General features: G+C 50.6%; 9 protein-coding genes across 25 annotated transcripts; 6 read left to right on the top strand and 3 right to left on the bottom strand.

The window, feature by feature from the left end:
• Positions 1-4,453: 4,453 nt before the first annotated feature.
• Positions 4,454-24,260, top strand: LOC113934023 (microseminoprotein, prostate associated). 2 transcript variants are annotated; one of them, XM_027614480.2, is made up of 3 exons: positions 4,454-23,260; positions 23,497-23,605; positions 23,979-24,260. In XM_027614480.2, the coding sequence occupies exons 1-3, from the start codon at positions 23,131-23,133 to the stop codon at positions 24,157-24,159; spliced, it is 420 nt and encodes a 139-aa protein (XP_027470281.1). In that variant the 5' UTR covers positions 4,454-23,130; the 3' UTR covers positions 24,160-24,260. The 2 variants fall into 2 exon arrangements, 1 of the variants encoding a protein (XP_027470281.1); XR_003523572.2 differs by having other exon boundaries at positions 4,454-23,842; positions 23,979-24,120.
• On the bottom strand, positions 23,840-28,605 carry RGP1 (RGP1 homolog, RAB6A GEF complex partner 1). 3 transcript variants are annotated; one of them, XM_027614473.2, is made up of 9 exons: positions 28,077-28,605; positions 27,554-27,688; positions 27,033-27,169; positions 26,433-26,516; positions 26,179-26,328; positions 25,794-25,940; positions 25,470-25,597; positions 25,075-25,264; positions 23,840-24,609 (listed from the first exon to the last, which is right to left on the bottom strand). In XM_027614473.2, exons 2-9 carry the CDS (start codon positions 27,667-27,669, stop codon positions 24,386-24,388), a joined length of 1,176 nt encoding a protein of 391 aa, XP_027470274.1. In that variant the 5' UTR covers positions 27,670-27,688; positions 28,077-28,605; the 3' UTR covers positions 23,840-24,385. The 3 variants fall into 3 exon arrangements, with proteins under 3 accessions (XP_027470274.1, XP_027470276.1, XP_027470275.1); XM_027614475.2 differs by having other exon boundaries at positions 28,033-28,605; XM_027614474.2 differs by having other exon boundaries at positions 28,011-28,605.
• Positions 27,556-39,670, top strand: GBA2 (glucosylceramidase beta 2). Its single transcript, XM_027614471.2, has 18 exons — positions 27,556-27,714; positions 28,496-29,080; positions 32,150-32,241; positions 32,754-32,869; positions 34,956-35,174; positions 35,464-35,703; positions 35,929-36,031; positions 36,194-36,347; positions 36,439-36,564; positions 36,766-36,938; positions 37,136-37,240; positions 37,434-37,541; positions 37,639-37,790; positions 37,917-38,023; positions 38,174-38,316; positions 38,395-38,510; positions 38,610-38,801; positions 39,083-39,670. The coding sequence occupies exons 1-18, from the start codon at positions 27,668-27,670 to the stop codon at positions 39,350-39,352; spliced, it is 3,048 nt and encodes a 1,015-aa protein (XP_027470272.1). The 5' UTR covers positions 27,556-27,667; the 3' UTR covers positions 39,353-39,670.
• On the bottom strand, positions 39,511-43,947 carry CREB3 (cAMP responsive element binding protein 3). Its single transcript, XM_027614477.2, has 9 exons — positions 43,727-43,947; positions 43,478-43,622; positions 43,334-43,401; positions 43,134-43,223; positions 41,527-41,633; positions 41,347-41,415; positions 40,380-40,464; positions 40,201-40,285; positions 39,511-40,123 (listed from the first exon to the last, which is right to left on the bottom strand). Exons 1-9 carry the CDS (start codon positions 43,817-43,819, stop codon positions 39,807-39,809), a joined length of 1,059 nt encoding a protein of 352 aa, XP_027470278.2. The 5' UTR covers positions 43,820-43,947; the 3' UTR covers positions 39,511-39,806.
• Positions 43,948-44,100: 153 nt separating this feature from the next.
• Positions 44,101-75,918, top strand: TLN1 (talin 1). 3 transcript variants are annotated; one of them, XM_027614467.1, is made up of 58 exons: positions 44,101-44,457; positions 50,426-50,588; positions 50,832-50,929; positions 51,173-51,302; positions 51,415-51,567; positions 51,829-51,971; positions 52,081-52,208; positions 52,937-52,997; positions 53,637-53,741; positions 54,101-54,256; positions 55,014-55,115; positions 55,277-55,353; positions 55,585-55,765; positions 55,966-56,079; positions 56,205-56,313; positions 56,540-56,748; positions 56,905-57,003; positions 57,402-57,452; positions 58,010-58,177; positions 58,348-58,642; positions 59,214-59,380; positions 60,175-60,303; positions 60,469-60,585; positions 60,671-60,784; positions 60,976-61,110; positions 61,491-61,619; positions 62,176-62,278; positions 62,389-62,597; positions 62,960-63,079; positions 63,289-63,486; positions 63,703-63,842; positions 64,027-64,120; positions 64,224-64,313; positions 64,429-64,551; positions 65,720-65,863; positions 66,297-66,458; positions 66,688-66,828; positions 66,922-67,103; positions 67,279-67,411; positions 67,619-67,720; positions 67,808-67,978; positions 68,073-68,222; positions 68,332-68,433; positions 68,509-68,628; positions 69,377-69,523; positions 69,697-69,863; positions 69,976-70,159; positions 70,254-70,379; positions 70,479-70,595; positions 72,881-73,066; positions 73,201-73,308; positions 73,816-73,921; positions 74,124-74,248; positions 74,342-74,467; positions 74,596-74,658; positions 74,776-74,958; positions 75,099-75,227; positions 75,354-75,918. In XM_027614467.1, the coding sequence occupies exons 2-58, from the start codon at positions 50,459-50,461 to the stop codon at positions 75,477-75,479; spliced, it is 7,677 nt and encodes a 2,558-aa protein (XP_027470268.1). In that variant the 5' UTR covers positions 44,101-44,457; positions 50,426-50,458; the 3' UTR covers positions 75,480-75,918. The 3 variants fall into 3 exon arrangements, with proteins under 3 accessions (XP_027470268.1, XP_027470269.1, XP_027470271.1); XM_027614468.1 differs by having other exon boundaries at positions 44,101-44,416; XM_027614470.1 differs by lacking the exon at positions 57,402-57,452.
• Positions 75,919-83,700: 7,782 nt separating this feature from the next.
• On the top strand, positions 83,701-91,508 carry TPM2 (tropomyosin 2). Of its 4 annotated transcripts, none has more exons than XM_027614490.2 (9): positions 83,701-84,102; positions 84,533-84,658; positions 87,548-87,681; positions 87,780-87,897; positions 87,994-88,064; positions 88,193-88,268; positions 88,758-88,820; positions 88,987-89,056; positions 91,338-91,508. In XM_027614490.2, exons 1-9 carry the CDS (start codon positions 83,989-83,991, stop codon positions 91,418-91,420), a joined length of 855 nt encoding a protein of 284 aa, XP_027470291.1. In that variant the 5' UTR covers positions 83,701-83,988; the 3' UTR covers positions 91,421-91,508. The 4 variants fall into 4 exon arrangements, with proteins under 4 accessions (XP_027470291.1, XP_027470294.1, XP_027470293.1 ...); XM_027614493.2 differs by lacking the exon at positions 88,193-88,268 and adding an exon at positions 88,506-88,581; XM_027614492.2 differs by lacking the exon at positions 91,338-91,508 and adding an exon at positions 90,259-91,323.
• A 125-nt stretch (positions 91,509-91,633) lies between these two features.
• Positions 91,634-110,243, bottom strand: CA9 (carbonic anhydrase 9). Of its 5 annotated transcripts, none has more exons than XM_027614483.2 (16): positions 110,084-110,243; positions 109,843-109,994; positions 108,454-108,514; positions 108,271-108,361; positions 108,061-108,173; positions 97,944-98,318; positions 97,124-97,153; positions 96,480-96,650; positions 96,163-96,305; positions 95,993-96,085; positions 94,879-94,945; positions 93,857-94,065; positions 93,506-93,650; positions 93,331-93,357; positions 92,842-92,923; positions 91,634-92,684 (listed from the first exon to the last, which is right to left on the bottom strand). In XM_027614483.2, the coding sequence occupies exons 1-16, from the start codon at positions 110,187-110,189 to the stop codon at positions 92,618-92,620; spliced, it is 1,932 nt and encodes a 643-aa protein (XP_027470284.1). In that variant the 5' UTR covers positions 110,190-110,243; the 3' UTR covers positions 91,634-92,617. The 5 variants fall into 5 exon arrangements, with proteins under 5 accessions (XP_027470284.1, XP_027470285.1, XP_027470283.1 ...); XM_027614484.2 differs by having other exon boundaries at positions 93,857-94,014; positions 108,454-108,517; XM_027614482.2 differs by having other exon boundaries at positions 108,454-108,517.
• On the top strand, positions 102,856-109,831 carry ARHGEF39 (Rho guanine nucleotide exchange factor 39). 4 transcript variants are annotated; one of them, XM_027614488.1, is made up of 9 exons: positions 103,814-104,064; positions 104,263-104,357; positions 104,623-104,743; positions 104,996-105,114; positions 105,725-105,795; positions 106,039-106,167; positions 106,346-106,575; positions 106,826-106,914; positions 109,408-109,831. In XM_027614488.1, the coding sequence occupies exons 1-9, from the start codon at positions 103,927-103,929 to the stop codon at positions 109,427-109,429; spliced, it is 1,014 nt and encodes a 337-aa protein (XP_027470289.1). In that variant the 5' UTR covers positions 103,814-103,926; the 3' UTR covers positions 109,430-109,831. The 4 variants fall into 4 exon arrangements, 3 of the variants coding, with proteins under 3 accessions (XP_027470288.1, XP_027470289.1, XP_027470290.1); XM_027614489.2 differs by lacking the exon at positions 109,408-109,831 and adding an exon at positions 107,090-107,588; XM_027614487.2 differs by lacking the exon at positions 104,263-104,357 and having other exon boundaries at positions 102,856-104,064.
• Positions 110,244-113,408: 3,165 nt separating the features above from the next.
• SIT1 (signaling threshold regulating transmembrane adaptor 1) lies at positions 113,409-115,051 on the top strand. Of its 2 annotated transcripts, XM_027616441.2 has the most exons (5): positions 113,409-113,580; positions 113,695-113,830; positions 113,914-113,972; positions 114,093-114,154; positions 114,242-115,051. In XM_027616441.2, the coding sequence occupies exons 1-5, from the start codon at positions 113,541-113,543 to the stop codon at positions 114,473-114,475; spliced, it is 531 nt and encodes a 176-aa protein (XP_027472242.1). In that variant the 5' UTR covers positions 113,409-113,540; the 3' UTR covers positions 114,476-115,051. The 2 variants fall into 2 exon arrangements, with proteins under 2 accessions (XP_027472242.1, XP_027472241.1); XM_027616440.2 differs by having other exon boundaries at positions 113,409-113,830.
• The last annotated feature ends 9,584 nt before the right edge of the window (positions 115,052-124,635 follow it).

The following is a 124,635-nucleotide window of genomic DNA, read 5'->3' on the forward strand; positions in this document are numbered from 1 at the left end:
TGTATGAAGAGCAAAGACCCTGATTCCAAAATCTGCTAAGTTCAAAGTTGTCTGCTATCGGTGTGAGTCCAGATGAGTTATGCAGAGAAGTGCAGAGAAAGAACTGATTTTCCTCTTTTCCCAAAAGAACACAGGACAGAAAAAGAGTTTGGGGAAATGAGAGAGATGGGAGCATTACGGGCTTCCTACTTCTGGTCCTCAGGATAATATGGGGAAGGGGCTAAAGGACATAACTGAATCTCTCCTTAAAATCTGGGATGAGTCAAAGAGTGGACCTGCACAGGGTCTTTAGAAAGCCTTTAGAAACCCAAAGCACTGAAAGATTATAGTACTCCATTTCCACCCCCCCCAAATAAATAAAATCAACCCTTTACACGAAGTATAATAAATTGGTTTCTTTCTAAAGTAATCACTTTCACATTTTAAAAAATACATCAAATCTCATCCTCTAAATCTATTTGATAGCCCTGCTTTGCTGGTACCCTAAGCACACACTTAGTCTGCCAATTGGGTCATCCAGTGATGACTCTGTGTAGCCCGCCTTGTCCACAGCTCCAGTGGCCAGCTTCTCGGGGATGGTGCATCACATGTTTCTATGAGGGTGCAGGGAGTTGGAAGCTGAGTCATCTGAGGACCCAGGAGCGGAGAAAAGGGAAAAGTTCACACGGGCCCGGAGGTAGTTGTGGGCTTTAGAAGGGAAGGTGAGCTGGTGTGCCAACCCTAAGGGTCTCTGAAAGAGCAATAGGATGTGCAGGGGTCACCTGCTGGTGGTAAGGTTTACAGTGGATATATTTCCAAAGGGTTATCCATATATGGAAAAAGCTAAAGCACCATCCATCAAAATCATCATCCATCAAAACCACCACTGGCAATCATCTTAGAACCAACTGTGGCAGAGGGGCGGGCATGACAAGCTGCTGCAGAGAGAGAGGAAACAACTAAGAAGAGACCAATAACAAGAGTATAAGCCTCCCCTATAAGGACCTGGCTGTGTACAAGTTCTGACAGATAGAACCAAATAGGCAGGGAACAGGCAGAAAGCCCAGAGATGGAGCTTTGAATTGGACTGGGAGTTATAAATCATGAATCTTAGTTTCCACACGCACGCACGCACGCACGCACACACACACACACCACTGAATTGAACCAAATATACCAGACACATACAACACTAAGTTTTCTTCTATCAGTTGGGGGGGGGCGGGGGGAGGACATCAGTTCCAAAAACAAAAGTTAAAATCTCTGCATCTCCAAGTCTGTGACTATGCAATTACGTATTTACCCACTTCCACGATTTTAGCTAGTGCCAGAGGTTAATAATGCCTACATTTCCATCTCCAGCTTTACTTTGCCTTCTTGCTCAGGTGATTCCTTCGGCCAAGAATACCCTCCCCACTCCCATCCCATGTTTTGCATATTCGAATCCTAATGCTTCAAGGTCTGGTTCAAGTGCTGCCTTCTGTAGAGAATTGTCTTTTACTTGAAACTTCACAGTGTTTTATCTGCCTCTCTTCCATGGAGGCTTTCACTTTTGGCCTCATATAAGAGTAATATGGGTATATCTCATTCTTCCTGCTAGGCAGTAAGCTACTTGAAAACAGAAGACACTTTTTATTCATCTTTGGACCCCCTTAGCACCTACAGTATTTGTTGATGGGAAGAACACTATCCTTCAGAGTCTAGATGATTACTCCTAAGATGTTATCTTTAAAAACTGTTCCTGAGGGGCGGTCTGGGTGGCTCAGTCATTTGAGCGACTGACTCTTGGTTTCAGCTCAGGTCATGATCTCAGGGTCCTGGGATCAAGCCCTGCATCGGGCTTTGCATTCGGCATGGAGTCTGCTACAGATTATCCCCCTCTGCCTCTGCTCCTCCCCTGTTTGTGCGATCTTTCTCTCTCTAAAATAAAAATAAGCAAAAATTTTTAAAAAAAAATAAAATGTGTTCCTGCAACTCCACTTTTGATGCTCCTTTCAGCTTAAGAGTCACACAAGAAAATCAGTCTCACCGATAATTATTGCTAATATTTATTTTTGCCATATGTCAACTACTGGGCCATGAACTTTGCATCTAGTACCTTATTTAATCTGCCTAACAATCCTCTAAGATAGGTACTATTATAGTCCCCATTTGGTCAAGACACTGAAGCTTAGAGATGTTAACCAATTGCCCAAGACTACCCAGTAAGTGACAGAACTAGGATACGATCACTTCAGAGTCACATCCACGTTCAGTCAAAAACAATAGTATGCAGACTGTTCATTCACTTCATTAAATCAATTCAGAATAATTTTTAGCTTTTTAAATAAAATTTATCTTCAAAGAATAAGTATTTACCACTAGTATATTTACCATATACATATATTTTTTATAGTGGCTTTAAAATTGAAATAACAATGAAGGACTACTTTTTTGACCTGTAGAAAAAATTTTTAGTAATAATACCTAATATTAGCAAGCGTGCAGGAAAATGGTACTCTCATACACAGCCTGTGGGAGTACAATCTGGTACAACTTCAATAATGAGGATAATTTTTCATTCTTATTTTATTTTTAAAGATTTATTTATTTATTTATTAGAGAGAGAATGAGGGAGAGGGAGAGGGAGAAAGAACCTAAAGTAGACTCCACACTAAGCGCAGAGCCCAAACTGGGGCTCAATCCCACAACCACAAGATCATGAACCGAGCCAAAACCAAGAGTCTGACGCCCAAATGACTGAGCCACCCAGGTGCCCCTTCTTTTTTTTTTTTTTTTTTCAAAGTAGGCTCCACATCCAATGTGGGGCTTGAACTCATTACCCTAAGATCAAGAGTCACATGCTCTACTGAGCCAGCGAGGCGCCCCTAAATCTGATACAACCTTAGAGAGCAACGTGACAATTTCCATCAAACATCTTTAAAATATTTTTACCAAAATAAATAAATATAAAATAAAAAAAAGTTTACCATTAATCCATCGATTCCACTTCAAGAATTTAGCTAAAGAAACCAATCATAGATTTAGCCTCAAAGATCCCCAACACAGCATTGTTCATACTAATAAAAAAAAATCAAGAAAGATCTAAATTTCTAATAATAGGGCACTGTATAATTAAACTATGTTATATTCACACATAATTAATCTGAGCAGCCCATTAAACATTGTTTCAGATATATATGATATCAAAGATTGTTCACCACACATCACTAAGTGAAAACAAAGTTGAAACATGTATGGAACAAGCCAAGTTTCATTAAAAATACACACACACACACATACAGAGTAGAAATCTGGAACAGTATAAATCCAAGTGTTGAGAATGGCTGTCTCTTGGGGATAGTATGGTTTAGACTTTTATATATAACTGTATTTTTTCCTTTTTTAAGATGTGTTTTAAAGATTTTATTTATTTGAGAGAGAGAGAATGAGAGAAAGTGAGCACAAGCAGGGGGAACGGCAGAGGGAGAGGGAGAGAACCAGACTCCCCCATAAGCGGGAAGCCCAACATGGGGCTTGATCCCAGGACCCTGAGATCATGACCTGAGCCGAAGGCAGATGCTCAACCGACTGAGCCACCCAGGCGCCCCTATATAACTCTATTTTCAATGATATGTATTACTCTTGTAATAAGAAAAAATTACGAGATTTTTTAAAAAGGTATCAGAGATGAAAGGATACCAAAAGATTTTTTTTAAGGAAAGCAATTGCACTACTGCGTATTTACCCCAAAGACATAGATGTAGTGAAAAGAAGGGCCATATGCACCCCAATGTTCATAGCAGCAATGTCCGCAATAGCCAAACTGTGGAAAGAGCCGAGATGCCCTTCAACAGATGAATGGATAAAGAAGATGTCCATATATACAATGGGAATATTACTCAGCCATCAGAAAGGATGAATACCCAACTTTTACATCAACATGGATGGGACTGGAGGAGATTATGCTAAGTGAAATAAGTCAAGCAGAGAAAGTCAACTATTATATGGTTTCATTTATTTGTGGAACATAAGGAATGGCATGGAGGACATTAGGAGAAGGAAGGGAAAAATGAAGGGGGCGGAAATCAGAGGGAGAGATGAACCATGAGAGACTGTGGACTCTGAGAAACAAACTGAGGGTTCTAGAGGGGAGGGGGGTGGGGGGATGGGTTAGCCCGGTGATGGGTATTAAGGAGGGCACGTACGGCATGGAGCACTGGGTGTTATACGCAAACAATGAATCATGGATCGCCACATCAAAAACTGATCATGTATTGTATGGTGACTAACATAATAAAAAATAATAAATAAATAATAATAAAAAGAAAGAAAAGTATTTTTTTTTAGAGAGGGAGGGGGTGGGGGCAAAAGGAGAGAGAGAATCTTAAGCAGGCTCCACGCCCAGGATGGAGCCCAACGTGGGGCTCGATCTCACCACCCTGGGATCACGATCTGAGCTGAAATCAAGAGTCAGACACTTGATTGAGCCACCCAGGCGCCCCCAAAAGATTTTTTTTAATTTCACTGAAATAGGTCTTTAGTTTCCATTTAACAAATATACCAGATAAAACTGATGGGAGTTTTTATGTATAAATTACCAGTATATTTACTTAAAACACTTCATACTTCTTTTATACAACTGCACTACACTTAGTGTGCAGCTCTAATTGAATCATCTAGTGTAAAATTTTTGTAAGGGATTTAGATGAGGAAGCACACAGAGACGTCCCTGGCTTACACATGACAGTAAGTTCCTCTGTTTATATTTCAATGACATTTGACACTGTTCACCACCACCTTGTTCTTGAAACTCTCAAGACTTCTACCACAGCGCCTTCGCCTAGTTACCCTCCCATCTCAGTGTCCACTAATCTCTTACTGTGGTGAAGATCCTCTTCCTCCTCTGAACTGTAAGCTTCCCCCAGCCCCCGCCACCACCCTGGTCCTCAGCTCTCTGCATTCTTCTTTCCATGCTCATTTCCTTGGTGAGTTCACCTGCAGTCATGGCATCATCACCCGTCACTCAATGTAGATAATTTCAGGTGGAACATGACCTTGTTCCACTGGGTGTGGGCATGTGTGCTGTCACTGCTACATATAAAAGGTATTTTGGTATTGTGCAACAGTAACGATTAGAATTTTACATAACTCACCAAGGAAAAGACTGCTTGGAGGATCTGAGGAAGAGTTGTCGGCATAGGTGGCAATGAATTCCTTCCCCCTCTTCATAAAGTAAACCAAATAAAAATACATAAATATTAGAAAAGTGAGCAAAGCATGTCTTTGAAATTCTCAGGTAATGGTATACCTTGTTTGGAGGAAGGAAAAAACTAAGTAAATGAATTAATTGGCCAACAGAAACTTTTTTTTTAAGGCTCTAGACTCTACATTTATAAAACTCACTTAAATGAAGAAAGCACATTTTTTTTTTAATCACATCTTTTATTATTTTGCTGGTAGTCATTCCTAGTCAGCTGATCACATTACTCTTGTGGACTCAGCTTCAAGACAAACCTTCTAACTCCCTCCCTCCCCTTCCAATCAGATTTCTGCCCTTAAACTTTTCCTATATGAATCTGCAAGCAACAGGGAGCATGCAAATTTATTATTTAGACCTACAGTATATTAATCATAGGTCCTGAAATAATTTGAGGAATGCTATAGGCATTCCTCAGACCCAATACACAGAACAAAGAGGTTATAGACTTTTGGAATAGGAAGATAGAACTTTTTATTAATTTTTGACTGATCCCAGCAGGAAAGAAAGCACGTGTTAGCAAGCTCCACAGAATATTACTCCATAGAAAAGGTTTTCAAAACCCTTATGGCCATGAGCAAGACTAGGGCCAGATAGTAGCTTAGAATAGCAATAAAAGCCAAGATTTGTCAAAGGGTAGAATAAGCCTTTAACATCTAGCTAATAAATAAGCTTCAATGGGGCGCCTGGGTGGCTCAGTCGTTAAGCGTCTGCCTTCAGCTCAGGTCATGATCCCAGGGTCCTGGGATCAAGCCCCATGTCGGGCTCCCTGCTTGGTGGGGAGCCTACTTCACCCTCCCCCTGCTTGTGCTTGCTCTCTCTCTCCCTCTTTCTGTCAATAAATAAACAAAAAATCTTAAAATAAATAAATAAATAAATAAATAAATAAATAAATAAATAAGCAAGCAAGCTTCAGACAAGCAAAACAGGAGAAAAGGAGATGGTTGAAGAAAACAAAACTTCTACGGGTCAGAGCCACTAACACCTCTAGGTATCTGTAGTCCTGGGCCATTCTCTGTGGTGACTGCTTATTTGGGCAGTATATAAAGAGGCAGCATCTGGGGCTTGCCAGCCATGCATAGGGGTTATTAGAAGTATGTATATATGGTGGGGCGCCTATCAGTTAAGCGTCTGCCTTTGGCTCAGGTCATGATCCCAGGGTCCTGGGGTCAGACTTCCTGCTCAGTGGGGAGTCTGCTTCTCCCTCTTCCTCTGCTCCTCCCCCTGCTCGTGCTCATGCTCTCTCTCTCATAAATAAATAAAATTATTTTTAAAAAAGAAGTATGTATATATGGAAGTTACCACTGAGAAAGGGAGAGCTAGCCAAACTAAACCAAAGATCAAGAACCAAGGGGAACGAATTAGGCATCAGAATCAGAGTGGCAAAGACAGAAAAAAGGGTGAGGATCAGCTTTGGGGAAATGGTAAGGTTGTAACAAAATTTGTGGGATGGTTCAGGTCCATAGTCTGGGGTTCCCCTGAATCCTGCTGAACTTGACCAGGTTAAAGGTGGAGCTCTGAAGGTAATACAGCTGTGTGGGAGCCTTCTCCTTCCTCTGAGCCCCTGCTACCTCCCGGAGTCCAGGTTTCTTCAGATTTGACAGGCAGAAGGCTGCCATGTTATTAAGGAGACATTTAAGGTGCCTGGGAACTCTGGGTCTACTCCTCTGATCCTCTGTAGCCCACCCACCCTATCAAATATTATAGGTAACTTCAGCAGCGCCAGGAGTCCAGCCAAACACTCCGACATTTCTCTACAATAGACTGTAGTGGGACACCTTCTGTGACACCACCATACCATAGGTTTCTTCCAACCACCTGGTAGCTCTCTCTCAGTCTCTTACTGGCTTTTCCTCCTCTGCCTGTCCCTTGGGTTCATTGGTATTCCTGGAGGCTTTATTCCTAATTTTCTTTTTTTTCTCCACTCAACTCTCAATAATTCTATCTACACCCATGCATAACTCCAATAACTATCTCCATGTGCCAAGCATGGATTCTGTCAGCCCTACATTAATATATCCAATTGCCTACTGGATCTCTTCACTTGATGGACTTGCAAGCACTTCAAACTCAATGTCCAAAATCAGACACATGATTTTCCCACCCCAAAGTTCTCTTACTGGGAACTGGCACCATCATCCACCTACATGCTCATGCCAAAACCTCAAAGCCATCCTTGAATTCTCATCTCCCTCACTGTCCACATCTAAGTCTTGCTGGATAGACCTCCAAAATATTCCCTCAAATCCATCCACTTCTCCACTGCTCTACCCTACACAGGGCAAACCACCATCATCTTTCATCTGAACCAATGTAACTGCCCTTTAACTTGTCTCCCAGAGCCTAGTGTTGATCCTCTCCAATATGTCTATAAAACAGCCAAAATGCAGCACTGGCCAACTCACTCCTCTTCGTAAAACCCTAGACTGGCCTCCCCTTTATAGGATGAACTATAAACACCTTATCATGGATTTCAAGGTGCTCCGTGATCTGTTCCCTCTGCCTGAAACATTCTTCTTACCTTCCACATGATCACCTCAAAATCATTAAGATCACCATGTAAACATAGCTACTTCTTTAAAGATTTATTTTAGAGAGAGAGAGCGTGTGTGTGAGTTGGGGGAGGAGAGGGAGAGTCTCAGGCAGACTCCTCTGGCACCTATCCTAACCTGCCTAGATGGGCCCAATCAGCTCTTCCTGGCAACAGGTGCACAGGCCTGCAGCATTCCACATTCAGTCCTGCCTTGTCATCAAAGTTGGGAGATGAGCTGACTGGTACCCTTTACTCACATGAAGGTCTCATACAACTTCACAGTTGCTGATACCACATCCTTCAGAAGTTCCCATCCAGTTTAACATAGTCAGATCTGATCATTTAAAGTCTTTAAATGACTTTAAACTCTCTTGAATAAAAATTGCTTGATCTCTTAAGAGAGCCACCTCTCCCCTGCTTTTCTATCTGAAATGGATCTGGATGTATGAGGGGAAGGGGGCTTTGTAGTAGAGCAAGAAAAAGTTGGACTCCTTGAGCAAGTGGTCCTCTGACTTCCCAGATCTCTAGAGCAACGTTCTTTTGCCTTTGCTGCTCACTCCACAATCGTGGCCCAACTCTGTGGCTGGTATAATTCTACGATCTCTCTCAGCCCAAAATAGCCTGAGTGGTGCCCCCCTGACAGAAGAAATTGCACTGTCTTCCCCTGGCACTATTTTTCTGAGTCTGGTTATGACGCCTATCCCAGCCCTCAGATGCTTGTACATTCGGTACAGCTGCAGCAGAAACCCTTCACAGAAAAAAAAAAAAAAAGAAAGACAGAAAGAAAAGAAACCCTTCATAGCCTCTGCACCAAGGGCTTCCCTACTCCCCCCAGGAAATGCCCCATAGCTTGACCTCCTACATCGGACATTTTCACAAAGTCTCACTGATGCCTTTCAAAATCTCTCTCCACTTGATGCCTACATTTCTTTCCCTATTATCTAGTTCCAGTCTTACCAGCAAGAATGAGTACCATGATGCATTAATGATGTCTACTACAGATAGATAGGGGAATCACACCATGAATGCTATATGTACCGATCCTTAATCTCTTCTTCCTCACATCTGTTAATCCAAATTAATCTGCCCTCTTTGCATCCATCAAAATCTTACTTATCTTTCGGAACTAGTTCAATCTTTATTTCTCCCACGAAGGTCAACCTCAGTCACAGTCACCTCATCCTGCTATAAACTAACACCACTTATTATCTGGTTATTAATATTTGTATTAGTTTATAAATGTTAATAGTAAACACCACTTATTACTGATACTTAAGGTGGCTTGAAGAATGGTGGTATCATTAACACAAAGTATGACTGGCTTTAGGGAATATAATTGGTTAGTTATAGGAGACACCTGGTTCTCTGGCTATCAGGAAAGAGATCTAGGAGTTCTGTAAAGATGCTAACAGTGAACTCTTTTAGCAAAAAGATATTATCAAATATAGGATTGGAGACAAAAAAAACAAACTGTTGTTTTTTTTGGTTTTTTTTTAAAAACCAAAGTCTGGTCACTGTATCTCAACAGTAACAGGAGCGTGAGATCACTTACTATGGTTTTCTATCCTGTACAGTTATACCACTGTATTGCACAGTAGCTGGCCAAATGAAGCCGATTCCCTTTTCTCTATAGATCAGTGGCCCTTTGTGGAAAGTGGTTACTGCTCTACCATACAGTGAGATTAAATAGATTGACAAGGATTTGAAATACTCTTTCAAATGAGGAATCAGAGAGAAAGGCAGTAACATTTCCTTGACTTTTCCATGCATACAATGGATGCTCACTAAAACACCACCTCTCCACTGAAATGGAAACTCTGTGGCGCAAGGACACTCTCTAGTGTGCTTATTACTGTATCCCCAGTGCCTGACATGCAGCACATGACTGATACCTATTTTACTAATGAATAGTTAATAAATATTAGATGAAGACAACAATACAGAGAGCAAAAAGCTTAATATTTCTATTCTACAGTATATCCTTTTTTAAGAGGATCACCTTTATTTCAGATTCTTTCCTTCTTACTGTGTCTGTCATACAGTGAGGAAAGGCAAAGGAAATGATCAAAATGGATAATAAACGTAAAAAGACCTAACAAAAGGTAAAACTATAATATTTCTAGATATAGAAGAAAACACAGGAGAAAATCTGTGACTCTAGTGTAAGCAAAGATTTCTTATGAAGGGCACAAAAAGCATTAACTGTACAAGAAAAAAAAAAAAGTAAGAAATTAAACTTCACCAAAATTTAAAACGTTTGCTTTTCAAAAGACACCATAAAGAAAAAAAGGCAAGCCACTAACTAGAGGGAATATTTTCAATTCATACACTCACATATACTCACAATTCATAGACTCACTTGTATCCAGAATATATAAAGAACGCTTATAGCAACAGACCACATGCCAATTTTTTAAATGGGCAAAAAGATTTAAATAGACTTCACCAAATATGAGATACTGGTGACAAATAAGGACATGAAAAGATGTTCAGTATCATTAATCGCTGGGGAAATGCAAAGTGAAGCCACAATGAGATATCACTTCACACCTACTAGAATGATTTTAAAAACTGACAATACCGAGTGCTGATGGGGATGAAGAGCGACTGGAACTCTCACAAGATGCTGGTAAGTGTAAAGTGTACAGGCATTTTAGAAAACAGTTTGACACTTTTTTCTACAGTAGGTTAAATATTCACTTAACACAAATCCTAAAATTTCACTCCTAAGTATCTATCCAAGAAAAATGCAAACATATGTCTACAAAAAGACTTGCATATGAATGTTCACAGCAGCTTCCAAAAAGTGGAAAACAACCTAAATGTCCATCAGCAGATGAATGGGTAAACTCAGCATCATTAATCACTGGGGAAGTAATCGTGGTATATCCAACAATGAAATACGGCTTAGCAATAAAAAGGGATGGATTACTGATATACACAAAAACATGAATGGATATGAAAAACATAACGCTGAATTAAAGAAGCCAAGAACAGGACACACACTGTATGATTCCATTTATATGAAGCTCTACGATAGGCGAAACTAATCTATAGTGATAGAAATCTGATCAGTGGATGTCTGCAGCGGGGTGACGGGAGACTGCAAAGGATAACAAGGGAATTCATGGGGGAGGGTAACAAATTTCTACAATCTGGGAAGATGATTATATAGGTGCCAGTATCTGTCAAAACTCACTACATTGTACACTTAAAAAACATACATCATCTTGTTTGTAAATTATATTTCCATAAGGTTCAAAAAACAATTATTTTGCAACAGTTAAGAAGTTAAGTCTTTTTTGTTACCAATAGTGGCTGGCCAGCAAATCATTACAGAGGTTAATAAGCAGCCCATGGGTAGTATAGAATTATCCTTGATCCATCAGTCTTCTGCAACATACTAGAGGAATGGATTCTCTGTCCAGTGGAAAGGAATGCCTTAGGGAATTTGTTTTCCAATTCATTAAAGTTAAGAGTGTGAATTTGCACACCCTCTCGTGATTAACCCAATCAAGTCGATTTTTAAAGGATTTATTTATTTATTTGAGAGAGATTGAGAGTGAGCAGGAGGGAGAGAGCATCTGAAGCAGTCTGTGTTGAATGCAGAGTCCGACACAGAGCCTGATCCTACTACCTTGAGATCATGACCTGAGCTGAAACCAAGAGTCAGACATTTAACTAACTGAGCTACCCAGGCGCCCTTTACCCAAGTCAAATTTTTAAAAAATCAGGCCTAAACAATGATAACAGTTGAAGAAAGCTATTTTTTATCAGAAGGTTAATGCTTCAAAAATAAGGAATCCCCACTGTAGGAAAACAAAACACTTTTAATACATACTTTGGCGTCTGGACCTTCCAAAGAGGGTGAAGAATCACCTGGTATGTGTGTTGGCAGGAACACACACACACACACACACACACACACACAACACACACAGGACCTTCCAAAGAGGGTGAAGAATCACCTGGTATGTGTGTTGGCAGGAACACACACACACACACACACACACACACACACAGGAAATGGGCAGAAATGCTTCCTTGGCCACACTGTATATGGCATAGTATGGCACAGGGCTCCACCATCAGAGAGGCAGGTTGTTAGAACAGCCAGATGGAATAGTTTTTATTTGTAACTTGACTTATAAGGGTTTATTATGATCATTTTTTTAAATGGTCGGGCACTGAAAAAGCTTTTGTGTAAACACAGGAAGGGCAGAAAGCAAAGTAAAACCTGCCACCTGCCCTCTCTACTGCCCTGTCTTGCACTTCTCTCCCTCATCCCCTTAAATCACTGCACCTCAATCTCCAGTAAATGCTAAAACCACACCAGAGGACTTGGGTTAAGCCAAAAGTAAAGAAAGATCTATGATGAAGGTAAGGGTAAGAAGTGAGGGGAGGGATAATGAATTCAGTGGACGTTTGTCCTTTCTAGTTCCCAGCGTCCATGCCCCCTTCCTAAGAGTACTCTGATGTCATTTCAAGTAATTAACTCCCCTGTGTACACCTTTGTTGGGAGAGGAAAATCAAAAGTTTTCCCTCCCTCCACCGAAACCAAGGACTTTCTCTGGGGGTGGGGGGGTGCTCCTTCTCCCAGACCCTTTCTCTCTTTATCTGATAGAGCCATTGGGCCCTTGATTTAAGCTTAGCCAATCAAACGATCTCTTGGCACTTCACTTTTTCAGCAGAGTGATGCAAGAAGCAAAGAAATGGTTGGCAGTGAATCTAGGCAAGACAGTTGAGCAGTTCCTTCTCTGTCATCTCTAAGCTTGCTTCCTCAGGTTTCCCTTCCACCCTGTGAGGCTCTCCTCAGTGGAGAAATAAATATTTTCAGCTGCCCCCCTTCCTCCACTATCCCCCACTGTTCTTCAGTCCCCCTCCTTAGAGTTAACGTCTGTTATCAGTTTGGTATATTTTCTTCCAGAAAAGTTCTATACATCCCATTCTTGTTTTTAAACAAATCCATGTATGTGTCATAAAAATTGGACATGATCCATATTGTTGTGCAACTTGCTGTTTAAGAGCTATAATCTTCTATCTCTTTTGTATCTTCTCATCATGCCTGATTAAAACTGTACACATAAAAATTCTGCCAAAATTGGTGTTTAGTAGAAGTACGGTGGGACTCAGTTAATCTCACTATTCTATATAGCCCCTTACTTACCCATAATATGATGGATTTGGGCAAAAGTTCAGCTAGTTGAACAATGAGAATCCTAAAGAATACTAACAATGTGTCAAGCTGAAAAGTTCTTCTAGGCAATATAGAGAAGGTTCTTTTTTTTTTTTTTAAGACTTTATTTATTTGTCAGAGAGAGAGAGAAGAGCACAAGCAGGAGGAATGGCAGGCAGAGGGAGAAGCAGGCTCCCGATGCGGAACTCGATCCCAGGACCCTGGGATCATGACCTGAGACGACTGAGCCACCCAGGCATCCCTAGAGAAGGTTTTTAAGCAGGGAAATCCCATGATAAAGACAATGTTTCAAGAAGAATAACATGGCAACCATGGATATAACATAGACCAGAAGAAGAGATTGGAGAGCAGGGAGACTGATAGTTCAGGGGCTAACCTGGAGGATAGATCTGAAGAAATTAAAATTCGGATTACAGTGGGGCCAGAGAAATGGAGAGAAACTTCTATACTGAATTACAAAAAGTTAGACTAGTAGAGTGAAGACTAGGATTAGAAGGGCTAAATTTGAATTCCAACTCTGAAATTTATTAGCTGTGTGAATTCTGGCAAGACACTTCCCTGCTCCATATCTCAGTTTCTCTGTCAGTAAAATGAAGAACTTAGAATATCAGGGCTTTTACAGTTTTTTCCCCCCAGTGGAACCCTTTTGTTCTGGGGGAAAAACAAGGCAAGATTGTTTTGGCTGAAGCATAGGTAAAGGGCTCAGAGCCTCCGCTAGACTCCATTTCACTTCTCTCAGCCACCCCTGAGGCATTCTTGAGGAATCTCCAGAGGACTAGGGAAAAACATTTGAGAAATTTCTAAAGATTCTACTACCAACTCTAATATTCAATGACTCAAGGGCGTAAACTTGGCAGATGTGGCTAGGAAAACAGTAATGACTTTAAGAGTCGCCACAAAATCATATAATAAAAAGGATAAACTGACCTTCAATAAATTTGCCTGCTTTTCTTTCCAGGCCAAACTCAATTTAATGTCCCATATCTCATCCAAACCTTGTGCAAGCAGTAATCTAAACTCCATATAAACAATACAGTCACAAATATTTCACTGCCTAACAATTCAGTTCATTCCAATTTGAGATCCACCAACTAATCAAAGATTCTTTCTTATTGAACTGAAGTCTGTCCCTCTATCACTGTCATCTGAAATAAAGGTGCTTATTCTACCTTCTGGACCTAAAGCAAGTAAATCTAGCCCCTCCTCCATAGGAGAATCCTTCAGTTGTTTGAAAAGAGCTATCAAGTCTCCCTTATCATCCTTTATTCTCTCTTGCTCTGACCTGCCAAGATGCTCCACGGAGGTAGCCTGCTCTAGTTCTGGATCAATTCAACATTTTCTAAGCATCTAAGTGCTTAGATGCGCAAGTAGATTTTTATTTACTCATGGCCTTAAAGACTTAATCAAGCCAGATGATCTTCCTTAAAACAAATGACTAGCTTTATGGTGAAATGTAAATAGAACTCAAACTCATTATCTGGTAACTACTCTTTTCTTGCTAAACATTAGTTGCTCCCAGTTTATCAGAAGTAGATTGCTAAGTCTTTTGACCCAAAGCTAATTGTGAAAATATCTATCCAGAGATCCAAAAAGATCTAAGACTCAGGGTCCACTGAGGCAACTATAAATAATAGAAATAAATTAAGCATCCTGACTTCAAAACCTGTAATCTCATCATCTCTGAGGGGAATATAATTCTCACCAGTATAAAATTCAATTATCACCAAGGTGACACGGAATATCATCAATGTTAATAAGAAAACTTCATTCACCATTCTCCATGCCACCCATTGCATATTCCAGCACGAGGTCTGTGGCTTGGGCCTGGGTATCTACCAGTCTGGGTAATTTGGGGATGGGAAGTAAAAAGTATGACTGAGCCCCTAAGGAGAAATCAAGCAAGTATAGCCACAGTCCATGATGCCTGTGGGAGCGCAGAGCTTTTACAGTTTCCTGTGCTCCAGTTGTCCTGGTAACCTGAGGCCCCCTTATTTGTGTTGGCATCATGGGGCCAAGAGCGGAAGCAAAGCTGGAGCACCAGCAAGATTTGCAGGAAAAAAATGTGGGTAATGCAGCAGTTATGCCACAGGAGGGTCAAGCCTAGGGCATAAGAATTACCTGGTCAGGGGAGAAGAGGGAGTAGCGTCTTGTAAAAATCAGATTTCCAGATTCCACTTGCAATGTTTCTGATTCAACAGGTCTAAGATGAGCTCAAAAACCTGCAATTTTAAGAAGCTACCTCCTACCAAGTAAGACAAAGATCACACTTTTGAAAACTGAGGCTAAGCAAACAAATCAGGAGTCAGAGAGAAAAAGTATAACCACCTGTTAACTTCAGAAAGCCCATATTCTAGCACAGTAGTTCTCAACATGAGCGGGGGCGGGGGGGGGGGTGACAGATTTTGCCTTCCAGCCAGATATTTGGCAATGTCTGGAGACATTTTTGGTTGTCACAGTGGAGGTCGGGGATGCTCCTAAACATCCCATAGTTCACAGGACTGGCCCCCAGCAACAAAGGATTATCCAGCCCAAAACATCAGTGCCATGGTTGAGAATATTCTGCCTCTCAACACCATCATGCCCATTCCACAGAAATCAATGCTACATACACAGTTTTGGTCATAGTACAGAGAAGTATGTGAGGTCCCCTGGAAAAAAATGAGACCCCAAAAATCACTTTAAAAAAAAATAGTGAATGTTATTAAAGATATGGATAAGGAGACTAGAACAACAAACAGGGGCACCTGACTGGCTCAGTTGGTAGAGCATGTGACTCTTGATCTCAGAGTCCTGAGTTCAATCCCCACGTTGGGCATGGAGCCTACTTAAAAACAAAACAAACAAAAATCAGAACAACAGACAATGAAGGGAAGTGAAGGTATGGACAATGATGGTAAGCCAAGAAGGAAATCAAGGGAGGACAAGGCATTGGGTGACAAGAGTGGGCAATGAATGCCATTCCCTCAATGGATGCAGCCTCTCTCCACATGTAGAAGATTGGTAAAGAGAACTCTATTAAAAATAACATAAGCAAAAAAAAAAAACACAAAAAGGAAAGGAAAATGAATAAAGGAATTGTGAAGAAGGAGCTTTAGGATACATCAAGCAAAGATCTGGAGTGAAAGAAGACAATGGAGATTCTTCTGTAAAAGAATACTAGACTCTTCAGCAATGACAAGAAAACAGAGGACTCCTAGGAGGAGGTCAGGAATTATGTGAGAAAGGAAAAAAAAATTATGATCTTCTAGCCCTAATTTCCCCCCACCCACCTTCACCCCAAGAAAGACAGGTCCGAAAAAAGTTCTTTGCTTTTACTGAGCAGACATAATGAAAGGGAAGGGAAGTTGAAGAAAGAGGAGCACACCTGAGAACTCTTCTCAAAGGAAAAGAGGGCGGTGCTCAAAGAGAATAGAGAAGTAAAGCTCAAAGAGAAGGAGAAAGGTGTTTTGGGGAAAGAAGAGAAAAGATGAGGGAGAGATCTGGTAGCCACTTGAGGGAGAAGGACTTTAGGGACTCTTTCTCTTTAGGAAAGAGAAATTAAATGAGAACTTTTTTTTTTTTTTAAGCACTGCTTTTGGGATGTGAGAGATGAGATACAGCCTTCATCTTCTACACCTTCTAAGGAATCTTCAGTAAAATCTGACATTATTCATCAGGGCTTTGGGGATTGGGTCTGCATTTTTTCTCAGTTGTGACAATAGGTACTGGCCTTTAGACAGATCAAGAGCCCAGTTACACATTTTTACCATGTTTGACATGACCGTAAGATTTCTGGAGCAGCCAAAAGACAGCCATATGACAATAAACTAATTCCCAGAGTTTAGAGCTGGACTAACACAAGTCACTCACCTCGTGGGGCTATGTAAATTTAAATTAACTAAAATTTAAAATTTCATTTCTCAGTCACACTAGCTATATTTCAAGTGCTTAAAAGCCACATGTGGCTCGTGGCTAGGGATTAGACAGGACAGGTAGAGAACATTTCCATCATCACAGAAAGTTCTATTGGACAGTGCTGGAGTAAAGAAGAAAGCTTAGACAAACAGCTAACAAAAAAAACGACCCTTTTCAAATCTTTAAAGAGCTGCCACATTGAAAAACAAGTAGATTTTTTTCCATGTTGTTTCAAAAAGCAGAATTAAGGGGGGAAAATGAGATGCCATAACATGACAGATTTCAGCTTACCGACCCTCTAGTACCTAAAGCCAGATAACAGTAGAATGGGCAGCCTCCAACCACAAGAGGAAGTAACCCATTTCATTCAGTAGAGACAGACAAGCAAAGACCTACTTGATCATCTTTCAGAAGTAACGAAGAACTAGACGGCTTCTAAGTATCTAGTTTTGAGTCTGTAATTTTAAGAAGAGAGCAATTTCCAAATAAGATACAAGTAGAGTCATAAATAGAATTTTAAAAGTCACTACTGCCACAAGTAGATCGTAGAGCAGACAAGAACAATGAAAACATATAAGTGGACAAGGAATTTAGTCAAAATTAATGGTGGTTAGTTAGGGGTTAATTATTGGTGGTATGGGCTATCATGAATTACATGAACTTGTTAAGAATGGTACCAATGGGGGGCGCCTGGGTGGCTCAGTCGTTAAGCGTCTGCCTTCGGCTTGGGTCATGATTCCAGGGTCTTGGGATTGAGCCCCGCATCAGGTTCCATGCTCCGGGGGAAGCCTGCTTCTCCCTCTCCCACTCCCCCTGCTTGTGTTCCCTCTCTCTTGCCTCTCTGTCAAATAAATAAAATATTAAAAAAAAAAAATGGTACCAATGGTTCAGAGACAAAGTAGGAAAACTTCAACATAGGTTATTAATGGAAACTCAACCAGAGTTGAAATCAGTACTAGAACCAGAGGATCTTTTATATTCGCTGCCAGAGAGAACACCAGGCTAAGTATAGCAACTGAATGTTCTTGGGACTCTGACCCCTCCACCCCATTCTCCTGCCATTCACCACAGTCTTATTTGTCATCTCTCTCAACTCCTGAAACTCAGTCTCCTTCACGTGATCTCCTCATCTGCACAGGAACAGCTCCTCTCATCCTTCTCATCTCAACAGAGAATGCCAAAGGATGAGGTCTCTTAACTTTCTATCCTAGCTATGAACTCAACCCATCCTCATCTTCCACCCCAAAATGTACTTGGCTTGATTATAATGAAACATACTGAATATATATTCAGATACATGTACTGACGTGTTATATTATTTGTGCATTTTAGCGTATATGTGTACATGAGAGAATTCATGCACACGCATGCAATAACATCCGTTGTTGGTAAGCACTGAGGAATCTGGCACCAGAATTGTGAAATTCACTCTTTAGTGGCTAGCACAACACCAAGCTTAAGTGGGGTCATTCAATGGATTCTACAATTGACCATGTCACACTTCTGGATGCAAAATACTGGAAGAAGAGACTGAAGTAGATGTAAATTTGAAAACTCTTATTCTTGTGGGAAAAAGAGTGGAAACATAAGCATCTTAGAGGAAGAAGAGTTTAATGCCAAGGGTAAGGTTGAAGCCTTGGTGAAAGCAAGCATAACAGGTATTACAAACAGTCTAGAATCAGAAAAAGGTGAGAGAAGAGGAAGACAGAAGATCATGCAGAAAAAATAAAATCCAATCTTTAAAAAAAAATCTAAGGTCTTACCAAAGAGAAAGGCAGAAAAAGGAAGATTTCAACAAGAGTGTTAAAGATGGAAAAGAGCCAGAGAGGGCTGTAGGCTTTAAAAAAAAAAAAAAAATCAATGAAGAAGTAGTGGTGTATGTTGGCAAAGAGAAGTGCAGAGTTAAGGGAAGGGAGAGAATTTACGGTAGAGGAAGTTGGTGTGAAGTTTTCCTCTAAAGATGCCCAGCAGAGCAAAGAAGGAATGAAGGCAAAAGCCACTGGGATTAAGGTAGAGCTGGGCCTGAAACAGCACAGGAGAAAGCAACAGGGCCCAAAGTAGGAAATTATTTTCTTTTTTTTCCTTTTTTTTTTTTTTAATTAACTGACCCAGATTTTCTGGTCTGGGGCCAAAGGCAACTGCAGGATTTAAAGAAATAAATTATATAAAGATCCTACTCCCTGGAACTGCCTTTGGCCCCAGATAAAATAAACTATAAAGATCATGACAGAATTAGCATCAGTTTCTGAGAAAGTACAAAATACCATCGTAGAGTTAATTTTAGCAATCAAACTAATAAGTGCTGTTATAGAAATGCTACTTTGAATAAAACACCTTTAGCTTCCTCTTTTTATCAGCCTCAGGGTAAAAACAGAAACTCTGTAGTTACATACATGCCCATAGGAGATAGTAAGTAACCTAATATATACTTAAAACCGAGTTATTTGTCTTTGTATACTGTAGCCTATTGCCCCACCCCAAGAAATGTTTTACTTGGTTCAGGATTCATAAGACAGGTTAAAGGGCTGCACAGAAAAAAGCTAAGGTTAAAAATAAAGACCATAAGATGAGGGAGGGGGAAATGAGATGTGTTGTGCTGATAACAGAAATGGGGCATTAGAAACACAGAAGGCCCTCAAGTCAGCAAGGGGAAAATGGCACAAAAGCATTACAATGCCATTTAACTAATCTTGATAGCCTTACTGAGGGTTCCAAATCAAATATTGAATCAGATTTTTCAACTTTTCTATTTTTAAAACAACAACATTTAATAATTTGATAAATGCAGTTATGTGATTTTAAATGACTATTAAAATTAGCACATCAATGCCTAATTCTTTGGCAAAGGCCAAATGGCAGGCAGTAATGTTAGACACAGAAAACCTCGCCTTTAAGTCACTCACTACTCTTCTTTCTCAGAGGTCGTGGATTCTACCTGTGAGGCCAAATCCCAAATCCTCATGCCAGCATTCAAAGCCTTCAATGACCTAGCCACAATGGTACCTATCGAACCTTAAATCCCGCTACCCCCAAAACCTAGCCTCCACTGTCCGAGCGCACAGACCTCTGGACAGACTTTATCTCTGGGGTCTGGCCATTTCCACCTTCCTACCTGGTGTGGAAGTCCCCTTCCATCTACAGGTTCTGGCTCGCCAAGGCCTACACTGGCGCTGCGGTCCTCCAGCACTCCAGTCCGCCGCGCTCTCACTCCGCAGCCCCGCACTCCGCCCCTCCCTGGGCCGCACCAACTAACCCACTTGCCGTTTTGCCCCGGGACCCTTTTCCCTCCCCTCGGCCAGCTCTTTGGGGCCTTCTCCCTACTCCCCCTCCTCCCCAATATTCTCCCAAGGGACATTCCCCGCCTGCCTCCAGTCACAGACTCTGTATTCAGTGTCTATTAGGGGTTTCGCGCCTGGGGTAAAAGCAGGACCTGGACCCCGCAGGGCCCCTCCCCCCTTAACTCCCTCCCCAGGCTCCCCCGGTCCAGCCACCCTCGGGGGCTCCGGCCACCCAAATCTTCCCGCCGCGGCCGGTCCCTCCATCCGGCGGCGGCGGGCAGCGCGGGTCGGCGGTGACTCACCGGAGGGCCAGCGGCCGGGGCGGGGGGGGGGGGGGCCGGAATGCGCTCACTTCCTCACCGCGCGCACCTGCCCGGCGCCGCTGGAGCGCCGCCCGGCCGGGCCTCCGGCGGATGTTTTTTCTGTCCCCGCGCGCGCGCGCGCGGGCAGTGAGCGCCAACCGCCCCCTCCCGGCCGCGCCCCCCCAACTGGCATCCCCAACGACCGCTGCCCCAGGAATCACAGAATTGGGCCCTAACTACTGACATCCCCAACACACAAGCACACACACATAGCAACCACCAGCGTGGACTCTGACCTCAAATGGCTACAGAGACGCACGCTGCCGCACACACACCAGCTGGAATGCAAGTGGGTTCAACATCTTCCCGACACCCACCGCCCCACAACTTCTGAGAGAGGGATCCTAGCTCAGCCCCCGCCTTTCTTTCCAGAAGCCCCCTACTCCTGCCCATATGCCTACCTTATCTTCATTATAGGCGGCTCTCACTTCGGTCCCCATTATCTCACACAAACCAATTCCCACCGGGCCCCCTTTGCCTTCCAGCATCACCTTCAAGCTTCCCAGCCGTGTCTGCCCCCTACTGGGTTGGCTCCAGGTTGCAGGAGCAAAAGACTGGTCCAGACTTTCAGGGTGTCAGCAGGACCCCCTTCCCCAGAAAGGTAGCAGCAGAGCTACTGACCACTGACAAGACTTCTGGGCCTTGTGCTAGAAAGGCCTTCTCATCCACCTCCTCCAGCCATGCCTCCCACACACAAGCCTATTAACAGGGCACCCTGCTTCAACCATGAGTTTCCTTTTTTCTCTCGGTACTCCTCTGAAACAGAAAGGGTATCAGACCTAACTAGGGTGAGCATGTACAGCTGGCATCTCCATCCACTTAAGCTCTCTACTGGGAAGAGGAACAGACAGGGAGTCTGAGGTGAATGGATGAGGTTGTTTCTGAATGGTCAAGAGGTGAGGCAGGGTAGCCCTCTAAAAAGCTCAGCCAGAAGTAGTTGTAGCTGATCCACTGGGTGACAGGGAAGGAGAGTCTTGAAGTAAAAGGGACGGGAGACTTAGAAGGAACAAGAGAACGTCAGAGTGATCGGCCCTCTGCGTAGGAGGGGGAACAGCTGGGATGGGGTCTTTGGGTTGTGGCAAACCGAAGGAAAGGGGCCGTTAGTAGCAAAGAGATGGCCAGCATTTTAGAGTGGTCAGAAAAAAAGAACTTGAGAGTTCCCATGAGTGGACAGGACGCAATGGATCAGAATCCTAATGTGAAAAGCAGGAGTCCCAAAGTTAGCTGGAAGGATGAGAAAATGACACCTCTTCCCAGGGCAAAAGCAAGGGTACTGACCTAGGAAAAGTGGGTTTATCAGCAACACTGTTTCTCAAACTGGAGGTGGTAAGGACAACACGAAACACAAATGTGAAATGGGCGGAAGTCTGTGGTAGGAGAGAGCAGCCCCCAACAAAAGCCCTCAGCAATGCAGAGCTGCTCGATGTGATTCAAACAATGAAACGTACCTATTTTGTCTCTGAACTCTAGCACCAATCACAGCAGCTGATATTTTCTGAGGGCCATGTGCCAGGGACACTACTAACAGCATTACATGCATTACCTCATTGAAAGCCTCTTAACAACCCTGAGTTAGTATTACTATCCCAATGTAAAGATAAGGAAACAGATTTGAGAGGTTAAGTGGCTTGCCCAAAGTCACACAGTCTTAGGTAGAATCAGGATCTGAATTCAACTAGTCTGACTCTATAACCTATGCTCTTAATCACCCATCTTGGGGGTCTCTAGAACCTGCAGGAAACCCAAAAGAGGATGTCAGAGGATTCCTCAATTCTCATTCCATAATGTACAAGAGGAAAGAGGGGTACCTCTGTGAAACTGGAGTGACTCATACCATCAGGGCATTTTAAAGATGTTCCTCTTTGAAAGAACCATACCCAGATATGGGAAGACCTTTTATCTGCCGTATGTTTGGAGGTACTGAACAATGCATCCTCAGTATGCCTGTGGAAAAGAGACACCTACCTCCCCATCTCTGAGGGGCAGCCATGTCTCTAGGATACTTCCGGGAGACTCTGCCCTAGGATCTGAGAAACATTCCGCACTCCAGGTGCCTGTTCGCTCTCCTGGAGCCTCTGGCTGTCGCACCCTACTGCAGCTCCTTGGTTTGGCTGGGGCACAGGATTAGCCATCCCCAGGAAATGCCTCCCTCCGGTCCAGGCAAGGATCCCAGCACACACACCCCTGGAGTGTGTGTGCTGGGGGTGGGGTGGGGGGGGTGGAATGCTTCCTTCTCTCCAGGTCAGGGAAGAGATGTAGGGACCACCTGGGGGCCCTCACCCCTCCCACCTCCTTGCTGGGGAAGTGCCCAGTCCAGTGCCCCTTCCATGGCCACCTCCCTCCCCCAGCTGTGCCGGGGCATGAATCAGCTCTCACAGCTTGTTAAAGCTAGACCTGTTGTTTTCATGCCCTCACCTCAGGAAACAGAGTTACAGCTTTTCCAGCTCTACTCAGCAGGGGGCCAGGGTCCTCACTTTATAAACATCCCCAAGCCTGCAAGAGCAGAGGGCACGGAGATGGTGTGAGACAGGAGCCCAGGGGAGAAAGAGAGAAACTAAGACCCAAGGAGAAAAACAAAGAAAAGCCAGAGACAAGCCAGAGTAGCCTGAACAGAGACCAAGAAGGGATCGCGAGGGCTGTGCACAGGAATGACCTTAAGGATGTGCTGGACTGGACAGGCGAAGGGGGTCCTGGGAAGCTGGGGGATCATCTGCTTGGTGACCTCTCTGCTCCTCCAGCAGCCAGGAGTCCACAGCAAGTGCTACTTCCAAGCTCAAGGTAAAGCTGGGGGAGGCGTTAGGAAAGGACAGGGACAGAGGGAGCTGGGGTTTAGAGATGATCTGGGGGGCTTAGAGATGATCCTCTATCGGGATACCCAGACTCCCCCCAGCTCGGAAACAGGAGAGACTAAAAATGGGGGTGATATGCACTTACTTTCTCCCACTCCAGACCACAAGCGATCCTGTCTGCCACCACCACTCCCAAACACACTAACATTTCCTGTTCTTCCCTAGCCCCGTGCCACTATGAAGGGAAGTATTTTACCCTGGGTGAGTCTTGGCTCCGCAAGGACTGTTTCCATTGTACCTGTCTGCATCCCGTCGGTGTGGGCTGCTGTGACACGTGAGTGACCAAAGATGGCCAGAAAGAATGGCTCTGACATGAGTGACTGAGGGCTGGCCAGGGCGTAACCATATTGCTGTGATGTGACAATGAACAGAACAGTGGTAGGAGGCTGGCCGAACCCGAAGGTACCAACAAGAGTTTGAGAGAGAAGGCTGCAGGCTACAAAGTGAGGGGATGTAGGGGTGGGTCTGGACGGAGAATATTTCTGCTATGAAATGAAAAAATCCGTATCTGGTAGGCGAGAGCTTAGTTAGGGGGACCAAGAGGGCACTAAAGATAGGGGAGGAATGCTGGCAGAGAGCAAGTGTGGGGCAGGGATAAAGGTGGCCCTTCGCTGTGCTGACTCCTTTCCCATCCTTTGGTTCCCCAGGTCCCAGCATCCCATCGACTTTCCTGCGGGCTGTGAGGTACGTCAGGAGGCAGGAACCTGCCAGTTCTCCCTGGTGCAAAAATCTGACCCTCGGCTGCCCTGCAAAGGCGGAGGGCCCGACCCAGAATGGGGCTCAGCTAATACCCCTGCTCCTGGGGCTCCTGCTCCCCACTCCAGCTAAACTCAACTGATCACCCTTCTGCTGACTGCCCACTGCTGCTGCCACTTCCAGGGAAACCACTAGCAGCTGCCAATTTATTCTGAATAAATAAATTAATGCTACAGCTGAAAGCCTGCCTCTCACTGTCCGTGCCATTGGACCCCGCGTGGGGAAAATGGGCCCTACTAGAGTCCAGATGCTGAGTTCTTAGTATCCTGAAGAAAGACAGTGTCACGGTGAGCCAGTTTCAGATGGTTATGGTGCTGGTGCTGGGGCCTGGGGCTGCGTATGAGGCCAGGGTAGGGCTTGTGGGCAGCACCTTGATGGGGAGGTCCCAGCTGAAGGTGTCTACAGGCACTTGCTCAGGCCCAGTCCAGGTGACAGGCTCGGGCTGTTCCAAGGGAGGTAGGAGCACCAAACCTGGTTCTCGCGATGTTACAAATTCAAAATGCAATCGCCACTTCAGGGACACTGTGGAAAAGAAAAAGATAAAAGGCAGAGGCATTAGAAGCCAGAAGTAAAAACCAATGCAGGATGTGGTTAGTGAATGAGGAAAAAAAGCGGTATTCAGGAAGAGAGGGAGAAGTCACAGGGCTAGAAATCTGTTAACTAGAAATGTGACAATCAGGATAGCAAGGTCAAGCATCTAATAACCATAGCATAGACTTGGTAGCTTGAAGTAAACATGCCGGGGAATCAAGAGATCGAGGCATCATAGGGTCTCAGTGGGTAGGAGAAGGAAGGATACCTGCAAAGCTCTTAAGAGTTTAAGTGTTGGTGCATCTAGGACACAGGTTGAAGGTCTGAGAAAGTGTTAAGGGTCAGAGGCTGGGTGTGGGTCTGGCCAGGAGTTTGTTAGGAATCAGGACCCATTACACTCTATGGAAATACGGCATTTTACTCTCTTCCCCCCTCCGGTAAGGGTCAGGATCTCACCAACGGCTGTGCAGAAGCCTGGGGTGGAGCTGAGAGGGATGGGGAGAGAGAAGCTGGTTCTGGTTGTATGCAGGCAGGACTCCTGGTGCCGGGCATGAGTCACATGAGACACAGAGGGGACACCCCCCGTCCTGCGGCGCCTCTGGTACTCGGGCTGTACACGTTCCTCAGTCTGTAAGCTTACTGAAAACTGGGAGCAAGAAGAGAAGTGGGTGGTAGCAGGCACTGAGAAGTGCAAACTTTAGATGAGAGGCTTGAGTCCAACCCCAAGCTGTTTTACCAAAAGAACCCTGGGTGACCACACTATTCACTTCTATATACCACCCCTCTATGCAGGCCCTTCTTCCTCCCTAGCCCTCCAGGCCCAGCATCCCAAAAGCCCCTTTCCTTCTCACCTGCAAACAAGCTACAGTTCCTTCCCCTAAGTTTAAGGTCCCCACCACATCCTCGCCGAGTCTGTATACAGATTTGAAGATGCCAAATGTCCCAACTTTTCCTCGGCCATCACTGATATTGTATAGATCTGGGGAGAATGGGACACTATAAGCCTGGCGTCCACACTGGGGAGTACCTTGGGCTGGGAACCAGAGGCCAAGGTGGGGCTTTTCTTTATAACGTGGGATATATCAGTGAATCCTCAGAAGTACGTGGCAATTAGGAACATCTGTAATACTATGGGGGGGGTTGGAGGAGGGTGGCAATTGTGAAAGGATTCTCACGGAGGCTGCGGCAGGATGTGGCAGCCATGAGACGCTCCCCAGCCAGCTCAGCTAGCCATGAATCCTTCTTCCCACCTTCATCCTCCTCCAAGAATGGACTAGATGGGGCTACAGCCTCATCCTGGGGAAACCGGACATCTTGAAGGCCTACAGAGAGAATAAGTGGAAAGAAGTGCTAGGAGGGAATAGACAGTAGAGGTTAGGGTTTTAGATGCCAACCTATGAAGGCTGAAAGTAATGGGAGCCGTGCCCCAGGTACCCATCTTAACCTATTGTCCAGAACCCTCCCCCCCCAACCCCCTCACACCTTTACTAAGACCAGGAAGCCTCCCTCCAGCCCCCCTCACAAGCCCTCTACAGATCATTTCCAGAAATCCTTACTTACCTGTCAGCACAAGAACCCTCAGAGGAACCCTGAGTAAAGTGATGGGTGAGTTGACACGCTGGCAGCCAATGGTCAGTTTGTAGACATACTTGACTGACTGACCCCGAAAGGACGGTGGTCCCTCTATGGGCAGCACTTCACTGTAGGAGTCTGGTTGGGAAGTAGTAGTCAGGGCAGCCAGAGGCAGCCAGAGAAGTCCTCCCTCCAGGAGCCTTAGAAGGCAATCCAGGGGTGGGGAGGAAGCAATCACTCACATGATTTGGACTCTCCAGGGTCTAGCCTCAGATCACAGAAAAGGATTTTTGGTGGAGTGGAAAGGATACACTGACCTCTCTCACCTAAAAGAGATTAAAAAGACTGCAATTTATTTTTATTTTCTTTTAAAGATCTTATTTATTCATGTGAGACACAGAAATACAAAGACAGCATGAGCAGAGGGGAGAGGCAGAGAGAGAGGGAGAAGCAGGCTCTCCGCTGAGCCAGAAGCCCAATGTGGGCCTTGATCCCAGGACCCTGGGATCGGACCCAAGCCGAAGGCAGAGAAGCTTAACCATCTGAGCCACCCAGGCTGCAGCCACCCAAAAGACTGCAATTTAATGACCCCGCTGTCCAGTACCGGATGAAGCTAGCACAGCAAGTAGGGGTTGTAAGCACTGCCAACAAAAGGCAGCCCAAACTAAGCCACCCCCCTTTTGTTTTAAGATACAACCAGTCTTAAACCCCCAAAGTAACAATTACATTCCCCCTCATCTCCGATATGACAAAGACAGGAAGGACCCACTAGAACAATTTTACAAATTTACTCTCAGATGACAATGATTCCCCCCTTCTAAAGGCAAATGCCCTTCTCTAACCTCGGTGCGGTAGAAAGACAGTCTGGCTCTCCGGCTGGACGTCTGGCTGACTGGAGTCAGGGGGAGGTAGTGCTACTCGACTCTCACTCGCATGGAACTGGCAGTGGATTTGGGCACTGGCCCAGGCCAGAGCCTCACTACGGGAGGAGGAAAAGAAGGCATCAGAGGGGAGTTGCTGACCTCATAAATGCTCTCCCAAGCTCCCTAACCCCCCCTGAGGAGACCAACACGGTGAGGTGGCTGTCCTAGGAATCAGGGAATCTAGAACCCCAAAGAGAATCCATTAAACAAAGAGAAGTATACTGTGGGTAAAAGTGGGAATGGGGGAGTAGGGAGGAAGGGAGTGTAGAGGGTTGTGTCAACCACATCTTCTGTTAAACAGCCCTTTCTTTCCTACAATGAGAACACAATGAGCAAGAAGGTGGTGGCGCAGCTACAGGACAACCTGAGCTCTGGCTTAGCACTACAGATACCAGGCTACCTCCCAAAAGAACCACCTTCTTCAGTATCTCCATTCCCACCTGGATGCAGAAGTGGCCGTGGGGGGCAGGGGGTTGGTGACCGTCACTACACACTCCAGCGCCTCCCCCGCCAGAAACACAGGACCTCGGCTCAGCTCTGCTACCACTTCAATCATGGCAGCTCCGGAATCAGATCTAGAAGGAAACAGGGGGGGTCAGAAGTCAGTACCATGGCAGGCAGGGGCGTCTGCGGCGAGCCTCGGGGCGAGGACAGGGAGATGGGCGGTCACCACCACGGTGTCTGAGGGAAGCTCCTGGATTTGGGGTGCGGGAAGTGGATGGGAAGTACGGGTGGCAGCTGACTCAGTAGGGGAGGTCGTCGCTCGGGCTCCCAGTCCCCCGCCCCTCTTAGAGCTGAGTTAGTCCCCTTACCCCACCCCCCGGAACCTCCAAACCGGCCTCCGCCCCCCGCCCGCCAGATTCCAGGTCCCAGCCCAAGGCCACGGCCGCCCGTCACCTTGTGCCCCAACCCCGGGCACCTCGCACGGTCGAAAACGGGGTCGCGGCACACCGAGGCCCTCACCTGCCCTCCCCGGCAGGACCAGGCCCAGTGCGTGGCGATGTCCGCGGCAGAGGCGGGACTTCCTTTCAGTCCCCTTCCAGACCGAGCGCCTTCCGGCCGGAAACGCCCGCCTGACCGGACCGGAAGGGGCTCTGGTCGTCCCGCCGCCTGGGGTCAACTTCCCACGGGCTGGCACCTGGGCGCAGGCGCTGTCCCAGACACCAACCGGCGGGACCCGGCGCCCTACCCAGGGAGGGGCCTGGCGCCACGGCCCTTGGACCGGGCTGAGGCTGCCGCGAGATCCCAGGACGGTCCCGGGGGCGGTTCCTTGCGGGCTGGCCCCCGGGGCTCCTCCTCTTTCCGCGGACTCGGTAGCTCTTTGGCCGGGCAAACTAATCACCGCGGCCCAATGACGACGAGGCCCGACCCTTCCCTCCCAGGACCCAGAGAGACTACCGAGGGGGAGTCCGAGGCGGCTTCATTGCTGTCGCCGCCAACGCCGCTGCAGCAACAGCTCCCAGGCTCCACAGAGACGCTAGCTCACCTCGGCTTTTCCCAGCGCCCGGCCCTCCGAGACGACACCTAACCACCACAGCCGCCCGCATCTCGACTTGGCTGGCGAGGTATTTTGTACCAAAAGACTTAGGACCCGGGACCATCGAGGTCGTGGGGACCCAGGATCCAGGAAACATGGGAACTGGAGTTCCAGCCTCGGAGCAGACTAGGTGTGCCAAAGGGGAACCACAGATTTATCGCCCTGAAAATGCTGGAGGCACTGAGGCTGGGCAGGTTACAGACTTCGAGAGCTCTGAGGACAATCGACTCCAAAGTGAGCCAGGCTACAGCAATCCGGAGGATTCTGGGCAACTGATGGCATCTTATGAAGGTAAAGCTAAGGGCTACCAGGTGCCTCCCTTTGGCTGGCGCATCTGCCTGGCTCATGAATTTGCAGAGAAGAGGAAACCCTTTAATGCCAACAACGTCTCTCTAAGCAACCTGATAAAGCATCTGGGCATGGGCTTGCGGTGAGTAGATCCCATTGCCTAGAGTACCTTAGGTTTCACTTTGTTCCAGGTGAGAAAGGGTGAGAAAGCAGGTGGATGCTTTGTCCCAGTCAACTGGCCCCCCACCCCCAACATATTCTAAGCCTGTGGTTTTGGGGGGTGAGACCGGGTCACATCTCTGCAACCCCCTTCCTCCCAGTAACTTACTTTCTAGTAGGAAAGAACAGGAACATCTGGGCCTGTAGTCAGCCTTTCCCATTTAAGCTCCCTCTCACATAATCCCTTTCCCCAAGACCGCCCTTTGGCGTTTGCTATACTTTGTGGCAAGGTGGGAAAGGATAGTTTGGCGGCTGCCTACTGACACAATGTTGTTTTCTTCAGGAGGGGGAAGTTCTCAACCCTGATTCCCCTGAGCAGCTGGGGTACTCTCCTTGCCTCATTTAGGCATACCACATTACGTTTCTTTCCTCAAGCTTTAGCTCCAGGGAGTGGGTGACAGCCTGCCTGCTCTCACCCCCAGGAGAGGGTGTGAGAGGTGCCGTTCACTCGCTTCTGGGATAGACAATCCCTGATATAAAAAGCAAAGAAGACCTCTGTCTGGCCAGAGAGGCACTGCCATAAGTGTCCCCAGAGCTCTCAGTAATAATAGCCTTCCAGAGCCTGCGCTGATGCGCTTTCCCCCAAGGGTTACAGACACCCCAAGCACTTACCCTGAGCTGTAGAACTCCTTTAGATCCCTACAGATCCCCTCTGAGTTCAAAAGCTAGTGATGAGGAGCCAAGACCTATTAACAGGAACAGGTGGATATGAAGACAGAAAGCATCACCCTGAGGTCATCCTGAGTCAGCCCACACTGTAAACACAGCTGGGGATGGAAGCATAAAGGTTGGAAAACCCAGCCCTAACAGCCTCTAAACTAGGGGATCCTTCCCTCTCAGTCAGTGCTGTAGGGCTGGGTTGGGTAGCCCATTTACCTAACCCCAGCTCTCAGCAGTGGGAAGGGTCTGGCACTGCCTGGGTATCTGGCTCCTTTGCTAGGTCCTGTGGGTAGCCTGTCCCAGAGAACAATCATCCCTACAGGCTACTTCAGAAACTGACTCAGCCTAACTTTGACACCAAAAGCTTCTGGGTCAAAATAAGATCGAGGGCTAGAGTGCTGAGAGAAGTGCGCCGGGGTGCATGTGATAGGAACCCTGAGATCAAGAACAAGTGGGCATCCTAGCCCTTCGGTCCCTAAGTATGAACTGAGTCAGAGGCCTGAAGCTGTGCTCAGCCCCCTGGACCTTGGCTCCACATGCCAGGATAGGGTGGAAATCACCGACACAGGGCTTTTAGAACAGGATGCAGTCCTGCATTGAGGAGAAAGCAGGGGTGAGACAAGGAACAATTCTAAATGATAATCCTTAAATTGGGGCTGACATTATGGAGAAGGCCAAATAGATCAGGAATGGCCAGCTGCCAAGTTAAGGGAATGAGACGTGAACCCTAAGAGGAAGCCAGACTGGGGGTACTCTAGTCAGGAGTTGTAGCAAGCCGACATCCTCTTGGCCTCATTGTGGGAAGATCTCAATTTTGATCGCTGTTCCTTCCAGCTAGAGTCCATTCATTCAATTAGTATTTATTGAGTGCTTGTTCGATGCGAGATGCTCCTTTGTTCTGCCTATCTCCATATCTTGCATTTCTCCCTTACTGCCCTAATCCCCACTGCACCCACCCTCCCTTCCCCAATTCTTTCTGGCCTCTAGTTTCAAAGTCCAGCTTACTCTAAAATGGCAGAGAGAACTTTGTGCCTTCCCATCCTCTCATCCTTTGCCCTCCCTCCTCCTCCCCCTACTCCCAGAATGTGCCTTTCCCATTCTCATTTCTCCTCCCCTTGCTTCTCTTTGTGTTCATCTGTCTAGTGCCTCACTGCTTGTACAATCATTGGTAAATTCAGCAAGTGTTTATCAACTGCAGACCACATGCCCTGCCTGTGCTTGATGCTGTGGGTAATCAACTAGTCTTTGTCAATAACCCTTTCCCCGAGGAATTTAAAAGTATGTCAGACTCCCACGAGGAACACTTAGAAATAACAAGACTGTCTGATTGGGCGTTCAGATAGTGTATGTACAGGTAACGACCGTACCTGACACACATATTCCACTTGATGGGTTTCCTCTCTATTATGCCATTTGCTCTTTCAACCACTCCATGAAGTAGGGAGGACAGGAGGTACCCCATTTTGCAAATGAGGAAACTGAGGGTCAGAGGAGTTACTTACCCCAATTACATGGTTACAAGTGGCATGCTTGAACAATGGGTATAAAATAGCTGGGTAGGGAGGATAGTGGAATCGGGAGAGTCTGGCAGGGCAAGGGTTGCTTAGTGAGGACCCACTCTGAATGGGGATTTGTAGGACTTAAGATTAGAAGTTAGGCTGAAACAGATGTCAGAGCCTTGAATCCCAAACAGAATCATTTGCCTGTTGGACACAGAGCTGTGACAAGACCAGGAAAATGTAGGGATTTTTTTAGGCTTTACTAGGATATTATGAGAGAGCAGACTCAGAAAGCTTACAGTTTAAATGAACTTTTAAAAAAGACTTAAAAGGGTATGCCCCAAAAAGTAAATACTGGTTGTCTATGGGTGGGATTTTTTTCCCTTCCATCTGGCATATTTTACAGATTTTCACCTTTCACAATCACGAAGAAAAATAATCATTATAAAAAGAAGAAATTTATCCCAGCAGACTGTGCCTATTGGGGGAGGGGGGTGTAGTTGGGAAACCAAAACTGGTCCTTTCAGCACCTCAAACAAAAGTTCCTAAGCTAACTCAAGCAGTGATAGTAGAATTAGAGGTGAGGCAAGGTCAGAAAGCTCCTGATAGAGGAGAAACAAAGACAGTCCCATGCTGTGAGCTGGGGTGACTGGGAAGAGAAATAGAACTGTTGAGAAATAGAGAGGAGGACAGATTTGGAAGTGAAGAGAATGGGTCCTCTGCAGACCCATTTGATGGGAAGTTACAACTGGGTATCTGGAGAGAGGCAGTGACTGCAGCCCAGGAGGTACCACCCCCTGCCCCTTCTACTCACACTGCCTCTTGCTTCTCAGGTACTTGCAGTGGTGGTACCGGAAGACCCAGGTGGAGAAGAAGACACCTTTCATTGACCTCATCAATTGTGTGCCCCTGAGACAGATCTATGGTGAGCCTCACCCCAGCTCTGCTCTGCACAGAGAGGGCCCAGCCTCCGGGTCTACTGCAGAGATAGGCAAAGAGGCTTCCAGCTTAAGCACGTTGCACTGCCCCATCCCCTGGGGTTTTCTTTCCCCAACCTTATTGAGCTATAGTTGACACGAAACATCATGTTAGTTTAAAGTGTACAATGTAGGGGTGCCCGGGTGGCTCCATGGTTAAGCGTCTGCCTTCGGTTCAGGTCATGATCCCAGAGTCCTGGGATTGAGCCCCATATCAGGCTCCCTGCTCCGCGGGAAGTCTGCTTCTCCCTCTCCCCCTGCTTGTGTTCCCTCTCTTGCTGTCTCTCTCTCTGTCAAATTAAAAAAAAAAAAATCTTTAAAAAGAAAAAATAAAGTGTACAAAGTGTTGATTTGATATTCCCGTGGTTTTTAGAGGAACTCATGTCTATGGTCTAGAAAGTAAGAAATGGGCTTCGTTTCCTCTCGCTGTGCTTCACTGACTATCCTGATCTCCCTCTAGGTTGCCCTTTGGGTGGCATCGGGGGAGGCACTATCACCCGAGGCTGGAGAGGCCAGTTCTGCCGCTGGCAGCTTGACCCTGGAATGTACAAGCACCGAACGGTCGTCGCTGACCAGGTAAGAACCAGGAGGTGGAAGAGAGGTCCAGAACAACATCCCGGGTCAGGAAGAACCTCTTGGCCCGTGTAGGATGTGGACGTTCGATGTGCACATGTGCACCTGGTTCACTCCAATAAGTATTTTAGGATGCTTTCCTTGTGCCCAGCCTTGTGCTAGGATGTATTGGGAATGAGATACTCCAAGGGCACACATTTCTGCAAAGCGCCAACAGCCCCAGCACCCCCGTGCCCTCCAATTCTCTAGTAAATGCCTCTTAACATCCTTCATACTGCCCCAGCTCCACTAACTCAGCCAGTACCTGCACAGAGGGTACAGGGAATTCCCAGATCCCTTAACCTAGGTGAAAGAACATGTAGTAGGACCAGAAGGGAAAACAAACCAAAAGTCTATAAATGCATGGAGAAAAAAGACGTATAGAACACCCACTGTTCACCCTGATTGGCCAGCCTTCAGCTAGAGGTCAGCTCCTCTGCTGATCACTCCTCTGGAGGTCTCCTTGGCTAAGAACCTGGGAAGCCCCTCCTCTCCCAGACATAGCTCTCTGGCCTTTTTCCCTTTTCTGAAGCTTCACTTCTTTTCCCTCTGTTCCTTCATCACATCTGGGCCTTCAATTGCCAGAGTCATATGGTCTACCTTTCGTCCTATCTCTCTAGTGACCTCACAGGTAGAGCTGTCTACCACGTTCCCATTTCTTGTCTGAGGGATGCCTCCAGCTTTCAGCTCGTCTTCAAAGAAAAAAATGACTAGCAGACCTTGAGTCCAATTAATGACAATGCCCTTCCTAGTTCAGGTTTACCAGCCCTGCCCAGTGCCCCAAGCTTCCTCTCTGGCTCATCCATTAGGTATCCTGAGGGGACGTGCCTGCCAGAATCATGACTCTAGAGTTAAAGTAATTATTGCATGCTTAACATGTGCTAGAGATTGTGCTATGCATTTTGTATGATATTTAATATTTAAAGACAGTCCTACAAGTTAAGTACCATTATTATGCCCATTTTATAGATGAGGAAACTAAGATCCAAAGAGATTTAGTAAACACCCCCAAGGTCATGTGGTTGGCAAACGGAAGCACGTTAGGATTCAGAACCAGCTCTCGATGTGGTCTTAACCATTCTCTACCATTCCAGCAATATTAAAAGTTATTGTATACGTACATAAAAATATCAGGCATACTTTGAAGCAAGGGAAGAGATATCAGCCCCTCATATCCCCTATCCTCCAGAAGATTAAATTTTTATTAGGCAAATAGGACTTTGAGAAAATGGAGACTGTGAGACCACATAAGAACCAAAATGAGAGGGATAGAGAGTACACTGAGAAAAAATGGACACTTGGCCCATTCTCTCCCTATACATGCCAACTGTGCCTGTTTCTGGTGGTGGAGTCGTAGTGGAGGTGGGGGGAGCCTCCATGAACTGGAGAGGGCCCTGCCCTCAATGAACCCATAGAGCAATCAGGGAGTCAGAATGTAAACAAAAACATTATGCTAGACTAAAGAGGTAGGGGCACATACAGGACAATGACTCACTGCCTGAGGAGAGGAGATGGCGTTTGACCTAGGCTTTGAAGGATGAGCGGTTTCATCAGATGGGGAATGAGCAGGAGCAAAGGCATGGAGGAGGAAATGTAGTGTGTTCAAGGAACAGTGAGTATTTGACATGACCAGAATGTAAGTGCTTGAACAGGTAATGTGTCTGATGGGCAGGGAGAGGCCAGATCAAGAAGGGCCTTTAGCCTTTAGCCTGAGGGCCATGGGGAGTCACTGAAACATAAACACAGCCTGGCACATCTTGACTTGTCTGTGAGAAAGATCACTGATAACAGATGGGAAGAGGCAGAGCATAAATGAAGAAATGGTGAGGGCACGAAGACCACCACAGTAAGAAAGGAGAGGAAACGGGGCGGGGGGGTGGGGAGAGGAGGAGGTAGGACCTGGTGGTGCCTCACAGTGCGGCAGAGGGGCCTGGCGGATGAGCAAGGCTGTGGTGCGGTGATAACCCCTGTAGGCCCAGAAAGGGGCGGGGAGACGAGTTTGAGGTGGCTGTGGTTACCCCATCCCAGCCTATCTGCCTTCTTGGTTTAGTTCACAGTGTGCTTGCGTCGGGAGGGGAAGACCGTGTACCAGCAAGTCCTGTCCGTGGAGCGCCCAAGTGTCCTGCGCACCTGGAACTGGGGCCTGTGTGGGTACTTTGCATTCTACCACGCCCTCTATCCCCGAGCCTGGACTGTCTATCAGCTTCCTGGCCAGAATGTCACCCTCACCTGTCGCCAGATCACACCCATCTTGCCCCATGACTACCAGGTGAGGTTCCCACTGTGTTTCCTCCATTGCCCTCCCTTCCCTGAGATCTGTCTCTGCTGTAAATTCCACAATCCTTGAAAGAGAGGGGACCGGAACATGAGATGCTGGTTTTCCAGGACCTCCACTCAGTGGTAAGACCCCCTGCCTGGGAATATGGGGAGATGCAAGTGGAAACTAAAGAGAGTCTCCTGGGGGCAGGGGATAGTATTTGAGCCAGGTCCTCAGTTCAGAGGAGTGGGGCCAGGAGGGGCTACACTGGGACCATCTGAGTCTGATCTTTTGCTCCCAGGACAGCAGCCTGCCTGTAGGAGTCTTTGTGTGGGATGTGGAAAATGAAGGGGACGAAGCCCTGGATGTGTCCATCATGTTCTCCATGCGGAATGGACTGGGGGTTGGAGACGATGCCCCAGGGGGATTGTGGAATGAGCCCTTCTGTCTGGAGCGTGATGGGGAGACTGCACAGGGGCTGCTGCTACATCATCCAACCCTTCCAAATCCCTACACGATGGCTGTGGCTGCACGACTCACGGTACATTAGAGCCTCCCCCAGACCTTAGCCCCCAAACGCCTCCCCTCAGCCTGGCCCCCAAGTTCACTGCATCCCACCACGGGCTCTTCCTTTCCTCAGTTCCTGAGTTCCATCCTCACTACAGCCCTTAAGCCTCTGGTGGGAATTATAATGGGCACTGGAGAGTAGTCCAAAGCCAGCGTACTTGTGGAGCTTCCCCTCAAAGAGTCTTTGGCCCCTTAACAGGCGGCTACCACGGTAACCCACATCACAGCCTTTGACCCTGACAGCACTGGGCAGCAGGTGTGGCAAGATCTACTTCAAGATGGACAGCTGGACTCCCCTGCTGGTGATGGGGGCATTTGATAGGGAGGTGGTGGGAAGAGAGGTTGTCCCCGTCTTGGGAGGAGGGGTGAGAGCACTGGTTAACGAATAGGCCTTATTTTCCCATATTAGGGATCCCTGGGGCTGAAGGGGGTGCCTATGCCGATTTCTCCTGTGCTTCTCTCAGGCCGAAGCACCCCCTCGCAGAAAGGAGTAGGCATCGCTGGGGCTGTGTGTGTTACAGGCAAGCTGCCACCTCGAGGCCAGTGCCGCCTGGAATTCTCACTGGCTTGGGATATGCCCAGAATCATGTTTGGAGCTAAGGGCCAGGTCTACTACAGGTGAAGGGACCAAGAGAGTACAGGGATCCAAGGTGCTGGAGCTCTGACCTGGAACCCGAGTTCTCATTCCTCCCCTTTTTATCCATCCCAGGCGGTACACGAGGTTCTTTGGCCGTGATGGTAATGCAGCACCTGCCCTTAGCCACTATGCCCTGTGCCGATATGTGGACTGGGAAGAGAAGATCTCAGCTTGGCAGAGCCCAATACTGGACGACAGGTGCCAATGGGGCTGATCTCTTGCCTTTCTCCTGGGCACTCACACTCCAGTTGGGACTCCTTGGTTCAGTCTCCAGTCAACCATAGTCAGCAGAGTTGGGCTGGGATTCACCTGGTGCCCCCTGCTCTGCAGAACTCCAGAATCCTTCCCTTCTGGGGAGATCCACACTCATCAGACCATTTCTTCCTCCTGACTCCCCAGATCCTTGCCTGCCTGGTACAAATCTGCGCTGTTCAATGAACTATACTTCCTGGCTGATGGAGGCACAGTATGGCTGGAAGTTCCTGAGGACTCCCTACCAGAGGAACTGGTGGGGAGCATGTGTCAGCTCCGCCCCATCCTCCGGGAATACGGTCGATTTGGCTACCTGGAAGGTACAGGCAGCTGGTGGGCCACAGTATCCATGAGGCCAGTTAGTGCCCTGCCACAAGGCAGGACAGTGGGTCTTGCCTACCCCGGGGGATTGGTTGGGATGAGGGGGTAAGCGGCCGGTGTGGGGTAGGCCAGTGCCCCATCCCCAATTCCAGGGGAAGCAGGAATTCTGGCAAGTGTGTCTTCCTCCTTCCCCCAGGCCAGGAATATCGCATGTACAACACATATGACGTCCACTTTTACGCTTCCTTTGCCCTCGTCATGCTCTGGCCCAAACTCGAGCTCAGCCTGCAGTATGACATGGGTGAGGGTCCCTTTTGTGCCCCTTCTGCCGTCTCCCCCGCCCCACCGAATCTTTGTGGCCCTCAGATTGCCTCCACCCTCCTCTCCACTCGTCCTGCTTACTGGCTCCCCTCCAGGGTCGTAAACACAGTTCTGAGCTCCACCTCAAGTCTGCCCATTCCCTGCCCCCCCCACTTGTGTGTCTGCTTCCCCAGCTCTGGCCACACTCAGGGAGGACCTGACACGGCGACAGTACCTGATGAGTGGGGTAATGGCACCTGTGAAAAGGAGGAACGTCATCCCCCATGATATTGGGGACCCAGGTAAAAGTACCTCCACCCCAGGGTTCACTTCCCTCCCTCAACTTTTGCACCCTCTACCCACCAATGCAAATCAGTCAGGTTTCCTCCCCTCCCACAGATGACGAGCCATGGCTCCGAGTCAATGCATATGTGGTCCACGATACCGCGGACTGGAAGGACTTAAACCTGAAGTTTGTGCTGCAGGTTTATCGAGACTATTACCTGACGGGTGACCAGGGCTTCCTGAGAGACATGTGGCCTGTGTGCCTGGTAAGACATGCATGTTCAGTGGCCAGTGTGCCAAGGGTACGACTGGTGTTTGGGGACAGCCCAGCGGGCTATTGTTGTCTTTCTTTAGCATCTACCTAGGTCTTCAGTGTCTTGGTTCCTCTCTAGGCTGTGATGGAGTCTGAAATGAAGTTTGACAAGGACCAAGATGGACTTATTGAGAACGGAGGCTATGCAGACCAGACTTATGATGGATGGATCACCACAGGCCCCAGGTTGGGGAGTAGGGATTTCCAGGGTGCCTGAGGTGGGGAACTGGGCACCAAGGAATTGTGGGCTCAAGGAAGAATGAGTCATCGCTTGTGGTGATGTATGGGAGTGGCTGGAGTTGCCAGCCTGACCCCCAAACCCGTGTCCCTGATCAGTGCTTACTGTGGAGGACTGTGGCTGGCAGCTGTGGCTGTGATGGTCCAGATGGCGGGTCTGTGTGGGGCACAGGACGTCCAGGATAAGTTTTCTTCCATCCTTAGACGGGGCCAAGAAGCCTATGAGAGACTGCTGTGGAATGGTGAGTTGGAGGATCCTAAGGAGTCTTAAGACAGCTGTGGGGCCACAAGGAACCTTATTTTGTCTTCCTCTACGCCAGGCCGCTATTACAACTATGACTGCAGCCCTCAGCCTCAGTCCTGTAGCATCATGTCTGACCAGTGCGCTGGCCAGTGGTTCCTGAGGGCCAGTGGTCTAGGAGAAGGAGACACCGAGGTGAGGAGGACGAGGAGGAGGAGCCAGAGAAAAAGGTGGGTTTCCCCTGGAGGTGGGAAGCACCTTTAGGAAACCGTGATTCTGCCTTTGCCCCTCTAGGTATTTCCTACCCGCCACGTGGTCTGTGCTCTTCAGACTATCTTCGAGTTCAATGTCCGGGCCTTTGCAGGAGGAGCCATGGGGGCTGTGAATGGGATGCAGCCCCATGGTGTCCCTGACAGATCCAGTGTCCAGTCTGATGAAGTCTGGGTGGGTGTAGTCTACGGGTTGGCAGCCACCATGATCCAGGAGGTAATGCACTCCCTTTCCATCTCTCCTCCACCATCTGTATCCTGGGCTGGCAAACTTCCTTAGCCATCGAACTTCTGTAGGGCCCTACCCATCTGGAAAGCCTCTCCCTTTTTCCTGGCGTGCCTTCCATTTCCTGCCTTCAGGTTCTGTCTATGGGTCAAGCTTATTTCTACCACAGGCTGGGAACTCCCTGTGGGCAGAGGCCCTATTGTCTCTATCTGTCCAGCTGAAGTAGCTATTCAGGGATTGCCAAGTAATGTGCCTGACATCTCTTCCTCCAGGGCCTGACTTGGGAAGGCTTCCAGACAGCTGAAGGCTGCTACCGAACCGTGTGGGAGCGTCTGGGCCTGGCCTTCCAGACCCCTGAAGCATACTGCCAGCAGCGGGTGTTCCGCTCGCTGGCCTACATGCGACCGCTGAGCATCTGGGCCATGCAGCTGGCCCTGCAGCAGCAGCACAGAAAGGCCTCCAAGCCAGTAGCCGAACAAGGCACAGGACTAAGCACAGGACCTAACCCTGGACCAAAGGAAGCCACAACAAACCCAAAGTGAGCCCTCTGAACTGTGGGAGGGAGGCTCTCCCAGCCCAGCCTCCAGCCTGGCCTTTCCTCTTCCTCTCCACTGCTCCCCGCCCCCCAGTCTCCTGCAACCCTGAGCCACCAAGACAATCATGCCCCTTCCCTTCTCCCCACCCAATCGTGCCAGTAAAGAGGGGTTGAAGGTGATCCAAGCATCAGAATCACTTATTTATTTCTCTCCTCACCCAATCCCCTCACTGCATGAAATGTTTAACGAGGTCGGTTGATTCCCCCAGGCCCACTCAAGGGGTGGTAGATTTACGTGGGTACAAATAAAAGACCCAGAAAGCCAGTTAAGTGTGGTGTGTTTGAACTCTCAGGCTTCCTGACACAGGACGCATGAGCTCACACTAGCCCTCTCCCATTCCTTTCATTTGGACACAGACTAGGAACCGCAGGCTCTGGCATAGCACCCCCCCCCCCCAAATCTAGCCTGAAAATCTGCCCTGTAGGATAACAGATGTGGGGCTGTGAGTAGGGAACCATTCCCCATCTCTTGTGAAATTTGCATGCAGGGGAAGGGCGGGACCTGGGCAGGGGGACTTTGAGGAAGGGACAGGAAGTGGCAACTTCAGGGGAGGCTCAGCACCAGGAGCCTGAGGCATGTGGTAGAGCAGGCAGCAAGAGTTGCCAGGAGCCTGGATCTCTTGGTCTGAACTGTCCTTTGGTACCTCTGACTGCAGGGCAGGCAGCTCCAGCTGGTGAGGGTCCTCACTGGGGAGGGCACGAAGCTGGCGGGACAACACTAAGGAAACAGACTCCTCAAGGACCCGCCAGGCTTCCCCACTAGCCCTTCCTCAATGGTATTCTCAAGCCTCTCACCTCCATGCTCAGCTGGCAGGCTCCCCCTTGTGTCAGAGGAGTACATAGCAGGTACGATGAGCAGACAGAAGGAGAAAAGTAGGACCTGGAGAACGGGGGAAAAAAAACGAAGGGCTCTAGGTTGCAGCCCTGTCCCTGCCACCTGAGAAAAGGATCTCTCCTTCCATCACCATCCTCACCAAGACGCAGGTGCTGGTGCTGCTCGTTTTGTCTGACACCTGAATCACCATGGCCTGGAGTCTCCTCAGCTGGTCCAGAAGGGACCTGGAAGAAGAAAGGGGACAGTGAGCAGTCCCTGGCCTGGCACCCTGAGATACAATGAAACCTTCCTGTTAAGGCCACCCCTCCACCTGTGCACTGGATTATCTCTTTTGCTTTTCAGCCTATCTTTAAATGATTCTTCCTCTCCGTGGACAAAATGCCTGAAGTTCCTCATTAAAACAAACACCTTTCTGTCCTGACCTGATTTAAACTCCTTTGCAAATACCTTCAAGTGGTTCTACACTGCCTCATCAGCTATGCACATAATCCTCACCGGGCATTCGATGTTCTCTTTCTGACTCAACTCACCTATGTTAAGGTTCCAGCCAGACTGCACTATGCCGTGCTCTTTCTGCCTAGAGTGCTCCCTATCCGGATCCCCACCCCAGAATCCTATCTACTATCAAATGTCATCAGCCCCAGGGGGTCTTTCTTTCTTTTTTTTTAATTAACATATAATGTATTGTTTCATTTGTTTCAGAGGTACAGGTCTGTGATTCATGCTCCTTCGGATCACTACATTTGTATCTTTGGGGTAAATACCCAGTAGTGCAATTGCTGGGTCCTAGGGTAGCTCTATTTTCAACTTTTTGAGGAACCTCCATACTGTTTTCCCAGAGTGGCTGCACCAGCTCGCAGTCCCACCAACAGTGTGTGGGGGGGTTCCATGGGGTCTTTCTGACTCCCTCCTCTCTGTTTCTGAATATTTAACTTACTTAATTACTTGTGAATTTGTTCCCCACTACTGTAAGCTTCTTGAAATCAGATCCACTAAAGGCCAAGCACCAGACCTTGCATGTAGGAGCTGCCCAGTGTGGAACAGGGGAAGGAATGAGACAGCATAAAACAGGAGGGAGGAGGGACTGATGTTAGAGAGTTACTTACAAATTCTGTTCCTCCAGGAGCTGTACTTTGTTCTGTAGCTCCAGATTCTGGGCTGTGTATTTCAAGACCCTGAGGGAGTAACAGGACACGGGGATATGGCCTGTGCCCCCCTTCAAAACCCAACACTTCCAACTAGCTCTGCACCCCGCGCCCCCCGCTCCATCCCTCTCCCTTTTGTACCTGCTCTCTAAACCTCCCAGATACACCTTCTTCTTCCTGCGGCTCTCCTGAGCAGACTTTTTGTTTCTAATTTTCCTCCGCACTCGTGTCAGAACTTGCTCCTCCATCTAAGAGAAGATAGAAAAGAGATCTTCATCAGAGGAACACTGGACCAAAGAGTTGGAAGGCAACTAAGTTCAATCTTCTCAATGCAGGAATCCCTTCTACAGCTTCCCTGACCAAAAGGCACTTGGCTTCTCTCTGAATGCCTCTGAAGGCCAGGGGTTAACATCCTTATAAGCCAGACCATTTTTAACAGTTTTATTAATTAAAAAAAAAAAGAGAAGAAAAAAGAAAACAACCCTTGCCCGGGTACCTCAGTTGGTTGGGAGTCTGACTCTTGATTTCAGCTCAGGCCATGATCTCAGGGTCGTGGGATGGTGCTCAGTGGGGAGTCTGCTTGAGATTCTTATTGCTTCTCCCTCTCCCTCTGCCCCCCACCCTGCCCTGCTTGTGCGCACAAGCACAATCTATGAAAATAAATAAATCTTTAAAAAAAAAAAAATTTTCCTTATTCTGAGCCAACATATGATTTCTATCAATTGGACTTACCTAGTACCTATCTCTGAGGCCATACAGAATGAACAGTCTTTAACTATTTTAAGGGACTTAACATTTCTTCAGAGTTAAATAACCCGGACAAAAATTTTAACTCCTCACTTTATCTTCTCTCCTTGGGATGGACTGCATCCTCTTAATATCTGTCAAAAATCTGGGTTCAAAACTAGACACTAAAAATGTGCTCTGGCCAGTATAAAGGAGAATAAGATGGTCACTGCCCTTTTAGAGGCAACATCTCCATTGATACACCCTTCAAAACCCACTCACTTTTTTAGTCATCTCAAACTGCTACTCACCTTGTACTTTTAAGAAATTAAAATTCTCTCAGGGCACCTGGGTGGGCAGTCGGTTAAGCGACTGCCTTCAGCTCAGGTCATGATCCTGGTGTCCCGGGATCGAGTCCCACACTGGGCTCCCTGCTCAGCAGGGAGTCTGCTTCTCCCTCTGACCCTTCCCCCCCTCTCATGTGTTCTCTCTCTCTCTCTCTCATTCTCTCTCTCAAAAAAAAAAATCTTAAAATTCTCTCAACTTTTCTGTACTGTTGATTTCACAACAGTACAATACCGTGCTTGTAAAGCTGCCACTCATTGCTTGAAACTTAAAAACTTAAAACTTGGGATTTTACCATTATTCTTGCTATTAGTCCAGCCTTGATGAATTCTAAAACTTAATTCTACCGTTCAACTATAGGTGGATTATGATGAGGCCCTTAGTGAAATCTAAGCATCAGGGTCCTTTGCTTGCACAGTCCTTCCAAGTCCCTATACCAATGTTGCACTGATGATTTTGAATTCTTCTTTCTTAGAACACCAAAAATTTGTAAAAGCGCCACAAAACCAGGACCTGCCTCTGCATCCACCATTTTAACTACATGTTCCAGCTTCCTATTAGCAACAAATTTGCTAAGTTCTCTAACCTCAGTCCTTCCTGATATAAAATTAACAGAAGTGGGTATTTGGGACTCAAAAACCCCCTCCAGCTTTCACTCCTATCAATGGGAGTCTTACCTTAGTAAGAGGAAGTGTCCCATGCAGAGTAAGCCCCTCCTTCTCCAACAGCCTCTTCTCCTCATCTGTCAGTATCAGCCTAGCAATTTCCTAGGGTTACCAGGAGGTGGGCAGCAGAGTTGCAAGGGGATGTCAGAAAGGAATGGGGAATCCGCCCCCACTCGTGCAATGTGTGAATAATCCCGCCATAAATCAAGTACCTGCTCTGCTGGCTCCTCCACACGCAGTGGAGTCGCCTGGGCCCCCTCTTTTCCATAGTTCCCACCATCTGCAAAAGGGAAAGTACAAATAGCCAGGCCCACGAGTCCTGTCTTCCGCCCAAACCTCACTTATTTCACACTCACCTAGATCTATGGAGACATGCTGTGAGATAGAGTAGGTATGATCATGGTGAACAAGACAGGAATCAGAGGAGCTAAGGACGTTCAACGATGCTGGAGGACTCAGCAGGGAACTCAGGAAATCCTCTGCCTCCCATTCACTCAGCGTCTGCACAGGGTTCAAATTAATAAGCCTTGACCTATTACTACCCACTGCCTCATGAATGCCGTCCCCCCAACCCTGCGCCTCCCCGACTCACAGCCCCCACCCACCTCGGAAAGGGGCTGCTCGGCCCCCAAATCTCCGCTTTCCTCTAGCAGGAAGTCCAGCAGGTCCTGGTCATCCAAGTCCAACGCCAGGTCCATACTGGATATCAACGGGAAGGATGGGCAGAAACCCAGACGCTCACCCCACCACCAATCCGCAACCTTGAACCAGTCGATCTCAAACCGCACCAGCTCCCTAGACTCGCTCCTCCGCAGCTTCCAACACCACGGAAGTGACGCGCCTACCCCCGAGGCATTCCGGGACTTGGAGTTCCCTCTGACGCGGAAGTGGCCTAGCAGCGGCGCGCCACGTCCCAGGAGCTATGCAAATAGAGGGGCCGTCCCTGTTGCCTCCTCACACCCTGAGGGCGGGCATTCTGGGGGACGGGCTCCGCCTTGGCCCCCGGCTGAAAAAGGGAAGAGTTCGCGACTAAAAGGGAACTCGGGCGCAGTTAGAGCGTTTTCTCCGAATTGTGCCGCACCCTTGCTTCCTGCCGGGGAGGGGCCGCCGGTCTAAGGCCGGCTCTCGAGCATCGAGAGCTGGGGCCAGAGCAGCTTCCTCCTGTCCCCGCAACCATAGAGCGTGGGCCCAGGGCGCCGCCCGCGGGTGGGGGACGTTCCGGGGACGGAAGTGGCCGAGAGAGTGTCGAAGGGAGGGCGAGGCCGGAGCCCGATTGCCACCGGGAGAACGAGCGGGTTAGCGGGCCGGCGGGCGGGGCACGAGCCGGGCAGCGCAGGTAGGCCGGGCCGGGCCGAGCCGGAGCCTCAGGGTGGGGCCGCAAGGCCAGGCCCGGGAAGCGGGCTGGCGGGCAGGCGGGCAGGCGGGCGGGGTCCCCTGACTCTTCTGCGTCTCCTATTTCGGGTCCTGTTGGAGAGGTCACCGTCCAGTGTATCTCGGCTTGGGATCGGAGTTAAGTAGGCCGTTTTAAGGGAGCCAGGCCCTTCCTGGGATCAATCCTCTGTCTGGAATAAGTTTTGAAGAGGGAGAGGAGTGGGGTGGCAGTGAGGCGCAGGGCGGGGATCGGCTTTGAGGTTAGCTGATAGCGGGTATGTGGGTAGGAAAGCCTCGGGTGAATTTGGGATTAGGTGGAGTTGGGTTTGGGAATCAAGGTTAGCTTAAGGAGTTATAAAACCAGAGTTGGAAATTTAGAGTTACTAGTGTGAGTCAGGTCTGTTTTATGTAGGTAAAGTTTGGATTAGGTCATTATTTTGTTTTCTGGCCAACGTTAAGTCAAAGTTAAGATTCAGGGCCGGGTTAAGGGTCAACACAGGAATTGAATTAGAAATCCAGTTTTAGGGACTAGAGAACAGTAGCATGGTACCGGGATAAATAGCAAAGGGATGGGTCGGGAATCAAGTGACAAAGGAGTTTTAGGCTTAGAGATCAACATTTAGGGTTAAGGTCGGGGAATTTGGTGCTAGAGGTAAAAATTAGATCAATATTAGGGATCAGGGATTGGGTACGGGTGTCTGTTAGGAAAGGGATGAATGTTAAAGCCAGTATTAGGAAACAGGAAACAAAATAAGGGTCAGGGTTAATGTCAGGAATTAGGGTTAGTTTTAGGGGGGTCATGGTTGAGATTAGGGCAGTTGACCTCGGACAGATAAAATTTAAGAGATTGGCAGTAGATACATGCACTCGTTTTGCGGGGAGGTCTCATTCCTCCGTAGTTTCAGGGGTTCTCTAGCCCAGAGATACGATAAACTAATTTCAGGTAGGGTTCTGGGTTTCAGCTACAATTGCAGGTTTCTGGGATTCCATCTTCTTTATTCTGCTCTTTAAATCCAGTGCTCTTGCTGTGGTCACCACAGTTGAGGGACAGGGGTCCGTGGACTATGTTGTTTACAACACAGGGGGTGGAAATGGGACTGGGACCCAGGAGATGTACAAGGCCTAGTCATAAGTGGGGGATTGCTCAGGGAGAGGGGACTATGATGAAGGGAAGGCTGACCACGGAAACACTGTTGCCACGGGAGAAAGAGATGACTGAATCCTCTGAAAGTTCAGCCCCACTGCCTCCCAGTTCCCTCATTCTGTAGTTATTAAGTCCTTGTTGGCCCTGCAGTTCACACCCTCCCTGCATACCCCCTTTCTGCAAGCACGGTCCTACGTACAGAATTCCCCCCTCATCTGTAACTCTCCCATACTTGTTCATCTTGCCAACGGTTTCCAGCTGCAGTTCTTCCTCCCTTCCTATCCGATTCTGCACCTCCTGCCATATTTTGCCCTCCCAAATCTGAGCTTTCCCATCATCTTAAAGCACTCTCCCACACTTTTCCCCACTCACCCACCTGCATGCCTCTTGGTCATCTGCTGAATACCGCCCGCCCCCCCCCCCAGCCCAACATAACTGTCAAGTACCCCCAGGCCCTGCTATGTGCCAGCCCCTGGCGCTAAGCCTCCTTAAGTTCTTGGTCCAGTTGTAGATCCCCTTCCCCCACTCCCCAAACAGAAAAGAGGAAATGAGACCCAAAGAGGAAACTGGGTCTTGCTGATCCCACGCCCAGCCAGGCCACTGACCACACCCCCATCTCACTCCCAGCCTGACCCTGCCACTGACCACAGCCCTGTCCCCTACTCAGTGTGACGGGTCATGCCCTGTACCCACCCACCGCCACCAACTCCAGCTCTGCTTATATACCACCAGTGTCCCTCCACTCTCCCCCTCCTCCCCATCCCAGCCTTATTTAGCCGCTGACAACAGCCCCATCTCTTCTCAGCCTCCTGCAGCCTGATCTGACCTCTGACCTCGCTCTGTCATTCCCTGACTTATAATTATTTTTTCCCCTTCCCCTAGCCTGATCCAGTGACTGATCATATATGTATTTTTCCTACCACCATCTTCCCCAGCCTTTCTCTACACCTCGTCTTCCCCATTTCTAGTCCGATACGGTCACTGACCTCATCCCTTCTGCCCCTACCTGGTGCAGCCCACGTCCCCATCTCCTGTGCCCCAGAGCCCCATCTTCATATACCCAGCTCGACCTGATCTTTTCCTTCTCCCCTTCCCAATTCCTTATGTAAACTCATGCCACCCCAGCCACTGAGTGGCTACTGATGACAGAAGCTGTGGGACTCCAGTCTGACTTTGGGCCCTGGTCCCTGAAGGTTGACAGGACAGACTGCCATCAGGTCCTGACAGTTCTACCTCTTAAAACTACAAATGAGCGACACCCTCCTCTCTACCGTTCTAACTGTTGTCATCACTTCTCACTTGTGCTAATGCACTTTCTGACCAGTCTCCAAGGTAACTGCCAGAATTATTTTCCACAATCTAGTTCTGGTTCTGTCCCTTTTCTGCTCAAAGCCTCCCGTGGCCTCCTGGTGCCCTCCAGTAGGTAAAATACTCCTTCCTCTCTAATCCTCCCCTGCCTTTCCACCCTGACCCGGATTTCCCCATCGCTGCTCCCTTGCAGGTACCCTGTGCTTCAGCCAGCCTGCCTGCTCACTTCCCTGAATGCTCCTCCGTGATTTCCTGCTCCTCCACCTTTGCTTATGCTCTTCTCTCTGCCTGGAATGCTACCCCTGACTCACCTCCGGCTGGCGTAGCGGAGACAGCTTGGGCTTTGGAGTCAGAGAGGTGTGGGTTCGGACCCTGGCTTCACAACTTCACAACTTACTAGCTGTATGATTTTGGAGAAGTTCCTTAAACAAGTGTTGAACGTCTTTGCACCTCAGTTTCCTAACCTGTAAAAATGGCTATAAGGGTATCTTGCCGGGTTGTTGTAAAGATTAAGTGAAATTATGTATACAGAGAAATTGACATAATCGTCAATAAAAGATAGATCCTTATGATTTTTATTATCTTTATTTAAAGTCCTAACTAAATGACACTTTTCACAGAGACTTTTTGGTCCCTCTTCTCTAACCTAAAGGGATTTCTCCCCTGAGCACACACCTCTTGACTCTGACCACATCCTGCCCTGTATTATAATTCTGTATTTAGCTTACCCACTCAACTAACTGGGAGCCCCTTGAAAGTGAAGGCGAGGGCTTGCTCTTCTTGCTTCCCAGTCACTGAGAGTTTGGCCCGGGGCCTTTTTCACAACAGACCCTCAGAAATTCCTGTTGGATGAATGGAAGGAGAATGTCTAATGGGAGGAGAGATGTTGGGGCAAGTTGTTCTCTTGCGGATAGAGGTGTGTTTGTGGAGGAGCTGTGCGCGTGGGATGGGGTCTTTACGGGAAGATAATGTGGTTGTGATGGGGTCTGTGTAAGGGACTGCGTGTTTGAGATGACATGTATGTGGAGACAGTGTAAGTAGGTTTGTGGTAAAGAGCTCTGTGCATAGACTGGGGTGCAGTTGGGGAGAATGAATATGCATAAATAGGTGTAGGTGGTAAGGGACTATGTCGAGGGAGATCAGGTCCAGCCCTTCAGCTGCCCAGTCCAGCCCGAAGTGAGCCTCCAGCAGCCTGAGGCCGGATATGTCAGTCTCACCCACAACCACCACCTCCCCCCGCCCCCGCACTCCCCCCCCCCCCCCCCCCCCCCCCCGTGGTTGCGGCCTCAGAGGCCAAATTTGGTAACAGACTGAGTGTTACTCCCCCAACCCTCATACGTTCTGACTTTGTTTTCAGCTTTCTCTCTCCCTTGTCCCTGTCTGTAGCTCCCTGTCTTTCTGCAGCTCCCTTTGCGGGTATCTGTTCTGACTATATTCTCCATGTACCCCAAATTCTTTACCCTCCGTCTACTTACATTCCATTCCTTGCTGGGATTTGACCTCTTGTCCCCCCCCCCCATTGCCCAACTCCTCTGGAATGCATCTCAGGAATGCCTTGAGGGAGGAGGAGTTCCCTGGGAGGGAGATGGGGGGGCATTGTTGCTGTTTCATAAAACATGATGGAAAAGGGAGCAAAGTTCTCAGGCCAGACTAGGGCCTGGATAGCTTCTCCCCATACTTCCAAGGACCTTGTTCTCTACCCTCATCACCCTCAGTTCCCACTTCTCAGTTCGTCATCTTGTAGCTCTGGGGGTGCTCACTCAGGAGCAGCCTGGGAGTGAGGGTAGGCATGACTCATCTCCCTTATCGGGGTCTCACCAGAGGTTTCCGTGCTTGAAGAAGAAGGGGGTGTTCATATGTCCGGAGGAAATGGGGGAGACGTGCAATTTCGACTTAGGGTGGAGGGTCCTTTCAGTCCTGCTCTCAGGTCCTCTGACGACTCCACTTCGCTGACCCTCCAGCCCTCCAGCAACCCCACAGCCAGGTCTGTCAAGCTACTGGGAGAGGTGGCCGAGGAATGGGGAGGTGGGCAGAGAGCTGGGGAGACTGGAAGAATCCTCATTTCTTTGGAAATAGAGAGAGCGAGCTGTGGTTTCGTGGGAGACTCTGGACTGTTCTATAAGGTCAGAAACGGTCTGTCAGATCCCCCATCCACACCTTTCCCACATAGACCTGTCTCCTGTTTCTAGATTATTAGTCTCTTTCACCTCATCCTTCCTAACCTCTTCACCCTCCAAAAACCTATCCCTTCCCAACTTCCCTGGTTCTCTACCGGCTACTGTGTCTCAGCACCCCCACCTGTTTCCAGCCTTCCTCCGGTCCTGCGTTTTCCCACTTGGGGCCAGCCAAGGAGGGTTTGCCAGGAGGGGAATGGGCAGCCCGGATTTGCTCATTCTCTTAGTTGAGAGGAACCAATCCCTATACCAAACTGGGTCACATCATCAGCTGCCAGGCAAATTGTGCCCTGGGTGCCAGCCGCCACCTGCAAGGGTTCCTCCAGCCTGCTGAGATGTGGTGCCAAGGAGGGTGGGAGAGGTCAGGGTGGGGCTGATCTTGAGCTGCACTGAAAACACCATCAAGGGAGGTAGTGAGGCGGATGGCAGAGTTTGAGGACTTACTGAAGACGGGGGAGCATGTGAGGAGTTGTCGCGAGGACCGGGTATTCACTTGGTGACTTGAAGCAAGGACCAAGTTAGAGGGACTGGGCTCTTCTTCTGACCTGCCTTGAAACTACCCCGCCTGCCCCACCACAGTCTGATATGCATTCTACAAAACTGAGGAGTTGACTAGTAATTTCTGAGATCCTTTTGGATTAGAGAATCATCCATTCTAGCTCGACTGCCAGGGAAGCCAAATATGGGGCCAGGCTCCCTGGGAAGGCACCTCCCTCTCCAGTTAGACGGCTCAAGCAGTCGGGTTTGGTCTCCCTGCTGGGCTAGCTAGAGTGGGTGTTTGCAGGCTTCAGGATCTCTTGGGAATTACCTAACATAACGTCCTCATTTTGCAGAGAAGGAGGCTAAAGCTGTCAGAGGGGAGGTCACATGATAAGTCAGGGCAGAGCTCTGAAAATCCCAGACAGGAAAAAGCCAGCAAGACCTAGTGAGAGACAAAGAGAGAAAAAGACTGGACCAAGAAAAGATGAAAACAAGGCAGAGGCAGGGCTGGGAAAGGAGCAGCTTAAGGGGCAAGAGGGAGATACTTGGCAGACAGAAGCGAGGCACAGATTCTAGTGGTAGGGGCAGAACGGCATCCTCAGGGAACATAGCATTGCAGACCAGACTCCTTCACATATCTTAGGTGGTGAAGATTGGTTCCTTTGGTATAAATAACCTCTCACTCTTTAAAATTCTTAAATAAAAACAACTACATTACTCTCTGCTCTGGTGGGTCCCTTTCAAAAACACCCCTCCCGGGGCCCCATCTGGGGGACCTCCTCCCCTCTAACGCGGATGTGTGCTAACGCCCTGATGCCACGGGCCAGGTCGAGCCAGGCTGGAGAGGAGAAGCTGCCACCATGGTTGCACTTTCACTGAAGATCAGCATTGGGAATGTGGTGAAGACGATGCAGTTCGAGCCATCCACCATGGTGTATGATGCCTGTCGCATCATTCGTGAACGCATCCCAGAGGCCCTGGCTGGCCCTCGTGAGTCTGAGTACCCCGGTGGCGGGGGTGGGAGTCTTCGGTGCCTCCTTGTTCCCAGGCTCTTGGCTTTGAGGGACGACCCCATCGTCCCTCAAGGCTACTCACCCCTCAGGCCTGTGCTCCATGGTTCCCTCTCTCCCCTTTAGGCCCCTGGTCCCTGGGGAAATAGTAAGGGGCAACCGTGCAGCCATTCAGCCTCACTGGGGTCCTTGTAAGTCTGAGGTGATCCATCCTCTCTTTTAGCCAGCGACTTTGGGCTGTTCCTGTCAGATGATGACCCCAAAAAAGGGATATGGCTGGAGGCTGGGAAAGCTTTGGATTATTACATGCTCCGAAATGGGGTGAGTATCACTTCATCAAGGACCACCAACATCCCCTATTCCACCTCCTCTTTTCAGCACCCATATCTCTTGTCCCTGACCCTCTCCAGGCTTTCTGTCACAGGCAGTCAAAATAATCTGCTTTTTGAGTGAGCCACCCCAGTCTTGCTGTTAGTAATCTACTTTCCTCCCCTCTGGCCACGGAAAAAGGAAGTAATACCTCTAGCTTCAAGTGGGCCCCTCCTGCTATTCCTGCCTGAACAGGACACCATGGAATACAGGAAGAAACAGAGGCCCCTGAAAATCCGTATGCTCGATGGAACTGTGAAGACTATCATGGTGGATGACTCTAAGACTGTCACCGACATGCTCATGACCATCTGTGCCCGCATTGGTAAGGGGTCTCAGTGGGGCTGAGGGCTGGGGAATGGAGGCTCCAACTCTGCCAGAAAACACGGATGCAGTGCCTGGGATGCTACCAACCCCTCCCCCTCCCCCTCCCCCAGGCATCACCAACCATGATGAATATTCACTGGTTCGAGAGCTGATGGAAGAGAAGAAGGAGGAGGTGACAGGGACCTTACGAAAGGACAAGACACTGCTGCGAGATGAAAAGAAGATGGAAAAACTAAAGCAGAAGTTGCACACGGATGATGAGTGTAAGCGGAAATAGAAAAAAAGAGGGCCCTGGAAATGGGTCGGGGTCGGGGGAGCAGGGGACAGCTCTATATTCATTAGTTATGGAAAATCTGCTTTTGGAAGACACTGTTTTAGATGCAGGATGCATCAGTAGTAAAACAAAGTCTTACTCATGGAACTTAGCGGTGAGAGAAGGTAGGAGATGAAGAATAAACAAAAGGCAAAGAGCAGACAAGACAGGCGCCCTAAGGGCTTGGCACTGAGGGGACTCTGTGTCCCAGTGAACTGGCTGGACCATGGCCGCACGCTGAGGGAACAGGGAGTGGAGGAGCATGAGACGCTTCTGCTGCGGAGGAAGTTCTTCTACTCAGACCAGAATGTGGACTCCCGGGACCCCGTACAGCTGAACCTTCTTTATGTGCAGGTGTGGAGAGGATTTGCCCAGGGTAGGGGAGGTGGGGAGAGGGGGCAGAAGCACAGCGAAGGGTATCCCTGCACCCACACACAACCTCCACCGCCTTGTGTTCTCCCAGGCACGAGATGACATCCTCAATGGCTCCCACCCTGTCTCCTTTGACAAGGCCTGTGAGTTTGCTGGCTTCCAGTGCCAGATCCAGTTTGGGCCCCACAATGAACAGAAGCACAAGGCTGGCTTCCTTGAGTGAGTGACCCACATCCCACACCCTGTCAGGGCCCAGGACTCATTGCCGTTGTGACCCCCACAGCCCTGCCCCGCCCCCCAGGCCTTCTCTCTCTAATCCTTTTCTGATGCACCAGGGTTTGACCCACACAGGTACCTTTTTTGCTGCTGTCAGCTGTTTGTCTCCTCACGGGCCCCATGTGGAACATGAATGTAGCCCAGAATCTTTTGCCTCTGCCCCATACCTCTCAAGCAAGCATGTAACCTTTTTGAGATTCTCTGAAGAATTTTACTGCAGTAGCCAGAGAAAAACAGAACATTTCTCCTCATAGGGAACATAGACTTAATAGAAAGCTTCACAAATTTGATCCACTGACATTCCTCAGAATGTGTAGAGTTCAACGTGTCTTGCTTAGCTTCCTACGTGCATGGTCATCCTTCTACTGAGTTCCTTCTGCTCTTGGTTCCCTGCAGTAGTGCCCTGGACCCTCTTTTCCTCAGGGACTGAGCCTGCAACTCAGGTTCCCTCAGTCCCTTTTTCCCATAGGGAGAGACACAGGCTGCGCTCAAGAGCTCATGCTAGGTCGTCTCGATTTCATGGATAATCCCAACTCTGTTCCCTCGAGCCTTCCTTCTCCCCAAAGATAACACTGTCCTAGACATTTCTTCACACCCCCAGGCCCACAGTCCATGGCCCACATATCCCTGATGCTGTCCACTACATGCTGACCCTCCCTTTTCTGGTGTAGCCTGAAGGACTTCCTGCCCAAGGAGTATGTGAAGCAGAAGGGAGAGCGTAAGATCTTCCAGGTGAATGGGGGTAGGGGAAAGTGTTGGGGATGCCCCGGGAGCTTTGCTGCTTAATCCTAGCTGCCTGAATGGACCCCTGCCCCTTCCTTGTCCCCTCCCACCTGCTTCCACCCACCAAGCTGCCCTCCCACCTCTCCTGGGCCAAGAAAGCAGAAGACCTGGGCCTTTCATCTCAGCTCCATCACTGCATTTGCTGTGGAATTCAATTCAATATTCTTGTATTCTTTTCTTTGCCTCTAACGTGGGATGACAGTACCTGCCCTGGGTAGGATTGATAGGAGAATCAAATGAGACAGTATGCCTGAAATTACCCTGAAAACTATATCTTTGTACAAACGTGTTATCTCCACTTCTTGGACACTCAACCCAAAAAGCCTTCTGTTTGACCTTCTACTTCTTATCTGTTTATGTCTCCAGAACATCTGCAAGTTCTTTAACTATATTCCTTGAACTGTCGCTTCTGCGTACCCTTTGTCAGCCCCCAGCCTGTCACCCTCTCGTTTCTCCTATCCTGCACCCCCTAATCTTTCCTGTGTCCCCCACAGTACGCTCCCATTGTAGTTAACGTCGCAACTCTTTGTCTGTAACACTATCCTCCTGCATTTTGTTAAACGTTTTTTCCCCACTTCCTACTCTAAGGCACACAAGAATTGTGGGCAGATGAGTGAGATCGAGGCCAAGGTGCGCTACGTGAAGCTAGCCCGTTCCCTCAAGACATATGGCGTCTCCTTCTTTCTGGTTAAGGTGGGCTACAGACCCTTCTCATTGCCTTCCTTATTCCCGCTCTTATCCTTTACCCTCAAAGTTTGGCCCTGCCCTTGTTCACATTTTCCATCATCCCTACGAGTCCCGTTCTCTGCCTTGCTCTGACCTTGTGAAAACTTGCCCTGTTGTCAGCCCTCTGCCACCACTTCACTCCGGATCCTGTGTTTTCCCTCCGGACCCTGTGTTTTCCCTCGAGGAGCTTGTTCTGGCTCCATCCAGACACCCAGTTAAGCTCTCCCGTGCTCCTCAGCACCCCCTTGTGGTCGAGATCTGATGTGCTCATTCACTCCTCTGCGTGACCTCTGGGTACAGCACCAATGACAACCTCTGCCTCACAGGAAAAGATGAAAGGAAAGAACAAGCTGGTGCCCAGGCTTCTGGGCATCACTAAGGAGTGTGTCATGCGAGTGGACGAGAAGACCAAAGAGGTGATCCAGGAGTGGAGCCTCACCAACATCAAACGCTGGGCTGCCTCTCCCAAGAGCTTCACCCTGGTGAGTCTGGGTGCCCAGAGGGGAAGGTGCTTTGGAATTTCCAGGCGGGGGCAGCTGCAGAGGTCTCTCCCCTCCCTTGGGATAGGGCACTGAGTGTGACTCCAGAAAAAGGGAGAACTTTGTAACGATTACAGGACCATGGAGATCAGAGTAGAGGAGGTTTCCTGGAGAGTAAGTGATGCTTAAATGAAAGTCTTTAAAATCAACAGGACAGAACCGTCACCAGCAAGTTGAGCTCGCAGGAAACTTGGGGGAGGGAAGAAAAAGGTGATAGAAAGAAAAAAAATAAGCCTCCTCCCTTTCAGCAGCAACTATATAATAGTTTCCCCCCCAGCTTTATATTTTGGTGTGCTGGATTGGAAACTGATACCATCTTGATGAAGTGCCTCAGTGAGGGAATGAGAACTTCATAAAGGCTATCTCTCCATTTTGGATACTAGTGCTAACCCTCAATTGTGGTCATTTCAATGATAAATGTTTGTGTCCTTCCAACTTTATTGTCAGGGGGAGAGAATAGAGATTTCCTGGATGGCATTCATGTGAAACTATGTAGCATAAAGACTGCTTCTCAGAAATAAAATGTTGCCCTCCAGGGAGGAAAATGAAGAAAGAGGAAATTGAAGAAGGGCGGGCTTCTCCCTAGAGGGCTGTTGGCAGGGGAAGCGCTCACCAGCTCATCCATGGGGCTCCCATCCTACCCTTTTCCATCCTGGCAAGATGCTGCCCCTCCCACCAAGCTCCCACCTTGTCACCCTAGGATTTCGGGGACTACCAAGATGGCTACTACTCAGTACAGACGACGGAAGGGGAGCAGATCGCCCAGCTCATCGCCGGCTACATTGATATCATCCTTAAAAAGGTGCCCGCCCCAACCATCTCCTTATCTAACCCCACCTTCTACCCAAGCCGGTCCTTTCAAAGTGGGGACCCAGGTTCTGGAAAAAGGCTGACTAGGGGAAAGAAGAGGCTGCCGTTTCCCTGCGTCTCTTTTCTTTAATTGTTCCTTTTTCCTTCCTACAGAAAAAAAGCAAGGATCACTTTGGGCTGGAGGGAGACGAGGAGTCTACTATGCTGGAGGACTCAGTGTCCCCCAAAAAGTACGAAGGGAGCTGGGCTGATCCCATCCGTCGGGCAGGGACGGCAAGGCCTGCCTCCAGGGACTGCTGAGGGGTGGGGAATCCGTGGGACGGTTCTTGAACCGGTCACAGGCTCTCATGAGACCTCACACACCCCCTAGACCACGGGACCTGCAAAGGCAGTAGAGCTGGGTGGGAAGGGGGTGAGACCACAGAGTCCTCTGAGTGCTGCCCAGGGTGTCCCCTCTCTAGGTCGACAGTCCTGCAGCAGCAGTATAACCGGGTGGGCAAAGTGGAGCACGGCTCTGTGGCCCTGCCCGCTATCATGCGCTCCGGAGCCTCTGGTCCTGAGAATTTCCAGGTGGGCAGCATGCCACCGGCCCAGCAGCAGATTACCAGTGGCCAGATGCACCGAGGACACATGCCCCCTTTGGTAAGAGTGCATCCGCTGCCACCAGGGTACCAGGCCTTTCTCCCCCACTCCCCCTGCCCCCGCCCGTCAGCTGGGCCCAGCCAGGAGCTAGGCAGTCTTTTTCCCATGTCCCTGTTTGTATTCCTGTCCCTAGCCTCGAGTTTTCCTTTACCTTCTCTTGCCTCTAAGCATTCCCTGTTTCTCCTCCTCTTGTCTTGTAGACATCAGCCCAGCAGGCACTCACTGGGACCATTAACTCCAGCATGCAGGCTGTGCAAGCTGCCCAGGCCACTCTGGATGACTTTGACACTCTGCCCCCCCTGGGCCAGGATGCTGTGAGTATGGGAGGGAGGAGAGGCCAGCCGCGCTGAGGGTGGGACTCCCCGGAGGCATTGGGGTTAACCAAACCAGGGCAGATCCTGAGCTTTGCTTCTCTTCTCTCTCTCTCACTCTCTCGCAGGCCTCTAAGGCCTGGCGTAAAAACAAGATGGATGAATCAAAGCATGAGATCCACTCCCAGGTCGATGCCATCACAGCCGGTACCGCCTCCGTGGTGAACCTGACAGCAGGTAAGCCGGACCCCCAAGTTCTCTGTGTGACGGGGAGGGGGAGAAAGAGCACGGGGGAGCACGAGCGTGATGGGCTCTGGGTGGGACCACAGCTTGACTCACGGAAGAGACTGTGTCAGGATGTGTGTGTGACTGACGCTTCTGTGCGCCTCCCCGGCCCGTCGTCTGGCCTGCCCACCTCTCACTTGCATTCCCCTTCCTCCTCCTCCTCCTCCTCCTCCTTCAGGGGACCCCGCGGAGACAGACTATACAGCAGTGGGCTGTGCGGTCACCACCATCTCCTCCAACCTCACGGAGATGTCCCGCGGCGTGAAGCTGCTCGCTGCCCTGCTGGAGGACGAAGGCGGCAGCGGCCGGCCCCTGCTGCAGGCCGCCAAGGGCCTCGCCGGGGCAGTGTCGGAGCTGCTGCGCAGTGCCCAACCAGCCAGTGCTGAGGTCGGGGGCCCCGGGCTGGCACTAGGGAGGAGAGCCCAGAGGAGACGGGGGGCGGTCCAGGCTGCGGGGTGGAGGCGTGGGGCCCGTGGGCGTGTAGGACCCAGGGGCACGTGGGCAGGGATTGGGCAGCTTCTGACTGGTGTCCGCTCTCCACAGCCCCGTCAGAACCTGCTGCAAGCGGCTGGGAATGTGGGCCAGGCCAGTGGGGAGCTGTTGCAGCAAATTGGGGAAAGTGATACTGACCCCCACTTCCAGGTTAGTGACTTACCCAGCCCCAGAACATAAGCTTCTCGGAGGTAATCTCTGACCCTGAATCTAGCTCCTAATCCTGTTAATACAAATTGACTTCTGAGAGCCAATCTGAACCTCCGGTTTGCAGGGAATGACACTGGGAACCTCCAGTCCCTTTTTGGGGGGATGAGAATTCAGAACCCCTGAGTCCAGACTAAATCTACTAGTTCACCCTTGGCTGACTGATATTCTGTAGCCGCCTGTCATCTTTTCCTTGGCTTCCCCATATATAGCCCTTGTCCCAACTTAACATCTTGAAGCCCCCTCCATGCCACCCTAAGGACACTGACCCTCTAGCTCCCCCCTTCCCCACCCCATGCCAGTTTCCTCAGCTGACTTGTCATCCTGGATTTCCCACGCAGATATGTGCACCCAGAGGGGCTGGGGCTCGATCTCCCCCCGATTCCCCCACGGTAACGGCCTCTGGCCTGGGCCTTCCCAGCTTTGTCCTCTCTGAGCCGCATACACTCGCTCTGCACCTCTACCCCCCAGCCTCCTGGGGGAGCAGACCATGATGGGAGATGGGTAGGCATGCCACAGGCAGGGCTTGGGAAAATGGGACCAGGGAGGGTTGTACAGGGTCTCGTACTCCAGGGTGACTGATTCCAACCAAGATTGAGCAGAAATGGAGGAAAGAAGCTGGGGGTGGGAGGGACCCCAAGAGGTACCTCTCTCCATCCCAGTGTAACAGCACTGCCCCTCCCTCCCCATCGCTGTCCGAGTGTATCCGCCTCATGCATTTCTCCCTCTGGTGTAGGCTCGGTTTCTTTCGGTGTAGGTTTGTTCCTCGGTGAGGGAATCTGTCCTACTGGGTGCTCGAGGCAAGGGCTTGGGGTAGCTTCTGGTTGCTTCTGCATACACTGTCCTGTGATTGGAGCCAGTGGGAATAATGAAACAGCTTATGCCTCTGAGAAGGGTCCATGGATTCCAAGCCCGATCTCAGGCCCTGCTGACAGCCCTTTCCTCACAGGACGTACTAATGCAGCTAGCCAAGGCTGTGGCAAGTGCTGCAGCTGCCTTGGTCCTCAAGGCCAAGAGTGTGGCCCAGCGGACAGAGGACTCGGGGCTTCAGACCCAGGTCATTGCTGCAGCAACACAGTGTGCCTTGTCCACCTCCCAGCTGGTGGCCTGTACCAAGGTGAGCCCCAGAGGTTGCGCTAGCCTGTGCTGAGGGTGATGGTGCCGCACACGAGGGCCTCTCGTTGCACCTCTCTGGCTCCTCCTTACCTCTCCCAGTGACTGTCACAAACACCCCACCTCACGACTCCTTTCCGTGGCCTTCGTCTCTTACTCGCAGTTTGCCTGCAGGTGGTGGCGCCTACGATCAGCTCACCTGTCTGCCAAGAGCAGCTGGTGGAGGCCGGACGCCTGGTGGCCAGAGCCGTGGAGGGCTGTGTGTCCGCCTCCCAGGCAGCCACAGAGGACGGGCAGCTGCTGCGGGGGGTCGGGGCAGCGGCCACGGCTGTCACCCAGGCCCTGAATGAGCTGCTGCAGCACGTGAAGGCCCACGCCACGGGCGCTGGGCCTGCTGGCCGTTATGACCAGGCCACTGACACCATCCTCACTGTCACTGAGAACATCTTCAGTTCCATGGGTGATGCTGGTAAGGGCACCACTCCTGGGAAGACGGTGAACCCCAGTGAGGCTCCCTGAGCACAGTGGACATTCAGTCCTTGCAGACCCACCACCTCCCCCTTAGGACTCAGCACGGTAGACTAGGTGTTCAGTCTCTCGGAAACCTTCAGTTTCTCCTCTGTAAAGCAGGAATATGATCCCTGTTCTGCCTTCTCTGGTGCGTTTAGAGAATATACAGAAGTGTACACAAACACAGCTGAAGGTTGGAAGGTGACATTATTAAGAGAGAGCCTTCCCCACTCCACCCTACCCGCTCACCCCTAAAAGCCTTCACAGGGAGTATCTTACCTTCTCAAGACGATTTGCCAATAATACCCATTAGAGACTGTCTTCCTTCCCATGAAAGCCCACCAGGAAATCTCCCTCTCTAAGATCCTAAACTCAAAAAACAATAACTCCAGGGGAATCCCTTCGAGAACCTTTATGTCTCTTTAACTGTTCTCAAGAGCACTGTCTACCTTGTCTGCACCCTCTTCCCCCACCCCGGCACCCTCGCAGTATCTCTGGCTTCTTTACCTGATGGTGTCCTGTCCTCTCAGGTGAGATGGTACGACAGGCCCGCATCCTAGCCCAAGCCACCTCTGACCTGGTCAATGCCATCAAGGCTGATGCCGAGGGGGAGAGTGATCTGGAGAATTCTCGCAAGCTATTAAGCGCCGCTAAGATCCTGGCTGATGCCACAGCCAAGATGGTGGAGGCTGCCAAGGTACAAAGTCTTCTGTGCACACTCCCAGACTGAGACCTGAAGGGAAGGGTCTGGATGGTCGCCCTGTCCTGCTGAGAGGGACCCAGGAAAAGCAGGAAATACGTGAGAACAAATAGAAGCGCTCAGGAAGGAAATGCACCCCAGGCTTCAGGTAGATGGCGGCCCAGGCTTCGAGCCAGTGCGGCCTGCTGGAGTGCTCGCTCACTGACAAGGCAGCCGTGCCCTTTTCCCTCCCCCAAGTCCAAGGTCTGCTGTCCTTACTTTCCCCTACTTTGCTGCCTGCTTCCTGGTCTCTCCTGGGAATGCACAGTCAACAGTGCAGAGAGAGACAAGGCAGGGCACACAGGGACCCAAGGTGCAGGATACTATCCAGAAGAAGCCAAGAGGCTCTCATACTCCCTGAGCTCTGGGGCTTCTCAGTTTGCGGGAGTAACCAGGTCCCCAGATGGGATTTTTGAGATGCCTGCTCTGCACTGTGTCCTCCCTGTCCCAGAGAGCCCTCCTGACCCCTCACCTGCCAGTGGCATTTTGTGGGGCATCGGGAAGGACACGTGGCTCCTGCCCCTGAGAGGGAAAGAAGACATAGTTCCACCTAAAGAGGGTCCACAGGGAATCCCGGGCCCCCCTGCCCTTCCCTTGCGCCTGCCCAAGGCAGCTCATCTCAGCTGTGATCACCTTGAGTGTGGGTAGTTAGAAGTGACTTGGGAAACTGTTGGGAGTCTGGAAGGGCCGGAGCAGAGCTTAGCTGGGGGCCGCAGGGACGCTGAGGACGCATGTCTCCCCACTTGTCACAGGGGGCGGCCGCCCACCCTGACAGTGAGGAGCAGCAGCAGCGGCTGCGTGAGGCGGCCGAGGGTCTGCGCATGGCAACCAATGCGGCTGCGCAGAATGCCATCAAGAAGAAGCTGGTGCAGCGCCTGGAGGTGAGGCTGGCGAGCGAACCGGGAGCAAGAGTGTGGGTGCTGTGGGAGGAATGATGTGCAGAGAGAAACTCGATCGGCGTTTCCTCGTGGGGTAGCACAGCCAGGGTGGGCAGGAACCGGGTGGGGGACCGCCCGGGGCTTGTCCCAACCACCCTGTCCTCACAGCACGCAGCCAAACAGGCTGCGGCCTCAGCCACACAGACCATCGCCGCAGCCCAGCATGCAGCCTCCACCCCCAAGGCCTCTGCCGGCCCCCAGCCGCTGCTGGTGCAGAGCTGCAAGGTGAGACTCGGGAGGAGGCGGGGGACGAGGGAGACTTTCCCCTGGTCTGTGGCGAGGTGGCTCTCATGACCTTTTCTCCCCACAGGCTGTGGCAGAACAAATTCCACTGCTGGTGCAGGGCGTCCGAGGGAGCCAGGCTCAGCCGGACAGTCCCAGTGCTCAGCTGGCCCTCATTGCCGCAAGCCAGAGCTTCCTGCAGGCAAGGCACCCTCTCCCGCCTCTCAGACAAGACCGTTCCCACCCTCTGAGTCCCCGAGATCACCCACAGTTTAAAGCTCCGCCAACAGCCTCCTTCCCAGACAGAGCCACAGCGCTCACCGTGTCCTAACCATCATCAGTCCCTGTACCCAAGCAGATGGTACATTCATCTGCCTGCCTGTTCCCCAACAGCCAGGTGGGAAGATGGTGGCTGCTGCAAAGGCATCCGTGCCAACAATTCAGGACCAGGCTTCGGCCATGCAGCTGAGTCAGTGTGCTAAAAACCTTGGTACTGCATTGGCCGAACTTCGTACCGCTGCCCAGAAGGTATGGGAGCTGGCTGGCTTTGGAAAGTGAGGGTAGGAGCGCCTGGATGGCGCAGTCAGTTAAGCATCCGACTCTGGACTTCGGCTCAGGTCATGATCTCAGGCTCATGAGATCGGGCCCTGTGTCAGGCTCCACGCTCAGTGCAGAGTCTGCTTAAGTTTCTCTCTCCCTCTCTGCTGTGCGTGCATGCACATGCACATGCTCTCTTTCTCTCTCAAATAAATAAATATTAAAAAAAAAAGGAAAGAAAGAGAATGAGGGTGGAGTTCTGGGATGATGGGGACTCTGCAAAATAACCTAAAATAGGGGTAATTGTATAACCTGGGGCATCAGTGGGACACAGCAGTACCTCTGGTACCCAAACCCCCTTATCACTGTAGGCTCAGGAAGCGTGTGGGCCTTTGGAGATGGATTCTGCACTGAGTGTGGTACAGAATCTAGAGAGAGACCTGCAGGAAGTGAAGGCAGCAGCTCGAGATGGCAAGCTTAAACCCTTACCTGGGGAGACTGTAAGTATTCTTAAGATCTCGTTCTTGGGCACCTGGGTGGCTCAGTCGGTTAAGCGTCTGCCTTCGGCTCAGGTCGCGATCCCAGGGTCCTGGGATTGAGCCCCGTATTGGGCTCCCTGCTCAGCGGGAAGCTGCTTCTCCCTCTGCCTGCCGCTCCCCCTGCTTGTGCTCTCTCGCTCTCTCTCTGTCAAATAAGTAAATAAAATCTTACTTAAAAAAAAAAAACCTCGGGTGCCTGGGTGGCTCAGTCGGTTAAGTGTCTGCCTTCGGCTCAGGTCATGACTCCACAGAGTCCTGGATCGAGTCCGCATAGGGCTCCCTGCTCAGCGGGGAGCCTGCTTCTCCCTCTGCCTGCCGCTCCCCCTGCTCTCTCTCTAAATAAATAAAGTCTTTAAAAAAAAAACCTCATTCTTAATCAAACCCTGAGGTTTTCTTTCCCACCTGCACTCCAGAGCTGCCCAAAACCTTCATTTAAACTGCCAACTGATCCCAATTCGCTTCTCAAGTTCCCATTTCCCGGTTCTTTCTGCCCCTGAGTCTCCCACTTCATCCCTAGATGGAGAAATGTGCCCAGGACCTGGGTAACAGCACCAAAGCAGTGAGCTCCGCCATTGCCCAGCTGCTGGGGGAGGTTGCCCAGGGCAATGAGAATTACGCAGGTATGTGGAGGGGCTGGGGAAAAGGAGCTGAAGGAGGGATGGAGCGGACAGAGGATGCCACAGGGATCAGGGCCGGGCAGTAAAGGCGCCTTTTCCCTTCATCTCCCCAGGGATCGCAGCTCGGGATGTGGCAGGTGGGCTGCGGTCACTGGCCCAGGCTGCTCGGGGTGTAGCTGCCCTGACGTCAGATCCTGCAGTGCAGGCCATTGTGCTTGACACAGCCAGCGACGTTCTGGACAAAGCCAGCAGCCTCATTGAGGAAGCAAAAAAGGCAGCTGGCCATCCGGGGGACCCTGAGAGCCAGCAGCGGCTTGCCCAGGTCAGGTTTGGGGAAGAGGCCACTTCCCCCTACGGCCCAGCCTGCCTGGAGCAAAATCTCATCCACACTGATAGGCCCCTTCCCAGGTCTGCTCTTGATAGCTCCTGTCTGGATCCCACCCTTTCCCTCAGTCTTGGTAGGAGTATCTCAGCCTGAGGCAGGGGCCTAGCTGAACACCAGATTTGAGACAGTTTGATCACTATCACTTGATACCCTAACTTCAGCCCCTTCAGCTACGCACCCCTTTTCCTCTTCACTTTCGAAGGCAGTAGATCAGTTATTTCCCATGTCCCCATGAGTGGAGGAGGGGTTCTCCCAAACTGTTTCCATTTTGGCAACGCCTGTCTCCTTTTCCACCTCAGGTGGCTAAAGCAGTGACCCAGGCCCTGAACCGCTGTGTCAGCTGCCTGCCTGGCCAGCGAGATGTGGACAATGCCCTGCGAGCAGTGGGAGACGCCAGCAAGCGACTCCTGAGTGACTCGGTAGGAAGACCGGGGCTGTGGGGGCACGTAGGAGCTGAAGAACTCCAAGCTTCTCCTACCACCTCTGGACCTCTCCTTGACCTTGACTTCCCAGATTTACCGCCTTTCATTACTCCCAGGCTCTGTGCCCACCTCCCAGCGCTCCTTGACCAAACTCTCCCTCGCATCGCTCCCCATGCTCGCTTCTGACTTTCTCTCTGACCCTGCAGCTTCCCCCCAGCACCGGGACATTTCAAGAAGCTCAGAGCCGGTTGAATGAGGCTGCTGCTGGGCTGAATCAGGCAGCCACAGAACTGGTACAGGCTTCTCGGGGAACCCCCCAGGACCTGGCTCGAGCCTCAGGTCGATTTGGACAGGACTTCAGCACCTTCCTGGAAGCTGGTGTGGAGATGGCAGGACAGGCCCCGGTATGAAAAGACACAGGGTCCAGCTCAGGGGTTAGGCGAGAGGTACCCGTGTGACTGCTCAGTCCTGACCTCTGTCTGCCTGCCTCCTTCCCTTCCTCCCTCCCCCTCCCCAGTTTCTAGCAACATTTGAGTGTCTGGGACGGAAGGAAGAGCCCTTTTAGAGACAGATAAGAAAGGACTGACCAGACAATGTGTTGACCTTTTCACCTTCAACAGAGCCAGGAGGACCGGGCCCAGGTCGTGTCCAACTTGAAGGGCATCTCTATGTCTTCGAGCAAACTCCTCCTGGCTGCCAAGGCCCTGTCCACAGACCCTGCTGCCCCCAACCTCAAGAGTCAGCTGGCTGCAGCTGCCCGGTATGTAGGAGCTGGGAAGCCCAGCCCGGCAGTGTTGAAGAGACTGGGGAGGGGACCTTTCATGAGAAGTCCCAGCTTAGGAGTGGTTACACACGAAAGAGAAACAGTTAGACACTTCCCATGTATAGAGGACCCAAGAATGATGACCTGTGCGTGCATCCACTCAGCTTTCTTTTCCTCCCAGGGCGGTGACCGACAGCATCAACCAGCTCATCACCATGTGCACCCAGCAGGCGCCAGGCCAGAAAGAGTGTGACAATGCCCTGCGGGAATTGGAGGTGGGCACTCGGCAGGCTGAGTGGTGTAGAGGCTGAGGACGGTATTCTGGGTCTGGGGGTGAAGGAGGTGTCTTGAGTCCTATTTTGTCCTCCCCCTGTCCAGACTGTCCGGGAACTCCTAGAGAACCCGGTCCAGCCCATCAATGACATGTCCTACTTCGGCTGCCTAGACAGTGTGATGGAGAACTCAAAGGTAAGTGCGGCAGGGGGCCCAAGGAGGGCTGGTGGCAGGAAGATGGGACAAACCAGGGACTCCTCCGCCCCTCTGAGGACAGGAACGGACTCTCTTGATACCCTCTCTTTCTCAGGTACTGGGTGAGGCCATGACTGGCATCTCCCAAAACGCCAAGAACGGGAACCTGCCTGAGTTCGGGGAGGCCATCGCCACAGCCTCCAAGGCCCTCTGTGGCTTCACTGAGGCAGCCGCACAGGTTATTCCCCTGCAACGGTCCCCAGACGCTCCCCTGCTTTCCCTCCCCCGCCTCAACAGCCTGATGCTCCTGTAGATAACCAAGAAGTGATGTTTGCAGAACCAACTCTGTGGAGGCTGGGTTTCTTTCCCCTCCTCGGTGGAGATGTTTGTTAGCAACCATAGAATACCAACAGTTCTGGTCGCTGTCACCCCTGAGCCCCTGGTACTTTGGGTTAGGATGACACTGTCCAAGCAATGGCCCTTTTCCAGCCCTGGCTTTCTTGGTATATGCTGACTGGCATATGCAAGTTTTTTTTCCGCATAAGTATCACTTTATTAAAATAGTACCAGTGACTACAGTTCCAGTTAATTGAGTCACCACTTAGCTTTGCCTTTTTATGCAGTTATGAAGATTAAAACAACCTGTTCGCTGTGAGAGTATTTTGCTTTAGTACATGAACCCTTAAGGCAGGCTGGCTTGAGAGTTCATCTCAGACTGTTTCCCTGAAAACCTACCAGCCTGCTCCCTCAGTCTCCCCTACCTCCCTTTGCCCTGTTCTGTTGGGTGGCCTATTTTAGATGGTATGACTTATCTCTGGAAAAGCATAAAGAGGAACAAGTAGAGCGACCATGTGTTGAAGTATAAACCAAACCTTCTGATGGTCTTCTAATCATAAAAAATCGTTGGCAACCGTTATACCCATCCCTTCCCTCTCTCCAAATCTCTGAAGCTTGGAGGTGTTATAAATATCAGTGGTCGTAACAACCTGCAGTTTTCAGACTCTTTCATAGGGGCTTTACGTGCGTGCACGTGTGTGCGCGTGCCAGGGTGGTTTTCAAACCTTTTTTGACTTTTACTTAGAGTAAGCAGTACTTTTTACCTTACAATCCCCCAGGTACACATCTACACAGAAGTTTGATGAAACCCTTACCATGTGGTTTTCCTTTTTTATTTTTTTTTTTACCTTTTCAACCTTCTGAAATGTTCAAACACATTTAACAAAACAGGAGAGGTTTTTTTCTTTTTTATAGTGCTACTATCATTTGTTAATATACCTCCGCTCACATAGTACCCTGGCTACTAAACTTAGCCCTACTGTACCCCTTTGTCCCCACTGTCACTGGTCAGTCCCACCTGAGAGATGGTCTTTCTTCCTCACCCCACCCCCACCCCTCTCTCTCCCCAGGCTGCATATCTGGTGGGGGTCTCTGATCCCAACAGCCAAGCTGGGCAGCAAGGACTGGTGGAGCCCACGCAGTTTGCCCGTGCAAACCAGGCAATTCAGATGGCCTGTCAGAGTTTGGGGGAGCCTGGCTGTACGCAGGCCCAGGTAACTTAAGGGAACAGGTACTATGGGCAAGTCTGGGAAACGGTGCCCGGCCAGGATGGACTGCCCCAAGAGGGAGATGTGGGAGATGTGGGGGTGTATCGCTGACCTTCCACACACAGCTTCTCTGGGGGTAACTGTCTTATCCTGCCATGTTTCTTGTCACTCTTAGTTACTGCTAAGTTCAGAACTTCTCTGTAGACAGTTTGAGTTCACTCTCCTACTTACCCTACTACAGTTTCTCCATCAGGGTGGCTGTCTTCCATCTCCCCCTTCCCACACCCTGCTCATCTTTGGGTATCTCTGTCTCCCAGATCTTCACTTTTCAGGTGACTCCGTACTTTCCTAATTAGACTTGCAGAGATCTTGGTCTCCTTCCCCCAACGTGCAGGGCTCCTGCCCTCACCGTGGCTCTTCCGCGTGTCTGCCTCCGCAGGTGCTCTCTGCAGCCACCATTGTGGCCAAGCACACCTCTGCACTGTGTAACAGCTGCCGCCTGGCCTCTGCTCGCACGGCCAATCCTACCGCCAAGCGCCAGTTCGTACAGTCGGCCAAGGAGGTGGCCAACAGCACAGCCAATCTTGTCAAGACTATCAAGGTTGTCAGTGTTTGAAATTCCCAGCCTCCCTCTGACCGTCCAGTCTCCTCTCCCCCAGTCCCTGCATCAGTCCCTGGGCCTTCTACCATAGCCCGTCTGCCTGAGCCCAGGCCCTTGCGTGTCCATACTGGTCATCACCAGCCTCTCCCCACCCCCTTAGCCCAGGACACCTGCACTTCACCTCCCTTGCCTGCAGTCAGTCCTGAGGTTCTGTCCCTCCCCCTTGCAGGCACTTGACGGAGCTTTCACAGAAGAGAACCGTGCCCAGTGCCGAGCAGCAACGGCCCCTCTGCTGGAGGCCGTGGACAATCTGAGTGCCTTTGCATCCAACCCTGAGTTCGCCAGCATTCCTGCCCAGATCAGCCCTGAGGTGAGGCAGTGTGAAGGGAAAACCGATGGGCCGGCTGCCCCCTCATCTTTGCAGGAGTGTTGAGACTCACCTCCCTGCCTCCTCTCTCCCCAGGGCCGGGCTGCCATGGAGCCCATTGTGGTCTCTGCCAAGACAATGTTGGAGAGTGCCGGGGGACTCATCCAGACAGCCCGGGCCCTAGCAGTCAATCCCCGGGACCCCCCGCGCTGGTCGGTGCTGGCTGGGCACTCCCGGACTGTCTCAGACTCCATCAAGAAGCTCATTACAAGCATGAGGTGTTGCAGGGGTAGAGAACCAGTGTGGCCAGGGAACATAGAGCAGAACGGGGGGAGGGTAGTGCAATTAGATGGGATAGGCTGTTGTCCAAGATTTGGGGGATCTGCGGAAAGATAGACTAGCCTTGTTTTAAAAGGGTGGTTCGTGGTGTTGGAGCCTATGATGTGTCTACAGGGACAAGGCTCCAGGGCAGCTGGAGTGCGAGGCGGCAATTGCAGCTCTGAACAGCTGTCTGCGGGACCTAGACCAGGCTTCCCTTGCTGCTGTCAGCCAACAGCTTGCTCCTCGGGAGGGAATCTCTCAAGAGGTAAGGGGGAAATGGGTTATACGGAAGGTTGCATCTGGGGAGAGAGACGGCAGACTCGAGGAAGATGGGGGATCCAGGAGTGTGCCTCATAGAGACGTCAAGGGTACAGGAGGAACATGCCCAGGGGAGTGAGCGAGTTCAGTATGGAAGGAAGTAGCAGGCCCTGTTCCAGGTCACAGTCAGGGCTCAAGTTCGCTTCTTTCCCAGGCCTTGCACACTCAGATGCTCACTGCAGTGCAGGAGATCTCCCACCTTATCGAGCCGCTGGCCAGTGCTGCAAGGGCTGAAGCCTCCCAGCTGGGACACAAGGTACCCGGAGAGACAGGTGGGGAGTCCGGGGCAGGGCAAGCGAGGGTTCCTGGCCCAGCTGACCTCCACTTGAACCCCTCGCCTCAGGTGTCCCAGATGGCCCAGTACTTTGAGCCACTCACCCTGGCTGCGGTGGGTGCTGCCTCCAAGACCCTGAGCCACCCGCAGCAGATGGCGCTCCTGGACCAGACTAAAACCTTGGCAGAGTCTGCCTTGCAGTTGCTGTACACAGCCAAGGAGGCTGGCGGGAACCCCAAGGTACTGAAAGTGGGAGGGAGGGGCCGCTACTAGGAAGAGGTCAGAGAAGCAGGAATACCAGAGCCCCCCTCCACTTACTCGCTCTGTCCCCCAGCAAGCGGCTCACACCCAGGAGGCCCTGGAGGAGGCTGTGCAGATGATGACAGAGGCCGTAGAGGACCTGACGACAACCCTCAACGAGGCAGCCAGTGCCGCTGGGGTTGTTGGCGGCATGGTGGACTCCATCACCCAGGCCATCAACCAGGTTAGAGTCCTTGGGTGCCTGTGGTCAGAGGCTCCCCTGGGCCAGGGTCCCTGAGCTCAGTGTCAGAGACCCTGATGGTCTTTCTCCTTTCCCCATCCGCCCCCCTCAGCTAGATGAAGGACCAATGGGTGAACCAGAAGGTTCTTTTGTGGATTACCAGACAACTATGGTGCGGACAGCCAAGGCCATTGCTGTCACTGTTCAAGAGATGGTGAGTTTGGGAGAGTGTAGAAGGCTACCCCCAGGGAGCTTAGTGTGGGCATAACTTTACTTCTGTTGTCACCAGGTAACCAAGTCAAACACCAGCCCTGAGGAGCTAGGCCCTCTTGCTAACCAGCTGACCAGTGACTATGGCCGCCTGGCCTCCCAGGCCAAGCCTGCAGCTGTGGCTGCTGAGAATGAAGAGGTAAACATGGGGGCAGCTGCTGTGAAGGCCTTCCCCACCGCCCTTCACAGAAAATCGCAGTAGCATGCCCTTGTCCCCATCATGTCAGCCTCTGGGGCCATCCCACCCTTACTCTGTCTAACCTTCTTTAGAAAGGGGAACACCCCCTCAGGGCCACTCCACTAAAGAGTGATCAGGGCTCATGTAGGGACAGGATCAAAGTCACGGGGATAGAGGAGACAGCTGACAATCTAGAGCTTTCCTGGTCTGCCGACACCCCTCTGGGAGTGTGGCTACTTCTCTGCTATCCTGCAGGTCTGTAATCCCTTCTTAGTTCTTCCTTGTTGCAGACCCAAGAAGTTCTTCCTTCCCTAAGCTCCTGGCTTTCCAAGAAAGCAAGTAATTTGATCTTACCATCACACACCTAATCCCCAGCCCCAAACCCCTCCTTAACCACATCCAGGCCAAATCGTAATCCGTGGCCCTCTGATTCAAATTCCCCAGCATAAAGTGCTTCTCCCCCACCTCCTCACTGGGCTTAACATAATCCTCACCAGTTGGTGCCTACATGCTATTATTTTCCATGTGTAGGAGGTGACCTCCTGCCTGAAGGATATGAAACAGGAAATCTGCAGGCTGGGCACTTTTTCTCACCACCCCTTTAGTCTATGATGCGTGTTCTGTTAGGTCCTTCGTGACTCCTCCAAGCACAGTGGAGGTCCCCGAGTGCCGTTTGTAAAGGCCATCTTCCTTTCCCATCCGCTCGCAGATAGGTGCCCACATCAAGCACCGCGTGCAGGAGCTGGGACACGGCTGTGCCGCTCTGGTCACCAAGGCGGGCGCCCTGCAGTGCAGCCCCAGCGACGCCTACACCAAGAAGGAGCTCATAGAGTGTGCCCGGAGAGTCTCCGAGAAGGTGACTGTGCTCATCACCGTGGCCTGGGGCACTGTCTCTCCGACCCCGCAGTGGCCCTTCCCATCATCGTCCTGCCTTCCCAGCCCTCTCCTCCGTCCCTTCTCCCGGCCACCAGTGACCATCCCCTTCCACGAGGCACCGGCCGGAGTCCCCACATGCCTTCCCTCCCCCAGGTCTCGCACGTGCTGGCCGCGCTCCAGGCGGGGAATCGTGGCACTCAGGCCTGCATCACGGCTGCCAGTGCCGTGTCCGGCATCATTGCCGACCTCGACACCACCATCATGTTCGCCACCGCCGGCACCCTCAATCGCGAGGGGGCCGAGACTTTCGCCGATCACCGGTGAGGAGGGAACCGGGCCTCCCGGAGGTGGGGGGTGTGCAGGGGCGGGGGGAGAGGCTGGAGGGGCTGGGGGAGGCCTGTGAAGGGCTGACTAAGCCGGGCCCTCCCTCAGGGAGGGCATTCTGAAGACCGCAAAGGTACTGGTGGAAGACACCAAGGTCCTGGTGCAGAACGCGGCCGGGAGCCAGGAGAAGCTAGCCCAGGCTGCCCAGTCCTCTGTGGCCACCATCACCCGCCTCGCTGATGTCGTCAAGCTGGGTGCAGCCAGCCTGGGAGCCGAGGACCCTGAGACACAGGTAGCCACCCGACGCCCCTACTTCTGGCCAGAAGCACTCACCGCCTGTTGTCCCCGTCTCTCCCACGGACCAGAGCTTCCACTCCCTCACGCAGGTAGTGCTGATCAACGCAGTGAAAGATGTGGCCAAAGCCCTGGGAGACCTCATCAGTGCCACGAAGGCCGCAGCTGGCAAAGTCGGGGACGACCCTGCTGTGTGGCAGCTCAAGAACTCTGCCAAGGTTGGAGGGGAAGGAGCGCAGCATCAGTGGGGGGGCGGATCGCTGTGCATCCTCCTGTTCCTTAACATGACACCCCCACAACTCCTCTGATGCCCCCAGGTGATGGTGACCAATGTGACGTCGTTGCTCAAGACCGTGAAAGCCGTGGAAGATGAGGCCACCAAAGGCACACGGGCCCTGGAGGCAACCACGGAACACATACGGCAGGAGCTGGCGGTAAGCGGGAGTCTGGGGCACCGGGGATGTGGGTCCGAGAGGGGTCGTGACAGACTGTGAATCTCCTTATTCTCCTCGCTCACTGCCACGCTGCTTCCGTGAGCCGCGCTGGTGTCTTTCCCCTCCTCGCCTACTTTAGTTAGCATTGGACGCCTGCCTTCTCCCCCTCCCACTTCCCGCCGCCACCAGTGGCATCCGAGCCGCCACATTCAGTGGTCTCCTCTTGGCTTTCATCTTCTTCAGACATTTCGAAATCATTGGACTTTGTGAACAAGCCTGTCTGGAATTCTTTCTTCCTCGGCCCTCGTGACAGTGGCTTCTGTTGTTGCTTCTCCAGCGCCTCTCCTGTAGCGTCAGCGAGCCACCCTCGGCCTAGTAAACGCGGAGGCCGGCCCAAGCCGGTGCAGACCACTGCTTTCTCTGTCCTGTTCTTTGGCACGCTTAACCACTTCCACGGCCGTTCTCTAGCAAGTTGACTTCAGTTCTGAGTTTAGTTATTCTCAGCTGCCTGTTTGACAAACCGCTGAGATGCCAGGCCTCCCAGCTTCTGGCCAACAAGCCACTTCCCTTGCGACGGGAGCCACCTGCAGCCATGCAGAATCCCCCTCGGTCACCTGGGACTTCTCGGTCTTGGTCCCCAGTCCGGGCCATTGCTCGACCTCCCAGCCGCCCTCCACTCCCCTGCTCCTCTCAGCCTCCTGTCCCGCCCCCCCCCCCCCCCCCCCACTGTGGGCCCCCGGATTGGGATCTTCATCCGCTCTCTGTCCACTTTGCTGCGCGGGGCTTTTGCCTGGGCCTCTCCTCTCCTCCCATTGCTGCCATTCTCATCTCCTTCTCAGCTTGCTCATTTCTGAATTCCCCTTTCTGATGCGGTCTTCGGCGATGCCCAAACTGAAACTCTTTAACTTTGTGCCTCCCAAACCTGACCATTCCCTTGTCCTTCCCATCTCAGTCAGTGGCACCTTTTAATAACTCAGATCCTAAAGGCAGGAACACAGCTGTAACGTTCGCTTTTCTCTCATTCCTCACGCCTAAGCGCATTGCCAGGATTTGTCAGCGCTCCCTCCCAACGGATCTCATTTTCTCCTTTCCCCATCCCCACCACTTCCACCTCGTCCAAACCATCACCAGGCCTACGGTGTATTTATGCCGTAGCCTCCGTCTGCTCTGCCCTCTCACGCACCCCTCCAATGCGCTCTCTGTACACGGGAGCCAAAAAATGTAAACGAGGTTATGTCACTTCACTGCTTAAAACCCTTTAGGGAGTGTCCTGGCATCTGTGGTAAAATCCACACTCCTTACCGTCACCTTCCAAGCCCCACGGCCCCTGCCAACCTCCCTCCTTCAGGCTGCAGCTTAAATGTCCTCTTCTCAGAGGCGCCTAGCTGGCTCAGTCGGTGGAGCCTGCAACACTTGATCTCAGGGTCGTGAGTTCGAGCCCCACTTTGGGTGTAGAGATTACTTTAAAAACTAAAATAAAATCTGAAAAAAAAAAAAAAAAGTCCTCTCCCCAGAGAGGCTTCCCCAGCCACCTACCTGAGAAAGGACCTCATTTTTATTTCTCAGCACGGCACCCTCTTTATTTCCTTCACAGCCCAGTTCAGTCTTTCGTTTTTCTGCTTGTTTACTTATTGTCCGTGTCCAAAACAATAGTGTAAACTCCATGAGAACAAAGGCCTTGTCTCCTTTATTCCCCACTGTACTCCTAGCACCTCACACAGAATCTACCACCTGCTGATTTTTAATAATTGGCGGGATAAACACATACATCCAAAAAAACTGGTTTTACTTACTATGCAAAATCCTAAGTACCTTGGTCTGATATTCAAGGCCCCAACAACCTTTTTTCCACCATCCCTATAATTCTAGAACATTGCTCCATACTCTGTCACTTGACATCCTGGTTATTCAACGCCCTCCTGTTATCTAGGTCTCTTAAGACCCAGCCCCTTGCCCCACCTCTGCCACTCACCCCTTCAAGGCTTCTCTATAGTTTAGGAATGAAAACCCAGCTCAAAGGTAATTCAAACAAACTCTCAAATTTCAAACAATATAAATTTCAAACAAATAAACTCTCCCCAGTCACTTCGGTCAGAAATGCCCAGCAGCCTTATGTTAGCTGTGATGTGTGAACTCCTCCTAGGACCTGATCTACACTAAGTACTCAGTGAAAGCCTGTTCTCGAGCCCGGGGATCAATGGACCAGTTTATACACGTAGAGTGCTACATTATACAAGTAAGTCTCACTCACTGTACAATTTTTCTTCTTGTTCAACCCCCAACAGGTCTTCTGTTCCCCAGAGCCACCTGCCAAGACCTCCACCCCGGAAGATTTTATTCGCATGACCAAGGGTATCACCATGGCAACAGCCAAGGCTGTTGCCGCTGGCAACTCCTGTCGCCAGGAGGATGTCATTGCCACGGCTAATCTGAGTCGTCGTGCTATTGCAGACATGCTTCGGGCTTGCAAGGTAGAAACCCTGATAGTGAGGCGGAAGTCTGACGTGGTGTGGCAGCTTTAGGGCAGAACATGGGAGGGGAGAAAGTGCAGGGGCTCTGGGGGCCTGGAGTTCTGTGGGACCCTAACGCTAACTCCACGGGATAGGAAGCAGCTTACCACCCAGAAGTGGCCCCTGATGTGCGGCTTCGGGCCCTGCACTACGGCCGGGAGTGTGCCAACGGCTACCTGGAGCTGCTGGACCACGTGCTGCTGGTAAGGAAGGCGGCCGTTGTCTGCTCCTCGTACCAGCCTCCCTGCGTACGGTCCTCTCCCCATGTGCTTCACACCCAGCTCTCCAGCCGGCTGTTCACGTCTCCCCCCCCACCCCACCTTCTATTTCCCAAATCTGTTCTCATGCCCAAGCCTCCTTCCACTGGGGCCCCATCATTCTTAGCATCTTTGGTTTTCCCACTCACCTCTTCCTCTTCATTTCTCTTACCTCCTCTCTTCCCACCTGACCGCCCCCTTCTCTGCCTTCGTCGTCTCTTCTTTCTCCTCATTCTCCCTGCTCCCTGTCAGCCGGTGAGTGACACACAGCCCCACTGTCTTCCCCATGTGTGCGGTGCGGGGCCAGGAGCGCACCTGCGCAGGCGGCACGGGGTTTGTGGGCTGCAGCGTGGAGCGGTCCCGGCAGGGGGCAGGGGGCATGGCTGGCCTGTTTCTTAGCTCCAGCAGAAGCTAAGATCTGATGCTTCCTGCTCCCTGGCCTCTCTTCCCCAGACCCTGCAGAAGCCAAGCCCAGAACTGAAGCAGCAGTTGACGGGACACTCAAAGCGTGTGGCTGGTTCGGTCACTGAGCTCATCCAAGCTGCTGAGGCCATGAAGGGTGAGGGGTGACCAGGGGCAGGGAGGGAAGGGCCGTCTTTGTCGTGGGCGGGGGGGGGAATCTCTGCCTCCTGGTTGGGCTTGCTCTGAGCTGGCCTCTGCCTGCAGTCCCCACAGGTGCCGGGGGCACTAAGCATGCTGCCCAGTGCTCCTGACCTCCCTGCTCTGCCTCGGCCCTTGTCTTCCTCCCTTTGCCCCACCAGGAACAGAATGGGTGGACCCAGAGGACCCCACAGTCATTGCTGAGAACGAGCTCCTGGGGGCTGCGGCCGCCATTGAGGCTGCAGCCAAAAAGCTGGAGCAGCTGAAGCCTCGGGCCAAACCCAAGGTCAGTCCCCCCCCCTTCCCGCCCCTCCTACTGGCAGAATGCCCCCACCTTCACTTTGCATCTCTCTCTGCAACCTTTGTCTGTTCCTTGTAGGAGGCGGATGAGTCCCTAAACTTTGAGGAGCAGATCCTGGAAGCTGCCAAGTCCATCGCAGCGGCCACCAGCGCCCTGGTAAAGGCGGCGTCAGCGGCCCAGAGGGAACTGGTGGCCCAGGGGAAGGTATGTACGCGGACGCGCATGAGAACGGGCACAGCAGCCGCTTTGCGGCCGGTCCTCCAGTTGATGGGGGGCTTTTACACACCCACGGAGGGCACAGGTCTGAGTAGGCCCTCCTCTTTCCTCCACAGGTGGGCGCCATTCCTGCCAATGCACTGGATGACGGGCAGTGGTCCCAGGGCCTCATTTCTGCTGTGAGTACACAGTGCCCACTAGGTCCCTCTGCTAGGGAGGCTTGAGAAGGCCGGAGGTGGGCGGGGCGGAAAGACCAGGGCAGGCGGCATATTCTAACCTAATCCTCCTCACTTCAGGCCCGGATGGTGGCTGCGGCCACCAACAATTTGTGTGAAGCTGCCAATGCCGCTGTACAAGGCCACGCCAGCCAGGAGAAGCTCATCTCATCAGCCAAGCAGGTGGCCGCCTCCACAGCCCAGCTCCTCGTGGCCTGCAAGGTCAAGGCTGACCAGGACTCTGAGGCGATGAAACGACTTCAGGTGAGGAACCCTGGCCATCCGACGGTCCCTTGGGCGGTGCCGCTTTAAACCGTTACCCCCCCAGACGTGCGTCCCAGTGAGGGCGTAGAGCGACTCCTTCTGCTGAGTTTCCGGCCTCCCGCTGCCTTCCCTCTGCCCAGGCTGCCGGCAACGCGGTGAAGCGAGCCTCCGACAACCTGGTGAAGGCGGCTCAGAAGGCCGCCGCCTTTGAAGACCAAGAAAACGAAACAGTGGTGGTGAAGGAGAAGATGGTCGGGGGCATCGCCCAGGTGAGCGTCGCCCCAGACACTGCGGGACACCGCCAGGAGGGCGCTCACGCCGCCGGCGCTGGCCCCGGCCGCCCCGCGCCTGGTGCGCACGCTCGCTGAACTGAGCCCCTGATCTCCGCCCCGCAGATCATTGCCGCACAGGAAGAGATGCTTCGGAAGGAGCGCGAGCTGGAAGAGGCGCGGAAGAAGCTGGCCCAGATTCGGCAACAACAGTACAAGTTCCTGCCTTCAGAGCTTCGGGATGAGCACTAGGGCAGCCGCTGCTATTTAATGCAGACCCGGCGCAGAGACTGTGCGGGCCACTACCAAAGCCTTCTGGGGGTCGGCCCGCCCCGCCCCACCCCAGCACTCCCCAAAGTGCCTGCCAAACCCCGGGCCTGGTCCTGCCCGGTCCGGCTGCACACGCCCCGTCCCCTCCCTGCCTCCAAGTGCCTTCATGCCCTAGGGCCCCCTAAGTGCCTGCCCCTCCCTAGAGTATTCACGCTCTAAGAGTAGTAGTAACGCTGCTGCACCTCGGTCTGAACCTGAACCCGCCGGGGCTCCCGCCTGCTCCACCCTACCAGTCCCCACAGCCTTGGCTCTACTCCTTCTCTGATGCTGTCTCTACCCCCACCCCCAGCTACCTGTGGGGGCCACGGGGTTGTCAGCCCCAAACAGGTCATGCTCCCAATAAAGGTGATTCTGCCTGCGACCCCCCCGCCTGGCTTTGTGAGGAGATGGGAGATTCCCCTCAGGGAAAGACAATGTGGAGGAAAGAATGCGATTCAGTTCTATCACCAACTTCCCCTGGCTCAGAAATGGAGTGGGGGCACATTGTGGCATTCTGCCCCTTGTGGCCCCTTCCTCCTCCTTGCACCCAGATCCCCAAAGTCACGATAGTTAGGAAGCTGCGAAGTCTTCCTGTTGTCCCCCAGAGCTCACCGGCCAGCGCTGCCCACGCCTCACCAAGTGTCATTCTTCTGCTGGGACAGCAGCTGCCGCTGCTCTTTGTGGCTACCAGGGCCACTCTGTTCTTCATAACCGCTCAGAGCATTTGAACAAACCCAGGTCCTGGCCAAATTCAAAGTTTGCAAAAGCAGTTTTGCTGAAAAGAATAAGCCCGTAAGTCACAAGTGTCTGAGCCTCAGAGACCTAGGACCACAGATCTGGTCGAGGCTGTTAACAAGCAAAGAATCCAACCTGAGGCCGCATCGGGTGGGTTCTACTGCTGACAGGGCACTTGTAGGCCCGCCCAGGCCTTGTTACTCGTGCCTAGAATAGCACTGGAAAAAAAAGAATTGAAAAAGCTGCATCAGGGGACATAGCTCCCCTCATGGCCAGGTGGGTCCCAGTAGCCCCATTCCAGTTGCCCAGTTGCCCTGCTAATCTGGAGGTTACTTGGAGGGAGGCGGTCAGGGAGGTAGCTGTTATTTCCGCTTCCTTCCGACTTCACCCCCTCTGCTCACACGGCACGGACCAGGTGGTGGTCCTCTCAGGTCCGCCATGATTCTCATGCGTGATTCTTTAACCAACCCTGTGGCCCAGAATATTTCCTTGTCTCTCCCTCCAAGTAAAACACAAACATCACCCACTACTATTCTTGGGTGCATTTCGCCTCCTTGAAGCCACGGCATCTTCTACTCCTACCCCATTAGAGTAAGTTTAAAGTAGGTGGAATTGGGGCACCTGGGTGGCTCAATTGGTTGGGCAACTGCCTTCAGCTCAGGTCATGATCCCGGCGTCCCGGGATCGGGCTCCCTGCTCGGCGGGGGTCTGCTTCTCCCTCTGACCCTTTCCCCTCTCATGCTGTGTCTCTCTCTGAAATAAATAAATAAAATCTTTTTTTTTTTAAGATTTTTATTTACTTATATATTTTTTTAAGATTTTATTTATTTATTCATGAGAGACAGGGAGAGAGGGAGAGAGGGGGAGAGAGAGAGAGAGAGAGAGAGAGAGAGAGAGAGAGAGAGAAGCAGAGGGCGAAGCAGGCTCCCGAGGAGCAGGGAGTCCAAGGAGCAGGGAGCCCAATGCAGGACTCGATCCCAGGACCCTGGGATCATGACCTGAGCCGAAGGCAGACGCTTAACCATCTGAGCCACCCAGGCGCCCAATAAATAAAATCTTTTAAAAAATTAAAAAAAAATAAAGTAGGTAGAATTACTTTGTCCTCCCCAGAGCAGCCCATTAGGGAAGGTGCCAACTTCCTACCATCACTCTCCTGATTAATTCATTCAATATTTGCTAAGCCATGCCCATGCTAAGCACTGGAAAATAGAGATGCATTATCACCTCTGACGCAGAGGCCTGGCAACTCCAGTGCATACCACTGTGGCCCCCTCACCCCAGATTCAATGTCCTAGCGTCGTGAGTTGGGAACCTAGAGTTCAAATCCCTCTACAACCTCCCCAACAAGTGGTAGTCCAGACTGTCTGAACTCCTCCAGCTATCGGCCCAGGACAGCTGCTTACTCCTGCCACCACTTCCCTGCCATGTCCCCAAAAACTGTGACCAATTGCGTACCTCTTACTAGTGATGACTCAGGGAGCCTTCTGGGGAGAGGCTCGATTACCCATTAGACTAGCAGTTCTTAAAATGTGGTCCTCAGGCACCTACTGGTGCCCAAGACCCTTTCAGGAGTCCGTAAGTTCAAGATTATTTTCATAACACATTAGACATAAGACATTATTTTCCTTCTTCACAGTGCTCAACATTTGTACTGACAGTGCAAAAACAATGCTGGGTAAAGTTGCCTTAGCACATAACAAGGCACTGGAACAAACTGTACTAATAATGGCTGTAATTTTCACCACCATGCACTAGCAATTTAAAAAATAAATACCAGCTTCACTTAAGAATGTCCTTGATGAAGCAGTTTTTAAAAATTAATTGTATTAAATCTAAATCCTTGGGTAACAAGTCTTTTCAATATTTTTTTTAAGCAGGCTCCATACCCAACATGGACTCAAACTCATGACCCTGAGATCAAGAGTTGCATGCTCCCCCGATTGAGCCAGCCGGGTGCCCCAGCTTTTCAATATTCTATGTGATGAATTGGGAAGTACGCACAGAGCACGTCTGCTGCGCACCAAAGTATGACGGTGTCTCAAGGAAAGCACTGAGACAATCATTTGACTTGTGAGCTGAACTAGCTGCTTTTTTCATGGAATACCACATATGCTTGAAAACGACGGATGAACCATGGTTATCAGACTTTCGTATCTGGCAGAACTTTTCTCAAAAAGGAACAAAGGGACTCTACAATATCAGGGGAAAACCCAACAGTATTTTTTTTTTTTAAGATTTATTTATTTGAGAGAGAGAGAGCGTGTGCACGAGCATGGTGGGGGGGGGCAGAAGGAGAGGGTGACAGGGAATCTCCAGCAAACTCCCTGCTGAATGAGAAGCTGGTCTCATCACGATCTCACAATCCTGAGATCATGACCCGAGCAGATACTTAACTGCCTGAGCCACCCAGGTTCCCCAAAACCCAACAGTATTTGTTGCCAATTTGAGCTTTCAAGTAAAAATTAGAATTCTGGGGTGCCTGGGTGGCTCAGTTGGTTAAGCGACTGCCTTTGCCTCAGGTCATGATCCTGGAGTCCCAGGATCGAGTCCCACATCGGGCTCCCTGCTCAGCGGGGAGTCGGCTTCTCCCTCTGACCCTCTCCCCTCTTGTGTTCTCTCTCTCTCATTCTCTCTCTCTCAAATAAATAAAATCTTTAAAAAAATAATAAAAATTAAAAAAAATTAGAATTCTGGAAAACTTGCATCTGCTACCATGAGCTTCAGTTTCCCAAAACTTAAAACTTAAGACTTTTCCATTGAAACCAATCATCATATTAAGGAATTTGACTTCTTTTTATAATGTATAATGAAATGTATCAACATTTTAACATTTGCATAGCTCAGTGAATCAATATTTTCCAAATGACCAATGCATGATGTTACATAATTATACCTGGGTAAAAGATCCAACCAAAGTGCAGAACAGACCAATGGATTTTAATGTAACATAGTACAAAAAAGTTATTGATGTGGTTTCAGATTCCACGTTGCAAATAACCCTTAAGAAACTACCATTTGTCAAGTATTGAGGTAGTATCAAATATACACAATTACCTTAAAAGACTATAAATATACTACTCTTTTCCAGCGATATATCTGTGTGAGACTAGATTTTCTTCTTCATATAGAGTACTTAAAACAAACCACCCTGTAACAATAGATAGAAAGCACAAGTAGATTTTGAGAATCCATATGTCCTCTATTTAGCCAGATATTAAAGAGAGTTGCAAAAATGTAAAATAACTGCCATCCTCTCACTAATTTAGGGAAGTGAATATAGTTTTCACTAAAAATCATTTATGTTCAAAATAGAAAGGTTTTGGGGCGCCTGGGTGACTCAGTCAGTTAAGCATCTGCCTTCGGCTCAGGTCATGATCTCAGGGTACTGGGATTGAGCCCCACATCAGGCTCTGTGCTCAGCGAGGAGTCTGCTTCTCCCTCTCCCTCTGCCCCTTCCCCCCTGCTTGTGTTCTCGCTCAGATAAATAAAATCTTTTTTTTAAAGCCTTCCTATAAAAAACAAAAAATAGAAAGGCTTTGCACAGCAAAGGAAACCATCAACAAAACAAAAAGTGAATGGGAGAAGATATTTGCAAATGATATATCTGATAGAGGTTAATATCCAATATGTGTAAAGAACTTATACAATTCAACACCAAAAAAACAATATGATTAAAAAATGGGCAGAGGACCTGATAGACATTTTTTCCAAAAAAGACATACAGATGGCCACAAACACATGAAAAGATGCTCAACATTATTAATCATTAGGGAAATGCAAATCAAAATCACAATGAGCTATCACTTCACACCAGTCAGAGTGGCTACTATCAAAAAGACAAGAGATGACAAGTGTTGATGAGGATGTGGAGAAAAGGGGACCCTTGTGCACCGTCAGTGGGAATGTAAATTGGTGCAAATACTGTGGAAAACAGTACAGAGGTTCCTCAAAAAATTAAAAATAGAAATACCATATGATCCAGTATTTCCACTCCTGGGTATATCTACCCAAAGAAAACGAAAACTCTAATTCAAAAAGATATATGCGCCCCTGTGTTTATCACAACATCATTTACAATAGCTAAGATATGGAAGCAACCCAAGTGTCCAATGACAGATGAATAAAGATGCAGTGTACTGATATACACAACAGAATATTACTCAGCCATAAAAAAAAAGAATGAGATCTTGCATTTGTAACAACACAGATGGACCATAGAGGGTATTATGCTAAATGAAATAAGAGAAAGACAAATACCATTTGATTTCACATATATGTGGAATCTAAAAAACAAACGAACAAACAACAAGGGGCACTTGCGTGGCTCAGCAGGTTGAGCATCTGCCTTTGGCTCAGGTTGTGATTTCGGGGTCCTGGGATTGAGCCCACTTCAAGCTCTCTGCCCAGTAGGGAGTCTGCCCCATTCTGCTCCCCCAGCCCCGCCACTGCTTGCACTCTCTAGCTCGCTCTCTCTCAAATAAATAAAATCTTAAACAACAACAAAAACAGACTCTTAAATACAGAGAACAAACTGGTGGTTACCAGAGGGGAGGTGGAGGGACGGATGAAATACGCAATAGATACACGGCATTAAGAGGTACAAACTTCCAGTTATAAAATAAATGTCGGGTGCCTGGGTGGCTCAGTTGGTTAAGCGACTGCCTTCGGCTCAGGTCATGATCCTGGAGTCCAGGGATCGAGTCCCCCATCGGGCTCCCTGCTCGGCAGGGAGTCTGCTTCTCCCTCTGATGCCCCCGCCTCATGTGCTCTCTCTCATTCTCTCTCTCTCTCAAAATAAATAAATAAAATATTTTTAAAAAAAAGTCATGGAAATGAAAAGTACAGTATAGAGAATGTAATCAATAATACTGTAATAACATATGGTGACTACAGTTATTGTGGTGAGCACTTAGTAATGTATAGAATTATTGAATCAATATGTTGTACACCTGAAACTAATATAACATTGTATGTTAATTATACATCAATAAAAGAACATTTATGTTAATGTGTAATGGGTTTCTGTTATTTTTAATGAATTTATAAGTATTTTAAATTTTTCTCAGTTTCCATTTTAATATGTCAACTATTGATAGATGTAATCCAAAAATCCAAAAGGTTTTTGGATCTTCAAACCCCATTCTTAATTTTTAAGAATGTAAGAGGTTCTAAGACTAAAGAGTTTGGGGGGAAAAAAAAGGTTTGAGAACTGCTGCACTAGACCATGAGTTCCTTTAGATCCAGACAGTATTAATATTTTTGTGTGCATAAAAAAATTTACCCAGCAGAAGTTTATCAAGTGTCAACTCTTATGCCTGATGCTACGCTAGGCATTGGAAATTCAGATTTAAAAAAGATAGTCCCTGTTCTAGAGGATTCACGGGCCAGTGAAGAGACAAAGGTAGGTACAAGAACAATTGTAACAGGAACTATGAGAATTATAGGAGCCTACACCAGGAACACTCATCTATTAGGTCAAGAATGAGAAGGGCAGTGGCCAGGGAAGGCTTCCCAGAGAAGCTATCATTTGATCTGAGTTTTTAAGGCCACCAGAAACAGCCAACGGAAGAGCATTTTAGAGGGAACAGAATGCATAAAAGGTGGAAGCTTTAAGAAAAATATAGTTATTTCCAGGTCCTGCATGTAGTTCAGTATGAATGCAGCATTAAGTCCAAGTCTGTGTATTGGGGGTGAGGATGGGAATGAAAGGAAGTGAGGCAGGGAGGTAGGCAGGGGCCAAAACGAAGGACTTCATATACCATATTAAGAAATGTGGATTTTTATCCTCAAAGGAGGGAGGGAGGGAGGTGGGAGGGGTTTTGGAGAATTCTAGGATCTTATTGGCATCAACTTTTTAAAAGATTTTTGGTTAACAATGTCAAGGTTCCGTTGAAAGAACATAGGAATTGGGGACCCAGGAGGAAGACCACAGTACAGTATAGGGAGGAGGTACTATAAGGAGCTGCCCAAGACAACCCCAGAGACTTGGCGGAGGAACCTCATGTGTAGGAAGTAGAACCCACAAGATTAAGTGGCAGTGGAAAGTGAAGAACAGGGGAGCGCTTGGTAACCCCCAAGGGTTTAGCATTGGCTACTGGGAGGGTGGAGGTGTCTTGCATCAGTTTGGGGAAAACAGGGAGATGGTTGGAACGAACACTGCGAGGTCAGGTTTGTTCCACGCGTAGCAAGCGGGCAGCTAAGCACATCTAAATACATTTCCGCACCCCCTCCCCCGCGGCCCGGGCCCAGGGCCCACGGTTCCCACGGCTCCCACCCCCACCAGCAAAAGCCAGGCCTCCCACCGCTCGGCCTCAGGGGAGCGAGGCAAACCGCTCCCTCCTAGTTTCCTCCGCCTGGGCTCCCCCTCCCCCTCCTCCCTACCGGCTCTCCACTTCCTCTCCCCCACCCCACCCGAGGGAAAACGAAAACAAACAGCCCCGCGCCCCGCGCCTCACACTTCCCGACCCCGGGACCGGCTCCGGGAGCTGCTTCTGCGGCCTCAGGGAGCCCCCCGACTCCCGACGCCGGGAGCTCTGTAACTCTTCCCCTCGCCCCCCGCCTGCCCCGCCCCAGCCCGGCCCCGCCTCCCCACGGGGAAACAGCCCAAAAAAGGGCAGAACAGAAATTTTGGCGTAAAGTTGGCCCGCCAGGGGAGACAGGAGAGTCCTTAGGGAGAAGGGGAAGGGAGGCAGGGCGCGCGGGGCCACCGCGGCGAGGGGAAAGCCGGGCGGGGGCAGGGGAAGGGGCGAGGAGGGGGCGGGAAGGCCGCGTCGGGTCGGGGGGGGCGGGGATCGCTGTCTGGCCGGAGCCACGCGGAAAATATGCGGGGCACGTGGGGGGCAGGGCGGGCGGGGCGCGGAGCTGGGTACCTAGCCGCCCCGCCACCGTAGAGGAGGGGCCCTGGCTCCAGGGGCAGGGGCTGGAAGGGGAAGCGAGGGGAAGAGAGGTCAGGCCGGCCCTCGGGGGCAGCAGGCCCGGCCTCGCTCCTCACTGGGCCGGGGCTCTGGGCTCCCCTCCTGCCTCAGTTTCCCCAAGTCCCTGGTGAGACTCACCGCTGTCACTACCACGTCGGTAACGTAGACCCAGAGTCTGGGACTCAGGGTAAACTGAGGTACTCGAACCACGGAGGAGCCCCGCCTCCCAAGAGACATTTAATCCAGGGGGGATTTACAGGAAACTTCTAAATTAAGGGCAGCGGCTGCTGCAGCTGAGTGGGGCACGCGGGTCCCTGCGCCCGCGCAGCTGCCGTGAGCTCACGCCCCGAAATAGCCCCAGGGGCCCCAGCCGCAGCTGCCACTGGGCCGGGCTGTCACTCAGAGGAAGCGCAGAGCCCCCAGCCCGAGGGTACCCTCCCCTCCGCAAAGCTAGAGTTTTTCCAGCGCACTGTACCAGCTACTTTACCTTCCGACGGCTGGGCGGGGGGGGGGGAGGGGAGGAGCCTCGAGGGGGGGGCGGTCCCGAAGGGGTGGGCACAGGGGGCGGCCGCGCCCCCCCATCGGGCTGTGCTTCTGCCCCTACAAGGTTTGGGCCGCGGTGGGGGAGGGTCCCGGCCCCCGGCTCCGCCCGGTCCCTCCCAGCCTTTTAGGCGCCCGCGCGGCTGGGACATCCCAGTCCCGCTTGGTCCTCCTCGCCCGCCACCCGTGCGCCCAGTCCGCGCAGCCAGCCCGGTTCGTCCAGTCCGCACTGCCCACCGGCCGGCCCGCCCCCCACCGCAGCCATGGACGCGATCAAGAAGAAGATGCAGATGCTAAAGCTGGACAAGGAGAATGCCATCGACCGTGCCGAGCAGGCCGAGGCCGACAAGAAGCAGGCTGAGGACCGCTGCAAGCAGGTGGGGGCCCCGGGCCCAGTGCAGCGCCCTCCTCCCCAACGAGGGAGGGGTAGGCCCTGCCCTGTGCCCCCTAGCCTGAGGCCTGCAGTCCCAGGCTCTCCCGTCCAGTGTGGGGGCTGGACCTTCACAGGACCTTCAGGGACCTAGCCAAAGCCACACTTAATCTCACCCACCGTAGCCTGGGGAGCTGCAGTCCCCCAATTTCCACACCTGTCCCTGCAGAGCAATGATGGGCCCAGCCTCTTGGGGCTGGAAGCTTTCTCTCTGGCCCCACCAGGTCCCTTTCAACACCCCTGGCTGCACTGTCCTTCCTCTGCTCTCCTGCTTCCTCCCTTGACAGCTTTTAAATGCCTTTTGGTACCCCACTCACACGCAACCTTGCCTCCTTCCTGCACCCCAGGCCTGACTAACCAAGGCCTCTCTCTCCCAGCTGGAGGAGGAGCAGCAGGCCCTTCAGAAGAAGCTGAAGGGGACAGAGGATGAGGTGGAAAAGTATTCTGAGTCAGTGAAAGACGCCCAGGAGAAACTGGAGCAGGCTGAGAAGAAGGCCACTGACGTGAGTGTGGACCTGGGGTAGGGCGGGGGAGTGCACTGGGAGGGGTCCCAGACAGGGGGATGAAGGGAGAAGGGGACCCAGACATCCCCAGCACCAGGACAGAAATGGTTTTCTCTCCGAAACCCAGGCTAGGGCAAGGTTGCACAATTAATCTGAGGCAGTGGGTAAATCAAAACCACCCACCACTTCCCCCAGAAGACGCAGCCTTGTAACTCCATTTGGTTCCAGCTCTTAGAGTGTACAGCAATCAAGCAGTGAGTCACTGTGGGGCGGGCGGGGAGGGGTGGTACAAGAATTTACCCTCCACCGCAGTTAATCCTCTAGCTGGAAGTGGGGAAGAGGCTGCAGTTCCATTTGTGGGGTGTGAGGTATGGGTGTAGGTACTATTGGGCAGGAGGTGGGAGAGGAATCCAGAGACGGGGCCTGACTTGAGTTACACCCCTGGGGGACCATTAGAAATTCCCTGGCCTTGACCTCTGGCTCCAGCAGCCCTGCTGTGCACCCGGGGCCCAGCTGTTTCTAGTGGCCCCTCATTTACCCTCATTAAGCTGTCAGCCTTGCGACCATGCCAGGCCACAGGGCGGAGGGACAGGGCCACAAATGCCAAGGCACCCACCTTAGCAGGTCCTACTCTGAGATTTCTCTGCCCACCCCACATCCCCTAACCAGACTTCTCTGCCTTCTGCCATTCCCAACCCCCACTTTCAGGTTGGAGAATGGTCATATGACTTTGGCTAGAATACTTGTACCATTCTCTGCCTCAGTTTCCCCACTTGCCTTCCATCCAGGATTAAAATGAGCCTATGATTGGAGGTATGGGAGGATTGGCAAAAGTAGGTCTGAACATCTGAGATCTGAGATGACATTACTGTTTATGTTGACCATTATCCATGATCCCCAACACCCCCCCCCCCCAACAAGGTTGGTTTCTCTGACCTCCAGGCTTGGTTTTGGTTCTCCACCAGCCCTGGCACTTGGGAGGGAACTGATCTGCAGCTGCTAGCAAAGACAGCCCGGGGCATCTGACGCTCTATAAATAACTAAGGCCCAGTGCAGCTGGAGGCAGGACTGGAAACCCAAGGAGCTGGGTGGGGGCTGGAGGGGAGGAGGGGAGGACAGGAACAGAGCTGGGGACACAGGGCAGCAGTGCCAAGAGTCAGTAGCAAACACTGCCCGGACTTATTGCATGACCTTGAACACAGCACTTCACTTACATGATGCCTCGGTTTCTCCCTTCTCTCTTCACATTTATCCAGTGGGGACAGTAGTGCCTGTCCTGTGGTTGGAGAGCAGCATCCATAACTGGAAAGAGCTTGAGAAGCAGAAAATGGCAAATAGCAGTCCTGTGATGAGGACCCCAGGACTTCCCAGACTCTTCAGAGTCATTTGTCACCCCACTATCACAAAGAGAGTTTTCCTTTTATAGAGTCTCATCTTTGTCTAGAGTAGACCCCTAAGGTCCCCCAGGGTCATTCTTCCCAACCCCTGTGTTTTCCCCAGAATCCTGAGTCATCTGGCCCTCTGCCCATGATGGCCTTTGTCACTCTAGGTGGCCTCAAGCACCTGGAGGACAATCTGTGACTTTCTGTATATGGTGCTGTGTTTCCCCTGCTGTGTGATTACCACCTGGGACCTGCTTTCTACCCGCTCCGCCCTCAGGGCTGCCACCCATCCCTTCCCTCTTTCACTTATTCCCCTACACTGGCCCTTTCTCCTTCCCAATCTTAAATCTCGAGGCCTTTGTCTCTGAGGGAGGGACAGGGATAACCTAACATTTATGGAGTGCGGACACTGCAGTCAATGGGCTCAAGTGCTTTCTGCATATTATTTTACTATTTCCCAAACTTGGCTTATCATCAGAATCACTTGGAAGCTTAAAAAAAAAAAAAAATTAAAAGATTTCCAAGCTCCTGCCCTGGAGATCTCATTTGAGTGGACCTAGCATGGAGCTAGAGAGCCTGTTTGGTTTTATAAGCCTCCCAGTGGTCCTGTTGATTATGAGAAGCACTGCATTGCCTTAGAACAGCCTACAGAGGACAAACTGCTTGTACCAACTCAGATGTAAAATTTTAAAAGGAGGAATCTGAGGCCTAGAGAGACTAAATAAGTTGCCCAAGGCCACACTAGTGTTGAGTGGATGAGCTGTAGTTTACAGACCACAGTCTGACTCAGAGCCCATGCTCCTAACACCAAACTGCACTGCTCCTCTCGTTTTCCTTTATTGGAGGCCCTTCTTGCTCTGCCCTCCCATTTTTGTAAGGTATCATCATTTTCCATGGACCGTCCCCAAAACCTCCAAGGTTTTGACTCTATCGCAGATCAGGGGCTGAATAGGTGTCACTCACACTGCCCCTAGCCCTGTGGCCAGAAGCCCTTGTAACAGCCACGGCTGTCGCCTATAGGCCTGGCTGGCCTCCTGAGCCCCTCACTGGGAGTCTGACCGGCAGCCAGTGACATCACGGAGCCTGACTCTGGGATTGGCTATTTTAGCAGCGGTATGGTCTGGTTGGCCTGATTTTCCTCACCCGCTCACCTGGGCCAGGCTTTGCTGGGGAGGAGACAGGGCTCCTCAGACCTAGTCTGAGCACGGGGCGCTTTCACTGGGTACAGAAAGGCCTGCAGATAACCATCGGGAAAGTATGCACGGTGCTAGAAGAGTCCCTGAAGCAGAGGAGCGGAGCTTGTTAAGGAATGCATGTTTGCGGCTGGAGTACAGAGTCTGGATAGAAGATGGTTGGTTGAGGGGAAAAAAAAAAAAAAAACCAGACTGAAAGTCTGGAAGCCAGGAAACAGATTCTTTCTGACGAGAATCTTACCATCGTCTGGAGCCTCTTTGATCCTCATCCAAGGCAGACAAAGGCCCTCTGACCTCTGGCGTTTGACCCACAGGCCGAGGCGGACGTGGCCTCCCTGAACCGTCGCATTCAGCTGGTAGAGGAGGAGTTGGACCGGGCGCAGGAGCGCCTGGCTACAGCCCTGCAAAAGCTGGAGGAGGCTGAGAAGGCCGCTGACGAGAGTGAGAGGTGGGGCAGGGGGCCTTCCAGGGGGCGGGCCAGGGAGGGGCCGGGGGCCTGTCTCTGCTGGTCCTGACCCCACTTCCACCCTGCTCCCTGCCCCTCAGAGGAATGAAGGTCATCGAAAACCGAGCCATGAAGGATGAGGAGAAGATGGAGCTGCAGGAGATGCAGCTGAAGGAGGCCAAGCACATTGCTGAGGATTCAGACCGCAAATATGAGGAGGTGACAGCCCTGCCCCACTTCCTTCTCCCTCCCAAACCCCAGATGCCCCCAGCCACTCACCAGGGCTGTGCTCCTTCTGTCCCTCCCCCTCCCCAGGTGGCCAGGAAGCTGGTGATCCTGGAAGGAGAGCTGGAGCGCTCAGAAGAGAGAGCAGAGGTGGCTGAGAGGTAAGGGGACCCTGGGGCGGCAAGTGAAACTCGGCCTGGTCCCGTGGCTCTGGGGCACTCTGGCAGTTTCCCAGGCTTGGGGCCATAGGGACAGGTCCTGTTCTCTGACCCCTCACTGCTGCCCCCAGCCGAGCCAGGCAGCTGGAGGAAGAACTCCGAACCATGGACCAGGCCCTCAAGTCCCTGATGGCCTCAGAGGAGGAGGTAGTGACCTCTCTGGACCTTTCTGGGCCACAGTGCCTTCTCTCAGTTCACCTTCCCCCCAGTCTCAGGCTGCGCTCTCCCCTGCTGGAGGTTGGGAAGGGCCTGGGGCTTCCAGACTCGGCCTGCTGTCACTCTCACAACTTTGCTCTTTTCTCTCCTCCACCCCTTCCGCACTGCGCCATCCCCACTGTCTCCCACACTGTGCCCTCACACCCCCCTGCCACACACCCCCTGCAGTAAATGTGGGGACCTAGAGGAGGAGCTGAAAATTGTTACCAACAACTTGAAATCCCTGGAAGCCCAAGCGGACAAGGTAGAGGGGGTTAGAGGGGCAGTGAGGATGGGGTCCTTCAGGGGAGGGCGGCGCTGGGCCCAGGCAGGGAGGGGCTGGGTGTTCCCTGGAGACAAGACCAGGAGGAGCCTGCGGGCTCAGTGGAGCGAAGGATTTGTGGGGGCGATCTCCTGACGGCATGTGTATGTCCCTAAAAGTATTCCACCAAAGAAGATAAATATGAAGAGGAGATCAAACTGCTGGAGGAGAAGCTGAAAGAGGTGAGAGTCCTTTCGGTCCCTACTCTCGCCTTGAGCCCCCCATCCCCGTCAGAGACTGCCCGTGGCAAGGACTTTGGGAATAGGGCTGGAAGAGGAGGTTGACGTAAGTGAAGGTATCCGGGACGGCCTAATTTTTGTCATTCCCCCGTGTTACCTTTACTCCCAGGCTGAGACCCGAGCAGAGTTTGCTGAGAGGTCTGTGGCAAAGTTGGAGAAGACCATTGATGACCTGGAAGGTAAAGGGATACCCTCCTAACCCCAGGGCCTGTTTAAGTGGGTCCCCACTGCCCGTGACTGTCGGTCCGTCCCTTATTTTCCCATTATGTCTGTCCCGGGTTAATTTATCCGGGTGTTGGACCACCTCGGACTCCACCAGCTCCCGGGTCTGTGCCCACCATTCAGGTAGTCGCACCTGGGTGCAGCGTGCCCACTCCAGCGATTCTCAAACTTGAGTGTGCATGAGAACACCTCCGAGAATTTTTATTTTTTACTTTTATTTTTGTTAAGATTTTATTTATTTATTTGACAGAGAGAGACACAGCGAGAGAGGGAACAGAAGCAGGGGGAGTGGGAGAGGAAGAAGCAGAGCTCCCGCGGAGCGGGGAGCCCGATGTGGGGCTCAATCCCAGGACCCTGGGATCATGACCTGAGCTGAAGGTCCGAGAATTTTTAAAACACAGATTCCTGGGTCCTACTCCAAAGTGATTGCTGACTTTGGGCTGGAGAATTTGTATGTCTAACAAGCTCCCTGGTCATGGCAATGCTGCTGGTCCTCAGACCACACTTTGACTAGCTCTGATCTAGACAGTTCATCACCAAATGCAACACAATAGCGCTATATCACAAAGATCTTTTTATTAAATAGAGAGAGATTTGGCTTAATATCTAAGTATTCATGACATTACTAGAAAATACTATTTTAAGCTAGATTTGATGAAAATGAACATCCAGGTATTTGCTAATCTGTGGCTCTTTCTCATTAGTAGCAAGAATGTCATACCTAAACTGTATTTTCTTTTTCTTCTACGATAACCCTTTCGCTTTCGTAATTCCCACTTCTCGTGCTTCTAGCCTTCTCAGGCAAGCCTCAATTTTATCTCCAACTTTAGGACCTTAGTCCTTTCTGGCCCCAGCCCCTTCCCCTTGAAGCAAGCACTCCTGCTCATTCAAAGTACTGTGCCCCCATGTCCCTGGGGGAGGTAGGACCAATTTAGTCTCCAGAGAAAAAAGAGACAGGGGTACAGAGAGGGGAGGAGGGAGCCCTCATGGCTGTGCAGCCTGTTCTCTGGCCTATTTCTCTCACTCCATCTTTGTCCACCTCTCTCTGATTCTTGTTTTCTCTTTCCATTACCCTCTCTCCTTCCTTTCCTCTCTCCCTCCATTCCCTCTCCCCACACTCCCATCCGGCCCCCTTCCCCTGGACTCCTCCCCCCCCCAGACGAAGTCTATGCACAGAAGATGAAGTACAAGGCCATCAGTGAGGAACTGGACAACGCACTCAACGACATCACCTCCCTCTGAGACCCACACCAGTGTGGCCCCCTCAGCCGCTTCTCTCTCCTCTTTCCATTCTCTGTCCATGGGGAGGGGCCAGGCAGGAGGAGCAAAACGGTCAGCATCACACAGCCAGGCTGGGCGCGGCCTTGGAGAGCCCCGGCGCACCTGCCACCCACCTTGGCACCTGCTTCATTCTTCTCTCCACCCACTCCACCCTCCAGCCTCTACCTCTTTCTGCTGCTTAATAAACTCAACTTGGTCTCCGTGCTGTTTTCCTGCCCTCCAGAGAGCACTTCCATCACCCCCACGAGATCCTGGCTCTTACAGACACCCCCAATCTTGTGACCCCCCCGCGCAGTGAGCTCACCCACAGAGCACTGTGGCCCACGCAGAACCCCCCTCCACACAGCACTCTCAGTCTGTCAGTGTCTCACTGCTTCACGTGGGCACCTATCACCCCATCGGTCACCGCGAGCCCTCTGCCGCCACCGCGAGCCCTCTGCCGCGCTCTTGTGTGGACCCAGGCCTGTCACTGACCTCAGAGCACTCCGCTGTGGTTCCAGGATAAAGGAAAGATTGGAGGGGAGACGGGTGGGGAGGTGCCAAGGAAGGGCAAGAAGGTGGTGAAAGGTCTAGGGTGACATCTGGGAAAACGCTGGATGCCAACAACATGGGGTTCTCCCTGCAGGTCTGTTTTCTGCCTCTGGTCTGTCTGTCTGGCCCTCCCCTTTCTGGCTCAGTCTTTGTCTTTCCTTCCGTTTCCAACTCTCGTAAACCCTGTAAGGAAGGAAGTAAAGTAGTTTCTGACTCAGGCCCTCCCATCCCACCCCCATGACCCCGAAGCCTCAAGTGAGGCGTCCGTGTCTGTCTTGGTCAGTCCGTCCATTTGCCCCGGCACAGGATCCTCAGATTCCTTCATGCTTATGTCTTCCTGTGCCTCCATCCCATTCCAAGTTTGCCTCAGCCCCCGTCCCCCCTCGTGTCTCCCTGCCCCTCCTCACGTGCTGCTTCCCCTCGCAGAGACCTTGGCCAGTGCCAAGGAGGAGAACGTGGAGATTCACCAGACTCTCGACCAGACCCTGCTGGAACTCAACAACCTGTGAGGGTGGCTCTGCCCCCAGCCGGGCTGCCGTCGCCGCCCCAACGCAATAAAGTGGATGTTACCGGCATCACAGGGCCCTTCCAACCTTTCTTTGGTGTTGGCGAAGGTGGTGATGGTTTCCCAAAGTAGAAAGGCTAAGAGGATGCCCGAGGGGAGCAGTGGCGTTGGAAGGGCCCCTGCGTGACCACGCTCCGCCGTAGGACTTCCTTTGCTAAGGGAGCCAAGAGGTGGGGGCCGTGGGTTCACTGAGGAGGGTTGTGACCAGGCTGTGTGAAGCAGAGAGGCCCCGCTGGGCTGGGGGGACATCCGGGCCCTTTCTACCCGCAGGGCAAAGGAGCTGCTGTCCGCGGCGCTGCCCCATTCCAGCAGGCCGCCAGTCTGAAGGCAAAACTGCAAAGCTACACAGATTTTACTTGAGCAGGGTGAAAGCCCAAAAGCCTCACTATGATTTTAAGCCTAGAGGCTAAGCCTGCCCTACCCCCAGACACATACACTGCTGTGGGTGTGCCCACGGTCATTCTAACTATCTCAGTCACTTCCGCCCCCTTCCCGAAAATGTCTGTACTAGGCAGTAATGCCCCCCACCAAACCGTCCACACCTTAATCCTGTGAACTGTTACCTTACGTGGGAAAAGGAACTTCATGATTAAGCTAAGGATTTTGAAATTGGGAGATTATCCTAAGTTATCCAGGTAGGCCCAATGTAATCACAAAGGTTCTTATAAGAGGGAGGCAAGGTCAAAGGCAGTTGTAAGAGATACAACAATGGAAGCGAGAGGCTGGAGAGATACGAGGAAGGGGCCACAAGCCAAGGAATCCTTGGCTTCTAGAACCTGAAAAAGGAAACCCCCCTCCCCTCAAAGTGTCCAGAAGGAACCAGCCCTTGCTGACACTTTGACTTCAGCCCAGAAGATTCGTTTTGGACTTCTGACCGCCAGAACCCTAAGAGGATAAATTTGCATTACCATTAAGTTTGTGGTGATTTGTTAAAGGCAGCAATAGGAAATAAATACACCATCCTCCTGATTTGGGGAACAAAGCTGCCTTCCATATATTTTATTAGAAACATTTATTTTAAAAAATATTTGGACCTAAAAAAGGAAGTGGTTATAAAGGGTAAGGACAGGACAAAATCTCCAGCTTGCCCTCAGATTCTTCGGGCTGGCTTCTCTGCACATTCTCCCAGGGTCCAGGGCCTCTAGGCAACCGTCTCGGTGACCTCTGCTGGGTGGTAGCTAACATTGCCTTTGGTCCCACTTCGGAGTCTACACGACACCAAACACAAAAGCCCAATCAGAAAACTCCCCCTCCAGATGAGCTCGTTGGCATGCAGTGTTCCTGAAGCTGTTCTGGACCCGTCCAGGGAGGTTGGGCCTGTGGCTGAGGAAGGGGCGGCGGGAAGCGGGAAGCGGGCAGGTATACCTTTGCTGCCTTCTCATTTGCACAAGGAAGGCGGTGCTGGTGGCTGCAAAGAGGAGGCCGAAAACCAGGGCCAGGATGTCACCTGGAGGGAGAGGAGAGGCTGCCTCAGAGTGACGAGCGGTCTGCAGGATTCCCTCGGCCGGCTGCAGCGGATCCCCAGCCCTGCCCCCCGGTTCTCCAGCTGCCTTCAGTGTCAGAGTCCAGAAGAGGCCAGCAAAGGGATGGGGGTGGATACCCAAGGAGGAGTAAGATGAGCACCTCTTTTCTTACCTAAAAGAGGTTGTTTGGGAAGGGGGATGCTAGGAGATCTCTGGAGCTTCATTCTGATCAACTTTTGCCCTGGGGGCAGGGGAACACCCTCCCCCTTGATCTATCTTATTGGGGTGGGAGGTCTGTTCTGCAGAAAAGGAGAGGGGGTAGAGGTGGTCCTCGCCCCTGAGGCTGAACAATGCCACGGGGTCAGGAGCCAGAGATGGGGCACAGACTCACCAGCAGCAAGGCAGGAATTCAGGTGGACTGAAGAGGAAAAGGACAAATTAGGACCAGGGCCGGTGACACCAGTGACAGACACAGGCACCAATGAAGACACATGGGAGGGAGAGGGACCTGTGGCGGAGGGGAGGGGGCGGCTCACACAGCAATATGGGGCACCAGAAAGCCGCACCTGGCTCAACAGTCCTGGGGCTGCTCTCCACTTCAGTGGGGAAGGAGGCCTCGATCATTCGCCCATTCAAAGGCTGCGTGGCTCGGAAGTTCAGCTGTAGCCGAGAGTCATCAGGTCCCCACAGGGAGCCAGACAGGGTGTGGAGCTAGGGAGGTCAGGAGACAGTGGGGGTGGGCTCGTGACAAGAAAACGAAAGGGTCACAGGCCTACTCACAGCCAGCACCTCAGGGCTTCACCCGCTATGTCCTCTGCTTCCCCCATTTGGCCGCTTCATCTCTTTATCCACCTTGATCTCATCCTTACACCCCTTTCCTCCACATCCCCTATGTCACCATCATGCCCCAGCCCCACCTGCTTAGCGCTCAGCCTCACTGTCTGGTTGAACACAGTCCAGATGACCCCCTGGGCACAGGGGGGCGTGGTTAGAGACCCCTCATAGCGGAAGTAGCGGCTGAGGTCAGCAGGCAGCAGTGCAGATACATCCAGTCCTGGGACCCAAGTCTCCGAGTCTGTAGAGAGGACCTGTGCTGGAATCCCACCTGGATTGCTTCCCTCCAAAGCTTTGGAGTACAGGGATAAGTTTCACCTCCCAGAAGCCAAGCTGGTGCAGCTTCCTGAGACCACGTCTTCGCTAAGTGTGTCCCTTCCCATAACTCAGCACAAGACCTAACTCAGAAGAAGGTAAAGGGCTGTGGGGCCTCACAGAGTGAAAGAAGTGCTCCCAAGGTCCTCCCTCTGAGTCTTCGCTCTTACTTTGCATTCTATGATAACATGCTGGACTACAGATTTAAACCCAAAATGAATCAAAAGGGAAAATGAGCTGAATAACTTGTAAATCAATATAAACATTTGAAACCATAAAGAACAGACACAAACACAGTTCCCTCTAGTTTAGTAAAATGTAAGTTCCGGTAGTGAGGTTTAAAATTACTCAGTGGCTGAGAAGGGAAAGATTTCCAACAAAAGTACAAATTTAAAATAGTTGATGCTTTATGAAGGAGAAATAGACAGTTTTCAGAAAAATTTTAGCTCCCTGGACTCAACCTCTGAAGTTCCAAACTTTTTTTGTTTGTTTGTTTGTTTTTTTTGGTCTTTTTTTGTATCTTCTTTTGGTTTTTGTTTGATTTGGGGTTTTGTGGGGTTTGGGTTTTTTGGGGGGATGGGATGAGGTTTTCATCTGTTTGTTTTGGTTTTTAGCCATAAAGCCTGTGGGCCTCTGCTCAGCTTTATAATTATTGTCAAGATCATAGTTAGTTCACACATTGGTTCCCTGCATTTGGGAGGGAGCCCATCTCCATCACACCTGAGGCTCCCCAAGGAGAGTTCTTTATGAACAAGGGTACTGAGGGTAGTGGCCAAACCAACAAACTGACCTTCCTCAGTGATTTCTTCCAAATGTGACAGCAACTGCTCATAGGCACTGTTTTCTTCTGAGCCCTCCTGGGAAATGACAGTACAAGACAGGTTCTTACAGGTATCTAAGGCCATGCGTGGCTGGAGGCCTGAAGGTGAGGTGGCCTTCCCATACCTCCCCTCCCCCCCTTTCTCAGCTCTGAGAATGCTGGGAGAACACAAAATCTGTGTATTACTACTCAATTTACTTTTATTTTGCAAACGAACCTAACCTGCTTGGTGGGCTGGTTTTCAAGGGTAAATTGGAGAAGGAGGAAGGTGGGCCACTCTCCTAGGATAGGAGGCCCTCAGTGACCTGGGTTCTACTATCTTTTCCAGTCTCACTGATCCTACCTCCACATACACACTCATGGTCTCCCCACAGAAAACCATAATAACCTTGTATTCACGTTTCCTCTACATTCACCTTAAGAATTGATGTGTTTGACTTTGGGAGCAAGGATATGCTATCTCAGAGGCACTGCTCTGAACTTTGTGCTGTGAGGCTGGCGTTAAGGAGTCAAGCAGTGACTGAACCTAAAAGGTATCTCACCATCCCTCCATTTTACTAGCCTCTTCTAATCACTGTGCAGGTAGCCCTGTTTGTTACAGGTCCAAAGAGGTCACTAAATATTTCTCTAGACTTTATTGCATTTCGCAAAATGGAAAGTACAGGTTATAGGAGTATTCAAGAAATTACTCTTCTCCCCTCCATTCCACCTGCCATTCCCTGAGTGGGTCATATTCTTAGTCCACATACACTGTTGGCTCTGCATGGAACGTCTCCTTTTCTTTCCCACTACTGAAGGCGTCAAGTTTGACCTCTGTGAAGTTTTCTCTGACCACCTCTTTTACTATGTCTGTGCCTTTTTGTCTTTCAAGTCAGCCTCCTCCACCGGCTGTGGGCGGAGCCACGGTTTCGGAATCCTTTGTGCGGCTCAGTGCCTGGCCTACAGGGGGTGTTGAATGAATTAATGAGTGAATGCGGACTACCAGGTGCCAGCTTGCGTGTGCCAGGATGGGGTATCTGGGGTCAAACTACCCTGAGCCCTGGGGCGTGGGGAAGCAGGGGATAGGGGTGTCCAGGGCCGGTACCTGCAGAAAGGCGGCCAACACGGCCAGCCCCCCCGGGCGTCCCAAGGCCTCATCAACTTTGGCAAATGCAGTGCTGAGGTGAACCACATGGATCTGGAGAGAAACAGAGGGTAGAAGTGGCCAAGACCCCCGGCCCAGCGCCCCCCTTCGCCTCTCCGCTATGCGCTCACCTCGGCTGGGAAACGGCGGCCGTCAACCGTGTGCTCCGAGCCCGGGCGACCCGCAGCCCCCCAGTGCAGATGCAACTGCAGGGCCCGGTACTCCTGCCCGGGGCCCAGGGCCATCTCCAGCCCCGGAGGCAGAATCAGCTGCACTGAGAGGGAAGAGGCAGCTGAGCCCGGAGGGCCAACCTACCCGGGAGGGCCAGCCTAACTCCCAAGTACACGCCTGGCCGGCCCTCGGCACTAGACCCCGGCCCAGCCCCAGATAGTCTCCGCCCCCTCCTGAGGCTCCGCCGCGAGACCACTCCCCCCCGCCCCCGCCTCACCCGTGTGGCCATTGTTGCGCAGGCGCAGCTCTGGGAGTGCCGGGAGCTCAAAGCCCAGGAGTTCCAGGGGTTGCAGGGCCGGACAAAATACGGCGAGCTCTGGGCGGATATCTACCGGCGACTGGAAGCGGCCTGCGCAAGCTGGGGACACCTGGGGCCAGGGCGGGTCGCCTGGAGTGAGATTGTGGACAGGAAGTCTGGTGACAAGATCAGGAACAGTTCGGAAAGCGGGATAGAAAAAGTGAGGGGGGGCGCCTGGGCGGCTCAGTCCTTAAGCGTCTGCCTTTCGCTCAGGTCATGATCGAGCCCCGCATCGGGCTCCCTGTTCGGCGGGAAGCCTGCCTCTCCCTCTCCCACTCCCCCTGCTTGTGTTCCCTCTCTCGCTGTGTCTCTCTGTCAAATAAATAAATAAATAAATCTTTAAAAAAAAAAAGAAAAGAAAAAGTGAGGGGGTGGAGTGAGAAGGCATAGGGCGGGAAATAGAAATCAGGGTTGTGGACAGAGACAGGGAGCCGGCGGAATTGGGGACTGGCAGACAAGGATGCAGTGGGTGGGACGCCCAGGAGCAGAGTTCAGGATGGCAGGGGGCTCACATCAGCAGAGCAGGGTGACCAGGGTGGGTGTGCAGGGCGTGGGTGGCTCACCTCCATAGCGCCAATGACCGTGGTCATCCCCTGCATCAATGAGAAGGATGAAAAGCCGATCTTTAAGCCTAGTCCCTCCCCAGCAGCCAGAAAGAGGTGGGTCCCCCTCACTAGCAGGGGTTCTCCAACTCAGATACCTTACGGGGCATAGCAGGTAACCGAAATGCCTAACGTGGCCAGGTATAAAGCACAACAGATTGCAACCAAACATAACACCGTGGCTTGGTAGACCAAAGCTCCTACTGGCCCCAGAGATAATCAGTTTGCAACTGCTATCTCAGTCTGTAAAGTGGGTGGGGGCCTCAGTCCCCAGGCCCAAATCAATACACCCTCTTCCCTTTCTCCTGTCTCCAACTCCCTTCCCAAGGTTCCTGGTTTCTGAGTCAAACTATCAGGTTCCCCTACTTGCTATTCCTTCTTCCTAGGTCTCAGTTTCTTCATCTGTAGACTGAAGAGGTGATCTCTACAAGCCCTTCTGGCTCTTCCTTGGCTACCCGCCCCCCGCCATCTTTCCTCTTTTCCTCCCTCATAGTCTTACTTCTCTCCACCATACTATGTCTTCTTTCCACATCTCTTTCTCCTCTCCAACCTCTTTTCTTTCTCATCTCTTCCTGCTCACCTCTCTCCATCTGTGCTTTTTTGTCTCCCCATTCATCCCCTTCGAGCTCTGATGGGGAAGAGGTTCCCTGGGGATGGGAAAGGCTACTGTCAGAGTACAGGCTCCTTTTCTTCTCTGAATAAATCCCTGCTGGGGCTGGGGTTTAGTGAGGGGAGGACAAACCTCCTGGAGGCTAGATTTGGAGGGCTGATGACCACTTACCTTTGTTGTGCCTGTGGGCATCATTCTGGGAGCCTGGGGGGTCCCTGGGGGCCTCAACAGTAGGCAGATCCTCTAACTTCAGAGAGTCCTCTTTTCCTGGTTCAGTCTTCATTCCAGATGGGTCCTCCCCTCCAGGTGGGTCCTCCTCTCCAGGTGGGTCCTCCCCTCCAGGTGGGTCCTCCTCTCCAGGTGGGCCCTCCTCTCCTGGTGGGTGCTCTTCACTGGGTAGGTTTTCCTCATCCAGCTGATCATCTTCCCCAGATGAATCTCCTCCCAGCCCGGCCGACCCCTGCATCCGGGACAGGCTCTGGGGATGGGCAGGCACCAGGAGCAGCAGTACCAGCAGCAGCTGCACAGCAGGGCCTGGAGAAGGGGCTGGGATCGACAGAGGGAGCCAGGGACTGGGGCACAGGGGAGCCATGCGGCTGACTGCGGGGTGTCCCAGACACGGTGTGTACGGGCTGTACGTGCATCGGAAACAGGAGCTGGGTGGGGGAGGAGCAAGCCTGGAGGGGAGCAGGCTGACTCACAGAGGGCCCTTTTGTAGAGATGGAGCCAAAGTCCCGTGGGTCTGCCTGACCCTGTGCCCCTTCCCCGATACCAAAGCCTGGATGGGGGTGGTGTGAGGGGCAGGTATGTGCACACGCAGGAGGTTATCGGGGTCACAGGCTCAGCCTGGAACCCAAGGCACCACCTGGCACTACACAGGCTCTCCCTGGCACCGCCCAGCTGCTCACCAGCCAGCCTCAGCTAACCCTGGCCTGCTTCCCAGCCCCAGGAAGAGAAGGGGAAAGACAGGGAGTTGGGGGCCCCACAGCCTCTGGCTGAGAGGGGAAGCAGCCCATGGATATATCCCTGGCCTAGCCAGGGAGCAGATACAGGGGTAGGACAAGCTGTTGGGGAAGCCTGGGAGTGGCTGGACAGAGAGGTAGGTGGGAGGTGAATCTGAGTATAAATGAAAAACTGAGTATGTGTAAGAGAGGGACTGTGACGGCTTTAAACTAAATTTATTTTTCATCATATTACACCTCTGCTCAAAAACCTTCATTGGCTTCCATCTGCCCATCTTCTTCCTGCAGCTGACTTTCAAGCCCTTCAAAATCTTACCCAAGAAACCTTTCCATTTTATCTCCTACTATTCTCCCCCATACTCCAGCCAAATTAAACTATTCATTTTCCCCCCAGACCTTTGGTCACCTTTGTTCATCTAGTTCTCACTGCTGGGAATACCACTCACTCTTATATTTAACAAATATTTATTTAGCATCTACTATGTCCAGCACTGGGCTACGGACTAAAGGTACAGAAATGAATAAGACACAGTCCCTGTCCTAAGGAGCTCACACTGTCTAGTGAGTGAGGGCAAACACTATCACAATATTCAGTGGAGAGAGATGAGTTCTGCCTCAGAAAGTAATACAGAAGTAGACAAAATCTGATCAGGACTTTTGAAGAAGTAGCAATTCAATTGCTAAAAACAATGGGGAGAATGGTATTTTGTGCAAAGGAAAGGCATCAAATATCTTGTGCAGGAGAATGACAGAGTCCAATTGTCATACTAGGTTGTAATGAGGGCTGGTGTGGAGCATGGATTTGAGGGGGAGAGCACGTGCAAGGAGATGAAGAGTGAAAGGACCCCAAGAATGGACCTGGGGTTCCCAGTATGCCTATTCATTTGAGAAACATTTATTGAGCCTCCTCTAATCCTCCAGGTACCATTCTAAGCCCTAGGGATGCAGCATTGAACTAGAGACCTGCCTCTACTGTTCTGTAGCTCACATTCTAGTAAGGTCCCTATGGCTCCAACAAACCAAAAGAGAATAAGGCCATCTCAGGAAGTTCCTATCTGGGGCTAACATTCAGTAGATATGCACCAGTACGGTTGTATGGCTGAGAGAAATTTGTTGAAATATTTCTAATCCTGTTGAGAAATAGTTCCTAGCTTCAGGGTGCTCCGGCTACCTCCCTCCTCTCTGGGGACTCTACTGATCTCTTATCTAAAGAGGTAATGCCTGGCACAGCAGAGGCCCAAGGACCCCACTTGAACGCCCCAGCCAGCCACTGTCATGAATCAGTGATTGCGTACCCACTACCCTGTTAGTTTTACTCTCTGTCCTGTCTAAATCCCTTCTATGGTTCAAGACTCAGCTCAAAGGCCACCTCTTCCACTTTCTGCCACAGGAAGAGATTTCTGATGCCTCTGAACCATCACAGTTCTTTGCCTGCCCTTGCTAAAAACCTTGCCCACCATCCAACTTATATTATGGTGATTTATGACATTTTATCACTCTAATAGCCTTAAGTTCCATAAGGGCAGGGTCCATTATTTAATTAAGTCTTTTATTCACCAACCATTATTGAGCATTTTTCTCTCTGCAGATCACCTTGCCAGGACTTGAGAAAAACCACATTGACTAAGATGCCTTCCCTGCCCTCAGGGAGCTCAGTGGATGACTTGTGTTTGTCAAACCACAACTGTTCCAAGAGCATGATGTCACATTTTTACAGCACCCCAAATTATCTGCCTTGTCAGACTGTCACACTGTATACCAAAATTTTCACAGAGCTGAACAGTTGCTGTCCTCCAAGGAGGCAGTCAGCCTAACAATCTGGGTTGCTATCTCTGGGGCCAAATTAAGAGCCATCCATGGAAATCTGATCCAGTGTGCAATGTGGAAGGTCAGCTTATTGTCTGGGTCAGCTGTGATGTCAGAACCTTGGTTAGACACTAACACATGGAGGGCACATGGTAGTATCTGAATTGGATGGACCTGGACAAGACAGAATGTGGTAAGATGAATCTAGTTGAGGTGGAAGAGTTCATAGAAAGCACAGAAGACAGAAGCACCATGCTAACTAGAGCCTGGAGTCTGTATGTGTGGAGATCTTTCTCCAAGACCCATCCCAGCTTTACTTCATTTTCCCTGTTTCCAAATGTTCTTCTTTCCATTGTTTTCCCACTTAGGTCCCTGTCAGGACTCCCTGGTACACTTCTCCGAAGCACTCTATATGTCCACACATCTCCCTGCCGTCTCAGCTGCTTTTAGTCAGTATTTCAGAGCCTAGATCTGTGTCTATGAGCAGGTCTCTCTCTGTTTCAGCCTTTTAATTTTCCAAACGCCATTCTCCTGGTGCTCTTTCTTAAGCGCTCTGTTTCTGTGTGTGACTGTGTTTCTGGTCTGGGTGGGGAGTATAGACTCTGACCCTGGATCATGCCTTTGCAGCTGGGAGACTGCCAAACTCTAAAACAGGTTTGAGCTCCCAGAGTCTTATTCAGGGAGCTTTCCCAGGTTGGGACATGGTGTACTCAGGACCAACTGACTGGGTCACTCCCTGCCTGATGCATGGCCTCTCTGTGGTATTTATGGCCAAGTCTTTGGTGGTTAGGGTCTGTGTCTTCAGACATGTAGGGCCATGTTTCTGCTCATCCCACGGCTGCAGAAGAGACTCATAGTGATACTGACTACAGGGGATTATCTGTCCCCTTAACCATGAATTCTTAGTATGGACTGCCCCACATTCACTTGAGAGAGTGTAACCAGTCCTCACCTATATGGTATCACCAGTTTCCTTACAACCCAAGTCCAAGGTACAGTCTGACCCAAAACTTTCTTTCCCGCCATCCAACCCTTCAAGTTGTTTTTCCCTGATCTAAGTCCAGCATTTCTCCTTAGAATTCTTAGAATGTCAGTGAGCTAAAGGGGACCTCAGAACCCTAACAGTACTCTGGTTCTTGTCTTGGGTTCCAAATTCCTAGGAGTCCACAGTGGTAGGAATGCAGGGTCTGAAGGTTTCTTAACATTTTGGTCTTTAATAGTATTTTTTTCCTAGTTAAAAAGTAATGCATGTGGGGTGCCTGGGTGGCTCAGTAGTTCAAGCGTCTGCCTTTGGCTCAGGTCATGATCCCAGGGTCCTGGGATCAAGCCCCGCATCAGGCTCCCCTGCTTCTCGCTCTCCCTCTGCCTGCAGCTCCCCCTACTTGTGCTCTCTCTCTGTCAAATAAATAAATAAAATCTTAAAAAAAATGAATAAAAATAAAAAGTAATGCATACATGCTCAAGCAGAAAACTTGGCAAAATGAGAAAAACATAGGGAATTTTAAAAATCACCCTATTTGTTCCATTCACCCCTTTAACCTCAGCGATCCAGTGCCTAGCACAGATTAGGTGCTTAAAAAAATATTTGTGGAGTGCATTAACTTCAATCCCATCACCCAGAGATAACAACTGCAACTACCTCTTGACTACTTCCAGTCCTATATATGCTATATGTATATGGGATCATATTGTACAAACAGCTTTGTTAGCCTGCCTTTTTTTGGTTTTGGCAATATACTGTTTTTCCATATTGATAGGTTTTTTACATTTTTAATGCTTTTGTATTATTCCTTCAAATAGTTGTGTCATAATTTTCCTAGTCAATTCTCTTTTTTTTCCCCCTAGTCAGTTCTCTACCACTGGACATTTAGATGGCTTCCGGTTTTCTATTGTTACAAACAACACTGTACCACCCATTCTGGCATATATATTTTTGTCCACGTATCTGGTTCTCTAGGATGCATTTCTAAAAATGGAATTGCTAGGTCATAAGAGTAAGCACATTTTAAGACTTTTTTTTTTAAGATTTTATTTATTTGACAGAGAGACACAGCAAGAGAGGGAACACAAGCAGGGGGAGTGGGAGAAGGAAAAGCAGGCTTCCCGCTGAGCAAGGAGCCCGATGCGGGGCTCGATCCCAGGACCCTGGGACCATGACCTGAGCTGAAGGCAGATGCTTAACGACTGAGCCACCCAGGCACCCTTAAGACTTCTTATACAGGGGTGCCTGGGTGGCTCAGATGGCTAAGCGTCTGCCTTCGGCTCAGGTCGTGATCCCAGGGTCCTGGGATCGAGTCCCGCATCAGGCTCCCTGCTCCTTGGGAGCCTGTTTCTCCCTCTACTTCTCTCTCTCTCCCTCTGTCTCTCATGAATAAATAAATAAAATCTTAAAAAAAAAAAAGACTTCTTACACATCCTGGCAAAATGGCACTGCCAATTTACCCTCCAGGGCTACTGTCAATTTTTCAAAAGACCTAACGAAGTAAGGAAAATCTGGTCCATTTTATCTTTGACTAGGTAGCACAGACTAATCAACTCCAAGCTTTAGCCTTTGGCCAGAATTACAGCAATTCTGACCATCACGTTAGTTACTAACGTTTACTGACCAGGAGCTAATGGGCTGTCAGGTTTTGGATCAGTATGAAAGGAGAAAACGAGTTAGTAACTTAAAACCTAAAACTTTTTTATTTTTATTTTTTAAATAATTTTATTTATTTATTTGAGAGAGAGGATGAGAGAGAGAGAGCGCATGAGAGGGGGTAGAGTCAGAGGGAGAGGCAGACACCCTGCTCAGCAGGGAGCCCGTTGTGGGACTCGATCCCCAGACTCCAGGATCGCCTGAGCTAAAGGCAGTCGCTTAACCAGCTGAGCCACCCAGAAGCCCAAAACCTAAAACTTTTGTCCAAGGGCCAAAATATTTCAAACCGTGTGACCGGTAAGGTTTCCTAGTAGTGAAAGCACTGGGGACGACTGGGCCCCAGAGTCGGGCACAGACCCAGGACAGAATATGTACGGTAATTATTGCCCCCTTCCTAATTTTACAGATAGGACACTGAGGCCCCGCTGGTGTCTGCACACCCAAATCTCCTGACTCAAGGTCCACAATGCCGCCCCAATTTAGCGCCACTCCAGAGGAGGGCCACCCACCTGCCCCACTCGGCGCTGCTTGAGCGGGCTTCTCGCACCTGCAGCGCCGCCCTGGCGGTAAGGCAAGGCCGTAACGGCAGAGACTCGAAGCGGGTCGGCAGGCCGCCGCGCATGCTCCGTCCCGCGTGCAGCCTCCCGGCGCCAGGGGGCGCGCTCCTCTCCCCGGCCCCGCCCCCGGAGCGGTTGGGATTTGAATCTCCGGCGGGCTGCGGCGGGAAGGACCGACCCCTCAGCCCGGCATGGAGAGGTCGGGCGCCAGCGGACGGTGCCCAGTGCAAGAGCAGCGTGCCCGTTGGGAGCGGAAACGCGCCTGCACTGCCCGGGAGCTGCTGGAGACCGAGCGGCGCTACCAGGAACAGCTGGGGCTGGTGGCCACGGTGCGGCCGCGCGCGCCCTCCCGTATGGGGCGGGGAGCCCAGGGTATGGGAGGGTCTCAGCGAGGTCGGTGACCCCGAGTGTGTTGGGTCTTAGGCTGTCCTTCTGCATGTAGGGAGCTCAGGAATTCTACGGTTTCTAGCGGCGGCTTGGCATTAGCCTCCTCTTCCTGCAGACTATATACCGGTATTCTTCCGCAGTATTTCGTGGGGATTCTGAGAGCCACGGGCACCCTGCGACCAGCAGAGCGCCAGGCCCTCTTTGGGCCCTGGGAACTCATATACGGCGCCAGCCAGTGAGTAGAAGGGGCGTGGGGAAAGAGAAGAGGGAAGGCCCTGGCCTCTGGCAGTGCACGAAGCTTGGAGTGGGGGGAGACCCAGGTTCATATACGGAGTCTGCCAATTACCTCACCTGTGCTCTTGGCCCAGTGCCTTGCCGTGCCCCACCTTCCATCTGTAAAATGGGGTAATACCTCTACCTCCAGGGCAAGGTTATGAGAATTCAATGAGGTGGTGCTTGGTAGTTGTTGGACTGCTCTTTTACTGTCCTCACCCACGCAGAGAGCTGCTTCCCTACCTCGAAGGAGGGCACTGGGGGCAGGGGCTGGAAAGCTTCTGCCCCCACCTGGAGCTCTACACTCAATTTGCTGCCAACGCAGAGAGGTCCCGGACCACCCTGCAGGTAACCCGAAGATAATCTCAAGTCCTTCCCCTCTTGCCCCATACACTGCCTCTTCCTCTGGAGCTCCAAACTTCATTCATACTGTTCCTACATTTATAGAGCCCCATGGGTGTCCGCATCTGTCCTAGGTTCACTGTAGGGCTTCTCTCAGTAGCACACGGCTTATAGAGGGCTGGGGGTGTGTACACAGATGAATACAATCTTAAGGAGTGGCTTCTCTCCCTGCTGCCAACCCTTTCCTCATCCCTCCAGGAGCAACTAAAGAAAAACAAACGTTTCCGGAGGTTTGTGCGACTTCAGGAAGGCCGCCCTGAGTTTGGAAGCCTTCATCTTCAGGATCTGCTCCCTCTGCCTCTGCAGAGGCTCCAGCAGTGAGTAAACTCACCTGGACTCAGCCAACTTCTCTTCTCTGAGTCTGTATGATTGCTGCTGTCAGCTCTGTGGGGTTTATGGCTTCTTTCCCATTGCCTCTCCTGGGACAAACTGCTCCTAAAAACCTCTTGCAAGAGTGTGAACCCACTGGAGTAGCTGGAGTCTGCGGCCTCAGCCCCTTAGCTAGGAATGTGGAACTCTGCATTGAAGTGAGGGGGCCTGTAATAGAGCTAGTGACAAGCAAGGTATCTGGAAGTTTGTTGAGATGAGAGGTTTGCCTACCTTAGACTTCTGTTCCTGGGGCTGTTAAGAGGAGACAGTCAGGTTATCTCTAACATCCTCCTTGGGTGGATTAATTTTCATTTTGGGATCTAGACTCCCAAATTATGGTCAGTCTGCTCCTGACTCCTCAGTGTGGGATGGAAGAGGGCCATGTGGTAAGAGCCCAGGTTCTGAGTCCCAGATGAAAGAGGGGGATGCAATCATCAGAAGCAGATCTTTCCTGGCCTTGCAACTGAAGTGTGTGTCGGGAGCGATCTGTATGTCAGGCAGAAGGAATTCTGCCCAGCTCTACTTCCCCTCATGGACTCCCAGCTGTCTTAATTCCAGGTATGAGAATCTTGTCATGGCTTTGGCTGAAAACACAGGTCCCAACAGCTCTGACCACCAACAGCTCACACGTATGTTCTTGCTCCTCTGAAACACAGGCAAGAGGCTGCCTCTCCTGTATCCCTTTCTGGTTCTGACCAACAATGTCTGGTATGTCCCTGTCTTCCATTGACATGTACACAATGTGCCTGTTGCCCTGCCTACTCTCCAAGAGGTTAGACCCTCACCCCAGTCCCCTCCAGAATAGCCTTTCCCCACCGTCAGTCACCCAAAGTCAAAGCTCTACTGGGAGTAGGGTGGGGGATGTTTTCCAGGGGCTGCCCGGCTGATAAGTGAGACCGCCCAGAGAGTCCACAGCATTGGTCAGAAACAGAAGAATGACCAGCACCTCCGGCGTGTGCAGGGTTTGCTCAGTGGCCGCCAGGCAAAGGGGCTTACCTCAGGTAGTCTGAACACTCCCCTTCTCCCCCCCGCCCCCCAATCCTCAAACTACCCTTTTCTGACCCTCCTTTTTCTGTATTGCCAGCACATATGCCCTATTTCCTTAGCCTCCCCTTCCTTCTGCTCCCATGGATCATGGTCATGGAGCTGCACCAGAATAACAGCTCTCCCACCCCCCAGGTCGCTGGTTCCTACGCCAGGGCTGGTTATTGGTAGTGCCTCCCCATGGGAAGCCTCGGCCCCGAATGTTCTTCCTCTTCTCCGATGTACTCCTCATGGCCAAACCTCGACCCCCACTGCACCTGCTGCAGAGTGGCACCTTTGCCTGCCGTGCCCTCTACCCCATGGCCCAGTGTCAACTCCACAGGGTCTTTGGCCACTCAGGAGGCCCTTGTGGTGGACTGCTCAGTGTAAGTTATGGGCGGGAGCCCTAGTTAGGTAGGAGAGGCTCAAAACAGACTTCAAATGCCTATGTACTATTTATCTCCTTGGCCTGGGCCCCCTTCTGAGGAACTAAGCCACCTGCATTGAGATAGTGGGGGCTTGGGGTTCATCCCTAGTTTTCACCTCAGCCCTGAATTACCTCCATGGAAATAGCAAGGCCTTCAGCTTTAGCCTGGGCCTTTCTGAGCCATGCGCTAAGAGGTGATTTCTCCCTAGCTGTCCTTTCCCCATGAGAAGCTACTGCTTATGTGCACAGACCAGGAGGAGCTGTTGCGCTGGCACCACAGTTTGACTCTGGCCATCAGGTAAGATGTGCCTTCGCTCAGAAGACTGCTGTGATGAGGCCCGTGGGCTAGGAATGAGCAATTCTAATCCTATCTCACGTCTTACACCTGCTGGGCCATCCCACCCCCAACGCCTTGGGTGATTTTGTCTGAATAGAGTGCTCAGGTCAGTGCCTGAACCGTCTTCTCTCCACAGCAGCCAGAAGAACTAGAAGAATCTTAAAATTCCAGAACCCAGGATACTTGAGGGATAGGTCAAAGCCAGCAGTATAGAGAAATCTTCAGTACTAACTAAACAAAACACAGAACGCTTCATGGTTTGAGAAGGGTCGTTTCAGGTTTGCTTGGGACCAAGCCGTGCCAGCCCTTAAGAATCAGGAAACCAAGTCCAACCCAGCTGAAGCTCTGCTGAACCAGCCCCTCCAACGTAGATGAGGGGATTCAGGACTGATAAGCTCAGTGCTGGGTCTCTGGCTGCTTGGTTATCAAGACTGCAGCTTTGTAAATGTGGATGTTTTTATGTTGTATGCAGTTTCTATAATTTATTTTCCCACTGGATTTCAGTAAAGTTTTTTTTTTCTTAACCTTTTTGGAAAGGCCTTCCTGTCTCAGCTCTGCAATATGAGAAAGAAAGGTTTTTGTGCCCTGGAGGCTGGCATGATGGTGGCCTCAGGAATACAAGGAAAAGAGCTGGAGCTCCCTCTATCTCTCACACTGGAAGTTGGCCTCTTTTTATCCTAATAAGGGAACCTTTTCAAGAAGGCTTAGTTGCTCTTGGGCACCTAGTATGGGTGTGTGTAGGACCAGCTGGAATGGAAAAAGCACACAGGAGTATCCAGTCACAAGAACAGACTTTGTTTTAGTAAACCTTCAGCTGTCATTTCTCCTTGCCGGCGGGGGCTGTGACTGTGGCCCTTCCCACAGCCTTGCTGCATCTTCTCCTTAGCCCCTGCTCCACTTCCCAGGGAGTAGCTAGGGTTCTTGTCTCTGTGCTCCAGCTTAAGGGCTCCTCCCAGGCCTGACTGTCACCAGCCTCCTCCTCCTCCTCCTCTATACATAAGTCCTCAGGAAAGGGTATGCTGGCCTCTGTGAGGGGAAAGATCAGGCATATTCCTACCTCAGAGACTGTCTCTACCTCCACCAGACTCTCACCGCCCAACCCTTTACCTGGCTCTGGAATGTCCACATCCCTGTTTGGCTTGCTGTCTTGTAACAGCTGGTGGATGGTCTGAAGCTTCATATTCAGAAGCTCTTGCTGGGCTCCAGCTAGGGTAGTCACACTGTAGAAATACCCACTCAGAGGCTAGCTGATCTCTGTCCCCACCTCTTCCACCTATCACAGAGCTCCCCTGGCCACAGGGCCATTGCTCTTCTTACCGCTCAAAAAGGGGGTCCAGTTGGGCCATCAGATTGTTCAGGTGTTGCTCTGTCTGGGCCAGCTGTTGTGCCAACTGGGCCAGCTGTTGCTCTGGGAGTAAGGGAGAAAAGGAGAGCAATGGTTATTCATACCTTCTACTGTTCCCTAATCCCCTACCAAACACAGACTTGTGCAAAACCCACCTGACTGCAGTGATTCCTTCTTGCCTGCCTCTTCTTGGAGAACTGCAGCCTCATCTTTCCCCTGCTACAGAAGAAAAAGAGGGCTAGCCTGCAGCAACAAGCTTCTCCATCACCTGTGTCTCCAAAGCCAGTGAGAGGAGGATAATTTGAAGTCGAGAAAGCTATGGAGTTTTCACTTCAGAGAATCACATCTAGCCTAGCTCCCTACCCAGGACCTGAAGCAACCTGTCAGTATGCCCCCACACGTGGTCATTCAGTCTAATAAAACTCCCAGGAATGAGCAGCTCTCTCCAGTTTGAGAACGCTCTGGTTGTTAGTTCATATACCAAACCAAAATTTTTCCTTCATGTATCTTCTTTCCATGTTGCCTTCCAAAATCATGTCTTTTCAACACGATAGCTGCTCAGGAATTTGAAGACAATGGTCCTTGCCCACCTCCCCTTCCCCATGTCTTATCTGGTTTAATATCCCCAATTTTGTTCAGTCAGTGCTCATCTGACATGGTTTTCCCTGGTTGCTCTACTGGGCATGTAGTGTTCTTAAAAGCAGTGCCCTGAAGAGAATAAAATTCTCCAGGGGTGTTCTGATCAGAAGATGAGGTGCAATACCTTGTTCCTAGCATTGATTGGGGAAATGGGTTGTCACATCACACGACTGAACTTTATTATTCAACTAATAAACTGCTGCTAAGTTCTGTTTCTTCCAGATAGTACTTGGGTCCACAAATAGAATTTATTATCGATTCTCTTTAAATTTCATCATTAAATTCAGTCCCTCATCCTAACCTATTTGGAATTATGATTAGCTATCCCTTTTAATTTCATACCATCTCCAAACTTGTTCAGCTCTCTGCTTCCCAATGCAAATAAGTAATCGGGCCAGGTTTGAAGATAGAGCCGTGGGAAGTATTACTTTCCATCTCAACCATTTCCATACACTAAAATGTACTGTCAGTTTACATTTCAGGGCCTCCTAAGAACATGAGACAGGTGCCTTGGATATTGTGGCTACGGCAGTCAACGCTTTGTGCCAAGATTGGAATTTTACCAGGAGCCACACTTTTATAGTATGGACACTTACTTGCTGGGTTCAAATCCCAGCCATACCAGTTTCAACTAGCTCTGCGTGACTTTGAGCAAATGACTTAATCTCTTCATTGGACTGTTGGGAGAATTAAATGTGGTGGTCATTATTTATTTACAATTTACCAAGCGCCCTTTACATCTGCTACCTCGCTGGATGCTCAAAATAACCCCCCTAGTGTTGGAAAGCTAAGGAACTACAGTTTTCGTTTTACAGACTGACGGAAAGAAGTGTCTTTTCATGGTACCACAGCGCCCCCATGGGAGATTCAGGCCCGGAGCATCCCTACCCCTGGTCGCCCCGCACCTGCAAACACTTGTACAGCACAAAAGCCACGACAGCTGCAGTGTACAGCGCCCCCAAAGGCAGAGCTCCCGCCCGGGCCCGCTCGCGCTGGTCCTTGGGCGGCGGCCGACGCCGGGGTTCGGTGGCCTCAGGGCCGATCTGGGTGGGGTCCCCTGCGAAAGACGGCAGAGGTGGGTCAGTAGAACTGGGGCCTGAGACCCGTGGGCAGTCCTAGCCTCCCTCCAGCAGCCCTCGCTGATACCTGGGTGTGCCCGGAGGTCGGGGCTGGGGCGGTCTCCGAGGACCCCGGGCAGTGCAGACACAAGTAGCAACCCCAGCAAACCCGCAAGCAAGACCGAGCCCGCCATCGCCGACCACAGAATGAAGGCCCCGGCGGCACCAGGGTTAGCCGGGAGCCCCAGTGCGCATGCGCAAGCGGGGCGGCGCGTGGGTCCCGCTCCGGGTCGCGCGGAGAGGTCACGCCCATTTTTAGTGTGTGGGCGGGGCAGGCTTATTAGCATAGGACTTTGGCCCAACTTTGCTAAATGAATTAATTTCTCATCTATTTAGAATTCTATTAGCCAGAAGTTTCTAGAAGCCAACAATCTTTTAAGATTATGCTGGAAAATGGATTTTATTTCTTATGCTTAGCAACCTATTCACCCTAATCAAAAAATGAGTACTTTGGCCAACGTTAAAAGACTGGAGGGGGGGAAAGGCCTAAATGTAGTTCGCGCTGAAGGCCTGTTTCCTAGGCTACAAACGAGGGACTGGTTCCTTATTCGTGCCTAGGGGAAAGTCCCCGGACCATGGGCAGAGAGTGCCGCGTGCGCGTGCACGTTGACTTTCCCTGCTTCACACAAGAATGTCCGCCAAGAAGCGACCCCACCTGTGGCGGGTGAAGCTGAGCGGCGTGTTGGCTGGGGCGTCAATCCGTCAGTATTTCTAGTTACACAGGCAGTGCGCCTGAGCGCATCAACCACACGGGGCTTATTCTCAGCGCGGCAGACTTTTACACATGTGACTATTGTGCCTGGTTCCTGTTGGGCCATGTGCTTCCACGTCCGTAAGTGGGATAATTCACCCCTGAACTATTCCCTCTTATGACTTAACACACTTTATGTCTTTTTTTTTTTTTTTTTTTTTTTTTGCAGTTCCCTCTTCCTACAAGGGCCTCCTCTTCCCCACCCTCTCCAATTGGCAAATGCTTCTAATATCACCATTCATTGTGTAGCATGGCACACAGTAGACTATGGACTGATTGCCCGGCCTAGAATCCTGCCTCCACTACTTGAAAGCTAAATGACTTCGGGCAAGTTCTTAATTTCTCTCTGTGCCTCAGTTTCCACTCTGAGGAATGGAGATAATGATAATACATATATGTGCCTCACAGAGTTGTTATGATGATTAAGTGGGATAATCCAAGTAAAGTGCTTAGAACCATGCCTACCTCCTAGTGATTTTAACTTGATCAGGTGCTCCGAGCCAGGCACTTGAAATTATAACTCTCTTCGAAACCTTCCACTGCTATTTCCTTTCTGTACAGTTAATGTCTACACACCCTTCAGATCTCAGGTGTATTTCCTTCATTCAGAACCCTTAACTTCGAATTTATTCATTAGTGCAGCTATTGTACTTTCTTTATTTAAATCACCATCGTGTGTTAGTTGTATCTTCAATAAAACTGGAAAAAATCCATTTTGGTTCTTTAAAATCAGTTAATTAAAAATCAGTCAATCCATTAAAATTAATTATAAAAAGAAAATACCGCTAGACTGTAAATTGCAGGAGAGCAGGGGCCATATTTCTTTATCATTTTATTCCTACAGCTTAGCACAGCATCTGGCTCTAGCAGGCACTCAACGAATCCTTGTTGAATGAAATACAACCCAACAGGTAAATATAATTAAGTTCTTTTTTTTAAAGATTTTATTTGTTTGAGACAGAGCACAAGCAGTGGGGAGGGCAGTGAGAAGCTGACTCCCATGTTCAGCAAGCCGGGGGGGGGGTGCGGGGGAGGGGGGCTGGATCCCAGGACCATGATCATGAGTTGAGCTGAAGGCAGACATTTTACTGACTGAGCCACCCAGGCACCCCTAATTAAGCTCTTTTAAAGAATGAGTCTCCGTTGGGTTCCATGCTCAGCGGGGAGTCTGCTTCTCCCTCTCCCTCTGCCCCTCCCCTTGCTTGTACTCTCTCTCTCTCTCTCAAATAAATATTTAAAAAAATAAAAAATAAAAAAATAATGAGGAAACAAAGGTTCAGGACGGTTAAGTAAGTTCATCAAGTAAAAGGCAAGTCAGGGATTGCAAAGCTTTTCTGTCTGTCTCCCTATCAGTTACCACATATCACCCCCCCACCCCAACCCCCAGCCCTTCCTTTCACTGCCAAGACCTCAGGCAGACCTGCAGAGTTTCCTTGTGTTTCATGCTGCCTTTTAATTGTCTGGGATACATTGGGTCGTCTTCCTAATTAGATCAAGAGCCCTTTGAGGAAAGAAACCATTTCCCATTCACATCTTTATCTCCAAAGCTTGGCACATAACCAAGCGATCAGCACAGGTGACAAATGAATGAGGTATATGCGTGCTAAATAAATGAATGAACTAGGAGTGTATCTTCTGTTCTTCCAGAAATGGAGGGGGCAGGGCAGGGAGGAGAGACCCACACTCAAGGGAGTTACTGTAGTCTAACTATCTAGAGACAGCCTGGTTACAGAGCAGTGTAGTCCAAACCTTGACCCTAAGCCAGTTGGCACAGTCAACGTAAACAAGTGGTTCAGGCCAGGTATAATATGATAAATGGCCCTCAACTCATTGTAGCCTTTAGGGAATTTGGGCCCACTATTGCCAGACATATCACTGACCTCTGGTCTAAGGAACTTGAAATCCTTCTTCCACATCAAAAGCAGTCCATGTGGTTGGGCTGTATCTGGGCAGGACAGGTACCCCACTCCCTGAAGTGAACAAGGGCGAAGACACGGCTCAGCTTCCGAGGATATACTGGGGTAGAAGTTTCTTTAATTCAACTAACTTTTGAGATTGACAGTTCTTAGGGACAGTTTCGATGAAGTGGGTCGGGAGGGAGGACTCTAAGTTTCCACTAGCCCCTAAACTATTATCAGTAATAATAAGAATGACAATGGTCATCTTATCCCCTACAGTCAGTCTTAGAGTATGGTGGGATTGTAGGTACCTGGAGGCCTCCCCTTCTCATTCCTCTTTTTAGCATGCTCAGTGAGGAATGCATTCTCTCTCACGGGTCTCAGAGTTGGAGAGAAAAGGCAGACACCCTGTGGCAGAAGGGAATCTGTCCTGAGGCCTAGCTTCCTTGTCTTGTTGGTCCTGCCTCATGCTACTTGTCTCCTGTCTTCATGGGCTCACCTGCACACTGGCACAGTAATCTCAGGCCTGCTTCTCTCTTCTCTGGCCAAAGAAGGTATAGGGCCATGGGGGGGGGGGGGGGGGCGGAAGCGTGGGAGATGCTGGGTGGCGCAGGTGCAGGCACAGGGCGGTGTCTTTGTTCTTTCACTCATCCCTCCCCTCCCCCTTCCTCCCCGGAAACCAGTGACTCTGCCACCAGCAGTATTGGGGATGCTGAGCTGTGGGGGCCAGGCCCAGGGAGGGGTGAGAGTAAAGGGGCCTGCAGCAGCTATCAGGCCATAAACCAGGCTGACCCCTCAGCGCAAGGCTTGCAGACTCAGCTCCCAGGTCAGCAGTCATGAGCAGAGGTGACAACAGCACAGAACTGCTAGTGCCTGGTGAGCTGGGCGGGGCAGGGGCAGGGGGAGGGGTCACATGGCCCCATGTCCCACCTGCTAGGACCTGGAGGGTTGGGCTGGGCAGTAACACCCTCCGTCCGCTGGCATCCACAGGAATCCCCACCGTGACCCAGGCCTGGGGACTGTGGGCCCTCCTAGGGGCTGTAATGCTGCTGCTTCTCATCTCAGTGGCTGCGCACTTGTTCCGATGGGCTAGCAGCCAGAGCAGGAGCCGTCCGGGACAGGGACGGTGAGTGGGGGACAGCAGAGGTAGGTGATCAAGAGCTCCCCGTTACCAAGAAGTCCCCTCATCCCCTCATCTCTGTCTTGCAGCTCTGGAGAATCTGTGGAAGAGGTCCCCCTATATGGGAACCTGCCTTATCTTCAGACTGGTAGGCGGCTGGCAGAGGGGAGGGGCACCGAGGCCACGCACGTCCCTGGTGGGTGGGGGTGGGATGAGGGATTGCAGGAGGAACAAGAAGTGACCAGATTACTACTGTTCCCTCTCCCAGGTCGGCTGGTTCAAGAACCAGGGCCAGACCAGCAAGATCCGACTCCTAGACGCCCCGTCTCGGTGAGTCAGTTGGGGCTAAGAGGGGAGGGAAGGAAGTGGGGGCTTTTCCAAGGGTCCAGTGAACTTCTAACAGCCTTGAATCTCCAGGCTGCAGAGAAAGTGATGTGCTATACCAGCCTGCAGTTGCGGCCTTCTCAGGGCCATATCCCCAGCCCCGGAACCCCCATCAAGTACTCAGAGGTGGTGCTGGATTCTGAGCCAAAACCCCAGGCCTCGGGCCCTGAGCCGGAGCTGTACGCCTCAGTGTGTGCCCAGACCCGGAGGACGCGGGCTTCCTTCCCAGACCAGGCCTACGCCAACAGCCAGCCTGCACCCAGCTGAGATGGAAGGGCTGGCAGAGTGGGACAAGCATCGCCCCCAGCCTCCTCTGCTGCAGGGGTTACTGCTACCCTGCCCTGGCATGACTGTTTCCCAACCACCCCCCAAAGACAGGTAGCCAAGGTCCAGTCACAGGAGGTCATGTTTCCCAAACTTCCCCTCTAAGCCGTGAGGGAGACATCTCAGGGGAACAAGTAGGTCCCCAGTTTCTTGGGGATGGAGGAAACAAAGGCAGTGGCCCCCATTCCATCTCGCTCTCTCTTTCCTATCTTTTCCTCTAAGGCCCCAAGCTCCCCAGTTTCTCACTTCCTCCTCCTTGTGGATTTTAACCAGATCCTCTCTGCTCCAGCTCCCTTAAAGTCTGCCCCTTCAGTGTCCCCTCAGATACAGGAAGTGGGCAGTGGTGGAGGGGGTAAGAGCCTGAGAGGAGAAGGGTGGGTATACGCCTTGGGAGCCCACAGTCTGGAGGGATCCTGGAACCCAGTGACCTGAGGAACCCAAGCCTGGCTTCTTATCTGAGAACCCTGGCTGGAGAATACCAGTCTACATCCTGCTCTGTTATGTCCCCAAGTTTTCAAATAAAACTTCTCAGAAAGTGTTTAGATTTTTATCTAGAGGGCTTCAGACCTGCAATAGGCTCTACATGGTAGGAGTGTGAGCTTTGCTCCCTGCACAGAGCACTTCTGGGAGCGTCTCGCAGAGGAAGATGGACCAAGAGCGTCTGTGGCATCAACACTGCCAGGGTGGGTGCTAGGGGTGGGGGCTGGAGCCGAGCTCAAGCTGTACTGCTGCTGCTAGAACATCGTCAGAATTTGCACTCAGAGCCACCCCACTCCCATCACCTGGAGCCTGCAAGCTCACCAGCCCCTGACCTACTCTCCCCATGGCCTCTAGGACTGTGCTGCCTCAAGTCTACGCCACCTCCCCCTACGGCTTCTGTAGAGGCAAGTCTGGCTTAACAGACCTTTCTGAGGTTTCAGGGCCAGAAGATAGTGGAAGCCAGGCTTCTACTTCCAAACATCTCTCCTTCCCACTCACAGTCCCAGAGAAAACCACAGTAGGGAGCCGTGCTCCTGAGCCCTACCTGGTGGTCCCAATAAAGCGGACCCTCTGCCCACACACAGATTAACCCAAATGCTAGATCTGCCTCCGTGGACCTCAGCCTGGGCCTCCCCCAGCAGAGGCGCCGGTCGCGGTAAAGAACAGGCAGCTGAGGCTGTGTGGGAGGGAAGGTGGCTTTGGGGGCTGGCACCGGATGCGGGGAACCACTGGCAGCGGGATGTGGGTTTCTGAGGACTGCTAGTCTGAAGACCGCTCAATGTGTCCCCGGCCTGGGGGACGTGAGAGCCAGACTCTGTAAGAGAAGGGGTTTGGGGTCCCGCCAACCCACTGGGACGAGACGGAAACTGCAGCCTCAAACACCACCATCGCAGGCCTTACAGCCCGCCTCACACCCGCTCTCCCGGTCTCCGCCGGCTCAAGATTAAGCCCGCGGCGCCCCCGCCTGGCGCGACGCGGCCTTGCCACGACCTCTGCGCATGCGTAAAGCTGCCCGGTCCACCGCATGCTGGGAAATGTAGTCGCGACAGTTCCCCACCCACTACCCCCTCAATCTTCCCGGCCCCACGAGTTTAGCCCGACACTTCTCCGAGCCAGGACCCTGCGGTTCCCTGAACAGCGCTTCCTGGTTCGCCGAACGTAGCGACTCACTCGGTCTGGAGCTGGGTGCGATTTGAACGTTATTTTCCTTCTGGTCCCTGAAGCCTGGATTCTTTACCCTCTCTCTTCCCTACAACCTTTTAGTTTTTCTCACTGTCTTACTTGTCTGTCTCCGAGGCTCGTGCCCTAGCCTAGGCCCTCAGGACTGAAGGCCAGGGCTGTGACAACTTCCTAGTTGATCCCTGGGTCTAGGAAAAAAATAAATTAGGGCAGCCAGATCCCCCTCAGACACCTTCGAGGACCCCCTTGCCTCATCTCTAGCTTGTCAACTCGTTTCCCAAACACCTTGCAGTTGTCTCCCCTTCTGTTGCTCCACGGGTGCTTTCTTTAGTGGCCTCCCTTCCCTGACAGGTGTAAGATTCCTGCTATAAGGAGTGCCCTGTTCCTGGCAAATTCCCAGGCGCAGATCATTGGGGAAAGCCATGAGAGCCCTCTGGAGCTCCAGCTTTTCCCCTCTTCCTGAGGTCTCAGATGGGAAGATTGGGGATAAGCCCAAGACCCAAAGAGGAAGGGTCCTTGGGACGGTCAAATGTTCAATGATAGAAAGTTCTTAAGGAATTACTTGTAGGTGGGGAGGGGCCTAGGAAGCCATCCAGCCAAGACCCCTCCATCTTTGGCCTTGCTCTGTACTCTGATGAGTCTAAACTTCCAAGTTTGTTTTGGCTATAAGGAGGGAAACAGAGCTGGGACATGGAGAGAGACCAAGTCTTAATGACTTCATTTGAAACCTTGGATCCAGACATGCCCAGAGCTCTATCTGCCTCCCGAACTTTTTGGTTATGTAAGCTAATGCATTCTCTTTTTTGCTTAAGTCATTCTAAGTTAGACTTTTCTATCTCTTGCAACCACGAGTTCTGACTAATTTTGTGGGGGAAAGACCAGCACACCAGGGCCAGCAGAAGATGCTGAACTTCTGAGATCTTCCCTTATTGCTCAACTCCTCCACCAGCCACCCTCTTCTGACATACTTAAATGCCATTTGACCCGAAAATATTTCTGCTTGGTGTGTGCCTCTTGCCAGGCTTTTAAATATCTAGAATTCTACAGCTGGGAGGAGGCAGATCTGGCCCAAACTTATATCCACTGCAGGAGCCACCCTACCAGCCTCTTGTTAAACATTTCCAGGAATAGGGAGCTTGCTACCTCACCAAGCGCTTGTTTCCAATGTTTCTTTTTGAGAGAACTTTTTTTTTTTTTTGGAGCCAAAATCAGCCTCCCTGTTACTTTTGTCGTTAATTCGGCCTCCTGAGCTACAGTCATAAAATCACCCTTCTCCCGCCTGTACATGACAGCCCTGATGGATGGCCTAAGTCTTTCTTTTTTCTCCTTCCCGGGAAAAGCTTTCTAGAGTTCCTTTTACAGACCTTATTTGCAGCCTACTCATCATTCCCACTGTTTTGCTTGAGCAGAGTCTCTCTTCAAGTATGATGCTAGGAAGTGAATATAGTACTGGCAGCAAACTGTGGAGAGCCCGTCTCTTCACTGGGCACCAAGTCTCCGGGGCTTTGTTTGTAAGGAATACAGTCATTTTGCCTTGCTTAAGTGAAGGGGGTTTTATTGCTAGGACACTTGGGGCAGGGAGGAAGCCAAATGGAATGGGGATTACAGAACAGTGGCTATGCTATGACTGGGCTTCTGCAGACTGTTGCTGGATTTCGGACCTCAAATCACAGCCTCGCTGGGGACCTTGGTGACAGGAGTACGCGGGTCTTTCCACTCCTGCTCCTCCTGTCCCATAACTCTCTGACAGAGTTTCTGCTTCTTTTATTTATTCCTAATTTTTTCCTACTTTGCTAATTTGCTTCCTCATCCTTTACTGTACATTTTCTACTTCTGGTTTCTGCTTCCGCTCAACTGCTTGATATTTTCTCCTCTGTATCATGACCTCAGTTCAATGTTTAATTTTAGGAATAGTGTGAGCACATGTTAAAAAAAAATTAAATAGAGGGGCGCCTGGGTGGCTCAGTCGTTAAGCGCCTGCCTTCGGCTCAGGTCCTGATCCCAGGGTCCTGGAATCGAGCCCCGCATCGGGCTCCCTGCTCAGCGGGAAGCCTGCTTCTCCCTCTGCCACTCCCCCTGCTCGTGTTCCTGCTCGTTAACTCTCTCTCTCTCTGTCAAATAAATAAATAAAAATCTTTTTAAAAAATTAAATAGAACTGTAAGGTAGGCACCAGTGGTTCTCTGCCAGACATTGGGCAATGTACAGAGACATGCTTGATCATCACAGCTGGGGAGTGCCCCGAGCTATTGATCTATAGGGGGTAGAGGCCAGGGATGCTTCTGACTGTCCCACAATGCACAGGTCAGCCACTCACCATGCAGAATTTCGGTCCCCAAAAGCTAAAAGTGCTGAGGTTGAGAAATACTAGAATGGGGGGAAAAAAGTAAAAGGCCATTCCCCCACCCCATTCCTACTTCCAGTTGTAGTTCCCAGGGGCACCTGCTATTAACGGCTTCTGTGTTTAAGTATTCTGGTGATTATCACTGTATCTGTCAATAATATTTAGAATACTTAGAGCAAGGGGAATCTGGGTATATGAAAACCCTGGTGAAGCTCTCCCTTCCACAACCCCTCCGCCAACTCCTAGCTATGGAGGACGAGCTTTAAATGGGCTCTGCTTCCTGGCAGAGAGAATTTCCTGCAGACAAGTTTCTGGAGAACACCTCAGAGCCAAGAAAAAGGACCTTCAGAAAGACGCAAGTCCCAGAAACAGCCGGCTTTCCAGGAACAATCAATGGCTTTGCTGAGTCTCTCCAGCTCTCTAGAAACTAACCGGTGGATTGAATTTCTCAGCCTTTGAGGCCAGGAGAATGCAGACAAACCAGAGGGCAGAGAGACCTGCCGGAGGAAACAAGTGAATCTTGGACTGAATGAGAGCCTGGGGGAGATAGGTGTGAAGGTCAAACACAAAAGATTTCCCTGAACTAGAAAACGTGATATCAGAACTAAAAATTTCCATACATAAAGAAGAGGATGGTGCTGCTAAAACTCTCAAAGAGGTCCAGAAAATTAAACAGATGAACTATCTCAAAACATGTAACAAAAATATGGAGATGCAAATTATGTGGTGAAAGATGGGAGATTGAAACAGACTCAGGGGATTTAGCCTGCAGATTCTGAGTTCTGGGAGAAGAGGAACAGGAGAGGACAGATCATAATTACATAATACACAGAATATCCCTGAGCTGAGGAAAGATTTAGCCCCTATACAGGTTAAAATTCCTGAACTCTGTGGATAAGAACAATATCACACACATTTCCAGGCAGAAAGAAAGTTTGTTCTTATTTGCCACCCTGGAAGTTAAAGACAGCAAAACTGAATGTGAGGTAACGGAAGAGTGGGCCTGCAACCAGGACCTAGCGAAAGGGGAAAGAAAGATAGTTGAAGATTTACAAGAATCGTCCAGTATCTCATGTGAGAAATACTTTCCAGAAAAGGCTCTAATGAAATAACAAATGGGTCAGAACAGACTTCAAGATGGGGGAAGGTGAAGGGAGGAGAGAGATCAGTGGGGTGCAGCGAACCATGACCTATATATTTATATCGATATTTCTACATATGTATAACATGTCACACAAATGCTAAATACTCTTGAAACAGAAGGAACCCGTCGTAAGGGAAATTCTAATAAGGACTGAATTATCTCCAAAAAACTCTGGAATCAGGTGGTGGGGATAAGGAGAAGGTAAGTGTTCTAGGATCTGAGGGGGAAGGAGGGGAGGAGGAAAGGCCCAGTAATCTAAAGACCATGTCTTATTGAGGTGGAGAGGAAGTGGAAGGTAAGTAGAGTATGATGGAAATAGTTGTTCTGTTTTCATACACTAGAACAATAGTGTGCATCTATTTAAGAGAACAGGGCAAGGGATGGTAACTGTGAATAGAATGACAAACTCCAAATTAACAAGGAGAAGATGGGATGAATAGCCATTCATTCAGTCCAGCAAAGGTAAAGAAAAGAGTTCACAACACTGTTTACACATTTAAAAACAAGTAAGATGGAAATAAATTAAATGTATCACTTGGTACAGTAAATATGAGTGGACTGAATTCTTCCACTAAAAGACTCTAAGACTTTGTTAGAAATCAAATTCTGGTCAATACTACTTAGAAGAAATATACTTAAAGCAAAGTGATCAAGAAAGACTCAAAATAAAGTCGTGGGAAAGGGATACCAGACAGATAAACCGAAAGCAGCGATAATGCTGGTATCCAATAGTGATCGAATACATTTGTCAAAACATAGGATTATACACTTAAAATTGATAAAACTTATTGCATGTAAATTACAATACAGTAAAACTAGTTTCAAAAAAGAACAAAATTATAGTATTTTCAAAATTTAAACACTGAATGAAAAAGAGTGAATACTGGATACCTTTTCAATTACCCTCTATCATGTATCCCTAAAATGCTATAAAGATAGCAAGCTTTGAAAAAAAAAAAAAAAAGAGGGGCGCCTGGGTGGCTCAGTTGGTTGAGCGACTGCCTTCAGCTCAGGTCATGATCCTGGAGTCCCGGGATCGAGTCCCAAGTCCCACATTCCATCGGGGTCCCTAGCCCAGCTGGGAGTTTGCTTCTCCCTCTGACCCTCCCTCCTCTCATGCTCTCTCGCTCTCTCAAATAAAAAATTAAAAAATCTTTAAAACAACAAAAAAAAGAAAGGGAGTATTTATTTCAATAAATTATAGAAAGAACAAGAAACCAAAATTAATCAGGAAATATCAAAATCTGACATGAATGAAATGGAGAACAAAAATACTAAAAAGCATGAATTTTAAAAAGTTCTTTAAAAGGGCTTTTAAAGCCCTTTTTAAAATAAGGGGGATGCCTGGGTGGCTAAGATGGGTGAGCATCTGCCTTCAGCTCAGGTCATGGGTCCTGGGATCGAGCCCCGCATTGGGCTCCCTACTCCGAGGGAAGCCTGCTTCTCCCTCTCCCATTCCCCCTGCTTGTGTTCCCTCTCTTGCCGTATGTCTCTCTGTCAAATAAATAAAATCTTTTAAAAAAATAAAAATAAAAAAATAAAAGGGCTAATAAAGTAAACCTCTTATAAGCACAAAGAAAGAGAAAAAAGAGCAAAAATAGACAAGATTAGTTCCGAGAAAGAAAACATGACAGAAGAAAAAAATTAAAGAATTATAAAAAGGTGCAACCTAAAATTACTCTCATCAACTAACTTGAAAATTTAAAGGAAATGCATACACTTCAGGAAAAATGTAAATGACTAAAACTGGCCCAAGAGAAAGAAGCCTGAATAGCTCAACCTACCTTAGAAAAAACTAGAATAAGGTGATTATAGACCTACTTTTGGAAAAGATTGCATTCAAAGGGCACCAGAGCTGAGTTTTATCTATTTTTTTTTAATTCATTTGAAAGAGAGAGAGAGAGAGAGAGAGAGAGAGAGAGAGAATGAGCTGGGGGAGGGGCAGAAGGAGAAGAAGTAGACTCCCCACTGAGCACAGAACCCAAAATGGGGCTCTGGGGCACTATCCCAGGACCCTGAGATCATGACCTGAGCCAAAGTCAGATGCTTAATGGACTGAGCCACCTAGGCGCCCAAGTTTTATTTATTCTTAAATAATGATAATTTCCATGCCATTTAATCTAGTCAAAACTATAGGGAAAAGAAGAAAAGTTCCCATATTTAATATTTAGAGCCAGCATAATTTAATACAATTCCTAATAAAAATTCTTTTTTTATAAAACTTTTTTTAAAGATTGTATTTTATTTATTTGACAGAGAGAGAGAGAGAGAGAGAAGGCAAGAGAGGGAACACAAGCAGGGGGAGTGGGAGAGGGAGAAGCAGGCTTCCCGCTGAGCAGGGAGCCCGATGCAGGGCTCGATCCCAGGACCCTGGGACCATAACTTGAGCCAAAGGCAGACGCCCAAGGACTGAGCCACCCTGGCACCCCCCTAATAAGAATTCTAAGTAAAAATGAAAAAGAGGAAAACCGCTGAAACTTAATGAAGACTTTTTACTAAAACCTAACAGCAAATATTGTTCTCAATGGTGAAATATTAAAACCACTTCCATTAAAATAAACATTTAGACAGAGATGCCTACTATTATTCTTATTATTTAACATATCTTGGACGTTTTACCAAATGCAGGAAGTCCTTAACCACACTTACATTTTTGTTAAGTAAAGGAACATCTGCACAGGTTCTGCGGATTCAAGTGTGACATTTTGGAGAGGCCCTTAATCTGCCTACCATGCTCTGTCTATATGGATTAGCGCCTCCTGGAGCCAGTGGATTAAAATAATGAAGATGGATATCACCTGACTCCCAGGGTCTCAGGAGACTTCCTTGACTTCTTGATGTGGGCTGGACTTCACCAAAGTTTACACAGATGAGCCCCTTTCCACACAGCAAACTCTTTCCCAATGCCCTCATAGCTGGGCTCCCTCCTCTTGTCGACCTTTACAACCCAGAGCCCTGTAATACACAATGCAGAAGCTAGGAGAGAGTAAGGAGCGGGCTCTGGTGTCTGTCCTGGAGGTGCTCACATGATATGATGGCTATGCAAAAGCTGAAATGCATAGCAGTGGCCTCTCGGCTCTGAAAAGCCTGCAGGCTCTCCTGGCATGTGGGCAGGTGAGGCGCAGCCTGAGTTACAGGTGTCCTTCATGATGTCCAGTCTTGAAAGGTAATGTGAAGGTCATTTCGCAAAGACCACATGTGACACACATGGGGAAGAAGGATCCCACTCTCACAGCCTAGTCCGAAAAGAAGACATTGGAAGGGAAAGGAGAGCATCCTAAGGGGCTGTGTAACCATCACCAAAAGAGCTAAGGAGGACAGAGACGCAGGCCGGGCCTTCTTCACGTACCCATGCCATTGTGGAAATGCAGTCTAGTTCACTCCAGTTGCATTGGGTGCCCTTTCTTCTGAAGCCTCTCCAAGGGTCCGTTTTTTTTTTTTTAAAGATTTTATTTATTTGAGAGAGAGAGCATGAGAGAGAGAGAGCATGAGAGGGAAGAGGGTCAGAGGGAGAAGCAGACTCCCTGCTGAGCAGGGAGCCCGATGTGGGACTCGATCCTGGGACTCCAGAATCATGACCTGAGCCGAAGGCAGTCACTTAACCAACTGAGCCACCCAGGTGCCCTCCAAGGGTCTGTTTAGGCAGCATACTCATTGATTCTTTTTTTGAGCACATACTGGAAACCTGGTTTGGCATTTTACCTGGTATCCAGGCCATGTTCACTTGTGTACTGGTTCTGAAAACGAGGGCATTATCTACAGTTTACTGAATTCCTGCAAATGTTCCTGCAACTGATCTACATATGTGCTGCCCCCACCCCCGTACACTACTCCAAGTACCCCAACTGCCCCCCCCCCGCCCCCAGCTGTTCTATATGTTCCCACTCAGGCTCACAGGCCCCAGAGGCCCCCAGGGAGCCACCAACTCCCCCCACCGTCTGTTATCTGGAGGAAGCCCTGATAGGGGGACTGGGGGAGGGTTGTTGGAAACTTTAATTAAGCAAGGATGGTTAACAGCTGCAGGGTCACCTTAGGAAACAGTGAGCTTGAGAAAAGAAATATTTCTATCATCTGTCCCCATGACCTTTTAAGACTTTTCTGCAAATGGCTCCTCATTCCCTGCCATGGAAAAAAATAACAGCCATCACAGGCACCCTTCAGCCCACAGAATCCTCTGAGCTTAACCCTTCCAGCAGGCCCTCTCACATAGAGGTGCACCTCACACAGACACCCCGATGGACCACAGAGACCTGAGGATGCATGTTCACACGTGCACACGCACACTCACGCATACACCTGCCTCTTCTCAGGTGACAAATGTGCTTTCCTACCTCAGTGGGCACTTTCTCTGCGAGGGCTGGGTGGTGTTGCCGGGCGGAGCTCTCAGCAGATCCGCAGGGCCCGTTACAACCCCTCCACACACCACTAGTCATACACTACAGCTGTCAGCATGCGGCAAGGACCTCTTTCCCCTTCCTTTTTCCTCCCCACAGGTGCAGCATGTGAAGAGGTTCTGCGGGGGCAGATGCCCCTCCCTGCAAGTGGGTTTTTTCCCACCCACGTAGCCTGTCTTGCCTCAGCCTCTTCACCCCCACAGAAGTAAGCCCTTTTGGGGTCATTGCTTGGTAAAAGAATGTTAGGGAGCACCACTGAACCATGCTCAACAACCCTCCTTCCCCTGCCGGTTTCCCTCCCTTCTATCAGCCAGGCCTTCACCACCCATGAGGGCCTCAAGCCCTTGGTCTTCTCCCACAAACACCCCCTTTTTGCTTGGGGCTGGGTGTAAAGGGACAATATTGAGACTTTTTAAGGGAAGAACTTTAGGTAAGTAAGAAAACAAAATAAAACAAAACCAAGAAAATATCAAAACCTCAGGTCCAGAGTCTGTGAGCTCAGCACCCAGCCCTTTCCTTGCCTCCCTTCTAGGAAGCCACTACCCTTCTTCATCCCCACTCAAC

This window comes from Zalophus californianus, chromosome 13 (genome assembly GCF_009762305.2).
Source record: "Zalophus californianus isolate mZalCal1 chromosome 13, mZalCal1.pri.v2, whole genome shotgun sequence".
Lineage (NCBI taxonomy): Eukaryota > Metazoa > Chordata > Mammalia > Carnivora > Otariidae > Zalophus > Zalophus californianus.

What these genes read in the sequence shown, in the direction of transcription:
- LOC113934023 (XM_027614480.2), top strand. Translation starts at nt 23,131, where the DNA reads ATGACCTTAAGGATGTGCTGGACTGGACAGGCGAAGGGGGTCCTGGGA. An exon ending in GTGCTACTTCCAAGCTCAAG is followed by an intron (nt 23,261 to 23,496) that starts GTAAAGCTGGGG and finishes GTTCTTCCCTAG; the next exon opens with CCCCGTGCCACTATGAAGGG. An exon ending in GGTGTGGGCTGCTGTGACAC is followed by an intron (nt 23,606 to 23,978) that starts GTGAGTGACCAA and finishes TTGGTTCCCCAG; the next exon opens with GTCCCAGCATCCCATCGACT.
- GBA2 (XM_027614471.2), top strand. Translation starts at nt 27,668, where the DNA reads ATGGCAGCTCCGGAATCAGATCTAGAAGGAAACAGGGGGGGTCAGAA. An exon ending in CTGTGGCTGCACGACTCACG is followed by an intron (nt 35,704 to 35,928) that starts GTACATTAGAGC and finishes GCCCCTTAACAG; the next exon opens with GCGGCTACCACGGTAACCCA. An exon ending in CCATGATATTGGGGACCCAG is followed by an intron (nt 37,542 to 37,638) that starts GTAAAAGTACCT and finishes CCCCTCCCACAG; the next exon opens with ATGACGAGCCATGGCTCCGA.
- RGP1 (XM_027614473.2), bottom strand. Translation starts at nt 27,669, where the DNA reads ATGATTGAAGTGGTAGCAGAGCTGAGCCGAGGTCCTGTGTTTCTGGCG. An exon ending in CCCTGGAGAGTCCAAATCAT is followed by an intron (nt 26,329 to 26,432) that starts GTGAGTGATTGC and finishes CTTCCCAACCAG; the next exon opens with ACTCCTACAGTGAAGTGCTG. An exon ending in GAGGGTTCTTGTGCTGACAG is followed by an intron (nt 25,941 to 26,178) that starts GTAAGTAAGGAT and finishes TTCTCTCTGTAG; the next exon opens with GCCTTCAAGATGTCCGGTTT.
- CREB3 (XM_027614477.2), bottom strand. Translation starts at nt 43,819, where the DNA reads ATGGACCTGGCGTTGGACTTGGATGACCAGGACCTGCTGGACTTCCTG. An exon ending in CCGAGCAGCCCCTTTCCGAG is followed by an intron (nt 43,623 to 43,726) that starts GTGGGTGGGGGC and finishes AACCCTGTGCAG; the next exon opens with ACGCTGAGTGAATGGGAGGC. An exon ending in GGACACTTCCTCTTACTAAG is followed by an intron (nt 41,634 to 43,133) that starts GTAAGACTCCCA and finishes ATCTTCTCTTAG; the next exon opens with ATGGAGGAGCAAGTTCTGAC.
- TLN1 (XM_027614467.1), top strand. Translation starts at nt 50,459, where the DNA reads ATGGTTGCACTTTCACTGAAGATCAGCATTGGGAATGTGGTGAAGACG. An exon ending in ATTACATGCTCCGAAATGGG is followed by an intron (nt 50,930 to 51,172) that starts GTGAGTATCACT and finishes CTGCCTGAACAG; the next exon opens with GACACCATGGAATACAGGAA. An exon ending in GAGACTTTCGCCGATCACCG is followed by an intron (nt 69,864 to 69,975) that starts GTGAGGAGGGAA and finishes GCCCTCCCTCAG; the next exon opens with GGAGGGCATTCTGAAGACCG.
- TPM2 (XM_027614490.2), top strand. Translation starts at nt 83,989, where the DNA reads ATGGACGCGATCAAGAAGAAGATGCAGATGCTAAAGCTGGACAAGGAG. An exon ending in CTGAGAAGAAGGCCACTGAC is followed by an intron (nt 84,659 to 87,547) that starts GTGAGTGTGGAC and finishes TTTGACCCACAG; the next exon opens with GCCGAGGCGGACGTGGCCTC. An exon ending in GACCATTGATGACCTGGAAG is followed by an intron (nt 89,057 to 91,337) that starts GTAAAGGGATAC and finishes TTCCCCTCGCAG; the next exon opens with AGACCTTGGCCAGTGCCAAG.
- ARHGEF39 (XM_027614487.2), top strand. Translation starts at nt 103,799, where the DNA reads ATGCTCCGTCCCGCGTGCAGCCTCCCGGCGCCAGGGGGCGCGCTCCTC. An exon ending in AGCTGGGGCTGGTGGCCACG is followed by an intron (nt 104,065 to 104,622) that starts GTGCGGCCGCGC and finishes TCACCCACGCAG; the next exon opens with AGAGCTGCTTCCCTACCTCG. An exon ending in CTTGTGGTGGACTGCTCAGT is followed by an intron (nt 106,576 to 106,825) that starts GTAAGTTATGGG and finishes ATTTCTCCCTAG; the next exon opens with CTGTCCTTTCCCCATGAGAA.
- CA9 (XM_027614482.2), bottom strand. Translation starts at nt 110,189, where the DNA reads ATGGCGGGCTCGGTCTTGCTTGCGGGTTTGCTGGGGTTGCTACTTGTG. An exon ending in CTGGACCCCCTTTTTGAGCG is followed by an intron (nt 108,174 to 108,270) that starts GTAAGAAGAGCA and finishes GTATTTCTACAG; the next exon opens with TGTGACTACCCTAGCTGGAG. An exon ending in TGCCCACAGGCACAACAAAG is followed by an intron (nt 97,154 to 97,943) that starts GTAAGTGGTCAT and finishes TCATTGATGCAG; the next exon opens with GGGATGACCACGGTCATTGG.
- SIT1 (XM_027616440.2), top strand. Translation starts at nt 113,541, where the DNA reads ATGAGCAGAGGTGACAACAGCACAGAACTGCTAGTGCCTGGTGAGCTG. An exon ending in AGCCGTCCGGGACAGGGACG is followed by an intron (nt 113,831 to 113,913) that starts GTGAGTGGGGGA and finishes TCTGTCTTGCAG; the next exon opens with CTCTGGAGAATCTGTGGAAG. An exon ending in CTCCTAGACGCCCCGTCTCG is followed by an intron (nt 114,155 to 114,241) that starts GTGAGTCAGTTG and finishes TTGAATCTCCAG; the next exon opens with GCTGCAGAGAAAGTGATGTG.